At 38.5% G+C, this 144,179-nt stretch overlaps 1 protein-coding gene across 1 annotated transcript; it reads left to right on the top strand.

Moving 5' to 3' along the window:
* The first annotated feature begins 44,055 nt into the window (after nt 1–44,055).
* On the top strand, nt 44,056–124,788 carry LOC107190035. The gene is made up of 4 exons (XM_015578751.1): nt 44,056–44,757; nt 123,802–123,966; nt 124,087–124,185; nt 124,712–124,788. Exons 1-4 carry the CDS (start codon nt 44,448–44,450, stop codon nt 124,786–124,788), a joined length of 651 nt encoding a protein of 216 aa, XP_015434237.1. The 5' UTR covers nt 44,056–44,447.
* Nucleotides 124,789–144,179: the final 19,391 nt, after the last annotated feature.

The following is a 144,179-nucleotide window of genomic DNA, read 5'->3' as shown; positions in this document are numbered from 1 at the left end:
ACTGCGACAAACTTGGATCCGCTTTGAAGCATTCACGGAAAGGATTTCAGCCCCTCATAAATTTGTTTTTTTGATTGGTACTCCGTTTTAATTGGTTCCAGAGGGGGACACCCCAGTGGTGGGAATAACGCCGTTGTTTGTGTCGCTTTCATCGAGGTGTGACTATAACGCGTTACTATTCTCGTGACACGATTAACACTACGACGACCGGCTAATTTCGCGAGTAACTTTCACCAGTGTCCAGGAGTATTTATCATGAATTAACGAAATATGGTTTTTGCTAAGCATGTACAAAAATTCAATAATCTTGAATATTTGGAATGTAACAATTGACACTTACACGACACCAGTGTTAGTTATACCAGTAAGTAATCCACTATGTTCTTTCAATTATGTGGCGATATAGATATTTTAAATTAAAAGTATTATCTTCTCCATCTTTTATTGACGAACAAAGGAAAATCAGTATGCATATAAATTAACCCCCGGTTGTCACACATATTTTTTCAAACGTAGTTGTCGCACTGAGTCGATTCGCCTTAAGTCAATTTTCAATCAGCTGCTGTTTAAAAACTATCTGTTAAATTAAGTCGCAACAATTTTTAGAGAAACTTTGAACCCTGTAGAATATATTTTCATTGTAAACAATTAACATTGAAAGCATTTTCATGTTTACAAGAATTCTTGAGAAAAAGTTCTGAAAAAGTTTCTTTAGGATACTTTAATTACAACATGGCCAGTAGTAACATTTTCAATGATGCCTCAAAGATATTTATCGTTCAAGTCATATTTTATCTCATTTCGAGTGTAACAAACGAGGCTTAAACAGTACACGTAGATCCTTAAATTCTATGAAAACGAATACGAATTTGGTCAAGAAACAATGACACATTACGTATTGGTACATCTAATAATAAAATCGGTCGGTCTATTTGCCATGCATTATCCGTTACGCAAACCGGCTCGGTCGAAACTCCGTATAAAAATTGATTACGCAGTCACATCCTCTGCTCGTCCCCCAATGGGTCGCTTGGAAAGGCGGCGGAGGATGCAGGAAACGGTTGCGGCAACCGCATCGTTGCATACGTTTCGCGATGACGTAAATATTCGCCTGCCTGTGGAGCCCCGGATTTTTATCTCCGCGCGTTAGACTGCGCACGCATTTGGAGCGGAGCGAATTTGGCAGTGTCTCTCGACTAAAGTCAGGAGAAACAGAGTTGATACGCGATTGGTGTGGGGGCTCACGTGAACCCGGTTCGCCTTGGATCGCCATCATTAGCGGTGTCGGGTGACCTAGTCATACCGCTCATAATGAGTTTATCTGTATCAATCCCGTGGATGTTTGTGGGTCATCGACTGGTTTAATTTCGATTCGATCGACGCGCGTCCCAGATCCCGGAATAATTGAACCGAAATGATGGAAAAGACGTGAATCACAGCTGGAGGTGCTTGTTGGTTAAACAATCTGTACGGTAATTGGATTTAATGGCGATCGAGCTTTAGTTTGTATAGGGTGTACCGTAATAAATGGCACGACCGAGGTGAGATTATACATAAAACTTTTCAAATTCTATCTTACCGAAAATACGGCTCCACGAGGACATATTTTTTTCTTTATTTTTGATATGTAGAACCCCTTTTTCGAAGTTGTATTACTTATTTCCAGAAACCGCGTATTAAATGTTTTCTAACGATATATTCGATATTTTTCCGGCTTTTCTTAGATGCTTGAATTAATCCTACTTTCTAGTTTTTAATTGGATGTGAAGATAAGGTTTTATTCATGCCAAGAAAGTGTCTTCACCAGGCCTATTTGTGAAGCGTAAGGATGAGGTGTTAAATATACAGGGTGTAACAAAAATGTTGGAGGATCCGGAAATGGGAGACTCGCCAGGTGATTTGAAACAAGTTTTTCCTTAGCAAAAATGTTGTCCGATGCTTTGTTAACGAGATATTAAGGAAAAAAACCCGACCAACCAGAGCGCGAGTCTGCCGGCCGAGTTCCCATGGTAACGTTGGCTACCAATCGCAGCGCGTAGCTAACGTTATACAGTCGCGACGTGGACAGACTTGCGCTGTAATTGGTCGGTGTTTTTCGTTAATATCTCGTTAACAAAGCCTTGGTTAAAATTTGGGTCCTCGAATATTTTTATTACACCCTGTATAGTGTACTGATAAATACAACACCTTTCATAAAATGGACCTTTTTTGTATTTTTACCAAAGATCGCAATAGTTGCAAGAGATTTAATAGTACTCGCTGTGTTGAATGTAAATATGCTGAACCAAATGTACTTGTATGGAATTTGTAGCAACGTCAACATAATAGAAGGTTCCGTTGCGCGTGAATAAAAGAAAGAAAGTTTCTTGGAAACGTTCGACGCTTTTGCTATTGCTTCCTGTCACCGTGTAAGAGAAATCCCCGCAGAGGTTGATTTATCGAAGAGAATATAAGAAAAGTTGCAAATACAAAGGTTACGCTCGAGTAGCTTATAAATATCGCGTCGGGACCGATCACACGGAAAAGAAATGCAATTTCCATATTCTTAGATAATTTTAGTATTTTTAAACTGAAGTTTTCTTGCTTTGACTCACCCGGTTAACATCACACAAACACACACTATTGTAAATACAGTTAAGAAACAATCCAAGTGTGCTTTATTTTGGTTTTATTTCTATTGCGTGACCTAATACTTTCAGACGATTTCGTGATTTTAGTGCAGCCTTTAAATTTCATGAAATTCGTGCATAAAATCGGGGATAAACTAATTACTAGCGTAAAACCAGTATGCAACTTTGATTTCCCATGTGGCCGAGTGAAGAAGAACGAGGGAAGAGATCCGTGATGAACAAAAGATATACGCGAGGTGTTCGTGGAATACAAACGAGTCTACTTTTCTCGCGTATCTTCTTTCTCACTCTTCTGACAATTTTCAACAAAATTCTGATTCCTAAGAGATCGGTAGTACCATCATGTCGTAACATATGAAATGTCCGTCTGAACACTTTCGATTATTCACGTAGATTTTATTCAGAAGTATATTCTGTACTCGCAGTATGGTTTACATAAAATGTAACGTCGATCTATGCTCTTTTGTTTCGTGTATCCTATTGTTTGAAACACTGTTGGAAGTCCTCCAGTATTCTCTTTGCAACGGTACAATGAATGCGCGCGAATTTCGAGTAATTTTCCTTTGTGAGTTTAAACTTGGTTATTCTGCGGCAGAAGCTGCACGAAATGTTAATACAGCTTTTGGGGAGGGTAGCGCTAATAAACGTACTGTTCGTCGTTGGTTTTCGAAATTTTCTTCTGGCGATATCAATCTTGAAAATGAAGAGCGAGGCACTGTGTGCGGGGGTTTGTGAAGATGATGAGAAGTGAATATTTTAAGGTCCATGCAATTTTGCAGAAATTACTGGGCAACTTGGTATACAGGGTAGACTACGAAACGTGATCAGTTCAGATTTTTCTACTACTAGTTTGTCGATCGAAAACTTTTTTGGCTTATATAACATGATTCAAGATTGCTTTAAAATTGCCACATTTTTTCAACCCTTTTTTCCAGAGTTTTCAAATAATTTTTTACACCCATCTTTTATCGGATTTGAGATGAATTCAGCAAGCATCACAACAAATAATTTGTTTTCTTCTTATGCACTTATAGCGAATATGATTGTTTAAATTTTACGATACACAAAAATATTTAATGAATTTTGATGATGTATTTGTTTTATTTGGAACCTAATAGTCTCCTTAATAAAGTAAAGGAATTTCTGTTTGATGCCAATTTTTGTAAAATAGATAATAAAAATCCGCAGTCTACTGATCACGTTTCGTGGCCCACCCTGTATATTACAACTGCAGTGACAAGTATCACGTTATTTGATTTAAATCTGCAAAATTGGATTCCTCGTGATCTGAAGGGACCGAAAATTTCGTACGTAATAACGTAATAGATTATATCTATCTACAATAGATTGAATAGAATGGTAATGCACTTTTGATAATTGTCCACAAATCTACAGATCTCGTACGACTGCAAAAATTACTGTGATTACAAGTGAAGATAACAAGTGTTACCGTTCAAAATAGTATTAAAAATTTAATCTTACTTTTACAAACTTTGCAAGACGATGTTTCATTTTCCTTTTTTCATTCACCAACGAAGAACCCCCCAGAATTTGTTAATATTTCAAAGTTTCTGCTGCCAGCGCCGCAGACAGTCTTGTGTAATTAGATAATTAAACGGTGCGCATATCCGTCACGGGGTTGATGAAAAATTCAGTTAATTGGTCATCCAGCTGCGAACGTTCCCCGCGGGGTACGTACCCGCGGAATTTTCGCGAGGCGTCGTCGAGGAAGCAACAGCCCAGCTTAATTAAAATCTGCTTGTTCACGTAGGAGGAGAGAAATAAACGCATCAGCCGTCATTGCGAGCTTGCCATAGTTCGTGGACAACTTAATTTCCACGCGGGGATTCGCTTTATTCCGCGAGTCGAGGTTCGTCTTCGTCGCTTAAACGCGCGAATCTGGAAAATTTCGACCGGAATATAACACGCAACGAGCACTACTAGTCAAATACAAAGCGTATTATGCGATAAAAAATTCATCTTAACACATTTGTAACCGGCCACGTACTCCCACGTCATTTAAAAGTCTTTAGCTCAGTGCCGATAACGTAGTTCTACGTGATGTCAAAATAGGTAGATTTAAAATTTTTTGTTTAAAATTTCTGTTAGGTTATTTATCGATTAAAAATTTTTTTAGGTTAGATATTGTCTTTAAATGTATAATAATTAGCTAGAGCTGCTGGATGTTCTGAAAATGTGAATTTTAACTCGTTATACATTTACATAGCAGAACCCCTGCGATACTCAGCTCAGGGTCTCGCCTAAAAACTGTCAGCTGCGAATGTGTTATACAAATTTGAAGAATTAATTACAAACAAAGCTGTAATTTTTCGTCTTTATAGTACTGACTGCTTCAAATTCTATTAAAGTTTGTATTTTATTTTATTTCGAGGATATTTGTGAACTATATGTGCATAAAAAACCACCGTCTGCTTGTACAAGGTGTCTCATAATATACGGAACTCACTTTATTGATTCACTTGGAAACAACGAAGAAAGTTCATACAAACGTATATATTGTCTTATTTGACCTTATTTATGAGTTATGGCGAGTTTTGTGCTGTAATCATTCTTCCGATGCGAATTGGACGTAACGGTTCCATTGTATAGTTTGCTCGTTTCATGGATTTAAATCCATTGGACTGTTATTTGTGGAGATACTTGAAATCTATTGTACAATATAAAGAAGGCCTGTTGAAAATGTTGAAATACTGTATTACAGAATTGAACAGGGTCCAGCCAATTCGAGTCATACTAGGAAGTATTGAAAGAGTAACCAGATCAATGACAAGAGGTCCCCAGGTATGCGTTGAAATGCAAGGTAGTTATTTTGATCATCTCCTGTGAAGGTAATCGGATACCAATTGACGGAACGTTAAATTCGCTATATTTCGTTGCCAAGGTAAAATAGTATATACGTTTATATGAATTTTATTCATTGTTTTCAAGTGCTGAATCAGTTCTTCAAGTAGGTCCCACATATGTATTATGGAACACCCTGTATAAAAAATGCATTCATTCATCCCTTTATCAACTTGTTCATGCCTGTTCTGTATAATTATTGTAATATCTTTGTATAACTTTTACAGTTTACGTCGTTAAAATATTCTTGCGTACCGTTTCTTATAACATCCACATATCCAGATCATATCCACAACAAAGTATGGTGGCACACAAAATGTGGTGACTCCCAGATTTATTCGCACTCTTTCGAAATAACAAACGTATAAATGTTTCTGCAATTTCTATTTATATATCATTATTATCCTTATTATCCTTCTGCGACAAATTTTTCTTCATTCTGATATCAAATTCGCAGTTTGATGGGTAATTTTGTAATTTACTCAAATACATGCAACAACCTTTCGTGAACCTTTGTGAGCCTCTGTATCGGATAATCGGAAACGGCGATATGTACCTGTTTATAGAACACTTTGTGCTAAATATAGTCCAGCATAACATGATCCCTTGTAAACATGAATTGCTTAAGTAAGTCAGTTTTTAAGAAATTTTAATTAACATCATAAGCAAATAACCCTAAACTCATTCTATCCTGTGCATAAATCTAGCTTCACTAATAACTCCACAGAGGGTGTTGAGTGTATCATCACAATATGAATTGATATTGATCTATGTTAATAAAATTTTGCTGATATACTCGATATAATCATCATACTCAATTATAGTATCATCATACATATAATAACCATGAGTATGGTATAATCAGTATATCTAGATATACGAGTATATCATTTCAGAGGGAGGAAGAATATATAAACTTTTCTAAATGTTTGAATACATCACATGCATGTTTATTGCCTCACACTAATAATACTTTCAAGGGCCTAAATGTCAGAGATACTTATTTTATGGTTCCGCCAGGGCAATATCCTTTACAAAACCAGAGCACAATATACAGATACGTGAAAAAATTACAGACTCATGGGACAGTTAACATATTCACCTTAGCCACCCAGTATACATCTGATCCACATACCCGTTATTTCCTTCGAAACGAGAACGAGAGTGCGGAACAGCGTAAAAGTGTGACGACGCTCCGTAGAAAAACTGGTCGGCTCGTCGCCGAGGCTGTAGCAGTTACAATTTCGCTGGCGGGGTTTTTAAAAGGGAAAACCGGGGGCCCGACCGTTCGTTTCCGCGGCGATGTCCCGTTTCGACGTTCACGAGAAGGAGGAGGTAGTGGAGGTGGAGGCAATGCCGCTTGAAGGAAGCTCATCCTCTTAGTTGTCTGTTAAATATTCACGAGAAACCCCGTTTCAGCGCCCGTTACCGACTACGACGAGTTTCCGGGACCTCCGAAGACCCCGGGTTCGCCCGGCGGCGCCACGTTTCGAGCCCCTTGAGAACCAACCCGGGCTCTTCTCTTTTCCAACCACCACAGCGAGATACAAAAGACTCGTTAAGATTTCCCTAGTCGGGAATTACTACGCGCCCGATTAAACTGGCTGCTCGGTTTCATTAAACGTCCAGCCTCTGTCGCCTGTTTATACGTCCCTGGATTCTAGTTCGACGCTGCAGAGAAGAGTCACTTTCCCTCGCGATAACGCCTGGTGTTTTTTGTCTGAGCGTCGTACGCTTAGTGATGGGTCCGTGGACAAATAGACCGAATTGGTTTGCACGTTTTCGAACGCAATGTGTTTAAATAGTTCGAACGGTGTTCCGCCGTTTCAAACAGTTCGAACGTTTCAAATAATTCAGATGTGTCAAACATTTCAGACAATTTAGATGTGTCAAACGTTTCAAACATTTCAAATAGTTCGATTGATTCAAACATGTCAAACACAGTTTTAACATTCTAAACAGTTTGAACGTTTCACACGTTTCAAATAGTTCGGACGTTTCAAACAGTTCGAATGTTTCAAACGTTTCAAACAATGTAGATGTGTCAAACGTATCAAACATTTCAAATAGTTCGATTGATTCAAACATGTCAAACACAGTTTTAACATTCTAAACAGTTTGAACGTTTCACACGTTTCAAATAGTTCGGACGTTTCAAACAGTTCCAATGTTTCAAACGTGTCAAACAGTTTTGACGATTCAAACAGTTCGAACATTTTAAACAGTTAGGACGTGTCAAAAGTTTCAAACAGTTCGTACATCCGCACGATATGTTCGAGATGATCGGTAAAGTTCAGACTCTTCACACTAACTCTTGGAGCAGTTCTTAGGGAATCTAATGTTTTTTTTATTGTGCATCATATGAAGTCTACAGGGAAAAAGCATGACTAGTCATATTTTCCGTCTTTTATAAGGGAGTAATTTTGGAGTTCAAAACGCTTTCAACCAATCTCATGTTACCAAGACTGTATTTTTATTTGGTTGATTAAATAAGTTATTATCATCCTCTTGAACATTTCGAAAATATTGACTGTCATAATATTATGTCTGTCCTTGCCTTTTTTTTTAAAAAAAACTTCGTCGACTTATCAGCTTTTTCCTTTGTTAATAATTACGTTTTCCAACAATTACTTCTTAGGTTACCCTTAAAATGTCATTTACCTTCTTATATTTACTTCTCAATATTGAGCTTCTCGCGAACTTATTGAATTATTTCCTTGTTTCTCGTCGACTTATCAAATTATTCCCTCGCTTCACTCGGACTTGTGTTATTTCTCTATACACCTATTTTTAAACTTTATTGGATCTGACAGGTTGTTTCCCCTTTCAGCTATGTCATATTGATCTATGTCCTTTTAGCCATAGGAAGGCAACGAAATAAAGAAAACCAACAAAAATGGACTCATCATTTTTCCCCTCGTGTTAGTGTTAACGACTGGTCTGATTTCGAAGAAAAGTTTGAACTATATTTATCTGAACCCGACGGGGGACAAAATAGTTCATATAACGGGACCGTTGCTATCATAGGGTGATATGTAATAAATGATTTTTCATTCAAATAAACGGAGTTCACGTCCAGGTATTCGGACTAACGCTCGATAGTAGTTCAGATAATAGATCAGCAGGAGTTCGATAAATTGGGCACCAACTAAAATTTCGTTCCAATAAATGGAGAACAGAAAACTCCGTAAATGGAGTTCTACTGTATTTTCAATAATATTGACTTGCCTGATACGAGGTCTTTGTACAGGTAAAAATAAGAATGACAAGATTGGGATGGAATTTGACATTTCTCATTGGATCGTTTTAAATCGACCGAGTGCACTGCTGTTTAGAGAATCGCACGATACAATACGTAGTACTGTTAGCGACTAAGCATTCGTAAATATTTAGCAACTCTTTTGCTGATCAACAATCCTTGTCTCAGTTAGCGGGGGTCGTGTGTGATCAACTTTTTAACGCTTCTTACAGCGTCAATTTCTCAGAATCCTCGTTCTAGGGACCTTGGTACGCTGGTGTTTAAAAAACATTTGGTAACTGTATATGTGGTGTTTTATATAAGATGGAATGTGATATCAATTAAGCAATTAAGTATGGATTCGAGCAATTTATTAAGGTTACATACGAAAGTACAAAAATAGTATAATCTAACAATAATAAATTATTGATGTATGTTATAGTAGCATTTTCTAACAATAAATAGTATAAATTAGTAATATTAAGTGTGTAGGATTTAAAATATACAGAATTTGTACATTGAGGAGGAATTTAATCGATGAACTCTGTTTAGCGACCCCATCCGCCTCTGCAATTAGAAAGTCTTAGATTAATATAATACGTCATATGATTCGTATTGAATTATTACAATCTGTTATTTCCTTAATATTCTTGATTCTTCATAATAAACATACCATATGATATCATAATTACTAATGAATTTATTAATGGAGTAGATCTTCGTAATGAATGCCTAAATTCACACATTTAAGGGTGAATGCACAGAATTCTAACAAAAATTCTAAACAAGATCGCGAGTTCTGATAGGATAGAGCCATGGCAAATATTCAACTATTCTAAACACAAACATTTTTCTTAATAAAACCAAATTCCTATCTAATGTATTTTTATCTAGTCTGATAATTCGTCATCAGCAATGAATAAATTAAGATTAAATATTACTATTTTTATATTTACCCAACTTGTGCGTAGGACATAGTAGAAGTCCGTCGATTCGCTAGTAAATTTGAGTAGACGTTACCGCCACTATCGTCGTCTGATTCGTAAAAAGGTCTGCCCAGCCAAAACGCGTAAACATAATGAAGGTTATCCCTGGGTTTCAGCGGTTCTGAATCATCTGTACACCAAAATTCAATGTATAAAAACTTCAGATGTCAATCAGGATGAAAAAGTTCCGCAATTATAGTCTGAAACTATGTGCTACTCACTGTTTTCGAGCTGCGGAGCCGGCTTGGCATTGACGAGAACAAACGTCAAGAATACTGTCGCAACGACAACGACACCTTTGCACATGTTTCCAATTTCTAGAGTAACGTCAGAGATCCAATTTTCGTCTGGATCGTCGCAATCAGAATCACTCTTATATATCCTGAAGAGTGTTGTCCATTATGACGCATCTGTTACCTTAACAAAGCATCTGTCGCCTCGCGTTGAAAAATGCGGGGATGATGAGTACCGCTAATGAATAGGGCAACCTCTGGGAATCTGTTACCTTGTCTTGCTTCTTTTGCGTTCAAACAGACAAGCCTTAATTTCGATAGTCATCTATGCTAAATACTAGAAACATGTTTATGCTTTAAACTGTTCTTGTCTTAAGCTGTATTTTCTTTTCTTGAACATTATTGTTCAGTCCTATTATTCATTTAGTTTTTGCTAATATTTTTTTCTGAATTAAACCAATTTATATACTTATAATTTATACACTTGACCCTTTGTAGGCAATCCTATATATTTTTTCACGCCCCGTATGCAAACTGGGTCATTTGTGTCCAAGCGAAATTTTTTTACCGTTTCAAGCTTTCAAAAAATCTGAAAAAATTCTGGGATCCATATCAAACTCTCAACTAGATTGTACAATTGTTCGTTAAATGAAATGTTTAAAACTTTTTTCAATTAAAATAAAAATTTGGAAGAAAGGCCAGGAAAAGAGAATTTTGCTTGGGTTTTCAATGACCCACAATGTTTACGTGGAACTGATTATCTAAGGATTTTAAGGAAAGAATTGCAGGGCATTACTTTTTCGTCGAAGAATTATAAAAATTGTAACTTCTTGAGGTATACTGGCGCATATGTGTACATTTACTTTTTCTTTTATTCAAACATGATTCCAAAAGATACAGTGAACATTATTCCGAATAAATATTCACAAGGAAATTCCCCAACAAAGACAAAGATATCCTACCAATTGATTGTAATTAATATTTATAAGTATACTTAATATTTATAAGTATATTTATAAGTCCCTACATTTAGAAATGGTGAACTTTGCATTATTCCTCAATATAATGGACTTTACACTGTTTTAAAAATATGATCTTAATATCATTGTTAGACTATTATGTACTTATATTAAAAATTAGTGTACTTAATACACTCTGGCTCTATTTCCAGATATTCAAACAGTTATTTCGCAGATTTAATTACTTAAATGTAAAATCAGTTTCAGCCTACATATATTGTATATATATCCAAATGTATGTAAACTTTGAATTATTTATATCATGTATATTATACTCACACGGTGTACATTTATTTTATTATGCATGAGTCATCGGTCAGCTCGATGTGTTCGAGAAATTAACACGTTAGATACGTAGACGTTCGTTCCTGAAACGCGTCGACTTCCAACGGGGGGAAAACCTGACGAAACAACAAAGCCTGCACAAAACACGCCTCGCTCTTTCCAGCGGAAGCGCGCCGAACAGATCTTAACTATTCAATGAACGTTTGTCCATTCACGACTCCGACGCGTGACGTCGCGTTTTCCGTTCGGGCCGGGACACGGTCGGACAATCGCTGCGCCGCGAAATGCAATTCATCGATTTCATAAAAAAAAATGAGTCTTTCATCCACGGGTAACTTAATAACGATGATCGATTAATGAACCGACGATACTCACTAGGAAACTTTGGTAACCCGAAAAATCCAATTTCCTCGAAACTTTGCAGGTCTTAGGAGACCTCAGGAAAAGTATCGACCAATTTTTTTGCTACTTTTTGATTCTTCTGGGTGAAAAAATATCCCTTAAAGGGTAATGTGAACTTCCCCAGTTTCCTTGGTATCTTGAAAACTATAAATAGATATAAAGAAATTGTTAATATGAACAGAATTGTTTTTTAAGTTTTATGAAGCTGTAGAGTGTAAAAATTGTTAAATCTTGGGTCATTCACTTATTTAGTCGTTTAAACAAACAATTTTTTTTAATTGCATTGCACAGGTTCATAGAGCATAAAAAACTATTAAATTTTCATTCGAACAATTTCTTTATATCTACGCCATTTTTCAATATATACAGGAGTGTACGAAAACCGTCAACCTTTAAAGGGTGTTTTAGAAGAAATCGGAATATTCAAGTTATCAAAGTTCCTTGTCAGCCACCCTGAGAACCGATCCGTGCTTGCTTGTTTTTCAAGAAAATGCCACTTTATGAGACTGTCAGACCACTTGATTGATAGCGTTATCGAATCAATAGCAATTTTATCTCACATATGTAATCTGGCTGGGGGTGGTACGTGTTTTGTAAAAAACTGTAAAATGCAATTTGGGTATAAATCTTTGTTTCTTGCAATATTGTAAAAATTCTATCATCTAGTGGAAGGTATAAAAAAATTTATCTATTAGAATACCTAAATTGCTATTTCCATTTGTTAAAGTCTGTAGTTAGTTACAGTGATGAACAAAACTATTGGTGTTATATATGCAAATTGTCGTGAACTATCAGTGTGACAGAAACACTAATTTCAACAATAAGAGGATTAAGTGTTTCATTTCATGGAAATTTATATGCTTGTTTGTGCCATAAATGCATAAAACTCACATTTGAGTGACTAATGTCTATTGAAATGTATAAAAACAAATACATAGTAACAGTCACAAATCGAAATTACTCTACAAATTATTCAACAAACAAATATAAAATATTTAACATAATTACATTCTTCTACAAAAATGAAATTTTGAAAGTTTCATTAACTAATTTCGAATTATGAGAAAATTTTGTCACAGACATAATTTCATTGAAAATCAAGAAACGATACTAAACTATCGGCTTGCTGTGTATATATTTGACAATTGTTAATACAATTCGAATACTTTTGTCCGTGACTGTACATTACTGATCGTTTCATTTGTCAATCAGTAATTCCAGCCAGGTTTGATCATTTGTTCAAATTGAACGTTTCCCATTGAAATCTGATTCCAAGTGACTTCCGAGGTATTGATTCAGGATTCGACGCTATAGCTATTGTTTGGGGTAACTACCGCATCTCTCCAATCGGATATGGAAGTTCCAACTGATTCTCCTGTTCTTCCTGGGAAACTGCGTTGATAGTTCAAAGTACAACGACAGCGAAGCCCTAAGAGCCCTGCTGCAATTGTAATCGGATGTACGACTTAACAACAACAACAACCATGGCGGTCCACACGGAACGAGATCGTTTCGCAAGTTTCCATGGGTGTTATTAGGATGAGGCATCGTTGAACGTTCAGCTAACGACAAAGTTCACTTCTCCGTGGATTTACTTGCTATTTGATGGAGGAAGATAAGTCGACTAAATCTCCAGCGGCTTAACCCTTTCCTTCCCACTGTAGCCTATATGGTTACGTATCTCAAATTACGAAATAAAATATTAAATATAATAATACAGTTTCTTCTGGTCTTCTAATTTTGTATGGATGGCAAGACACAAGTTTTAATATGCATTTAAACACTTCTTGCGAAAATAAAACATTGACCGTTGTTTATTTCATTATCTGGAATTCAAACATTGAGCATTGTTAGTAATACAGTGATTCCTCGATGAATGCGACATGAGCAACGGCGTTGTTTCCACCACTGGGGGAGACCCCTGTGGAACCAATCAAAACAGAGTAAACAGAAGCTAAGTAGAGGCTAGGCTTCGGGTAAAAAAACAAACTTATGAAGGGTTGAAAACCTTTCCGCCTTGTCACGAATGCTCCGAAGTGGACCCGAGTATGTCGCACTTATCGAGACATTACTGTACAAAGAAAACTTATAAAACCTTGATTACATTGAAATATTTTAAGAGAATTTAAAGATTAGAGGTGAGAAACATTGGTTTCATTATTTGTAATAAATTTATTACATAACTGTGATAAAACACCTGCCAAATGGCAACGAATAAAATATGGCATTAAATGCTTGCGTGCTGTAAATGACAAAATAAAAACAACCATTTTTCTGTAGTTAAATATTTTAGGAATGAAAGAATGAAAGTATCGTTCCCTGACGATGAGTACGACAATACGGACACAATTTAATTCTTTCGGAAATTCAATTGTGGATAAGGTAATTTGTCAACTAGATAAAGCGTCATTGTTACTGATAAGGACGTGTTTCCAAAGGTTCATACTTCTTTTATCGTTGTAATTAGAAATTCCGTGTCAACAACATTGTTAACCACGTCGACACCATGATTTGTACGCTCGAGGAGCGAGCTCGCGCAAACGCGCGGGTAATTTGCAAAACTAATTGTCAGCTCTAGTTATCGGGGAGACACGCCAAGTATCGGGCTTAGTTATCGGTTGGACGAGCACAGACGATAATGGTGTGCGTACACCTAAGGATAAACGACACTAATTCGAAACCGGTAATGATATTGAAAACGGCACTAATTTCAGACTGATAACGACCAGCAGTAAGTGGATTAAGATAACCATTGAATTAGGAACTAATTTTGCGGTAAATATTTCTATGGCAAGGTTAGTTAGTCACTATTGTACGTTCAATGAGACGAGTCAGTACAAATAACCGGAAGGTGCGGGTGCTAAGCCCAACTATTGGCAAGCAACTATCCCTGTCATGCCTAAATAGTTATCAGTTACCTTTATCTATGGTTAATGACTCAATTCGTTGAGGCATATAAGAATTAACACACACGAATATATTGTCTGGTCTTTCACCAAAGGACATTTAGAGAAATTGCGAGGTGTTCCAAGGACTTTTTAGGACCTCAAAGGTCCTTAAAGGGTCTTAAATAAACCCTGAGGACCTCGAAGGTCCTCAAAGGGTTTTAGATGAACCCTAAGGATCTCAGACCTCTTCAAAGGTCCCCAGACAAATCCTGAGGACTTAAGAAGTACCTATAGGTCCTCAGACAAACTCTGAGGATTTCTAAATACCTCAAGGGTTTCCAGAGTAACGTACAAGTACCTCAAGGACCTCCACGATATCCTGAATGTCTTCAAGGATCTAAGAGTCCCCCGAGGCATCTCGAAGATCTTAATGGGCTCTAAGGGATCCTCAAAGTTTCTTTGAGGATCCCATACGGGCTTCCAGAGGAATCTCGAGAGTTTCCTGGACGGTCAAGGACTTCCAAAGGATCCCAAAGGCTCCACGAAGAATCTTAGGGGTCCAAAGGAAATGAGCGTTACACTTTCAGACTTGGTGAATCGGACGTAGGAACTTGTTAAAGACTGAGACTTTTCTGCTCCTCTAGCTCTATATCAATGCTTTGACCTCTGCCGATGATTTAGTTTTCATACCAGCATCAATTATAATCTACCGAGCCAATATTTGTGTAAACATGATTGATTGAAACGGTGGAAATAATTGCAACTAATTGGTGAATATTAGATTACTCGCATCATACCAACAATTAAAAAATCCAGGGGAAAAACGGTCATAGTCAAGAGAAGGTAAAATTTATCAGTATTTGAAAAACAAAGTTTTTGAACACCCCACTACACACAATCCAAAACTTTAATATTCTTCTTTTTATAACGGGTTTTCATGTTTTTAGGCACATCAAATATCCTTGAAAAGTCCAGTCATAGGAAAGTGAAACTTGTTTTTATAGACAATCTTCACCTATCTTCCAACACCAGGATTTTTTGGCCCTTAATTTTTCTGGATTGTGCCCGTCTTTTCCTTTCATTATACTACAGCTTGATAGCTTTCCCAAGCTCTTACACATTATACTAAAATCTAAATTTCGATTTCGAATAAACTATGATCATTTTTCCTTTGGACTCTTCAATTCTGTCAAGAATCGTTTACATGAAATTTCTTATGGTACAACAAACCACCCATTTAAAATAAACTATCCAATCGTTTTCTAGTAACAAGCCCCACTTACGCAACGCAATTTCCACTGATCCATTTCTTCCAGTCCTCGTATGGTTATCAATCGTGACATTTACCAGCACATCCGATCGCATAACAAATCCTGTATTTCACCTGCAGTATCCATTCCACACAAAGTGGAACACAGTCCTCTGTATCGGGAAACTGTATGCAGGCCCAGGTATCCCTAATGTCAACAGTGAACCGTGGATCGATACACTGGAACCGTTCTCCTGGAAGGTCTTCGTGTATGCAGTTTCCATTTTACAATTAGCTACTCAGTTAGGCGAATCGAGCGCTAGAAATTCCATTGGTCGATTAATCTTCGAGCTAGTTATCAAAGAACACCATCGGCGTGAGGTATTGCTCTGTGATGAAAGAATGGAAAAATGGGACGAAGGGGTTGCATCGCACAATAAATCTCCCCATCTCCGTTCGCGTGTCCCCGAGCCATTGAATTCTCGCCGAATATCCGGCCATTGTCGGGGGTCGCTGGTAATTCCTCGTGCCGTCTCTGTCTTTTCAGTCGGATCCTCTGGCAGCACAATCTTTTTTCGCCTATTCGGACGTCTTCGACCGAGTCCTATCACGTCCCGTGGCCCTTTCGACTTCGACGAGCACTTTGGGGGATCCGAGAAAGTCTCCGAGTGGTTCAGCACAGGAGATAATACTCTTCTACCCCTTCGCGATTCTTACATCGACGAAGTAGATTTCTTTGGCGGTGAAATCGGCCCGAGTCGAATCCTACCGCACGCCAGGCGGCTGGGATGTAATGAGGAAGCACGGGATCACTGGAAATAGGAGTCTGAAATCCTCTAAGGATCTTTTGATCGGCTGATCGACGTCCGCGGGACGTTACCGTCGACAAACATCGATTCTCTGGTATGATTGCTCCCGGAATAGCTTCCGAATCCTAGTGTCGGTCATAACTAGACTGCGGATTTTATGCATTTATACGCGGTAGGGCTCTGTGAAATGGAACAGAAGACAAACTTTCCGTAGGTGCAACGAGTTTTCTGCTTTATTCTGAACCTAATAAGACACTTGAGAGACGAAGGAAATGTGTACCTTCGCTATTGTCTTCGCAGATTATTTTAGAGAATTTTATTTTGCATAAAAATCCGCAGTCTAGTCATAACAAATCATAATCGGTGCTATGTAATTATTCGTTCGAATTGCGCGGACTAGGGTGTCCCTGGTTACGTTTGATCGCGACAATTGTACTGGGACGTTGGTTTGTGTCGAAGGATGGATACATGCCTTGTTGACAATGCAGGAAGTGAATGAATTGTGTTTGAACGAAAACTAGAATAATTTAATACCAATACTTGTAGTGTTACAGTTGTCCGAGTCGTGTTTTTTCCTTTCATCAATTTTTTTTAATCTATATATATATGTATAAGACAAACTCCTGACTGACTGAGTGTCTCATCAACGCCCAGCTCTTACCGTTTAACGTAAGAACATGAAGTTTTAGGCATAGCTTCCCCTTTGTACGTAGGCATCTATTTCCAGAAAGGATTCTTCGAAATTCAACCCATGAAACGCTGAAAAGGTGTAAAATGCATTTTCTGGGAATCTTACTACAAAATATTTTTACATTAAAATGCTACTTATTCACATGCCTGGAAAGTAATTTCAGGATTTTTGAAATTCCATCTCCAGGAGGTGAAAAGCTGTCTGAATAAACGGGGATAAATTTAATAATGCAATATATATATCTGTTATTCTTTACTTTCTTTTTTGCAATTCAGTTGAAAAATTTTATTTAAAAAATAATTCTGTCAAGTCCCGAAATGAACTTCGCAGTTTGGTACATGATTTGGTCAAATAAATATAACAGCTGTTTGTGAACAGATTTGCGAGTCATTGTGTGTTTTGTCACAAAGTAAGTCCCTCATTTCCCCATTATTCAACTGTTTTCCCGCTTCAAAGGAGCATTTATTTATCGTACCTCTTGCGGTAATTGCACCGAAGGACGGATCTTCGGATTCTGCGCGTTTCAAGTATCATCTACTGAAACGCTCCGAGCGTGGACACGGTGTAGTTTATACGCTTTGCCAGAAGGTAATGCACCTTCATTAACGCCGCACGTGTTTGCTTAGTCGGACCAGTGTACATAAACAGAACGCAATGTTCTAACTGAAATGTCATATTTATCCGTAACTGTGAAGGTTTCCGGCTATTCATAGCTACAAGTCAAATTAGTATCTATTTCTGTCAGTTGTTCAAGTCCCATGGTACATATGCCTAAATATACACAAAATTCGTGTTTAGGCTGCGACGAAACGCACAGCATCGCTATAGATCTAAAAGCTGACTGTCCAGTTCGCGGACAATACGTATACCAAGGAGCTGCATCACGCTCGAGTCTAAGAACGCCAGGTGAAACCGGTTTCCTGTCACGGGAAATAATTCATCCTGGAATCGGACACGGGTTTTTTTGTCATACCTCGGTGAAATCTACCGTCACGGGGAACAATTTGCCACCGGGAAGACAATCATTCTTTTCCGTTTGATCGTTCCCTCGTCGATCCTCATCAACGCTATAAATAATTCCGGGAGAGGGAGAGAGAGAAAGAGATCCTCTAGTCGATTCGCCCCGTTGTAATTCACTTTTCCACACGGTTGGCCCGCGATTCGATTTTAAAACCGTCTCTCGTCCTTAACTTCCTTTTATACACCGACATAACTGGAATTATTAATAGCCCGATCGATCACACCATGAGCATGAAACCCCACGTGCCGTTCGGCGCGGTGTTGCGTCCCGTCATCGTCGAGACTCGAACCCGATTATCGACGGTATATGGGGCTAAAAAGCACACAGACCTCGAAACTGGCACATTCAGGGGAGGGGAAGAGAAAAAAAAACTTGCAGCAATTTCAGGCCAGCAAAACGAGGCGACGTGCACTCGATGTCTGCAATCCTAGACCGCTTGAGTTGTTCAGATAAGAAACCAGGATGTGGACTAACAGACCAGGCGAACTTTCTTCCTTAATTGCTGCCCGTTGCTGCTCGTGAGGACCGCGGTGAACAAGAAGGATCTGGTTAGCTTCAAAATTTACCTCTAGGAATGGAGTCTTGATTTTAAGAGTCCACAAGGTCGTGTAGTCGCGTTTTAGGCTTTGATCGATGAATAACCATCTTCATCAGTGGTCGATCTTTAATTGGTACCGCTGTAAAATTTGGAGGAAATATAGACTTATCAAGATTCAGCGATTAACACGTTCCGTGCCACAGTGAAAAAGGCCGTACGTAGCCAGACAATCTTTATGTCGTTCTTCAAGTCATAAATTACCGAAAATGTGTGTCTTTTGTTAATAGAGGCTGTTGGTTTTGTTTTAAACTACAGTTCAACATTAAGACTTTCAGTGCCATATGTACCACCGATGGTACACGTTAAATTTCCCATTCAGGCTGCGTGTACCACCGGTGGTACATGTGGCACGGAACGTGTTAAAAGAATGATATTTATTAAACACTGGACTACGTTACGGTACATTATATGGACCGAAATATGGAAGTACGATCGCGAAAGAAAATTTTATTCGGTTGTGTTTGAAGATGCATAATTCAATTGTAACGCTAGAAGACACATGACAGGTAGATTTCTGCCTGATAAGTTCAACTAGTCAAACCAGACTCGTATTGGTAAAAAGAAATGGATAATGAGTCATTCTAATTAGACATAGCAGTCAAAAACAATTTATAAGAATTAATTCTTCGTGTTTGATATACTGAACAATAGTCTGGTGAAGATTCTACGCATTCCATTGAAACATCGTCTGAATTGGTATACAGGGTGAACCACGAATCATGATCAGTAGATATCATTAGATGTGTTCCAATGTACAGAACGAAATGTTTACATACAGTAGGCAAGAGGTCAACATCGGAACGCGTACAATGGCATAGCATACGATACTCTTTGTAATATTATAGTTCGAATATTTCTTTAATCTTTTTTCGACCCAGATGAAAAAAAAAGTAACACATGTTATGTTATGATACTTACCAAATTCGTCTTGAAATCCTCTAACAGATAGGCGTAAAAAAATTATAAGTGTATTTGCAAGAAATTGAAATTGACCTTGAAAAATTATGAAAAAAAGAGTTGACAAAAAAATTTGCTATAATCACGTTAAAGGTTTCTTGAAACCATGCTATACCCGATAAAAACATTTTCGATCGGACTGCCAATAACAGAGTAATCTCTACTGATCATAATTCATGGTTCACCCTGTATACCTACCTAAAGTTTTAAAACCACCACATGTAACAAAGTATATAAAGTTCTCAGAATCCAGCGAACAAATATTATCTCTTAACTGTTAAGGTGGAAATCTTATTACTTATTACCCAATTAGCCGTTCTCAATTCTCATCTAACAAAAAACATTGAAATAAACAAGCATCTCTACAAGCAAACGTCGAATAAAAAAAAACATTCTAAAATTATTCAATTCTGATCCCACCTCACCAGTTAAGGGTTATAACCAGAAACTTTCAGCACGCGTCTTTCGGAATCTGCTATCGAGATAGAAACATCATCCTCAAGGATAACGTATACCCTAGATGCCTCGCTACCCCAAGCCCAGCCTTGAGATCCTAACGAGCCCAGGCGTTCCTCGCAAGGCGATTTACGCGGAAGAATGCATAAAACTTATCCGGATCGATCGGTGCACAGAGATCCCATGACCTTCCTGCATGGGCTAAAAATCTCACAGCCTATTTGCGTCAGTCCTTACAGGCTGTGTGCATCGATCCTATTCTTAGAGGTTCGACGGGCGGCAATGCGAAGAGTGACGAGGAGAGGCGACGGGGGACAGGCCACCGTCGCGAGAGCACACAGTCCAATCAACCGCCGGTCGGATGGTCACAAAGCTTGCTCTCTTTCCGTTGTGAAGGGGGATAGTTCACCGGTGCGCCTCGGTGTTGGTGCCGAGGCGACGGAAGCCTAGCAAAGGTGTGGTGGCCGCGGCGCGTTCCTGCACGATGTAAACAGGCCAGACCAGGTCGAGCTCCAGTGCACCCGATACCGTTGACGAAGACGGCCGTGCGGTTTCCACGACTCGCCAGGCCGAGTTTTTCCACCCGTGACGCGAAACTTTCCTGCCGCGATCATTTATCGAACGTCATAGATCCTCTCTGGATTCCGTGGCTGCTAACAAGACTAGTGGAATTGAAGTTCTGAACATCGAAAGATTACCACTGTATTCCGTTGGTACATGACATCTATATGGGACTATTGAGGAATGTGTAACTAGGACGGATCCTGTTTTTCAATCCTCGAATATTTGGTCGTTGTTGGATTTTGTCTTTGAACGTGCCTGGAGTATTAAGTCTGGTCTCAGTTCTGGGGCAGTGTGAATGACAGAATGGAATTCAATGGCGGTTATCTGATTCTGTTTGGACACTAGAAGAGGAATTTGATTTCGTCAGAATATGGCGCGAAATCGTTAGAGAAAGTGATGTGGCGGAACGGTTCCCTAATATAGCTGCGTATCGTATTAAGCATTCAGATATTGTAATAGTACCATCGGAAGCTAGCTATCAGAATATGAATTCTTATCGAATGCTTAAGATGTTAATCCTCTGTGAATTTAGAGGATCTTCCACTTTCTAAAATACTTCGTTCCTGAAAACTATTTATGTTCACTGAAATAAGCTCGTCGAATAGTGTCATGTAAGTTTTATACATCTGTAATGAATCGTCAGCAACGAATTCGCACTGCACGAAACTAACAGTTCCCCGAAATGGAGGGTATAAACGTCGACGGTGCATCGAGGCGGCACGTCAACGTGGGACGCTGTGCGACGAGGGTGGTAGCAACGACAACCAGTGGTTTACTGTCGTTCCGCCGGCTCTAATCGGCCGAGAGGCGTGGCGCCGCTCTGTCCACGGTGTTTTAAATAATCGTCGTCGCCCGCTGCGAGCTGGAAAATCAATTAAACAGACCGTAATAACGGGGAGTTCCTCGGGAGTAACGACGATCACGGTTTCTAACCAGTCTCTGGTATCGGTTGCGTTACCGGAACCCATCGGATTAGCCGGTATACACGTCGTAGATCGATGGAAGCCTAGCAGCTGACTGTCCGTGTGCACCGTCACGCGATACGGTTCAAGTGCATTCGCGGGTAAAAACAAACAAACAATGTTCCCTTTTCCTGCTGTTTCTGTTATTCCACTCGTACGATCCAGCTGGCAGTTTAAAGCATCCACGCTAAATGCCCCGAAGAAAATGAAACGTGCAGCCCGTAATATCACGGTGGGTTAATTAATAATTGATCATCCTCGAAGACGGACACCTGTGGCCATGCTGTAATTAGAGAAACATCAGGACGGTTGCATGAATACACCCAGTGGTCGCACCCACCGACCAGGGTGTGTCTTTCACGTGCCGGCCACTCATTAACCATCGGTCGAGCGTAGTCGTGGTTCGGGGCGAGACATCGATTGACCCTGCGGAACAAGGAGATTGATTACATGCTGTCGTGTGTCCTCTCGAGGAACCATCCGTTCTGTCCCATTTCAAGTTCCCGCGACCTACCTGATCGGGACACCTCGAGACAGTATCCACCTTCGATTTCGTTCGTGAAACCACAGTAAATCAGCGAATGGTCCCAGAAAGACATGAATCGCGACGATTTCGTGTTTGTTATTCGATCCGATCGCGGATCTCTCGCAAGCCCTCGAGGGTACTCGGACCGCTCGAGTTAAGGGCGCGAGGGTTCAAACGATAAAAGAGACTCTATCGATCGGACGCGAGACCTTCGATTAAATCTTCTTTCACGGCATCCTTGCCCACTGCTATTCGAGCCTCAGGCTTGAAATACGACCACGAAAATAGTCCGGAGAGGTCGGGTTCGCGGGACACGTCTGGACGCGTAATAAAATCGTTCGATGCAAATCCACCGGACCGGGCTGACCTTTGTACGAACGTTTCCGTGAATATTCAACGGGGAATCCGTGGAACGACCGTTGATTGGACAAAGAGCGACTTCCGTTTCGAGAGGTGTGTCCGGGTGGGCCGATCAGCGAAACGATGAGGAACGACTTAACGCGGAACGGTTCGCCGGGGATTTAATATTCCGCGTGATATCGCATGGAATTCGATCACACGCGAATCCTCGCCGCTCCATATTTCACCGAGGACGGCCGGAACGCGCGCCAAGGACAGTGGATTTACTTGGGAATCCTTCAGAAGCGACTTGCAGTTCGATGCAGATTTAACTTCGTTCGTTTTACCGTTGCTTCGTCAAGACGGCATTCCATCCGGAAATGCTGCGATTCGGCCCCTTTAAAGATGGTACGTTGTTCTTTAAACCATGCAATGTTTTTCCTATTGATATAGTTGAATCGTGGTGTTTTTCTATACGGGAACATTACGTCGACACCCAAATGAATTTTGCTATTAGGTGATATTGATGTTTGAGGATATTTAATAATTTCTGCCTTTGTAACTTGAAAGAGTTTGTTTGAATGAATGTGTATGTTATTAAAATTATTTATCTCTACACTGTTTTGTCATCGTAGATTTAATCAAGGTGTGGACACAATTATTTCATCTATGGAACTTAGGGGAATGTTGCCGAATTTGGACTATAGATACGACCACTACTGTAACTTGTCATATGTAAGCAATTTGTGTCGTATGATAGGAACTATGTGTTGCTTATATGCTAAGTTAATTAATACAATCACTATTATCATACGGCACAAATTGCTTACACGTGAGCAAGTTACAGTAGTGGTCCAAATTCGGCATCCCTCTCCTACAATACACAATGAGGATAATATAGATAGAGGTGTAAAAGATAAAATAAGATACTGTGTGACCTAAAAAAAATTTAAAGGGACGCACAGTGTTATAATTTCTAGATTATGAAGAATATACACTGTTCAAGACACTTAGGGGATCGTCTTAGTGGCCTACCCCATTGCGTTACCCAGGCGAATGGAAGGAAAAAAAGCTATAGGTTTGATAAATTAACATTATTTTCGTGCGATACTAACATCTAGTTTTGTTTCTTATAAAAGATTATCCAGGAATTCTACGCCGTATTGAAGGTTACAGCATCTGCAATATATAATCCCCTAATTGCTTCGAACAGTCTGGGGGATGTTGAATGAAGGGTCTGTGGCAGCAAAAAGTATGTTTGTTCTCCCTCGTTTATCATTCGATAACAGTTTTTTTCTATGAAAATACTGTAGTCTCGAGTTAAATTTGGGAAAGTGGCATACTCGAACGAATCGGTTTTTCGTGTCAGACAATATTCTACGTTTGCCCAGGCATTCGACGGATAAGTGGCTAGAGGAGACACTTTATTTGAGAGAGGAACGTTTCCCTCCCACCCGGTATCGATTTGGCAGCGACCTACGTCAAACATGTGGGTCATCGTTTGGATCGAAGGGAAGCAATAATACTTTCTGTAACCTTCGAAACCCATGGAGGCGTCTTACGAAACTTTTCTTACGAATATCCTGCAATCACTATTCGCGGGACAACCATTTCGGCGAGTTCGCGATTCGAAAAAAAGAGGCAACAAAATCGCGAGCCAGTTTTAATAGACCATAAAACTTTTCAATGGAACTTCTTCGAAAGTTGCCGAAACTTTTTCATTTTTACGTCCTACCTGGTTGTTTCCCGTCCTCTTCCTCTTCCGGGACTGTCAAACTTTTCGTTTCTATTGATATTACTGGTTGTGGGAAGACGACCTAATATTAGGTGTATCAATAAATAATCCCCTATTTTTTAATATATTTCATATTTGTTTGTGACAAAATAATAGATATCCAACCTTATTTTTATCAAGCAAGGGGACGGGAATGAAACTTCTATTGCAATTTTATTAAGAAAATAATGTATTACTTATTGGTGCACCTGACATAGAATGTATTAGTCTATTTAGATGTAGTTCCTGTAATCAATTCTGTAGATAATTCTTACGTTAGATGTATCAATGAATAATCCACTATTATGGCTGCTTCTATGGAAATCGAGGGTCTGTACTGTTTTATTAATAATTATAATGATTTTCCAATATCCAGTACCAGTTTTACCCAGAGAAAGGTCGGGAAGATATTTTTAGTTGTAATATAATTAAAAAATAGTGGAATATTTATTGATCGAATGAACTAACTAAAATATGCTTCGTCAACGCGAATCTGGAAATTAATATTGTCACAATACACCGTAATTTTCTATTTTAGTGTACTAAGTACAAAAAGTATAATTATATTTAAGTGTACATAACTTTTGTACATCAAAGAGCCTTTATTTGCATTTTTTCGAATATATGGATGTTACCTTTTGCTGTTCGAATGAAACTATAATGTTTTAAAAATATTTTCTATTAAAACAAATCACGATAAATCCAACGACTATAAATATGTTATAAAAAAAAGACAAATAGCCTACAAAAAGTCAATTAAAATTGTGCAACTTCGCGGCACCTTTTGTACCTTTGAGCGTTTAATTGTCTATAAGTACACCTTGACTTATACGACATGGCATAAGTCCTATTAATCTTGTTTACATTATTTGACGTTATTTTGCAACATATTTATAGTCGTTGGATTTGTCCTGATTCGTTCTAATATAAAGTACTTACCCCATCGATGTACGAGTGAAGAGTACTTAAACGGAAAAACAATATTCTCACGGGTCCCTCGGATACAACACGTGCACTGGAGGATTACCAAATACTATAATTTCATTTAAAAAAACAAAAGGTAACATTCATATCTTGGAAGAAAATGCAAATAAACAAACTCTGATTTAGGAAAATTATGCACCCTCAATTATAATTAAACTATCGTCTAATGCGATTCTCTGTACAGTTAAATGAAAGCAAAGATGGACAAATTCGTTATCTAAATAAAGAGTTTCGAATAACGAATAGAAGGTAAAAAAAAGTTCTTCGTCAATTCTAATTGATTAACCATGGAAATTCCAATTTATACAATAAAATAATATTTCTTCTTTGTATGAATAGACACTTGGCAAGCAATTATTTATCTCAGTTACTATTTAAAGTACTAAAAACCATCAGTTTTACTATGTACTGTTCTAATAAAATTGTGCCCAACTCAAAATGAAAATCTTCAAATTTCATGGCGACACTTACATGGACCACCTTCGTGTACTATAATTTTCGGAAGTACGAGTCCAGTATTTCAATAAACCACCAGCGTCCGTTTATTTCCCTGCATAATTCCCAGAACAATATATATTCGTGATAAACGAACGCGGTCACGCAGCCCCAGAAAATCCTCGGGAGTGACGAGTCGGGTGTGTCCCAAACATTTTAAAGGATTACAGCGAATCCCTATTATGGCGGCGAGAACGTCGCCGGGGTTGGGCCGCGATTTTCCAGGGAGGAGGGAGGGGAAACTGGGCTGAAAGTTCGTGTACAAAAGCAAACTTCCGGGGCGAATACGAACGGTTAACTCGGCTGGGTGCGACGCTCCGTGAAGTATACGTCCGTCGCATTCACCGCGTTTTTCCTTTATTCACCGGCGTGCTCATCGGGACCGCAATACCGGGAGGTGAGAAGCACTTGCGCCGTGAATGCGCCACCCCAACACAACCGCTCCGAGGTCCCAGATGAAAAGGAAAACGAGAGTGACTGTGGATGAGAACGATTTTCCATGGAGCACCGCGACGGTTACGTAACAATGAAGCGTCGCGGCGTTGCACAATCGGAGACTGCCCACATAACGATCTAACTCTGTTTTCGTGAACGGATTTCGAGTGGACTTCCGTGGTGGTATCGCCGGCGGGCATATTTCAAAGGGTTTCAGCTGAGGATTAGGTGTGCTATCGATGGATATGTTAGTGGGTTTGACACAGTGTTCGGCAGAATTTTATTGGAATAATACACACTGAAAAGCAGCAGTATCTAAGGGTGTTGTTCCGTGCTTTAAACAGTTAATGAGATTAAATAGTTGTTCGACAAATGTTCATTCATTCTTAAAGAAGTATTATGTTTTTATAAAAATTGGAATTTCCACGTTTAAGGAATTAAAAATGGCGAAATACTTTTTTTTATCTTTTATTCGTTATTCGAAACATTTTATCTGGATAATGAGTTTGCCCAGCTCTGGTTTGACACTATTGGTTTTGTACTGGGAATTGCAATTTTAACGAAATTTAGTAATAGATGAAACATTTATTCGGAAGACGAAATATGAACATTTTTCCTGGCAAATAGATGGCACGTCGCTGGCGGGCACATTTCAGTTACGCTTAAAACAATGGTGAAGGGTATTTACCAGATTAACTTTAATTATAAGATGTTTCAAACCGAAGTAATTGTAAAGCATGAAAACGACGGTTATTCACGATTCAACCCTCTATGATTAACGTAATTACTCGAATAAATTATGAGTACTCCGATTCCACAATTATCAAACTGCCATTACCTCGATTGGAAAGTGAATATCGGTCTCCAAAGAAAATTAGTGTCCGCGATGCAATCTTGAACTCCGCCTCCCGTTTCCGTAGAACATAGTCTCGAAGAAGTTCCGCTCTTTCATTTATGTTCTATCAGCAAATTGAAGCAGACGCCAAGAAGCAAAAGGATTCGCCACGTTCGCTTTTCAGCTTCCTTCGCCATTCTTCCGCTATCGCGAAAGTTTCGTCGCACTGCCACCTGCCCTCAGTGTACCGCATGTCGTTCATATCGAACGACGAACCTGGGTATCGGGGGTAGAAGTTGTGAAAAAAATGCTAAGGTGGCAGCGCGGCCAGGATGAGAACGGTCGTATTAGATTCTAATGGAAAAGTTGGAGGATTTTACAGGACGCAAGTGGTCGATGGCGTTCGACTTTTTCGTGGCGATTTCGTTATTGAATTTCTCTTTTATCCTGAACGATAGCGACTAAAGTTTATGCTGTTAGGGCTACTTCAAAATACCTGTAGAAGTCACTTGAAGTAACGTCGTATTCGACTAAACTCTATTTTTTACGTAGAAATCATTATAAAAATAAAATTAAATCTGTTCCGAACTCGGAAAGGGAGCATCTGCTTCCCATCACTCGACACTTTCTTAACAATTAATGAATTGCATATCTTGTACAAGATTGTTAATTCCGTGTTGGAGGTGTGAATTGGCACGTGGTAATGTCATTCGCACATGCTACATTCTTTAAGTCGATAACAATCGAGTGTGACTTCTCGAATAATTTTCTACCTTTCTAAAACCAGCGATTTACACGGAGCAGTTGCTAGAAAAATTGAGGATTTTTATAACACAAACATAGAAATCTTTAAAATTCCGTAAAAAATTTGATTATTTATTACTTATTCAATTACAATTTGGCGACCGTTGGCAATGCAGGGTGATAAGGATAAATCGTAAAATAACAGAGGTAACGATACATAAGCCTTGAGCTTAAACCGGTTAGAATGCATATTTACTGAACCTAAGTGTACACAAAAATAAGGGTAAATCTAGTGTAAATAAATATAAGTAGAGACTTTCTTTGCCTCGCAAGCCAAAAGTGAATTAATTTTGTTAAGCTGACAATTTTTGCGTCCAGAGTAGGTACTCAAAACATATGGTCCCTTGACCAGTCTATTAATTTTTATCTTCTGATATCAGTTAAAAGTATTATCATAATGCTATAGCTTTCCTCGTTTGCAACCCCGGTAGATCAGTCCTCCTGAAAATGTATTTTTAACGACACCAATCAGGTTGACCAAGGGCAGGCTTGTCTGTCAATGACACTGACCCCATAGTTGCACACTCAAAAGACCTCTATCACGGCCAAGCAATCACGATATTACGTCCGCCCTATTTATAAGCAAACCATCAGTTCCACAAAGGAGTTCATTGAATAGTTTTGTTTTTCTTATTCGAGGTATCAATCATCTTTCCTCGTATCAACGTTCTTTTAAGTGAACGTTATTGTGCTTACAACATTTTGTAATATTTTTGTAATATATTTAAAATCGTGTTAGACAGTACTTTTATGGAACAACGAGAAAAAGTTGGCTGCGCGATTTTACGTTCAATTAACATCGAAGATTAGCCAAATTTAATTTCCGTCGGACGAGAATTTTATTCAATAACTAACCGTAGAATTCAGTTCGCAAATGAAGTTTTCCGGCCGACCATTATGAGCTCAAGGTCCACGGGATGGTTGTTCCTTGGGCTTGACAGTAGTATTTACCTCTGGTGAGAACGAAACTAGTTTGGTCCACGTTATAACATCGTCGAGGAAACTATTTCAATAACGAGGAGGTTTTCCTGCGTCGAAAATGGCGATGTCGCTTCTGTTCCTCTTCTCCTAGTTCTCTGCTTCTAATATAAAAATTTAGATTATTTTCCAGACGCTTCTTTTGTTTTCTTCGAAACTGTAAAATTCAGAAGTTCAATGATGGATACAAAACGAGATATACAATGCTTCAAGTATACGACTGTCGTAAGCAATAAGATAGGGAACTACAATTCCGTTGTTCCATTCAGGTTTATTTTATTACCTATACATACAAGTAGATTCCCTATGCTGACTTTTTACGACTTCGATCCTACTATAGGACCTCTACCTTTTGGTCGTAAATCTTTCAACGTGCTGTATAATCATAAAGACTAAGTAGACTGGAAGGGACTAGTCATTATATAAAAATATACCTGTTTAGTTCTATCTAACATAGCAATAAAAACAATTATGTTAAGTTCTAAAATTAATTAAAATAGAAAATTGATCTGAGTTAAATTCAGTCATTTCCCTTACATGCATTGCAAGGTGGACAGTTAAGCCAAATTTATAAATAATCTTCATAAAGATGCATCTAAGTTTCTACTAAAAAATATTATTTAGTAAATAGTATTTAACGATGGCAGTTTAAATTATTTTCAAAGAGTCATCTACAAATTCATAATTCAATTATAATTGTATATTGAATATAGCAAGAATGTAATATTTCTATTTCAACGAAAAACATATACGGGGTCTTTTTAATCTTATTTCATCCAATAAAATTCGTATAATGTTCAATATAATCCGAAGTGCCGGTGATAAAATGGCCATTTCATACGCAACAACCTAATATCAGGATCGTGCAAAAGTTTTAATGGGTTTTGCTCTAAAAAAGTAGACCTATAATACCTACTTTCAATTATAATTTAATAATAATTTAATGACATGCGTAATAATTCTTTCATAACATAATGCATTTTCAATAGACATCTTTATTTTGAAGAACAAATTGTTGTACTATCTACTATTATTCAGTGAATTTATATTATTGGATTATATTAATAAATCGACAATTTACCACAAAGTGGGATTAACGTAACAGCTTCTTCAAACAGATCACAAATGCTTTTTACGATGCCTTCAACGTTTATTTCTGTCATTTTTTAATTTCTTATCAAACGCTCAATTTTTTTTAAACAATAAAGTACACTCAATCCTATCAATTTTTGTTCTGATCAACAATTCATTGTCTTACAGATACTAACACAATCGTTTATTGCTTTCAAAATAACCGTGGTGGTCACATCGTCTGCAGAATATCCATCAAAATTTTTTCATCGATCTAATAATACTTGCTTCGGTTTAGCATTCCCAAACAGGTTTTTCTTTTATTACGTTAACAAATCTTTTTTTTTTGTAACTTCTTGGTTATTAACGATCACAATCTAGTTGTGTCCATACTTCACAATAGAGGTTTATTCCACAAATAAGTTCAATTGCTTTTTTGAGGTTTCCTTTCGCTTTAAAAATAGCTTTAATACTATTGTCGATTTATTCGTTTCGTAAATCTTCTTGTATCAGTTTACGAAACGAATGAAACCACTGTTTTCCTCCGCGGCAGAGAAAGATGTCAAAGAGAAACCAGTGAAATGCCGTTGCCCATAATTATCCGTTAGAAAGCGACGACTCTTTACGCGCCATTTGACGTCGCCACTTTGTTCGATAAGCAGCTTCGTAAACGGGGAACTATTTCAAGCAGGGATCGAATGAAACTGTTAAAATTTCTAATTAGTTATGAAATAACAACACTTTTATTACTATTATCTTTTCTGTTCCAAAAAAAAACAGTTATAAAATGAAATGTATCTACCGAAACTGTTATTTTCTTAAAAGTAAGAAACAGTTTCAGTTGAACAGAAACATTTATTCTGCTTTGAAAACGTTAAAGTTATGGCAAGAAAGATTTCTCGTTGAGTAAACAAATGAACAAAGAACGTGTAATGTTAGTGTTTACACTAGGACACGCGACTGCAGTCATCGGTCGCTTTTGCTTAATTACTTACCCTTTTATTGTTAATAAAATAAAACAATTATATACAAATCACAACTTGCTTTCTTTTCTATATTTATCCTACTTTCACATGCTTAAATAATGTTAATTAAAACAATAATTCTAACTTTTATATTTTTACTTAACCCTCCACGATCCCGGGATATTTGCACGAGGAAAATTACGTGCTTACATATGTCCAAAACGAAGAGATTATTATTAAAAAAACCTTTCAACAATCAACTTCAAAAACGGGGGTGAAGGAAGCAGTAAAAATAACGGAAATCACGGAGGGTTAAAATATCTGTTAAAAAGTATATGATCCTTCAGAACTTTTATTAGTGGAATACAAAACAACTATTATAACTGTATTTTTATACGAGAGTTGACGTGTTAAAGTACAAAGTTAACATAAAAGGAAAAAGAAACGATTGAAAAGTTAAAAGTTCAATAAATAACTTTTATTTATGAAAGTTAACAGTTTCATTCGATTCCTGGTTCCAAGTCAGCAACCAGCATCAATAACGATCGACGAACCTCCCGATGATAAATCGCGCTACGGTTTCCCGGCGATACGCAACGCGCCGTCGTGATTACACGCTCTGTTTTCCATCGCGGCAAGGCCGGCTGAAATTTCGCGAGCCGAGGAAAATCTCGTGCTACGTGGGAAACTGTTTAGCCCCGGGGTAGGGAAGAATCGTTGCGCGCCGGTGCGACGTTAGACAGGCGTTATTAACATCAAAGTTTCGTACCCTGTAAACCGTTAATTATGCCTCTAAAAGGATATGAATATCGATCCCATCGCCGTTCCTTGTGTACTCGCTGCCCGTCACCCGTGAAACCGTGTTTTAGTTTCTTCCTCCTCGTCGCTTCGGAAAATTGTTAATTATAGAACATTCATTCCGGTGATCCTGATTGTTCTTTATTTAACACTTCGCAATTTGTATCGAGCCGAAGCGCCGCCTGATTCAAAGAAATTGTGGCTGTAACGAATGCTACTGTAACAACACCTTCCGTTTCTTTTTTAAATTATAAATTTTACACTTTCCTGTTATTGACAGACAGGAGGAGTTTCAACGTTTGCATTCAGTGTTACTTTCCCAGGCAATTCAAGGTAACGGCTTTTTCTGACAAAAAAAAATCTTAAATATGGGTGTATTGAATATGTATCACTTTTCAAGATTTTTATACTGTATTTTTTTTTTATTACACTATTATTTGTTTCAAACACCAAATCATATTTTATTTAACAAACCTTCTGCCGATCCCAAATTCAGCATTACAGCAATAGTTTGTTAAAGCTCTTCTTAGTGTGTACACAATTACTTAAATGTTATTACGTAATTTATATTCAACGTAGAATGTAATAAACAGTGAAAGCTACTTGTTTTGTTCATCCGTTCCAAGTGAAGTAATATTCATGTATTAAAACGAAGAATTTCTTTCCTGATACCTAGTAAATTACAAACTTCGATATCAGTCCGTTACGAATAGTAGTTCCCGACGAAGGTTCTGTCATTGAACATACTCCCAATGATTTGCAATATCTCTAGGACATGGTCTTGGAATGTTTTTACGAGGCGTCAGTGGAGGGAAGGAGCAACGATCGGTGAGCAGGTTTTACTAGAACATGTTATCCGATCATGAGATAACCATTTCACGAGATCGTTGAATAATTAGGGAGCGAATGCAGAGCTGCTCTTGGGTCTCTCAATGACGTTCCTTGGACTGTGTGTTAGTTACCGACTTTGCTCGGGGATACAAAAACAAGAGGTTAAAGTAATGAAATATTTATCGATCCTTTCTTAGAATGTCTAATTTATTTCGCAAACAGAAAAAAAAATTAACGCTTAAAACGAAGCGAGAAATTCAAATTTCTTATTATTCATTTCTCATCGTGTTTTGTTGATGATTCGAAGTTGATATAACCAGAAATCTTTTAACCTTTTTGTGGTCGATAGAATTCTTAGCCCTCAATTGTGACACTTGTATAAATATTATTTAAATATAGTTTAATACTTTAATTGAACAATATATTGATAAGCTTTAAGATGTAGTAAAATAGTATTTATTATACATATCGAGTACACCATAGATTACCAAAATACGCAGCGATTGCTATGAAGTTAAATGTCAAGTCCATCTCGACATGAGACTGCAAAAGGTGAACGCACAATGTATATTCTGCGCCAGTGTAAATAATTTAAGAGTTAAATCAATGTGCACAAAGTCGCATCAATATTAGAAACAGTAACCTGCGTACATTTAATAGATTCGAATAATTAAAAATACACGATGGATTATTTAACTAAAAGTGGCTGCATGTAAAAGAAAAGTGCTTTCATGATTCACGTTCGATAAAAATTTCTATTGAGCTTAAAATTTGTGATTTAAGATATACCTGCGAATTTTTGACACTAGTGAAAAATTATCTAAAGTAATGAATAGACTGTAGATGTTTATGAATATAAATGAATATTAAATTTCTTCACTCTATCAGGGATTCCATCCCAAGTAAAACGAAGACACTAGAACTACCAAAGCAGTCAAAATAATTGATTCATAAACTCTTATAAAAATTATTAAAATATCATAACAGTGCATTTTTTAAAATTCCTCACAGCTCATTACAATATACAAACGAAGAAGTTCGTTAATTTATTTATTAGTTCTAGTGTTATATATTTTCGTACACTAAGTTTTAAACAAACCTACACGCTATAAATCCGTAATATCCGCATTCTAGTAATGAGAATTCGGGAATTTCGGTTCGCAAGGTATTCCATCCACGGGTGCAACGGAGTCTGACCATGCAGAAGGTTACGAGTGCATAACGATCGAAGAATGCGGTACAAGAAGCGCGACAGCGTGTTATGTGGTAACCGGTTTGAAATAACTCTCGCAACTCTAGGCCGAGCTGAAATAAAGAAACAACGAATTCCCTTTGCATGTCAATGAAACACCGGTTCACGTGGACGAACGACAAGACAGATCGGGTCGTTACAAGAAAATATCTGAGGCGATGCTGGCCAAGCGAACCGGGAGTTAATAAAAGGAAACGAGAGGGTAACGAGTTCCGCCGGAGTGTATAGCGTCCACGATCGCCGTTTTGTGTAATAGTTGTTCGTGTCGAACTTTCGAATCATATTTCCCTAACTTACGCTTATCTTACGGTTCTATATCAATCGATAGGCCGCGGTCGTTTACAAAAATATAGACATTTATGAGTTAAATCGTAAAAACTCAAATCAAGGGGTTAGTTTGTTAACTTTATTAGCATTTGCAAAAGTGTTTCTATTTTTACTGATATATTTTGAGTGTTTATTCTTAAATATGCTGGTCTTCCTCCAAAATGCTAATATAAACAACTGTACACTTTACTCAGTTTCTATAAGCTGGAATGGTGCCAGAAGTTTCTGAGATCATGGGTCAAAATTGACCCAGATACTACCATTCGAAGGTTAAAAAGCTCTGGAAACGCATTATCTTCAAGGACCTTTCTCCACGAAAGTCTTCAAAACCAGGAGTGATGAAACTTTAATTCGCCTTTTGGATATTCGATCACTGCACGCTGGGGAATCTAGCGAAGTGTTGCGTTCCCCTCGTCAATTCGCTGGAAACTTGAATGGATCCAGGGGACGTTCGTTAGCCAACAGACAGTCGTGAAAAAGCAGAAGATAATGAGATTCAAGCACGCCTCGCGATGTCATCGCACCGGTAAAAGTCCTGGAGTCGGTGGTGCTCGAAGTAATTTATTCCATTACGTTAATCCGGGGAGACTGCCACTTACATTTATGAAATCGTTGAACGAACGACGATATTGTGCAGCGGATGTTAGAATACCCCTTTATCCGTTACTAATGTTCCAGCGAGCTTTTCTTTTTCTTGTGCCTCGTGATTATATTGCGCCCGCTTTGTATCGGGGATTACGAGACCGCTTGTAATATCGCGACAATAAAGGGATTAAACTTTCTCCGCTCTTTGATCGTCGGGGAGACCGTAACGAGTAAAAGAAATTTAATTTTCCAGCAACGAGTTTATTAAATATGCGGGGAACGCGTGAGCTTGAAAATTATTTTCTCGATGTAATTAAAAAATAAGGTTGACCAGTATTCTCGAGCTAATATTTCCCCTGCGGCTAGGTCACCTTTTGTCCATGCTATTTTCTGTAGTTGCTTCAACATAATACATATTGTTAACACGTTGACTGTCAGAAGTATGTACTATTAGGTCAACTCATGAGAAAATGTGTCTGTTTTAAGGTTTTTCTGTTGTGAATATAAATGTTTGCATGTTCACTTCTATATTCCTTGTTTGGGCAATTGTTCTACTTGTTCTACTATTAATTATACTCGCAAGATTGTAAATGTCTTCGTTTAAAAGCGAAGGGCTTTTTCATATAATATGTGAAGAATTCCTATCATCTTTTTAAATTCAATTATTCTTTTCGGTATGAGATCGATGATTTTGTTTTGTGTGAGTTTACTATTCATTCAAATTTTCTTTGGCTTCATTGAATTCCGAATATTCTTCCATTATGTAATTTACAGTTAAATTTTAAATTGCAAACACCGTTTAGTTAATGTTATTTGGTACTTCCAACTAAGAAGTGAGTCTTTTTTCAATCATAAAATTTGACCTTTGGTGTTTATCGAACTTCTTTTTATCATCGTATACTCGTAATTCGTAACCTGGTGTTTACATATTCGGAAATTCGTTAAGGCGCCGCGAAACATCTTCAAGGCGATGTTACTTTTACTTTCACCGGCGACTGTTAATGTGGCAAAGTAGGATGAGTTTGCACGGTAATAAGGAACGCAATCTCTTCGTTACGTCGTCCGCCATTCCCATCTTCCTTAGCTGCCACTAATTTCCTGTCATTATCGCGTCGAACAACGTCTTATCCACTCGGCTGGCTAACGATTCGACAGACATAGCGCGGGCCTCGCTATCGCGTGATATCGCGATAACCGCCTTTAGCTTGCCTTAAAGTTAATCGCAGATTCTTCCGTCGATACACGATATGCATACTGCAACTCTGCAAGGTTAATTATGGGTCCGTTACACGCTTTTGCGTCTGCGCCGTAAACAGTTACGTTTTACAGCGTCGACGAGAGTTCTAAACGCATTTTAAACATAGTTTAACTAATACTTAATGGTGCTGAAATTAACGGTTTAATTTCATTTTAGTTTCATTATCAGTTAAATTTTGTTTTAACCAGCATGTTTAACGTTATACCATCATTAACGCCAGTTACATGTGTTTATCAGTTTACTAAATGAGTTTTAATGTCTGAAAATTACTTAACATTGATTTCACTGCCAGTATTATTTTTTGTAATTTACTTGAAAACCACAACCACCTAATGGTAATAGGCTAAAAGCCTGAAATATATTAAAATTAATAATAATAATATACTTGATTTAGGTCGGTAAACTATTAAGTGATTTTCAGACGTTGAAAATCATGTAGTGTATTAGTAAACGCATGAAATTGTATTTTCTTTAGTACTTCATTAACTAATTATTACTGTAACAGTATCAATGAAAAAAGATAAGAAATTGAAAAAAGTATTGCAGCAGCCAAAAAACATTATATAATTCCCTATAAAACTTTTTAATTATTTATCAAGTACTCGCATATAATATATACGTAGTATACAAATATTATTGTATAAATGAATATTTAGTATAGTCGAATATATAAAACGAAAAAATAGGTTTCTTATAATGTAGTTAGTCGCGTGAGCTGGTGTCAAGCACCACTGCTCTCCACGTAAAGTGATCTTTGCCACGTGCGCCCAGAAGATGGGTGACCGTCTGTGGCGCCGCTCGTGCCGTGTTTTTCCTATTCTCTTCCCTCTTTCCACACCACCACTTCTTCCCCATTCTCTCTCGGAAACGTTCTTCCGTGGTTTTTTCACGTTCTCTATATCATATCCATCCTTCTACCTTCACACACACGGCGAAGCAATAAATAAATACCTTCTTTCTTTATCCTTTGTATTGACACGCACCACTTTTCTGTCTTACAAAGAATTAGTGGTTCGATGCAAAGGTAGAATAAATAATCTGACATCTCCACCTGGAGTTTTCGAACAGGTCAAACTGCCAGACTAATCAATGTCAGACAATTTTTGGACATTTTATACGCATATCTTCTAACCTATTCTATTCGATGGATGGCAATCGCAATTCTCCTGGAAAATGTTTTTCCAGCGGACGAGACATTTTCATTCGGCCGTCCGCGATTGTCTGCCACGGCTAGATCACATTCGCGAATCCGTGAGTGCACGACGCAGCGTAAAGTGCAATACCACCCGCTCAGGACACTTGCGGTTCTTGTCGCTGATGCACCGTCACTTCACTTTAATTATACGTCTTCGCCACTTAATTGGAAATTGTCCCGTAATTCGGGTCAGCGACGAAACTCATTCCTTATTGCAATTAATAATACGGTTAAGTGGGCGGCGTTTGCATGGGCCGAGTGGTTCCTGGAATTGCTCACAACATACCGGATAATTATAGACCATCTACGCAAACCGAGTTGTTCGGACACATTCAGATATTTCTATTAAAATAAATCGCCGTGATTTGTCTTTGAACTAGCTTATACACGCTGTGACAAACGGGGAAATTAGAAATACAATGTTCATTCTACGTCATAGCTGCAGGCATTTTAAATCACTGTTCCCAGTTATCAGAATATATTCTATCTTATAAAGTGACACAAAAGCTGGAAGGCAAGGTCTTTCCACACTAATGTCACGAAATAAAAGGAGTATTCCACACTTTAAAACTAACAATAGTAATGAATGAATCTTGATCCTGAAATGCTTGATAACCTCTGCATCATAGTCATTATACTTTCTAAATCAACTGCAATTTAGAGCCGACGCAAACATCAACCAGTAATTTTGGAGCCACAGTTTACTCTATTATGAAACATGTTTCTTATTTTTAAAATATACATATAATACATGAGCAAATTTTATGACGTCAGTTTAAAATCACCTTATATGGCCACGTACCATAAAGTACATGTTATGGCACACTTGATTCTTCATCTAAACGGTACATTCATCAGGCTTCCAACAGGCACTTATACCTACAATACATACGTACCGTTAGTCTATCAAATCACTGGATATACGGAACCCAACATTTCAGAGTCTCATGCTGGATCGTCATGGTTGAACAGTGAACTTTACGCATTTATACAAAATATAATGTTAAAATTAACTCGAATAAAATTCATCGCAGACATCATGTTCATCTTCGTCCAGCGAAATCATTGATTGCGATAACATGTCTCCTATTTAACTTCAGTCCTTATAAATCAATCGACAAACGCATAAACGTTTGCAGCCTGTTTATCAAGTCCAACTGTAAGCTTTACTCCAGCGGATTGACCTTAATTCGCCGTGATCGATAGATCGGTCAGAGGACAGTTTATACTTGACATAATACTAGGGGCGAACCTTTGCGTCCCACCAATAGACGGAAGTACTTTGACCATTGAACTGGAGCGTAACGCAGCCTTCCCCGTGTTTGTATACATATACGGCCGCCAGGATCGCTGGAACGCATCGACGGATCTGCAACATTTAAAATCGTGTGTTCTTCCCCGTTCATGCGAACACGAATTACGCTGTGCGTCGTCGCGACAGGCCGCGAACGTCGCTACATTTGGCGTGGTTGCACGCTGGAGAAGAGACTCTATTGGGCCGGTGCCAATAAATGCAACTCTTGGCTGTAGTTTCCGCTACTTTTCGACGCAGACGCACGTTGGTTAAGCCGCAATCGAGCGTAAAGGATGGGAGGCCCCGGTTAGCAAACCGTACAACATAATGCCGTTTCCGTTCTATTTTCGACGGACTATGCAGTTCGAATGTCCATCGGTTACACGGTGACGCGGCTCGTAAAAAGATCCAGTTTGTTAACCCACGGGTAGATGGTACTTTGTTCCCTGATCCGAGAAACGATCACCGCGAGAAAAAATTCCACTTCCACCTTACCGGAGACGGACGAAGTGTTTCTCATATTTCAGTCGTTCGTTGTGACAGCGACTAGACAGGGCTCGAAAACCCCCGGTAGATCCGCGAGTCAGTTTAAATTAGGGTGTCTAGATGCCACGGAAATACCACGTGGTCCCCGCCGCGCGTGTCACACTCCATCCTGCGGCCTCCAGTTCGAGCGTTCGCGCCTCGCTGCGCCCCCTAGGCGGTTGATCGCGTCCATTGACGGGGCGAGGTTCGAGCGGACAGTTCGTGTGCCCTTTGTAACAACGTTTGATACCCATTAGAGCGGACAGTTTAGCGGAATTCTTCCGAAACTCAATTTCGAAACCCTTCGACCCGTCCAAAATAGAAGTCACGTCGAATTTCGAAACTCAATTTTGGGTTATATCCGCCTGAAACAGAAGTCATATCGATTATTAGATCTGGTATTTAAATTCGAAGCATCTATTTGAAAAAAAAAATGGCGGACGTTGCAAACGATCGTTTTATCCTGAGTGGAATTGCGGTTCGGTAATCGTTGTTTCTCTAATTGTTTGCCTGAACTTTTAATTAACCTTCCGCATCGGAATTTCATTAGCGTCTGCGCCGACTGAATTGCGTGTAATTAAAGTTGCGGTCCGTTAGGATGCAGGAAACTCTTGAATTCGGTTTCTTCCGAAGTTCTTTTATCTTCGTGGATGAATTAAAGTATGTAATTAAATTAAACGCGGATTTCAATGTAACACCAACGGAAAACCGACAAAGCTAATGATGAGGTGTCATTTACGAAAATTTGTGGTATTTGTATGATTGATATTCATAATCACCGTCGCACGCGTTTAAAGATCACGAATATGAGTCACGGTTGACATTTTGGAGTGGAATTTAAATGTGTATTCGAATGAAGTCCATAATTTTCCTCAATTAGAGGGACAAAAGAACATATACGGATGTGCGTACATACATAGCCCGACAGCGATAAGATTCAAGAATGTAACCACGTATTGTGTTCGATGGAGACCACGTGTCTGATGCGTGATCGACATCTCTGCAGTATTATTAGCTCTCTGACAATAGAATGTTTAACGACTTTATCAATTTTTGATCGATTAATCGATTGATCAATTATTACTGTCGTATTTTATAAAAAGAGTGTCTTTTGTAATCTACATTTAATAAGTTCATAATTTTATCATGTAATGTTTGAATTCTACATTAATACACACTTAGTCCTGTAATTGGTCTCTTTAATGCTAAAATAGAATATATAATTTTATATTTTACTTTCATCTGCAAAGTTGTCGATCTTATTTAATTTCATTTCGAATAAACTAGATGAATGTTACTCACAAATGTCTTAAAAATAATTCAAATACTGAAGCAGAAATTCAAATTTGTCGCGTATTTGCAAAGGAAATTATAATCGGTCAAATGACTACGCCAATACGATAATCAAGAAGACAATGTACGTTCAAGTAGATGAACAAATTTAATGTATCTCGTAGCTCAAGAAATGAAATTAATTTAAAATGATGCTACGATTTTCTGTTATCAAAACGCTAATTTTCTTTAATCATAATAGGAACTAAAAGAAATATAAAATATCCTTATGATGAGACCAACTCTTATCATTTACATTAAATATTTAACTACTAATATTTCTTTTCTAAAGTAACTTTGTTATGCTTAAAATGAATACAAACTGTATTTGCATATATCCACATATTTCGAATAACTTTACAAATCGCTAGATTATATTATAAAAATTCCTATGACGTCACATCGCTTTCAATCTAGTAATTTTGCAAACAATGTACTTTTTCGTAATCGAATGTTCCTGATCCTCCTAATAGAATTGATAAAAAACACTCAATGTACAAATACTTTTTCTTTTAAGTGTGCGTTCGAATGCGTAAAGTTTACGTTCCAATAAGACTTTACTTTCACTGAGAAAAAAAAAAAAGTCGCGAGTTTAGGTGTATATATTTTTCGTCCGTGGTCCTGAATGGGAAAAATTACGACGAACGTAGTATAGGAGGTTCACTTTCCCCCATTCGGTCGGGGCAGCCGTTGTCTCGTGGTCGGCTGGTGTGGTCTGGCAGCGCGTGGCGGCGCGTCGATCGCATGGCCGCCCTCAGTGTTCGCGAGCCTCGCTCGGTGTGTGTTTCGTGGCGCGGTCGTCGTTGTCATAGTCGTCCGTTAAGCTCGGCGCTGTTTGCTTTTTACATGTTGCATCGAGCGCAGCCGTAATTAATTCCGTCGCGAATCCGTCCCCGGTCGAAACGACCGCGGCCCGGCGTGTGTGCGTCGTGTCCACGCGGAGTCGTTTCGTTTGTTCCTCTTCGGTGCGAGTGGAACGAGGCGGCTGAGACGTCGTCTTTCGCGTTCAGTGTCTCTCGCGGAGAGTCGAGAGAGCGTGTGGTGTCAACATTCGGTGCGTGGTTCCGCCGTCGACGTCGGCGTCGCGGTGCCGTGTCGTATTCAATGTCGACGACGTCGTCGTGTTAAGTTCGGTGTGTCGTGGCACCGTGCCTTTTTCACAGTTGTGCCTGCTGAAAGAAAGCCTGTCCGTCTCTTTCTCGCGCGCTTGTGTGTCCTCTCTGTGCGTACGAGCGTAGTATGTGCTTCTGTGTTTATAATCGTTGCGTCCTTTCTCTCCGTCTCGCTCTCCTCTCACCTGCAGCTACGAGGCACACAGGTGTCCCGTGAAGGAGTGGCGACGCCTGGTCGTGTATCGTCACTCACACCGGTGTGATACAACCGTCGAGGAGACATTAAGAGATCTACTCGGCTTTTTACCGAGTCCTGCCAAAAAGAAAAACAAAAAACGAGCCATCCACTGCCCACCCTTGAGGAATTGTCAAGTACGTCGCATGATATACTCCTTCTGTGTACATATGCACCCACGAAATGCGTCTCCTACCGGCCAGTGGCTACCATGCTTGCGCCGATACGTTACCCTGTTTCGCGATAAAATCGAATGCCTTCTGCGTGCGCTGTGACTCTTGTCTCCGTAGGTACACGCAACCGAGGAACGAAAGCGTTTGAACGACAGGTTTTTATATCTACACTGTGACATCTGAATATTGTGATGTTTTCATTTTCAGTCAAATTTATATGTTTGATCGATCTTTGCCAGTACATGTTGGGTTCTTTACAGACTAACGTAATATTTGTAGAGTCTCTATAATGTGTTGTGAATCTTTAAATATCCCAGCGTTCGAATACTTTCGTTGCGCACCGTACTCGTCCGAATGTTTGAGGTTACGAGCACACCAACCGGCTTCACGTTTAACGTCTCTACTATCCGCATATCAGACGATTTTCATTATAGTTTACGTAATCGAGAGACTTTTATTTGCACCGACGAGAGGAACGCGGTATTTGTTTCCTTTTATCTACCAATGGGAATGGGAACGCTCGAGTCACGACCTTCGGCGTCTCGGCGAGTTTTCAAACGGGATACAGGTTAGGTTATGAACGTTCGGAGAAATATAGTTATTATTGCACGCCCTACAACTTCGCTTCCGGTTCGGTACGCGTACGATATTTCATTCAACAGTGTTTACTTGTTAATTTTGCAAGTGTCGAGAAAAATCAAATTAAAAATATCAATAACGTCGCGTTGTTATTAGGTCGGAGCACCGGACGTGTCAATCTTCCGTCTCGATTAAACGTCAGAATAATAGTGCTTTGTGTTTACATTTCTTTGGGAAGCAGGAAATTCTTTAATTGCACTGTTTCTATCCGACTGCTTCTGTATTTGCGGATTTTTGCGCGAATTTAACATTTTGATAGTTATTTTCCAAGTATCACAATCAACGCAAAAATTCACTCCAATTTAAAAATTTGATAAATAAAAACGAAACAGAAATTTATGAAATCCGTAATCCATTTATAAGTTCTTTTCTACATTAATTATTTTTCAAGTGTTTTTATCTTTGAATAAAGCCTATGATTTTCAATGCTGATTTGTGACAGGAAATACGGACTATTAGATAAATGTTTACCATTGAATCAGCGTATCTTTTATCGTTTTGTGTTTAAAGAACCACGAGATTAAAATCAAAGAAGATAATTCAATCTCTAAGTGGTCAAATTAATCAACTTTGCTGGCTGTTAAATTTGTATTTTTTGTTTTCGACACACATACTTATTATCTCTATTTTATTTCCTGCATCTTAAATGATTTACTACGTGAGGTCTGCTAATGGTATAATCCATTTCGTTTCTTAATGAGGTAATGGGCTTTGGTTCTAAGAAGCCTCTACAATAGAGAAAGGATAAACATCTAAAACTCGCTACTGTTCGAAATTTGTTAAATATCAATGTTTAAGCTACGAATATTTCCTGAAATTCTTCCACCAGTCATATTAGCATATAGCTGACTAAATCGAACGCGAATTAAAATTTCGACAAATAGAGTTCAGTGACTGGCACACTCAATTTTACGGGGATTTCTCTGTGTGGTTGGAGTTTCGCGTATCAGGGTGGCGTAGCTGCAATTAAGCAGTTCGTAATTAAAAGATCGGTGGACCGTGACGCTGGAAGAGACATTTCGTGGGACGGGGGTTATAATCGTTCCGCGGCTTCTCTCGAACGTCGTCAGAATTCATGGCATTCGCGAGAGAGCCCGGCCATTGCCAGTTAACTTCACCAGGTTCCTATTGCGCAGGACGATCCATCGAACCTGAACCTTACCGTGACCCCTTGGTGGCTTGACAAAAAAAAAAAAAGTCACGTGCAAGAAGTCACGGTCATCCGCAGCTGTAAATACGAGCCATTGGATCCCCCGATCTTTCGCATATATACGCAGTGCCATAAGAGAAGCATGAAAATCGGCGATCGCCGGAACGTGCCAAAGTAACGGCGAGTCCAAAGGTCTTCTCTACGTTGATGTCTGCAAATAATCCGTCGAAGTGATAACGAGAATCCGCTCCATGCAATATCCTGCCATCTTACACTTGAACCTATCTACGTTTTACACGCGGGGAAATCGAATACCCGCTGGAAGACAATAACTTTTGAGAGGGCGCGGTCGATGCCCACGTTTTTCGGTCCACGGAGGTATTCCTCGGTACCATTGAAATCCGAAAGTTGGAGAACCAACTGAACGGTCACGTATGCGATAGCCAAGTTCCCTGGTAGCCTTCAGGGGAACCCTATAAATTTCCTCGGCGAGCCGGATAGTAGCAAGCCCTGAGCCGTGGAGCTGCCGGGAAGTAACAAGCGACGCGAGCCGACCTTTCGACCGGGCAGTCGTCAGGATGTTCCATCCGACCAGCACCCGGTAGCTTCCTTGCCGGGTCTAGTCGCGATCCTCAGCCCCTGGAGGAGGAAGAAGCGTGGCCGTTTCAAGGATCGCACCTCGACGATGTCCATTCGGGTCAGCGGCGTCTATCTGGTGCCCAGCACCGGCGCCAACGAGGGCAACAACGAAAAAAGCAATAATCTCTCGACGGAGAACAATCTGCAGCAACAGCACCATCATCATCATCATCATCACACGACCAAGACCGTGACCATCGTCGCGGGGCCGCAGAGAAGCAACAGCTTGGATTACTTGAATTTCGAGGAGAAGCGACAGATCATCGCGTCGTCGTTGTCCCTCAGTGACTTTTTGGCCCACGGACCCGCCGCTGCTGCAGCTGCTGCTAAAGAAGTCGCAGCTAACACCGTCATCGGTAAGTTCAAGGAATTTTGTTTTTACGGAATCGTTTACTACGAACGATTGGGCGATCAAGGGTGTAATACACCTGACCCTGAATGGGATTAATGGAATCGTTTGTAGGATGATTTAGGTTGTAGAGATCTTTCTTGAATTTTAGTGTTACCGAAAGGGTATGGGAGTGATTTTGGCAGGTGTTATCTACATATTTATTTATATGTAGGACGAACTCTTTCATCCAGTAAAACTGACATTAGAAGTAGGTCGATATAACGTGTACCATAAACTACGTAAAGTTTAAAGGAGAAAGAGAGAAGAGGATGTTACTATACCAGAAATATGCGTTCTATTTTTACCATTAATTTCTTTTATGAGTACAGGAAACCGTGGAAAAGTTCAACTCAATACTCGTAACTGAAATAATCGTAATTGTTTAGAATAGTATAAAATTTATTTAAAGTAATATTAAACTTCTCGAGTGTATTTGACATTTAATCCTGATCGAAATGAATCGTATACACTACACGTCTACCTCGGTTGATTAAAAAGTTAGGAAAGCGTTATTAAGCTACCAGAATCGTCAACCCTCGTTATAAATCATTCGACAGACCCTATTCTCCACCACCGAATAGCACGACTCGTACGTTCTATCTTTATTATGCAAATCGAGCAATTCCGGTGACTCCCGTCGCCAGAGTTTCGACAGCCATGACCATAATCGATACCAATTGTCGTCCATTATCAGCGTATCGTAGCCAAGCGTTCTTCCGAGTCGGAGCAGCTGCGCGCGATTACAGTCCGCTTGGCTGCGTGAATCGCGAGGCTCGATGCGTAGTATGTACTACGGCCCGTACCCGTGGTCCACGGGTGAAGAGGAGGGCTGTTTAGCCGGTAAAAAGGGGACAGAAACAGGATGAGAATGATAGAGTAAAAGAGGCAGGGGTGAGAAGACTCCGGTAGTACTGGAGGGAGGCGAAAACGTAGGAGGGAAAATGGAATCGAGTTGGTTCGATTGCGAGTCAAGGAACTCGAAGACGGAGAGAGAGTTCTTCCAAACAGCTTGTAAACAATCCCCCGAGTGCAGTGCACCGACTACCTACACGTGGTTCTGCAAGCTGCAATTTATTAAAGAATGTATTGCTTCGTATTGATGTGATTTCATGGAAAATTGAAGATATTTGTATTTTTATTCGAGAATTTACATCTTCGTCTTGAAGACTTTCTGAATTTTTAGTTAGAGAAATACTTTTATGTGAAATATTCCAGTCGAACATGTGTACAGTTTCTTAACTTAACCCGTATAGGATTTGTGTAGTTTCTTGTAGAAAACGTAGGAAGGAAAATGGAATCGAGTTGGTTCGATTGCGAGTCAAGGAACTGGAAGACGGAGAGAGAGTTCTTCCAAACAGCTTGTAAACAATCCCCCGAGTACAGTGCACCGACTACCTACACGTGGTTTTTCTCCCTATATTTTTTTTTTCTTGTCCTCTTCCGTTTACTTCCTCCGGTGCTGCCGCTATCTTGGGAGGTCGTCGGTCCGTGTGCGAAGAAGGGACAAAGGGAGGCGTGACAGAGAAAGGCGAAGGGGGAACGGAAGGGAACAGAGAGGTGGTAGGGACCAGGGGTTTTCTTCCTTTCTGTTCCCTTTTAACGGGATGGTTCGTGTGATGGGAGCTTTGTTATCGCGCTCCCACGAAAAGTCTGTGCCATTGTCGTGGCCGGCTTTTTGTTTCCGTGAAACGCCCTGAGCCTCTGATAGATCGTTAGGCCTCGTTGCCTTTGATCGCTCGCTCGTGGCTTACTTTTCGTCGGTGAATCAGTTCGTGGCTTCCCAACAGCCTTAGGAGACAGTTTCCTCCTTCGTTAACGCGTTCACCAGCAGGCTAATATCCAGAAAGAATCATCGTAGGAGGGACATGTTCTTTCATGTACTCGTTTTAACGCTTCATTTGTACGTTTTCCAGCTTTAGCACATCAAAGGGGCCTTTTCCTAGTAGGAAATCTATAAATTTTAAGTGGCACTCGCAATAGTAGAGTTTCTTTCTGCATTTAAATAGCCAGGTTAATTTAACCCTGCTGTCCTCCTGTCTATATCACCCAAAATGAAGATTATATTTCGATAGATGTTATATTTTTAAATAATTGTTTTTGGTATCGTACGTATTCAAATTTCATGTCTACTTTTGGTGTATTTTCCATTTCTTAGGAACAAATCGTTTGAAAATTTCAAATAATTCTATTCAAACGGATACAAATGTGACGAATAAACGAGGAGAATGGTAGTTTTAAAATAGACAAACCATCGAATTCTGAAACGAAGTCGGACACTTTCTATACTCTCGAGTATGGCCCAAAATTGTTCATCGTTTTATCGTTGTAAGTGAAAGAAACGAGTGCGCTCAAGTACCAATAGATTGAAACAACCAGGATACACCATTATATCAAATCGAGTAAATACCCTGATCCGATGAAATTTCTTCTTCCGCCTACCCCCAGAGAACCATAACACAATGTTTACTTCAAGTATCATACTTGAACTATTCCAGAATACTCCAGACTACGGAGATTTAGCTCGAGGCTGAGTTATTACGTACAGCTAAACGTAGCTGCGAGGAACGGTCTTCTCGGAAGTGGTTTCTGGGTATAATCCGTCCTTGTTCCAGAAAACCCTCGAGGAAAAGGGTCCAGGCCGAACAAATGGCTCACTGTTCGCGCTCTCAAACTTCCGTGTTTAAAGAATCCCCCCTCCCCGTTAGAGAGTGTCTCGTTTGTATGTATCCGAAATACCCGGGTAAACGAAAATTACCCGGATACCCGGGTATACATGAGATATCCGAATTTAATGAGACAATCGAGAATTTCAATTTGGATATTTGGGTATATTTTTATATCGATTGTATTTCGACCATTTTTTATCGATATCGGTTATGAGTGGAATGAACTGAGATAAACTGAAAATGGTATTACAATAATAAAGATAATAATTATAAAAAAATATATAAACATATACGTGGTATTAGACTAGCCGGTACGGCTCGGCCGGTCGAGTCAATGGGCTTCGACGCAGCGTTCATTTCAATTAATTTTCATACGGTCAATTTTAAAGTATCCATATTTTTGTAGATGTATCCATAAAGAGAACAAATGGAGCTATATCCTCATTTTTTTTAAATATTTAAATAATTTCCCGGTATGAAAACAGGGCATTTGTTTAAAACAACTGCAAAATAAATGGTTAAAAAATATTTTTTTTAAGTTAAATCATTTTTATTACTCTTATGTCTTCACTGTAAGTACCCACAAAGCTCAGTTTGATCAGTGTATTAGTTCAATAGTTATAATTTATCGAAAAAAGGTTGACCCTAAAAGTCAAACAGCTGTAAAATCAATAATTTTCCAAATTTTCAAAAATCCTTCGAGATAAGTTTATACATCGTTAAAGACTACAACATATCCAAATTTGAGCACAATCCCAAATGGTGCTCCAAAAAGTGTTTGATTTCGCGTGGAATGACTCTATTATAAGAACGAGTAACTCATGTTTTTGCACTGTAACGCGAGTGCTAAGTAGTGCAATATGCCTACGCGGCTGCGATCGACTTTCAAATCAAAATTCTCGACTGTCTCATATATTCAAATATCTCATGGATACCCGGGTAACCTGGTAATTTTAGTTTACCCGGGTATCTCACAGGTACCTGGGTACTCGGGTACATGGACGTAGCCAGGTTATCAGCCAGGGGGGTGGGGGCAAAAATATTAACACATCGATTGCCACAGTGATAAAGGCTGTACGTAGCCGGACACACTTTATTTTCTTTTTAAGGTCATAAATTATTGAAAATGTATGCATTTTGTTAATAGAGGCTTTGGTGGTATTTCAAATTATACTGCAATATTAAATATTATGCAAAAATTTTATAACTCTGGGAAAGGCGGGGGAGGGGATGGCGAAATTCAATTTTTTTTCTCGTAGGGCAGGGCAAAAGCCACTCTTTTCCTTCCGTGCTTAGCTCCATGCTTGGATATCTTATAAACTCAGAGTTCTAGTATGTAGGGACGTCTTCCTTGTCTCCGTAGCGCGCGGATACTTTCCATGGACTGTTTGGCCATGCAACACGTGTTACTTCGAAAGTAACCAACAGGCTGGGCGATGAATCGTGCTCGAGGCACGTATGTCCTACGTGTGTTCCGCGGGTGCGTAGTCGCGGGAACGTGTAAATCTAGGCGGTTTTGCTGCACGTGCATTCGCGGACGAGAACGCAACGGAGCGGTACGTCGCGGGACAAATTTACATGCGGAACGGTCTCGGGACTTTAATAGTACGCCGCGACACGAAAATTTTGTTCGGACACACACTGTCTTCCAGCGCGGTTTGCGTAACCGACCCCCTTATCCTTGTTCGCGATTCGCGTCGCGTTTAACTTTTATTGCGTCGTCGATCTGCAGTTGAGCGAAATTTTTCTTGAAACAGTCGGATATATAGATTTTTTGATGAATGATTCAGGGTTTTCTACGTAAGTCACTTTATCATATAAAAATGTAATACATTTTTTTTGTTAATTATTATAGTTACTAGATTTTTAATTGATAAAGTGACTTGGAGGGCACCCTATATAAAGTTCACGGTGTTATTTTGGTGTTGGAGTAAATAGAATGGAATTGGATGAAAAGGATAAGATTAATCAATATTGTATTTATAGATATTGTATTGTACGTCCATCTGCAGAGTTTTAGCTTCTGAAGCCACCTTTTCTGTGAGTTAATGTACCTTTTGAGTGAGAGTATGCTGTTGTTGAATTGAATATTTATTCGACATATGATTAATGTATATGCGTATGCATACTCGTTAAATCTACTACGTTAATTATTCAGATCGCGCTGTAAGGGTCTACTTCAGTTAGAATCAGAATTGTATTCGACTTCAGATAAATTCTAGTTCTTCATGAATAATGATGTCTCCTTTAAGTAGATATGTTCCATGTCACCCTGATGGAAGTTAATTGATGCTAAACACTTCGAATTCAATATTTATGTTTCTTGCAATATTTACTATGACAATAACACGAAGACTAGATTTATGGAAGATTTATGGAACAATTCCTCTCCCATATTATTAGCTACCGAAATGTTTATTCATCTTCGTAGATGATCGTGACCACTATATTCTACATTTTCCCCTATTTATACCCAAATTATACAGTAAAAATACAGGATCCTCGAAGCTCTATTTTGAATGTCCAATCTCTATATCCTCCCCACAATATTCTTTCACAAAACATGACGAGTTATCGTATTCCTATTCTTCATCTCTAGTATCAGTTAAAAGCATTGCTCACAAAATCGTCCAAAGATCAATCAATCCAATCGACAAGCAAATATCGTGTCGATAATGGCTGCGCCAGATGGTATCAAAACCAGATAGTCCCAATAAAAGTTCCTCGATTCTCACCGTCGGACAGGAAATAATAGCCATTCGAATATCCGTGTTCGCGCATTCATTAAGCTCGGTAGTCAATTGCTCGCAATCTCGTAGATCACCGAGCTCTTGGAATATTTCGGTCATCGTGCCGAACGAGGGTATTTCGTGGAAGAATTCTGTTTCGTTCGTGGCGCTTCTATTTATCCACGTGGCCAGTGCCTTTCTGGAACGCGATTTTCCTTTTTTTCTTCTGCAGGATCGCAAATTCCCGCGAGGAAAGATCTCCCGGAGCCTCGTTCGTCCCATTCTTGAGAACGTCGTGGCTGCCGCGCCTTAGCGGCGTTGCCGTCCAATCATTCGACGCTGTCCGACGATCAATCATCTCGAACACGCGATTCGTCATTAGCACTTGGTGGTCGAATTGTGCAACAGATGTACGCGGAAACGGAGCCGTGTGTATTGGGTCGTTCTACAAGCTAATACGATTGGTTCACCGTGAACACCATGTAGGTGTGAATGGACCAGGTCATCGGTGAATTAAGCATGGAAACAAAATATGCATTTAAAATTTGAATCATTATTTCTGAGTTTCGGGGTTATTTTCGACGCAAGGTCCCTGTTCATGAGGCTTGCTTGAAATAGACTAATGGTTACATTTTGTGTGCCGTTCATTTGCCAGAGTGATTAACTTCACAAAAATTGTCAAGGAGTTTATTTTACAGGCAGACTCGTGATGACGATATGGAAATGAATTCAACAAACAAATATTATTCGTTTTCTTTGAATCAAAGTGAAAATCTATATAGTTGATATTAATATTTAACTTATAGATAGACTGCGGATTTTATGCATTTATAGCCTATAGGGGCCTATAAAATACAGTAAAAGACAGAAATTTGATCAGATTATTCTGGGTCCAATATGATACTTAAGAAGAGAATGTAATTCCTAGATTTGCTCTCCTCTGTATGAATTGCTGTAGAAAATATCATTTTGCATAAAAATCTGCAGTCTATTTATAGAGTAAATGTACAATTGCGATAAGTACAAGAATTCTTTATGTTTCTGGGAAACTATTGACGATAAAGTAGTTCTGGAAACTGCAGACATCAAGAAAATCATTGGGCAAGGGGTTAAGCACCGATCGAGTGTTTTGGCAGGGAATTTGATAGAATTCAAAAACTGCAGTTAGTTACTTTGGCTTATATGTAGTCAGTATATAATTATAGAAAGCAATGTTTGATTACATGAAGATTTATAAGTAGACTGTAAATTCTATGCTTTCACAGTACACAGCATGTAACGATATTAATGGAAACAGGAAATTAATATTCAATTTTCGTTTTTGAAATTCAATTATCGAATTTGCATAAACGTCAGCTGATGAATCATAATGTACTATTTGTAGCGTATTGGAAACATACGATGGAACTTAACGGAATGAATGTGTAAATAATGAAATACGTTGCACCGGTTTCTAGATGACCGTAATGAAGTGTTAATTGCTATAGGCAGCACATACGGTATGATAAATGTGTTATCTCGTTAACCAGGTAAAAAGAGTCAATTCGTTGTTTGTACTCCATTATATCATCCATCGGTTATTGTTAATTTATTGAAATGTAGATTATTTCGTCTACTTCCATTCTAATATATACATCACTATAAACTACACAAGACTCATGTTCACTGAGGACCAAGACCATTCAGATCCTTCTTGTACACCTGTAATTGGACTTCGTGAGCCACTCAATAAAAACAGATTCCAGTAAACAACTTGATAACACACACCAAAATTTGTTAGTAAATTCACAACTGGGCGTTAAGCTCTAGCAACGGACAAACTGGATCCCACATCTGATCCCACACACTCGAAGAAGCTTCTAACATTACACGAAATGAAAGAATCTGTTTAGTCAACGCGGCTTCGTCAGATAAGGTCCAGTCTCTTGATATGTCTTTCTGACTGGGCATGTCGACTTGATAGGGTATATCTACCAATTACGGAGGCTTTAAGCCCGTTTACGTAATCAAGTATTTATTAAACAATACTGCTATATAAATTTCATATTGTGAAAATGAATATTAGCTGCTAAACAATTCCTTTTTATAAAGGAATTATTTTTAAATAGTAAAAATTAAATCTTTCTAATGTATTTCATTAAACATAAACAGATTTTTTTGTCTGTATTACGGAGCCCTTTAGCTGCAGATGTATTTCGGTGCCCCTAGTTTCGGAGTCTGTCCCTGTTTCGGTGCCCCGTATTACTGTGTCTTGAATGTCGCTTGTAACCTAGCTTTCGTGAAGTAGGGAAATTTTTTTTCCTTTTTATTATGGAGGAAACGTTTTTTACTTGGAGCATGACTCATGTTGTTACAGATTAGGTCCTACTTACTTATATACAACGACCTACACGCGCTTCACTTTCGGTTTAACGAAAGTGAGGTTATGGGGAAGACTTGAGGGCTTCGTATTACGGACAAGACTGAAAATCACGGCGGTGTTACGGAATTTACTTAAAAATAAAAATTTAACAGTTTGTAGGTGCTGAATTGATTTCTTTTAAATACATTAAACCTTTTTAGGACATAATATGCATTTTATACGGTTAAGATGCTGTTTATAATTAATTTATATGAAATAGTTCAGTATGCATTTCTTAAGATTAAGAACATCTATGAAATCACCAAAAGCGTAATACACATATTTTAATAAATACTTAAACCATTATGACATGTTAAAATTGTTGTTTTTTACGTTGAATCTTATTTGTTAATAACTTAATTTAATTACAAAAATGTTGTTTATGATTATTCATAAATGTATTTCTTTCAAATGATGATTTTAATGCAGAGCCTCCGTAATTGGTACACACACCCTATGTCTACTCTCTATTTTCCATTATCTTCAATTCTGCTCAAACTAGCGCGTACAACCCAGCCGAACGAACACGAGACGACGTTCACCAGAGTCGTCGTCGGGAACAAACGATGACGTAGGTCTGTCGCGGCGACATGGCCCGGCTGTTAGGTCAGCGGTAAAGGCATAATTGCGCAATGTTTAATAATGTGCCGGAGGAAACGATAAAACACGACGGGCCAGTAGAACGCGGCGTATGTAATGGGTGCAGAATGCAGATGTAATGTGGCAACAGCGCGCGGAAATCATTCATTGAGTAGAGAGCCGGCCAGCTTGTCGGTTACCGGCCTAACGCTGTTGCTCCCAGCTTGGATATAGCGCCGTAGCAACTTGCGAGTCGAGGGTCGCCAATGGCCAGGGAGGGGCCCGGGTGTAATTCGACGTCTGCGATGCTTCTTAGGGTCCTCGAGACCAAACGCCCGAGTCGTTAATACGATCAGCCGTCGTTTGTTGGATACGTATCATTGCTCACCGACCGATCGAGTTAAACGAGGTTTATATCAAAGCTTGATGGACCTCCTATTTGTCGCCTCGATGTATGGTTTTCTTGGTGCATAGACATCGGGATCTTGGATGCTGGAAATTCAGGAAGTTGTTAGTGTGGGCTGGCACTAAATGTTTTGGTAGATGATTGATCTACGTTTTGATGAACTTTATGATAAGTAAAGTTTCTTGGGTATGCTAGATACGTAGACGTTGTCGTAGGTTATAGGAATGGTAGAATAAATGTGAAAGAGATTCTTAGGTGCTTTTGAAGTGTCTTTGAATTGATAGACGTGCTGTTGTATAAGAGTGTCTCTTGTTACGGATTTAAGAGGATTTTCTTGGTTGAGGATGTTAGCTGCTACAGATTTTGGATTTTCATCAGTTTTCATCGTGATTTTTCGATTTATGATTGTCATTGTGCACAGCTTCTTGCCGAGTTATATCAATGTAGGTTTATGTTACGGTACTAATACTGCAAAACATTCAAAGCAGAAGAAACTTTGAAGAAAACCGTCTTGCATAATTCAGGAGAAAATTGCATGCTATTTCCATAAGATGAATTTATGTGAAAGATTTTATAGGCTTCTAAGACTGCGCGCACTTTTTTTCAGACCCCTTATGTAGAAACTAGGTTATCGAAATTATAGCATAAAGGCTGCGTGCAGAGAATATGGGTGATCCCTTGCAAGGGTACCGTAAAGGGACTAATATTTCGGGCGGGCTATTTAGTGGCTGCAACCGACGTCGTAAATCTACCGAATTGATCCTAAAACCTCCCTCTATCTTCCATCGTGCGGCTTTGAACTTGATACCTATACCTACCGGGATTTTATTGTCGCTGCTCGTAGCGGTGCAAGAAGCGCCACCGTTCTGTAATCGCCTCTGACGTCAGGCACTCGCGAGGACACATGGGAAAATATTTTAATAGGCCTATCGGAGGTCGGTGTTGTTTGAAATGAGAGATTTTTAATATCATACAGCCTGGTGTAATTGGAGGATGGTTTAATCGAAAAGGGGGAGCAGGGTGTCACTTCCTTTCGCTTCTGCTGATTAAGTTGTTTGTGAAGAAATTAGGCGATTAACTGGGCCAATTTAGTTGAAATTCTACTGTCATGTGTGTTCATAATGATTCTTAAATGCAGTTCATTAGCTAATTAATGTTGGAAAGTATTTCAGTCACGTATTTTATTTCAATTTAAGGATTTTGCTACCAGACCAACTGCAGGATTTTAATAATTGTTTTATTAGAAAAGTATTAACAGGAACACAATAATTTGTTTCTTGGTGCAATGAAAGGGCCCAGAATCCAACGTACTGTAAATAAAAGTTTTCGGTTTTATAAGTTCTTCTGTCAAACCACAAAATATTCCAGTACTATTTCTTTACTTTTCCAACGTGCACGCTGCGTGTACTGTAGCATAGAAACGATGAAATCTAATAAACAAGGTGTCCATTGTGTAACGCAGTTGCATTCAAAGATCCGGAGGAGCAGTGCTCTGCACCGGGCAGAAGCACTAAACGGAGCATCAAGAGGCACTTGTCCCGAAATGAAAGAGCCTAAAACTTTCTTTACTCGAACCAAGCATAATTTCCCTGGAGAAAAGATAAGGCAAATGGGACGGGAGAAACTTGATTCGCCCCTGCCGGCATATGAATCCGTGAACGCGTAATTACTTTGCCTCGTCAGCAAGGTAATTAACGAATCTCGGCACTGGCAAAAATTCCCGGAATTACTTACGAAAATGTGACTTTCCGTGGAGCGAAACTAGTGAACCAGCCTCACGAATAGCCAATTTAGTTCAGAGGAAGAGTTAGTCAAAGCCAGGCGTAACCTCCGAACAATGAACAGGAGAAATTCCATGGAAACCGTATGCATACTCTAATTTCGTTGTTCTTCTCGATATATCGTAATACCTGACGGGTTGCATTGTTTCGCGGTTTTGTAACACATTCGTCCGGTGGATCGCCTCTCGTGACTCGTGCCTCGCGATTGGAGACTAATTAAAACGCTCGCGCAATCGTTCATTGTTAGGTAACGCGTTAATCGGCCGTGATGATTCAACTAGCGACGATGAAGCATCTTTACTGAAACCATATTTCTTGCTGCGTTTGAAGAGTCTCTTGATGTGACTGTTTATAGATCATGAATACGAAGACCCTGTGAAGTCAATTTGCGAGCGGTGGTTTTTGGAATAGAATAGCATTTTACACCTTCGGTTTCTAGTTCATCGTTTCTACATTATGGATTCGTGCATTGGATGAGAAAATGTTATACCAAAATATCTTCTTTTTTAACGTAGAATCACCCCCTGCCCGGTTGTACTACGATTTCCGGCCCACCCTGTATATGAAAGAAGAAATGCATTTTACATTTTAACGTTTCCTCGATCTTCCTTCTTTCTCTATACAGAAATATCTGCCTGTCGCGATCTCCGTGTGTTGTGTATCCGTAATGGAGGACGGTCCTCCGTCTTCCTCACTTCCGGTTCTCCGTGAATGATGGCTTCACGAGTAGCTACGAAAACCCGAGGCGAAGAAACCCGGCTCATAGAAGATTCATCGGTTAATTTCGCGGGCTTGTATGCCCGGAAAAGGCGGCCATTCCTCCGGCACATAGAGGAAAAACGTCTCCCCCGTTTCGTGGATCCCGCGGGGTCGTGGCTTTTTTACTCCGCCCCGGGCTTTGTTTAGTCTGGTAGAGCTGCTGTGGCCGATCGAAAAAAAAAAACGAGCTAGATCGCGAAACTCTCTGCAACCCCGGGGCGGGAATTCCTCGTGAAAAGAATCCTAGGTAGCGGTTGACTGATCGGAAGCGCGATGGTTTATGATTTCGTTAAATCAACTCGAAGCACCGATAGCTTCTTCTTTTAAACTTCGGAGAAAAAAGTTACGGGTGACAGTAGTGTCGACTCTTCTTTGTATTATATAGTTCTGCAAGCTGCAATTTATTAAAGAATGTATTACTTCGTGTTGATGTTATTTCATGGAAAATTGAAGATATTTGTATTTTTATTCGAGAATTTACATCTTCGTCTTGAAGACTTTCTGAATTTTTAGTTAGAGAAATACTTTTATGTGAAATATTCCAGTCGAACATTCTTACAGTTTCTTAACTTAACCCCTTTGAAATCTTATGAATTAAGATTTCAGTATAGGATTTGTGTAGTTTCTTGTAGATTCAAGTAATACCGGTTGAATATTTCACGTTTTGTTGGATTGTGCTAGAATCCGCGTCAACTTGGGGAATGGCTGACTCATAGAAGGTTAACTTCGTGTTCCAAGACGCTGAAGACCGTTCCCAGGGGTTAATGGTTTCATTCATGCAATTCGGAAGGGTGGCTAGACGCGGGAGGGCCTCAATTCTGATGAAAAATGCGTCTTGAAGCGACTCGAAAGTTTGTTCAGTCTTGCATGGAACCGATTAATCTTCGTGGTTCTGCTACACCGTGTGGCCACGTCTTTACTGTGGAATGTCAAGGCTGGTTCTCGAGGCGAGCATAAATTCGTACGCGGAACAATAAACATATACAGCTTCTATTGTGGCATCAATAGAAGAGACACGTTTATAGACGGGTGAGATCATCAATCTTGCGATCATATTCGATGCGTTGATCTCTGGTCGTCAGTTGCGGTTTGTTCTGTTTGTTTTTTAATCTATTATAGTGTACCATTACTTTCTGCAGCACATAGATAATATGTACTTTCTCGCGTATTGTAAGAATGGAGATACAATTTTAGTTTAATTTCGCTAGCGAAATAGTTACCATACTTTACGAATTAGTGGATGTTCTTTTTTCCAGTTCGAATTAACTTTACGCTGATGTTATTAATTCGGGGGAAAATGCATTGAAATAACATTTACTGAAATACTCAATAGAGTGGTGAAGAATTTTCAATTTCGATTATCACAAGTAGCTACCTAAATTACAAACATCAAAGGGAGAACGTTATTTTAACAGAACGATTATCTACTTTTATAAACAGCTCTAATTACTATGCTATCATTTCATGTAGCTATGTCAGACACAACTGACTAAAACACAATAAATACAGAAGCATTAACAACATTTACAGACTGTAATTTCTTCATTATCATGGAAATCCATTTACTAATCTAATAACTTTCTATTCAACTTCGATCTTCCAAAATCACTTACTACTTATAATGGATCCTTCAAGAATAATTAAAGGTATTATCTCGGTTCACTGCTTCCCACTCACAGCTCAATAATGTTTGTACAGAAGCTCGGGAGAAGATTTTATAATTCGTGGAATTCTCTCTGTAGAGGCTTAGTATACGTATGTACCTACGATTTTCATTCGATCTTGATTCACCATTGTTATCGAAGCCCCAAGATCACAAATCAAACGACTCGGCCGAAGTTAATATTTCAAACGGATTCCAAGAGTTAGGCGCGCACGCCGTGAAATTCATGAGCCAGGGAATTTATTTAGGACTGGTTTTCGGGTGACTCTAGCTCCGAGATATTTGCGGGGGCGTCGAACGATCCGCAGGGTGAATATCTTCGCCGGTTGCTATTTTCATCGGTGGTCGATATCGATCACCGGCCTCTCGTACCCGAAACAACTCGTCTCGTACTTATTTACCTTCAGGCGCGACCCTCGCTGCATCCGCGTGGTGGCAAGCTGTTTCGGACAGGTGTCACAAAGTCGCTGTCTTCCGTCCCGAAGTCTCGATCTCGAACAAAGGAACCTTTGCATAAAATACACGAGAAAGTCTCGTGTATAAAGTAATAGGGTCATTCCACGCGAAGTCAGACATTTTTTGGAATAACATTTCGGATTTTATTGAAAATTGGATATATTGTAGTTTTTAGTGATATGTGAACGTAAAATTTAACGACTACTTTTATTCAATAATTATAACTGCTGAACTAACAAATTGATCGAAACGAGCTTTGTGGGTGCTTACAGTGGAGACATAAGGGTACCTAATAAACATTATTTCAGTCAAAATCCTATGAAGATTACGGTGCAGTCGCGATTAATTTTATATGCCCAATGTGTGAAAAAAAGACAGAATGCATAAGTTTTGACAAGATGAAACCTGGGTCTCATATTGGGTGACCAGTTTTTGCATACTTTTCATTTTTATTCTGTCATGATAGAACTCTATCTGTTTTGTTATAATTTGTAATATGTAAAGTGTGCACATCTTACATTTAAAACGTGTATCGTATTTCAGTAAAAGTATTTTTAATCGAATATTATGCGTGCTTAAAAAAAATGGGTCTCATATTCGGCTACTTTACTCTAGGTGTTCTGTTACGAAATGTTTGAAATTTTATTTTCCACGTGTTTCCATTTCATTTATTCACTCGATAGAAGAGAAGACGCTTCTCCGAGAGCCTATTGTCGCGCACGCGCTAGTGCACAATAGTCGCTTGTTGAATGCCTGTCACGGCTGATTCTGTCTATTAATGCTCGGTTGATGATGTTAGTCATCCTCCGACGACACACTGTCGGCTTTTCACACGCGGAGGAGTCATCGTTTACGTCATGCCTCGTGAAAATCGACACAATCGACGGACGGAGCGTGTTGCAATTACTAGGAAGGCGTATTCGAATGTCGCGCGAACGAGGGAAAATAAATCCCCCCCCGTTGGAAACAGGTTTCAGAAACAGCCAACTTACTACTCGTATCGTTGGCGCGCGCGTACGAAGAATCCATAAATTTCTGGCGATTATTCACTTGCGGACCGTTTGTCAGTCGTATACGTCAACGGGGATTTATTTCGCCCCGTGTTTACGGTGTCGATGGTGTTTCGTTAAAATGTTTCGATTGCCTCGGTCTTTATGGACTTCGATGAAAGTGCGAACACGAGGATGGATCGTTCGAGTCACCGGGAATCGTAACTTAATGTTTACACGAATCGTTTATTCTACAGGCGAAGTGTCACATAATTCCTATTCGAATCGTATTGTTTGTGAAATTGAAAGGGTATGAAATAAAACTTCGAAGAATCATTATTCTTTTGTAAAATACTCCGATTCCAGTTCATGGGAACGCATAATAGTCTGATAGAAAGTCAAATTGAATAGAATGAAGTAAATCTTTGAAGAATAGTTATGCTTTTGTATAAACATACTTGGGTTATTCTGTCTGATAGAAAGTCAAATTGAATAGAATGAAGTAAATCTTTGAAGAATAGTTATGCTTTTGTAGAAAATACACTTTGATTCGTGCTCACAGGAGCGTATAACATCCTGAAAGAGAGTAAAACACAAAGATGGAATTTTAAAATGTTGTAATTACCTTTGTCAGTTCAATTTACAATGGGTTATTACAATTTAACAAAAACAAAGCCTTTTGTTTTTCTGGTTTTATTCTTCCAATTTAACGACATCAAAGGCTGTTTTGAAGCATCTGACTGTGTTTCATATTTGAGCCCTTGTCCAACCTCTGGTCAAAAGCGGGGCTAGTATCAGAACTAAAATTAACTGTCTTCGGTAACGACAACCACCTGGGACGACGTGGCGCTCACCTGGTCGCTCGACATCCCGGAAACTCACTGACCGAATCTCAGTACGGTGCACAAAGAGAGGTGGGAAGAATTGGGCTTTCTTCTCTCTGGAATCGTATTAACAAATGTCGCTGGAACAGCGCGTTTCGTACGATTATGATTTCGGTTTAATTACTCGCTCGTCTCTACGCCATTAAATTTTCCTCGATAACGCATTGAATCGGAAATAATGTTATTAGCAATAATTTCTGTATGAGGAGTTAAAGTTTTATTTGAATTTCTGGGCAATTGAGATTCTATGCGAAGTTCATATATTTTACGTTATTGCACTTGGCCATTCGAAAAATATGATTTTATCGAGCATCTGTGTGCATCTGTCGGAGGTTTATTGTCACAATTATCGAGAAAAATTAATGTTTCTGGGATTAAACACTGTCTGACGTCAGCGAGAATCATTGAGGTATAGTTTGTCAGGAAAATATAGTTGTCGTTAATTATTGGTTCTAGGTAGACTGCAGATTTTTATGCGAATGCAGATTTTTGTAGATTAATTAACTGAACTGAAATTATGTATGTCAAAGATTTGTGTCTTTTATCAAAGGTTTTGTCAGGTCTAAAGTAAAGTAAAATTTATACCAATCATTACGAACATTTTGACTGTATCGTGTTTCACACATTCAGATTTGTGATAAATGCATAAAATTCGCAGTCTAGTTATAGGTTATAAATAGTTTATCAGTTTATAGACACTTAAAGAGGCATTAACTCTTATCAGGATCACTCTATCTCTGCAAATCATTTTCCTTTTGTCGTTTTTTTTCATAAACTTGAGAACACTTCAGATTAGTAATTCCGGATTTATGAATAACGAGTATACTATCTGAATCAAAACAGTTAAAATTCTTCTGTTCCTCTTACTAAAAACATTAGGAACGAAAGAAAAAATCGGAAAGATAGTAAACGCTTTTAACAAATTACAAATCACACTGGACTGATCGAAATTTACCAGCCACATGAATCATTCGTACTTAGATGCGCAAACAATTAAGCGAATTGAATTATATCGGGCTTGGAAACAGCGAAGTAAGACGTTCCACGGTCCTCTCTTGGTTTATCTCCCCTGTTCCAACCTATCCACCGTAATTACACGCATTAAAGTGTGCATTGGTAGGTTCCATTTGTTCGAGGTCGAGCCCTCTCGAGTTGCATTTTCTCGAGATAAGGAGAAACCGCATTTTTTTGTTCTCATTGAAATACCCCAGCACAATACTTTGGGATAAAAACGTTCCCGAGTGCTCATTGAACAGAGAAATCGTTAACTCACACCAAAACGGCGCTCATAATTTTTCATAAATTTAACATGTTCGTTGGGATCGTTAATTTAGTTTTCAGGGCGATTGTCGATTCTTTATAACATATTAATTCATAGACTCTGAGGTTTCCATTTAAACGAAACCGAACTTTCTTCGATTCTTGTTCACTGCCTGCTTTCGGTTCTTTCGTAGTTGGCTGCTGAAAGTGTAAAAGAAAACCAAAGGGTATTACTTGACAATTTCTGAGAATGAAACGATTTCGCAAATCCTTCGTCTCGGGTGCACTGACACTTGAATGGTCGATGACGCCACCTTGGTGTCATTTGTGTCGACTGTTCAACGGCTGATGATGCCACATTGGCGTCATTCTAACCGTACAGGTAGCAACAGACGTTTATTATTTTTGCATCAGAGATACTCAAACGAGGGAAGGCTCGTTATATCTTTTTAATTTCACAAATCTGAAAGAAAAAATAATTGATCCTGAAAGCAGTACAATTTTCCGCATCTCTTCTTCAGTTTCAAGTGTTAATAGGTACATTATTATTAAGTATTGTAAAGTGCTGTGAATGTTTCTTTCCTTATTTTTGCTCTCTCAGGTGTCATGCGATATTTGAGTCCTAATATATACATGTGTGTACATTTAATATCTACAATACTATGGGACATATAAACATACTTTTTAAACAAACTATCATCTAAATAGTCTACTGAGTTAAAATGTGCAATCAAATATTTTTTTTTTACTCTTAAAAGAAAATTCAGGTCTGAAAGGGTTAAATTATCTTGAAAAATAATTATATCTAGCGTCTTTAATTACCCCAGGTAAGAATTACTTGAACATATTAGTATTAAAAATATCTATCACGAGAATACAAGATCCAGAAAAGAGGAGCCAAATGAAATGAGATTCAGAGCAGATTGGAAAGAGAAAATCCGCCAGGCTCTCTCTTCTCCGTTGTTTTTCCTTGGTTCGCTGGATTTTCATATCCCGACGAAGAAATTAACCGGGACCTAGAGGCTGGCCGCTTCTTTTTCTCGTGGTGCAATTTCGAAGGAACCGATGTGGTTATCGGCGTGAATTCTTCCATACGATCGTCCACGACGAAGATTTGCTTCCTCCCCTCGAAGAGATATTCGAATAGGAGCGTCCTAATTGCGCCAGGTTTCGTTTCCACCATGTTGGACACCTTTTCTCCTGGATTTTCCGTGGTTTCTATCTTCGATGAATAAAAGCTGGTCAATACCGGTCTATTTATCGTCTTTGTTCGTCGAGGTCGTTCCTAATTCTCGGATAACGGAACTAATAAAATATGGATCTCATGGAATTTTTCTTCTTGTATTTAAATGTATAAATATGCATTTGTTATTTTGTATCCCTATGGGTCATTAACTGAAGACGTTGCTTTCGATCGTTGATTCTGTGAAATCTTCACTCGATGCTCGACTTTCGCTCGTTCTACATACTTTGCACAGCTAGACGACAATTATGTGATTATGCTACTCGACCACGTAATGCGTGCTGAGAAAGTCGAGTCATGACCCCAGTTAATTAACATACTGGTACCTCGACGAAACGCCTATTTTGCTCTTGAAGTCGTCGTTTCGGTTGCTTTTGAAAAGGTTTCTGTCCATTTCCGTGTACACTGCAACGTGTCGTGTTTGTTGCTCTGACAAAACTATAGATTCAGTTGACGGTAACACAAGTACATTCACGTTGACAGTAACATAAATTGATTAAAATCTCAAATTAATTGTACTTGACTTTTTAAATGTTTCTACGTACGACATTGAAAACAGAAGGCAATTCATTGAACATTTGCTGATGTGTTTCATTGCTCGTTTATGTTATATATTTATCACCAGGCGTCTTTTGCACAATACTTTACCAACTACCTTATAATTTGTAATTTTGTATAACGTGGCTTATAACTTATAAGTCCACTAATATTATTAGTATACTTTACAAGTGTTCAGTGCACAATGAACATGGTTTATAGAGTTATACTTGTTACTATTGACAAAATAATTTATAAATATTTATAGGTCACTTGCAACTTCCAACTAGTAAAATGTCGCTACTATTATTAGTTAAATTGTGTAAGAGGGCTCAGTAATTATCTTTTCATTTAATAATTATTGAATTGGGCGACTCTCCCCTGCACAAGTATCGCGGCTAACTGATTAAGGTCTCTTCAGCAGTTCGTAGTTACGGTCTTAATGAAACACTTATCTTCCACGTGTTCAGTTCCAATTCGAGATCAATATGATACTCCGTACCTTAGTAATTATCTTACGAGATGATCCAACGGTTTCTAACGCAACAAGGAAAGGCAATTTATCGAGAAAGGTGTTTTGTTTGATAGAAATGAATGAGATAAATTCTCGTGTTGCCCGCACGTGAGAGACGTTCCGCTGCAGAGGCTGCAAAAGAAAAAAATGGGAGCGAAGCCGGGCAAATCGAGGCGGTCGTCTTGGATTGTCTCTGGCTTCCTTCGGGAAATTCAATATTCCGTCCCTCGCCATTTGATATCTTTCGATCTGTTCGAGCGGCACGATTCACAGGATTCCTATCGTACTTGCGAAATGAAGTTTAGAATTCCCCCGATATCGTAAATAGGATACGCCTCGCCAGGAAACGTATTTAAGGCGTTTCAGATGGATTCTGAAGGGACAGAAGGAATTCGCATGATAAATGGCAGACCGTCGTAATGTTTAAAACTTAACATACAGTTCATTCCACGCCAAGTGGACGATTTTTGTAGACGATGTCTGGGATTTTGGTCAAATGGAAATATGTTATATTTCATTTGAAAATAGGAGGGGGTTAAGTCATCATTTTGCTGGTTTCGAAATTGTTTAAAAAATACAGACCCTCAAAGTTGGTAATTTTCACCAAGTTTTACGAAAATTACCATCACAAAAGAATTTTTATCTACGTGATTATTAAAGATACGAACAAGATTCTTTTTTCATTTTGATCGTAGAGGATCGTTCTTTGGAATGCATTCTTTTTTTATGCAAAGTTATTTTTGTAATGCAAAAATATTAAAAACATGTTTGTTTTGGAAATTTTACCCTCGAAGTCACGAATGTAAGAAATTGAAAATAATATACGCGTGTTCTCTGATCTTTTTCGTAATAGTTACGGAGAAAAAAAATTCTTTTGTGGTGGTAATTTTCGTAAAAATCGGTGAACATTACCAACTTGGAAGGTCTGTCTTCATTTAAACAATTTTGGAACCAGCAAAATGATGACTTACCACTCCCTGTTTTCATATGAAGTATAACATATTTCAATTTGACCTAAATCCCAGAAATAAATGACAGAATGACCCATGCGTGAAATGTACAATGCCTACCTACCAGACAAATTAATTCAGACGCAGACGGTTTTCTTTCAGTTTGTTCTGATGTTACAACAGTTCTGCCCTGCGGAGTGTTTACTGTTACATGGTCCGACGTTCGCTTTCACAAGTGTTACACGGACATATCTACAGATTGCCAAATGTAAAATAAGTTTTGTTTGTATTTAGCTGGACAAACGTATTCGGACGTTTTATTTATAGGTGTAATCTGCAACGTGAGTTTCACGTGAACATACATTATAATATAATGGTACTAGAGAAAGATTGCTAGAAATTTTGAAACAAAGAATCATAAACGACTTAAATTGAGTGTCAATATCCATAGTTTTTCGATGTGTTAAAATCACGAAATAGACCGTATATTTAATAAAGAAAAACAATCTGTTTACCGAAGTCACTTCGAATATGTATCCAAGTGTGGTCGACCTAAGAAAATAACAATTAGGCAAGACAGACGTAGTTTACTTACTGTAACATCAATGGTACCTCTAATTCAAATACTCCAGTAGAAGGTGTTTGTCCAAAAACAACTTTTCCAGTACTGTGTGCATTAGATTGGACCTTTTGTAAACTGTATAATAGGAACACCAAACGTGATCAGAAGATTTTAAATCTTTCGAGGCAAAATGAGCACGTGTGTACTTAAGCAGATAAGGGAAAAGTTCCTCTACCATGAATAGGTAGATTAGATAATCTTCACGTTGAATTGGTCAATAGTTTTATCGGTTTTACAAGCAGTATCGATATGATTGAAATATTTTGTGTGTTTACATAAATGAAGTAACCGCGAATATCCGAATGTTGATTCCAGTCGTCTAAGATTAATTTCTATTATTCGTGTCAGGTTTCAGAGATTACAAGACGAACCTACTCGATTGCTTTCCCAAGGGGAGAAATACGTAATACGTAAAATCGTAATACGTAAACCGATCGTGGACGGAGGAGGCACTGGTTGAAGGGAGTTACGCCATCGCGATGAACGTAGTATAACCCGCCCACGCTTCTATTACGCTAATAAAGCTCCTGTAATTACGAGTTAACGTATTTCGAGAGTTCAACGCGCCTCAAACTGGCTTCGTAATCAACGCTCACAGAGAAGTTTCTCTAGCGTGTGACTTTTACGCCACTCGTGGACTCATTATTTACCTAATTTTTGGCGCGTCTGAATGCTTAACGAATTCATGGGTGATCTCACGTTCTCTGCTTAATATCGAAAAATGTGTGGTAGAATTCTGCAACACCAAGATTGTATAAAATAATTGTGATCGTTCATTGAATCGGATTTTTAAATATCATCCTGGATATCCAACATGAAATATATAAGTACAATGTAAACAATGACCAATCGTTTTATCTCGATTCACCTCTTCTTGTTCGGAATTCCGAATTGATTCGTGAATGTACAGTCTGTTTCGAATTGTGATTAATTTAAGCGGCCGGATGAAAATTCGAGCAGACGAGTCAATAATTTCAGTGGATGAGTCAGTAGAGTTTGAGCGGAAGAGTGAATAGTTTGAGCAGACGAGTGAATAATTTAAGCGGGCTAGTGAATATTTTGAGCGGGCAAGTGAATAATATGGGCGGAATAATGAATAATTTGAGCAGGTTAGTGAATAATTTGAGCGCACAAGTAAATAATTTGTCTGGACGAATGAATAATTTAAGTGGATAAGTGAATAATTTGAGCGGACGAGTGAATAATTTGGGCATTTTGGGCGGGCTAATGAATAATTTGAGCGGGCAAGTGAATAATATGGGCGGACGAATGAATAATTTGAGCGCACAAGTGAATAATTTGTCTGGGCGAATGAATAATTTAAGTGGATAAGTGAATAATTTGAGTGGACGAGTGAATACTTTGGGCATTTGGGCGGGCTAATGAATAATTTGAGCGGTCTAGTGAATAATTCGAGCGAGCTAGTGAATAATTTGAGCGGTTTAGTGAATAATTTGGGTGGACGAATGAATAATTTGAGCGAATGAGACGAAATTCTACGAGCTGAAATATTTTACGCAGTCTATCAATGGCGGAGCGTCCCGAAGCGCCGTTACCGCGTCCCGTTCATGATCATCGCGTGACGCGCAGCATTCGCGTTCACGGTAGAAAATCGCAATGGACGCGTTCCACGTGTCACGGGAAAGGAAGAACGGAGCATCGGTGTATCGACAAAATCCCCCACAGAAACGCGGGAACACAGGGGTAACGTAGCTCCCGGCTGCAGCTCCTGGGAGATTTCGCTATGGCGGTGATCGATCCGTTCTCCTCGCGAAGGGGAGTCACCTTTTCCCGAATCTTGCTCGAATAGCGTGTTTCGAAGTGACGTTCCCAGTTTCCAGAAGCTGCACGATATTTCATACTGTTGGTATTTATTAGGTTGTTTCGTGAACGCGCGTTCTACTTTATCTTTTCTATTTTGTTTGAATGTAGTCCGATGAAGCTCTTATATTCTGATCCCTCAAACCGGTAGTTGTGCACTGACATTCGTAGTGATTTAGTAAGTTACACTATTTAGTATATTAATATATTTCAGTATATATGTATGTATATAATATTCCTGTAACTACTCAAGCTGGGATTTAAATCCCCGCCTCGATCGATTAGACATTTTCTCACGCGAGTATGGTCTTATGGTCTCGTATAAACTGCCTTATATTATAATTCAGATATAGTACCTACGATTGGTTTACGTTAATTGCGCTTTGTTTCATAAAATTCGAGATTTGCTCCTGGAGTTATTAAATATCGTTTTTATTTTGATGTTTAATTGGATCTTAAACCATTAAAAACCAGCCCCATCATTCAACAAAATACCTATGAAGAAAATAGAGCATATGTGTATTTCAGTAACTCTTCTTGTCCATGGTCCTACAAAGAATTCGCTGCCGCGCTCCAAAATATGATCATTGCTGTCCGAAAGTGGTAACCAGTTCTGTAGGTATAACCATAATTCGTTGCATATTTCCCTATTACATCTCCCTATATTTATACACTGCTGATTTCTAAGCAAATTAACATTTTTTTAAGTAATTTAGAAGATCGTGACTTTTTCTTCAGTACTTTATAAGAGCAATGTACGAATTTCATTGTTCCCTTAAGTGGGGCCTTGTGGGATTCAGAACAAAATAGAAACCTCGTTGCAATCCGATGAGATTATTTCTTTTATTGTATTTCACAGTGCCCTCTAAGCTAGAAATGCATAAAATCCGCAAATTATGTATAACTTTCAGTGAACAATATTCCACCCTCTACTGATCAGTACGTTAATATCAGAATCACCTCACGAATAAATCGATTCCAAACCATTCTAACAAATCCAGGCCCAAGACCAACGGATTCAACTCCGAACGCCTAATAGCGGGGATCAATAGTAAGCGTGGCACGCTTCGAAAAGCGACGTGAGAACACGCGACACGAGAGAAATTCCGTGAGTTTCCACTTAATAACACCCCGATAGCGCGTCTCCGTTTAAGCTGGAATTTTCTGTCTGGCACGAACCCGTCGAGCGACAGATAGCCGGTACGCGACCGAGCCGCGCGTGTCTTAATGACTAATTAGCCGGGTCCGTCTCGCGAATGCCGTATTCCCTGCCCGTATATACAAGGTGTTCGATTATTAACAAAACATGCAAGCTACTGGAAAACTGTCTACTGCATGAACAAATGGTTCAGACAAGAAGTGAATGGTTTCAAGGGGGACATAATTTAGTGTAATTAATTTTTTTGTAGGATGGCCAGATAGAGGTCATATGAAGGTGACATACGTTATTTTCAACGTAGTTATATAGTTTTAAATACAGCAATCGATCTGTCTCGGCATTTACTGCAAAAAACTGTTAACCAGTTTATGTCGAAAAATCATTAATTTAGAAGATATTTTAATTTGAATATTGCAAAGTGATACTGTGTAGTAAGTACACATGTTTTGCATTTTTCCTGAAATGAGTCACTTTGCCGTATATATTGAGATTAAAATGTCTCCTAAACTAATGATTTTTCGATATAAATATGTTAATACTTTTTTGTAGAAAATTCCGAGACTATTTAAAACTATGTTTCAACTTAAAAAAAGGTATGTCACCTCTATGTGACCTCTACCTGGTCATCTACAAAAAAAACTAATTACACCAGTTTATGTTGCCCTTGAAACCATTCACTTCTTGTCTGGGCCATTTTTTCGTACACTGGATAGTTTTCCAGCAATTTGTATGTCTTGTTCACACATGGACACCTTGTATACGTGTACTGGCAAGTTCAAGCGGACCGGGGCAAATATTTATGCGAACCGTTTTCTTGCACTTTCTCGCTCTTTCGACGCGTCCCCCGTGATTCTTGCGCCCGGCTGGATTATTTATGACCGGCTTGAAATTCCGGAAGAGGAAACGACCGGAGCCGGAATTCCCTGCCGGGGCAACTAATCTTCGGGACCGAGGATTCCCGAGCTGTGGCTCGCGGATCGCATACGAAACTATTCGCGATATTGACCTTCTAATTTCGTGACTAACGTCGAGAAACCGTTGTCGTGAAAATTGTGCAGGGTGTGCAGTCCAGATTTATCAGCCGAAACACTTCTTTTATATTAAAAATTCCATAAAAAGGGTTCCTGCAAAAGAAGCATAGTTTGTTGGGGGTCAGAATATGGTAACAGTAGGTTTATGTATTCCGGTGGGAAGGGTTAGTGAGATACAAAGGTCAAGATTTTTTTTTTAATGGAATGCTATATTTTTTTTATAAGTACCCAATAGCCACTTTAAGGATGATTTCAACGATCTACACAATGAGCCTTTCAAAGTCACTAAAGATGGTTCAGGCAATGTTGATGAACAAGTGAAGTGTTCTGAAAGATCGAAAATTGAACAGATTGTTATAGTTGCTTCAAAGATATAGCGTTAGCCATAAACGTGGCCGATCCTTAAACCATTAGTACTGGATCATCGGGGGCCCACTGAGTCCCACTGCACTCTGAGTCGCATGCAACTTTCAGGTATGGGGTTCCAAGGAATAAAACGAAAAAGACTGGAATATTTGAAAGAAATGCGCGTTTTCGTAAGCTTACATCAAGAATAAAAGGGTCACAAGTGTTTTAAATCTGAAATTAGTACGCTATAAGAATTTGTTTAATTACATTAAAACGAAAAAACCGATCCCAAATTGACGTCGTACGCCCCTGAACGATGGTCGAGCACAGTTTTTACAACTCAAGGGTATCAAGTGACGGGATTAGGCTACCGGAACACATAAACTTTAGGGTCGGTCAGATTTATGGCTAACCCTATATCTTTGAAGCAGTTACATTTCGCAGTGCCACCGAAATTAGACGGAGAATTTTTTTTCTACGACCTTTAGTGACCTTGAAGAAATTAGACTGAGAATTTTGTTTCTACGACCTCTAGTGACCTTGAAGCAGTTATTGTTGTGGGTCATTGAAGCCGCCTTTACAGTGGTTATAGGGTACTGATAAGGAGAAATATAAGGTTCCATTTAAAAAAAATAGAAGGGTGACCTTCCTATCTAATTAATCCCTTCCGATAGAATAAAACTATTGTTACTATACGTTGGCTCTCAAAACACTATGCAACTTTCATGGAAGACATTTTTATGAAATTTGTACAACAGTAGAAATATTTCAGATGATAAAGTCAAGCGACACACCCTATATATGGATTGCAGAAAAATATTTACAGTAGAAGTAAGATGATAAGATCATCTGCATGTAAGCAATGTTTTAATATAATAAGAAATATTTTGATTTGTTTACAAAATACGAGACAGGAGGAAGTGTTAAACAATTTCTAAGCACTAAAGAAGGTTTCTAGTTAATTTTAATCTTTTTCTTTTTTAAAGAATTAGTAATTTTCTGTTTATTTCCTGTTTTGTGTAAAAATAAAATTTCTCCTAACTGAAATCACTGTCATGCATTCTGAACGAGTTCGTACAGTATCCTTCGTTCTTTTTCACACGGCGATATCTCGTCCTCCGTCTTTCTCAGGTTCCAGTAGCTACTAAGTCGATTCTTTCCAGTTGTAAAAATCTGATCCCGGCCGATTACCCTGGAAATACGGGTTCCTTGCTCGATGTTGCGGCAAGAGCAACGCGGAAGGTCAGAAAAATCGCGTTTCTAGGCTGCGAATGTTCGACGCGTCCCCCACCCCGTCGTCGTCGCTTTTTCTCTGCGCGGGAACAGTTATGAGCTGCGATCTTATACGAATGGTTGATCTGAGACATTGAATATATAAGAACCGGGGGGATGGTAAAGAACGTTCTCTCCGCCAATGCACAATTACATGTAGCTTTTCTTTGTCGAACCATGGTATTGTTTAATTTCTCGAAAACCATTCACGTCACGGGGAATATTAAAAATTATAGATTCCTGTTTAACCCTTTGAGTCCTGAATTATGATATCGTTACTTTTTTACTGCAATTTTTATTCTAGACGCTTGGAAACTATGGCGTTTTAATTTCTTTTTTACACAGATAACTAAATACGGTATCTTTGGGTGTTGTCACCGTTTCATAACATCTCAGAGATCTTAAAAAAAATAAAACTTACAAGTCCTAGCCTGGTTCTAAGCATATTGTCTTACTGGCAGCCTTTTAATATAAGTGATAACACAAAGTACCGTCAGGACATAAAGGATTAAGCTTTTCATCTTCAATACAATAATACTTTAGATAAGGTAGCTTAGAAAGTACAATCTTGAGACAAAAAAGAAACTCGATTCGTCTTTCTAAATCGACGTCTAACCGTCGATATCGCGTTCCGTTTACCGAAGTAAATTCCGAGACGAAAAAGGCGAATGTTCACGTAGTCTGACACGTTTTACGAACAGTGTGACACGTGAATACAAATCGATTCGGTGTCGTCGGGACATTCGTGACCAGCTTGTCATCAGTGTCATCCCTAGACATGATCGTTCCATCACGCTCGGCCCGACATCGTTTCCACGAACTTTCGAAAATCGGTCGCTGCTGTCGAACAGTGATTTTATGGTTGTTGCTCCCGCTCGTTGCAAAACGTAACGGATCCACGCGTTATTCGGTCGGCCGTGGCGCCGTTATTTCACATCGCGTAACTGTCTGCGCTTTTCAAATCCCGCGCCGGATCGCTCGTGGGGGGGGGGAGGGGGGGAAATCGCGGTAAGAGGATTAACCGGAACAATGCTGATCGCGTCTCTGCACACCGTCCCACCTTCGTGTAGCTTCGAGACACTAGATCGATTCGCAACACTCTGGCGGCTCTGCGAAATTGGACACGTCTAAAAAGTGTATAAATTTATAATCGCCAGACCGCGAAAGTTTCTGCACACTTAGGATTTTTTATTCTGATTATTAATGGGGGATCAAGTTGTTAGAGCCACCGGCATGAATTGACGATTTTAACTGTATTTTTTAATAATTACATAAAGCTACGTTTAATTTTTTTGTGCATTTTTAATGGACAATTGTTAATTAATAATTATCCAGGAAACCTTGATATTGTGATTTTATGTATACACGAACACAAAATACGTTTTTCGTACTGTGGCACTAATAATTCGATCACCCGCTGTATAAGAATTGAAATTGGACGAAATATTGTTTCGAGTATGTACTAAGAGCTATGGTATGTTAATAACAATATATAAGTGGTATTCAACTTCATTAAAATTTTACATTTTGGTGTATTTTGCAATTTATGGGACGCTATAAATAATTGGAGTCCAATTTCGGAAATAGAACTTTTGCGGATATTCAAATGATTTTGGAATACTGAAAATCAATTCCCTGACAACTTGAAGTAATTGAATAAGGAGGATCTATTATTCTTAATGGTCGTCGATTTGAAAATTTTAGACAAAGTGGAATTAAAAATTCATTTTGAAGTTGATTACGTGTTCGGTGTCACAGAAATGCTTAATCAATCCTATCGTTTTTTAGTTGTCTGAGAGCTAAACACGTGTAACACGTGAAGTGCCGAGTTGATTTTTATGACCTTTCCTTTTACTACGTGATGCGATAGTTCTTTACAAATGTTTGAAGATTTTGTAAGAAATTTTACGAAGAAAATGCAAAACGTTCTTAGAGTGGCAGTACTATGTTGGTCATTGATGACCGGTATGGCACTTAACGTATTCAAATATAAAAATATCTAAAAGATATAGCATTGAAACGTGTATTGGGAACTCAGTATCATATAATTCAATTTAAGGTAAAAATTGACGTTTCTGTATAGATGCCCATCGATTATCGTTCGCAGCAAATTTATCGGCAATTCGAAACGTGAAGTACCGATTCCAGTCCACCTTTCCACGCCGTTCAGACGGTTTCACTCGATTCCCAGCAATAACGCATTTATTCCAATAATTTCGAAACTGCCACGATGCATGGGCGAAGTGGAGACTTAAACAACCCAGACTGCGAGATCGAGGCTATAAAATGTTTTATACCATCGCAGATATGTATTACCTATTCTCCCTGCAGAAGAGGCGTGTAAAGATCTCATAATGGGGATTCGTGAGTCAGACGCCCGGGGGAACGCATTAAACCAGAAAGTTGACACAAGGTGATATCGAAATTTCCTCGATCCCTGGCAATTTCGAAATTTTAGGCATGTTGGAATTCAAAGATCCTTGGATTGAGACTCCTTCGATGGTGGCTGAAAATGAGGATCGGTTGAATTGAAATGTGTGTTAGTATTACGGTAATGTTTCCGTTCCAATTTCAGTGTCTGCATTAGCGCTCAGAAGTGGGAAATTATCTATTGGGGTAAAGCAGACCATTCAACCAGCTTCTATATATCTTTATCTATCTGAAGTTAGTAGATAGTAGTCTCTAAATTCTTCGATTTTTATTTCGAAATCACAGTATAAGTGGTAAATTGAATCCTTTGTTTTACGTCCAGGGACATACTAGAGCTGATACTCACATGTAGATTCGATTAATCCACTGAAATGGTACATTTCATGCATACATGTATCGTTTTCATACATCACAGATATTAGTCTCTACAATATGATCATTAGTACCAACAGGTTTAATGCAAGTCTAGTCACTTTTTACCCGAGGATAGTCTTCATATATGGTTTAAACATTCAGCGAATGTTATCTACTAACTTGAAACAGTAAAATGTAGTAGGTGGAGACTTGTAAGCAACTTTAATAGCCAGACACTGTTGGTGACTACGGTGTCTCAAAATGGCAAAAGTAAAAGCTACATCTGCTGATGACTAAGATGTGCGAATAAATTGCATAGTAGTTTACTCCCAAGTGGATACAACCCAGGGACCTATTCCTAATAGTTACCCACGAAAGTTACTATCCAGTGGTCTCAAGCATTTCATGTTTCTTGTAAGTCATGAAATCATTTCCACGGCGTAATTCATAAATATTTGAACTTTATGCCGATAAAGGTCATATATCGTGATGGATCGGGGAATGCTTCTGTTGATCAGCACAAGTCCAAACTATCCCCTCTATCGTTAACCACGGTCAGTATCTGTACAGAAACGGTGCAGGGCATTTTCTCATACGTAAAAGCTCGCACACAGTTGGACGGCTATCGTTTCCTTCGTAGCCGGAAGACCGTTCGTGGCGCATTCCAGCGCATTGTTCCTGGACAGTAGGAGGGTAATTTAAAGCAGTCGTTGCTGTTGCCGTTCCTGGTCCTCTTAGCCGTTGCATGTCTTTCTCTGTAGGTAATTGGTGTTCTTCCCTTTTCTCGCATATTGTCGGTCGCTTAATAGTGGCGCGGTCAGTTCCACCGTTAGCTTCTTCTGCTAAGTTTCGAACAACTCTAGTCGCCTTCGTATTGTAAAACACTCTGGGTTCATGAAGATTTTGGGATTTGAAAAAAAAAGAGGAATTGATGAAACTTGAAGCTTATCGCGGGTATTAGGTCCAATCGATATGTGGAGTTAGTTTCTAAATAATCAAATTTAATTTTATTCGAATACAATTTTAAATATTCTTTAATTTACCGCTCTTTCTTCAAGCTGACCAAGTTTCGCCAATTTAAACTTCACGGAAACGACTTCATAAGTTCGTAAAACCTGCTGGACAAAGGCGTTTTGTTCCGAGTAGGTTTATAAGACTTCTAAACTTGCTAATTACAGTGCAAACAAAATCCTCTGTATAGACTCTGTTCACGGTGACGTGCACGTGAAAAGAGCACCCGAGAAAGATCGATGCGTCTCCGCGAGGTATTGTACTTGTCCCCTTCGCTTATGTAACCGAATCTGAAATGTGTATTCCGCATTCCATTAGCGAGCCGCACGCCTTCGACAAGTTTCCTTGGAAGTCCGATCGAATTACCAATGTTCTTCGTGGAATATTACTTGGATTCTGATATTTCCTGTCATCGTTGAAGATAGATAAATTGCCCAGTACACGGTAACGAGGTAAATTCGAACGGTTCATCAGTTCGTAACTTTAATTGTGGAGCAGAGATTTGGAGGCATTCGAGGAATCCGCTCGCAGCTGGATCGCGCTCGCTCGGCTCGAAACAGACGAAAGAGCCTTGGAAAGGTCTGGGCAAACCTTGACCGCGCCATGTTGCGACAGGGTCGTTGGTACCGCGAGTGTTTACCCTGTCAGCCAGCACCAGAATAGAACCAGGCCAGTCTCGATTACTCGGAGAGATCTTGTTGCCGAGGAGCCAGCAACAATGCGTAAGCATACACGCGTCTCACGGGTACGCGTGTACTCTCGTTAGACACGCATGTTCGACAAAAAATTCCAACAATTTGTCTTCATTATAATTTGTATAGAATAACCATACCAGTAGTCATTCAGTTCCCCTAGCACTGATCTATGAGATATCAGAAGCGACTCGACATCTTGAATACAGATATTTAAGTACGGTAAATGTTCGATGAGTGTTCTTCTAGGCACTGACAAGGACAGGTTACCAGGTGTAACGCTGACTTTTCAATGAGTGTTAGCATAGAATGCTAAAGCCAGTGATATTTGTTTCAGTCGCATATGGCCATTAGTTTATGAATATATGTTCAGTGCCGAGAAGCCTTCGAACACTCATCGAGATTTCACTGTATGTAATTGAAGTATGAAGTTAAATCAACGATTTAGAAATGAAAAAATATGGAGAAAATAATATCTAAAGACTTAGACTCTTCAAGAATTTAAACCCATCGACACGATCACTTCATACTGATTACATTTGGTCCACAGTCACCGAACGATTCTTCTGAATCATCAGCTGAACTTCTGTCCCCAAAGCTTAATACAGAAGGTAATCAGGACCCAAAGATCGATCAAGACGTCGAGGATAAAAAGGACCACGTTATGCCTACGATGCATTTTATGCTTCTTGTAAGTCATGAAATCATTTCCACGGCGTAATTCATAAATATTTGAGCTTCCGCGAGATCAAGCCCGCTGATACCACACGAGTGGTAGAAGCAGAAGTCTAACGACCGAACGGTTAAGCCTCATCGAAGGACCGTTTTATACGTAGATCGATGTTACGGCGTTGTCAGGGTCATCGATGCACTAACACGGAGCGAAAGATCGCTCCTCCACTAGCTACTCCGGTGGGCGTACCACAAAAGGCCGGGCTGCGCGAATTCCAGCGTTTCGTGACTCGGATGTTCCCCGGGATTAACCGACGAGTGTCATTGGATCGAGTATCAGCGATCGTACCGGCGACCGAACGATAAACCACGCGTGGGCGCAACCGACTTCGACGGAACTTCCTGTGTCGATGACGCTGCTCTTATTCATCCCCGCGGGAGCCAAGTGGGGGCCGCCTGTATTCAGGTGTCGAGGAGGATCAGACTATTCCAAGGTTCCCCTGAAACTACGCCTTCCTAATTCTTTGTTCTTAACTGTTCCAACTTCATTGTTTCAACAAATTTACGTAATACACGTGCGTTCCATTGGTGCAAAAATATAACTTCACCTTAATATAAAGAAAATTTAATCTAGGAAACAGGTATTCTTTTCAGTCTTAACTCCGGAACTTTCAAAGGTATTTGTTTCTTAATGATCGTATCTGTAAATACTAACAACAATTAAAAATGTATTTTGGTAATGAGATAAAGTTTTCTTAAATTATAATAGCTATTCAGTAGGTGACATTATGGAGTGTTTAATTATTTCACTACTTTCCTGCTTCTGCAATATTAAACTTCGTAAATTTTAAACTCAGTTTTCTCAGTTTAGAAACTAGTGGAGATAGAACAATTAACAACTAGAACGGTGATACAGATGAAATTAAAATTTCATAACACTGTTTCCTGCAAACCTGTCAAATTTAAAATATAGCAGAAATATTTCAAATGATATTGATAGGTGAAATACCCTGTTTATGGGTCGCTTATGATGTTTGTATTATACAGAAATACCTAACAGTTTTAGATGTCGTAGATTACATTTTTCTCCTATTGTCGCTGTCAGTTTAGATACGTGACAAAAAATATTGCATATGATAGAATCTATCAATCTACAATAAATTTTGTTATACGAATCTCAATTCTATTATATTTCTTATAAATGTGTAAATAATATCCTTGGATAAGATGTCCGAAGCGTTTCTAATAATTTCTAAGTATTGTTAACAGATTTACAGTGGATAAACAAATACTAGCACACTCGTGTGTCTTATAGTAACTATAAGACCATAAATCTGTAATGAAAATTACATATTGTTTGAAATAGTAGAATTTAACAAAAGTAATAGAATTTTTGAAGAATTGAATTGAGAAATTGAATTTGAAAAAAAAGAAATTGAATTTTACTTTTTTTACAAAAGTAATAGAAATTGTTATGCTGCATTCAAAGAATCTATAAAATTACGTCCAAAAAGTGGGTATTTGATAGTATTATTTTATTTAAAGAATTTGTTTTTACAGCGTTTATTATAGATCTATTTTGGAGAAAATAATTTAAGTGATTTAAAGTGATTTTCTGAACGTCCAATTTTACTTATCCTGAAACATCCGTTATAAAAGATTTTGTGTTCAGATTTGCAAATGACGGAACACCAGCTGAATGCAAACATTAATCCGTCGCAATCGCAGTCAGCATTCTTCAAACGAGAGAATAGTAGTCCTCCCAGCCGTTTGATAGAATATCGCGCCGAACAGAGATATCAGAGTGTTTAGCATATCGTTTATTTTTCACGCCAGAAAATAGCTCTATTTGCCGTGACGCCGCCCAAAAATATTGCTCGAACGTTAACGAAGAGTAATGAACTACGACGGTCGTTCATTAATTGCCCTTATATTCAGCAAATAGCCGCATCAGTCCGCGTTCCCATACTCGATTGCCTGCTTGATCGCTTTAGATGGAGCAGCTATTGATTTCGTGGACCTCGTCACTATGTATTAACTTTCTATCAGCGTCCCCTCGATATCAGTGATTGGAACCATCGGGCCAGCGTATCGTTAGCTGTGAGTAATTTTTTGATATCGTTCTTGGAACTGCGTTGTATTCATTCCTTACTTTTTATCTATTGTTTATGTACTGGTAGTACATTTGAGCGTTCCGATAGTGTTTTATATCTTTTTATCCGTCATACACCAGATAATATTTTTGTATTTGTTGATTCATAGTATTTGAGCTTATAATTTTCGAGTTAAACAATTCTGCAGAAATATTTCAGCAATCTCTAGCCAAATACAATCGCACGAAAATTCAGTCATCTGAAGTGAGTTTCAGTCAGGAATGTGTTAAATTCTATCTAAACAGTGGATGACGAATCAGAACACTAGATAAGGATATCATTAGAGAATTTAACCTATTGAAACATTTTTAGACCATTTTCTGTACCTTCAAAGTGTCGTCAAGGTTGTCAACCCTTTTTGCCTCCAATTACAATTCTCCTCTTCATTCCCAAAGTATGGTAACAAGCTTTCCACCTTCTGCCTGTTACTCCAAACATTTATATCTATGAAACATGTCTTGCTTATCACTGGTTCAACGAACAATAAGTGTGATCCAGTTTGTTTCCTTCACCGTGAGTCAGCTGTTGGATACAGTTTCGATCGCTTTCGTCACGACGATGTCGATCATTTCGAAGGTCGTTCAACGTTCTCGTCCAACTGATTCCGCGTTCTATTTCGCAATCGGCATTTTTAACAACACTCCGCTATTGAATCTGAGCCGAGGATATAATTGAAGTGTCGATGCCGCTGGTAACGGTCCCGCAGCCAGAGATAAACATGTTTTAGAACGCGCTAGGAGTGGCCTGTCCGTGATCGATACTCTCGTTGTGAAGGGTCAGCGAACTGTATGTAATCTTGCGTCGTGGAACCTTTCGGTTCCGGTGTTTAACACCTTTTTATTTTGCGTGTGTTCGATACTCGAAGTACATATGTACTCCAAAACCTGAACACTTCTAAGAGTTATCTTCACTGGTCGAGATGAATCCAACCCTTTTAATCTGCAGTTTATCGTGACTTCATTGGAATGTATTCCGTCTGACATGTATCAGTTGTTGATTTTTTTTAAACTTCGTAATGCGATTTCGTTACATTGTAATATTAAATCCAGTCAACTAAAGGTGGAACCTCTCGGTTTCGGTGTTTCACACTTTCCATTTTGTGTGTGTTGAGTCAACTGAAGGTAGAACCTTTCCATTTCAGCGTTTAACACCTATTTTGCGTGTATTGAGCTAACTAAAGGCGGAACCTTTCCATTTCAGTGTTTAACACCTTCCATTTTGCGTAAATTGATTCTTCGAGTATACTCCAAAACTTGGAAACTTCTAAGGAGAGGTATACATATAGTATACCTTTACTCGTCGAGATTATGTCAGCCCTTTAAAATTTTTATCTGCAGTTTATCGTGACCTAATTCGATTTTATTTCGTCTGACATGTATTGATTCTTAATTTTATTTTCATTCCTATTAAATTTCCGTTTTAAATCTAATCAACTTAAGACCTATTTTATTCCATGTAGAGTAAATATTATGTAGTTATGTTGACTTACTTGAAGATGAAGAACATTTAAGACTCGAATGTTTTTGTTGCCATATTAGTCGAAAGATTTATACACAAAATTCGATTTTACTATGTCATTACATCCTCCTCTAAGTACATAACTATAACAATAACAACAGAAAAATAAAATCATTGTGGTACCTTTCATCTGTGATTTAAATTACACTTTGTCAAAAATGAGCAAATATCCGGTTACTTTTGAGTGGTAGTTGTAGTGTGTCACGCCTGTGTCTCTGTGCTCAATATTTGTGTTATCTTCAAGCCAAACAGAATGAAAAGTTCACAAAACGGACAAATTTGCAAACCGCCACTGATGTCAGAATATGTCATAAAATTATGATCTACAGAATAAAATTTCAATTTTCCTCGTGGAACAGAATATCCACTGTTCGTGTTTAATTGCAGACCACACGTGACAAGTTTCGCGGAATTCTACAGTGTTCTCGGTTGGAACTGTCTAACTGCCAGACTTAGTTAAGTGAAAGTACCTACACGCTACCCGGCAAAAAGTATCGAAAGCCAGGAATGTAATCGCGTCCGCGTGAGAATAATGAGAATGCATTCGAACACACGAGGAGTCGATGTCGTGAGTTTCCATTTCGCGTAGAATTCGCTTAATGGAGAATTATTTTCAACTTTTATCGGAAACTGTAGACCAAGGGATTTAATTGGTATTAATGTTTCCGATTTTGTCGACATTTTAAAACTATTACAGTGGACTCTAACTATATTGCCATGCTCGGGGCTGCAGGAGAATGAAATGGCAGTGAGTTCAGAGTCCTCTTCATGCTAAGTTCTATCGTCATAGCCTCGGCTTCAGCGCCTGCGCAAAAGCTGGACTGTGCTACTGCGCCGACGTACGCAATGTGGTGGGAGACTGAATTCGTGTGCTCGAAAGTACGTGTGAAGGGAAAGTGCCGCGCGTGGCAATATGTTAAGTGGCAATGTAGTGAGAGTCCATTGTATATATACATTATATAGATAGTCGCGATTAAAACATTTTCCCTTTCCTTCAGTCGGGTTAAATATCGTTGATCATAAATCCCCACGATTTTTGGTGAACGATTTTTCCAAATTTTTCCTAAGTAGCCGGCTCCGTTTTACGATTCACGACTCGCGAAACAAACTCGCTGATTGCGAGCAATTCTAGAAATGCGATTTCTACGGCCGATACGATGATAAAACGCCGGTGAAAACGCAATCGCTGCAAATAGATCGCCTCTCGTGTCCCGAGAGCGCGTACCCGAGTCGCCCGTGAATTTTTGGCAGTGGTCCTTTCAATGGAACCGAATCGCGACGCGTGCACGATTCCGCGTATGCAAATCAGCGCGGGGAAAAACTGTTTGACAGCGCTGCTGGCCCAACAGTAAGTTCTCGGAACTTAGAACGGAATTATGCACGTTGTGTCGTCCAAGCTGACTGTAAAAAGAAAATCGTACTTACGAAACGAGGATTTTGTCGGTGACGAAGAAGCTTGGAATTTCGACGCTGGAAATGTATTCGACGATTTTCTCAATGAAATCTTGCTACGAACGAAATAGAAGAATTTTTATAATTGGGTATTTTCAATTTTATCGATTCCTAGGAGATGAGAATGTGTAAAATATAGTCACATTGAATAGTGCATTTAGTTTATTATTCATTCGTTAAAATTCTTAGAAGAAGATATATGAATTTCTGACTCATGTATCTCCGTATTATTGCAAAAAAATGTGATCTCGCGAAAATATCTAGAGGTGAGTCATAATAATGCGCAATCCAATTAGACTCATAATTTATCACCATAAATTAACACTTCTTAGCATTTTTCATGTTAAATCCAATTTAATGCACTTCGTATTATGCATTCTTTTAATTTTATTGTGGACGGCATATCGTAAATATGTAGGAATAAAGGGAAATAATTTCCAGAATGTAAAGTGATACTTTTAATTTGTATGTAAAAATTGTAGCATAAAATTCAGCAAAAGACTGGTTGATTCAATGAGATCAGCAGTCAGTGAAGTCTTGGTTATTCAGTGTTAGATATCTTTTCCAATATCTTATCTATTTATGGAAGGTAAAACCCTAATTAAAGTTTCATAGTTCTTTAATAAACGTCTGAGGCACATGATTAATTTACAGTGTTAGAACGAAGTCTGTGATGCATTTGTTTCGAAGAATCATTTGTAATCTACAGGGTCGAACGGAAAATTTGTGTGTTTTCTACGAGATGTCACTCTAATAACCTATTACATAATTAATTAGTAGTTATTCTTTTGTTTTCACAATCTCATCTAGTATTTTATTACGTACTTTCTCTGTGTTCATATTTTGAGTTCTTGGTCCTATTTTTCTTGTAAAAATTGTCCAATAAACATCTGGTAATAGTATGCATATACGTCATGCATGACGTTATAAGTCTCGGAAATTACTACTAATCAACGCTGATATCACAGAAACAGTAGGAAACATTCACGAAATTTATTCGAGGAAGTGTCAGTAAGGTGTGGATGTGTTTAATGTGTGTTTGGAGATTTTGGTACGGATGTTGCAACAGTACATTTTGGACGGCCAAATGAAATTGATGCAGATGATGTAAGGCAATAATTGCCATAACTCATCGCCTTATTACTAGAATACTCACCACGGTTTAATGTACCTATTCTAATCGTGTATAGTTCAAACACTCCATCGTATCTAACAACAAAGAAAAATGATGCTGTTCAACCGAATACAGCAGTTCTTCTTCACAGAAAAATATTTCTCAGGAAGACATGTTAAGAAAATTATGTACGATCAAAAACAAATGTGTAGATTTATGTTGCAGAAGGCAGGCAGAATTTTGTTTTCGAATCTCGTGTCCGCTTCGATGAGCGTGTCCGGTGATGTCACCTCGATCGTCTTCTCCTACGCCCTCTCCGTCTACCGTCACGTCGAATTCCTACGCGCAAATACGGCCCGACGAAGTGTGTCGAGTCGGTTTTGGCGTTCTTCCATCAGGAAAATAGGCACGGGGCGCCTCGGTACCCCGAATCACTGCCAGGAACTACTCGTTCCGTGGTAGTTGAATCGCAATTTGGGGAAGGGGTTGCTTCGGGTCAGCGGGAATTCGGTTTTCTTTTTTGCAGTAGGTGGACGACGTTATCGTCTCTGAATTAGGGGGGAAAAACTTTGGCCCGGTCTTGGGAACAGCCGTTACGATGTAATGTTCCTGGACCATATTCTCGGGATTATGACTCCATTTGGAAGGGAACGTTGAAGTTCCAGCCGCAACGACGGATTTAGTTATTTAGTTAATTTAGGAATTCAGATGGTAGATCACTGTGTCCAACTGACAATGATCTTGGGGGAGAGACTAGCCACTTAAAACATTAAAGTACCAGCAACAGTAAAAGATTTAGTTATTTTCAGAACAAGGTACAGTAATACCTCGGTAGGAGATCACTGTGTGGGATTATGGATTGTCTTTGAAGGAAAGTTTGGCATTTAAAACATTGAAGTTTCAGCAAGATATTTACTTGCTGTAGCGCAGAGTACAGTAGTGCCTCGATAGTAGATCAGTGTGTGGGACTATTGATGGTCTTTGAAGGAGATCAGGTATTTAAAACATTGAAGTTTTAGCAAAAGATTTACTTATCGTAGATCAAAATGCAGTAGTACCTCGATAGTAGATCACTGTGTCGGACTATGAATGGTACTTGAAGAAGATTAAGCATTTAGGATATTGAAGCTTTAGCAAGAGATTTATTTATTTTGGGAGAAAATACTGCAATACCCTGATAAGAGGTCATTACTCAGGACTAAAGATTGTTTTTGACAAAGATTCAGTACTTCAGACATTGGAATTTCGGATCGAGTCAAATATTGGCAGTTACCTTATTCCGAAATGTCATATGTATTATCTCGTTAGTAGATCGTAATATTGGACTTGGATTGATCTTCAAATAAGGTTGAATACTTGGCACATAGATACACTTTTAATAAAGTATTTAGCTATTTTAGGACGTACTACATACATACATTCATGCTTAATGAAGCAGTAAAAAAGTTGTATAATGATGCATCATATTAATAATCGACAATGATATTTCAGTGAAGCTAAAGCGAATGAGTGTTACCACGATTGAAACTATTAATTACATTGGAGAAGGAGTAGGTTGCTTTATGCAGTTGCCAACAAATTAATTATACAGAAATACAAATAATGTACAGGGTGTTCCGCTTAAAACAGACCACCTAAATATCTTCTCTATCTGTGATCACACGTGAATTATTTTGTATGTAATTTAAATGGTTTCAAGAGAGGAATCAGAAGGTGGACAAAATTATATAAGTGAATGTAAAATTTTCCTAGTAAACTTTTTATAAGTAAACTTACAATTTGTAGAGTTCAAGGTCATTTCAAGGTCATATTATTATACATAGATAAATGCATAATAATGTTGGCTATAACATACAGCAGGAAAAATTGTGTGCATATACGTAAAAAAACATGGGTATCATTGAAAAAACCATTCAAAACTGACACATAAAAAAATGTTTGAACCATTTAAATTACGTAAAAAATATTTCTCGTATGATCACAGATAGAGAAGATATTAAAGTGCCTATTTTAAGCGAAACACCCTGTATATAATGACATCTACCACTACTATTTCCCACTTTCTGCACTTTCAATTCATCATTACGACGAACAGTGCAGATTCATGAAGTAAAATTTTCACAAAACATATGCCTGTTCGGTAAACCACGGCATCCAACTTATTTCGCTTGTCAGTATTCCATAATGGACGCTACCGTTTCGCGGCCGCGCGTGCATTCGCCGCCTCAGCAAAATTAGCTGGATAATTCTTTCCTCAATCTTCCCGCCGGGGTAGACGGAACGCCGTGCGTCTATTTCTTAGCGCGGTAGCCACGTTTTCTTCCGCGGCGCGCAATCAGCTGGACGTCTGGTGATAAGTTGATAACTTGATAGATCGTTCCGCTGCCTTCCGCTTTTAGTATCTTTCCGCCTCGAATGAAAGCTATTTGATGATGGATGGTCTGCTGTACGGCTGCGAAGACGAGCTTCGTTCACGCCGTACGAGCGTCATACGCAGCCATCAGCCGCGGTTGCATCGGGCTTTGGGAACGAACGCGTTGAAAGAGAGAAAGCCCGGGATGGTTGCGGTTCGTTCGTTCGTTCATTTGTCTGACGTGTTGTCCTGTGCCATGTTGCAGCTGATGGTTGAGCAAAAGGACCGGAAATAAAACCGGAAAATTGGAAAATACGACACTCTGACGGTGCTCCCGACAGCTTTTATATTAGAATTTACAGGGTTGCTGCGAGTACTATTTTGTTTTACAGGTTCGCAGTACCTACCTTCTTTTGTAGAAGTAATTCTGTATTTCTTATTGGAAAAATTTTTGAAATTCTATAAGCTGAGGCGAGTTGTTAAAGGGCTTGGTAATTGGGACTTTCTGTGAGCTTTCAAAGAATATTTTATAAAATTTTCGATAACTTTGTGTTCACTTTTATACGGTTTTATTGCACGTATTGATCCCTTGCCTTATAACATCGAGTCAGACTCGTGGTGACGATATCAAAATGGATTCAATAAACAGAAATATTATTCGTTTTCTTGGAGTCAAAGTGAAGTACTAGTTTGCTGATATTAATATTTCACTTGTAGAGTAATTCTACAATTGCGATAAGTACACGAATTCCTTTTGTTTCTGGGAAATTATTGATCGTGAAGTAATTCTGGAGACTGGAGACATCACGAAAATCATAGGGCATCATAGGGTTAATAATTACTGTATACAATACTAAAATAATATTTTGTTCGTATACTGTTCACAATATTTTGTACCGTAAAAGAAAGTACAAAAATCGAGGTTCAGTAAGTTTGCAAGTATTATAATTTCAGTTGTTATTTTCCATTAATTAACTAACAATGTAATTATGTACTTCCTCCTCTTTGAAAACGATTATTATTATAGTAAATCGAACCAAATGTGTAATGCTAATATTTCCTATACAGGGTGAATCAATAACTTTGATCATCTTTAGAGCTTTGCATCATTTTTAAAGATATGAAGAAACTGTGCAAACGTTGCACGGTATTGAGGGGGTCATAACATGCAAGCGATCATTTTTTTTAGCTGGAGGGTTATTGGAGATTTCAAAATCACCTCTGTTTTTGTAAATGGTACTTCACATTTTGTTCATCCCTAGTGGAACAGCGAATGCTTAGACTTGAGACAATTTCAATGGCCAATAGCACAAGGTCATTTGACGTTAAACAGATGAGTAAAACAAGGATTCTTACGTCATAAGAGGCTTTAGCAATTAGATAATTGCAATGTTTAGTCGATAGAAACGGATACCACTCAGAGAACCCCGTATGACACAAAAGTCGTTCCTTTACTCAATTACTTTATATCTAATGACCTTAGACCATAGGTCATTGAAATCGTCTAAACATCCACTATTCTACTAGGGACGAAAAAGTATAGGTACGCCACAAGAATCGTCCTTTTACTCCTTACTTTATATCCAACTACCCTGTACTGTAAATCGTTGAAATCGTTCTTAGTCGAAAGCTCGGTCTTAGTTAAACCATTTGAAAGAAATCGGCAACGTGAAGAAACTTCACAAATGGGCTCCTTAAGCACTTACAAAAATGGATATTTCATGTTACCCACCTAATAGAATAGAATCCAAAAATTTTCGAGCAGAAACACACACGCACAGATTCATATATAATTATCAAAACCATGTTACAGCAATCGTATCGCAATTGTCGATTCGAGTAATTAAATTAATCCGGTTGTTGATCATCCCGACGAACGTATCGAAAAGGTTAATGTGTCATCTGTTTACTCGGTTGGTAGTCCTTGTAGGATGTAACGTGGGTTTTTCTTGAATCTTGTGGAATTCTGATATGGCAAGCGCTACACATGGTCTCTCGGAACGCGCGCCACAATGTCAACATGATTCCTGCCCACTGGTGTCCAGGGGGGAATCCGATGCACGTGTTATCGGAAGGTTACCCGTATGTATCTTGTCAGTCTACCCACTCACCTGCTGTCTACGAGGCGGGCACCTGCCCTTCTCCTGTCCGGTTTGAGTAAGGTAACGGTTCCTCCCGGTAAAAGGGGAATCAACGTGCAGAAAGAAGATAAGACAGACGCCGCCTGGTGAGAGTGAAATGATCAACAGAGGATATTCTTGTACGGAGCTACAAAAAAGAAACACTTGTTCCGTTTAGTCGCATTCATTCACTGCGACATCGTATATGTATACACTTGCTTGAATATACATATTTGTGACTTGTAATACTTTCAATCAGATTATTGTATTAGATTGTTGCATGTGAAATGAACGATTTCATTAGTATGTATCTTTGACGTTAGTTTTATGAATGAAAATTATTAATATAGCTCCTTTATTTATTGCAAAATTACACAGTCTACGTTACTGGTTTCAAGGTACTGTTTAGTATAACGACAAAATAAATTATGTTAAACAGTAAAGTTAATTAAGGTAGAGGAGCAACTTCAGTTAAATTCGACCATTCTCCCCACGTGCTTTCAAAAACGGACATTTAAGACAAATTCAGAAATAAATTTTATAAAGATGCACGTAAGTTCTGCTGAATGTAACACTTATATTTCAATGAAACACGTGTACAGGGTCTATTTAATTTTATATTGTCCAATAAAATTCGTGTAATAATTAAAGGTGCTGGTAATGAAACAATTATTTCATGTGCAACAACTTAATGATATTTAATTCCGTATAACTATAGTTTTCAAGTTATGAACGTTTTGTTATTAAAAAGAGTTGTTTTACTTACAACAATATAGATAAATATATATGTGGCTTGAAAGTCACATGGTGTCAGAGGGTTAACTTGTTGCATAAATATGTATCATTCAACTGCAGCCATAATTTCTGTATTTTGAGTTTAACTATTATATTAAATGACAGTATAATTATTAATTGAACGTACGGAACATATATAACGGATAGCGCATAATACAATTTATAACGCCAAATGGCGTAATCTGCAGCGGACGTGTCGATTTATAATTTTCCATTAAACGTTGATATTCGACGAAGTCTTGATTGAAATGATTTTGAGATTATGGAGATTATTATTTATTGCGTCTATTCTATTCCAATTTCGGTTCAGTTTAATCCATACTGTTTCTGTATATCTAACAGTGACCAGTTGTTTATCCACATTTCGACAAATTGATTCTAGATTTCCATGAGGAAATGACAGATTACACAGTGATTTCGCGTTCCGTTTGACGCTTTCATTAGCTTAACGCAATAGCAACCGCGAAAATTGGGCCAGCGCATTTCCGTCAGCCACTGTCAGTGCTTTAGTTCCCAGCGTGAACTTTCTTCGACTGTAATTGGCGGAAAATCGACGGGAAAGCAGGAAAGCCGTGTTCGCGCCTCAATAACTTTTCGATTGCAGAAACGTGATATTTCAAAATTGATTCAAGCGAGAAGGCTCTATCAAACGATCATCGAAAAATTAAAGATACTACAAAATTAAAATAAAATATTACCTCCATAATTATTATTATAACTCCAGGTGCTGATATTGAAAGGATACTATTTTAACTACTCTACATTGATGTAGTTTCTTTTACGCAAAATACGAACTTGTTGCAACCTAACGCAGGTAGACAACGGTCGAAGCGATCGTCTTGGGCTGTCCATATGGTCGGTTAACCGCCATAAACGGGGATTACCTGGACAGCTGCACATCATGTGCAAAATATTTACTGTACCTAAACCAGGTATTTATTACCATCCAGGGCTGATTTTCAGGAATTCTAGAAAACAATACATACAGCAAAGCCCACTTCTTCTAGGGGAAAGGTGTCTAAAACAATCCCTCGGGGTAAATTGATTCCTGGCTACCCTGTGGTTATTAGTAGTGCTATATCGTAAAGTCGTTCTACAATAGTTCTCCCCGCACGTCACTAGTCGTTGCTCGAAGTGCCATGTGAATATCAGTGCTCTGTGTGTTGTCCGCAAGAAAAATTGAAAATAACTGCAATTTATCTAAGATAAAGTCTTTTTCAATGTTGTGTAACTTTTGTCATAAACGGTTTAATGTGACAGCTGCTTCTTGCGCGGATTTAACCACGATTCAATGATAAATTAATTAATGTTTCGTTACCGCATCTAATAAGTTGATGTTCTATTCAACCACTGAATGTGAGTTGCGTGTTTGGGGTCGTATGATCCCTCTCTAGTAGGATAAAATGATCCCAGGAATCATTTTACCCATATGCTATATTATTGTTTTTTTTTTACAACAATGCCCCGTCAGTATGAAAGCAAAACAACGCGTCAAAGCTGTTTTTATTTAAATAAAATGTAATAACTGAAATGCTTTTTAATGTTCGTCGTATTTACTATCAGCAGGTATAAAATGATCCTTAAGTATGCCTTCAAAGAAATGCGAATAAAAAATATAATTGATCACGTAGCTAAATTTTATTTAAACCAGTAATAAGATAGATAGACTAACTTACAAAAACTATTTTCACTATCACCCACATGATACACCAATACAAAATTTTTCGTGGATCCGTTAAATGCACTGCTGGACTAGAAAAACATCTTCGATGAACAGTCACGTCGTGGAGAGACTTTCGTTCAGACATCAGTGAGCCAATAATAACATCCTGATTTACAGCGGGACGACCACGATCGAGAAGCTCTAGAAGAGAGTGTGGAATATCGTAACGCGGAGGCCATGAACCGACAGGATCTGTGTTATCAAAAATTTATACAAAAGATCTCTCAACTCTGGTGCAGCCTCGTTGACCTTCTTCCGCTCCTCTCCCGAGGCTGTTTCGGCTTGGCTCGTTTCGGCGGAGCGTGCTACACGTGGCTCCTGAAGCTGTCACGTGATTCTTTTATGACAACTCATCCCCCTACTTTCTTCGGGAACTAACTTCACGGGCGAGAATCCTGATTAATCTTTCAGACACTGTGACGATCTCAGCTGAAGCGATGGCGCTAATCAAGTTTAACTTTATCGCCTGAAATATTTCTGCTATATTGAAAATTTCATAAAAGTGTTTGTTACTGAAGTTGCGGAGTTTTATGGACCGGTGTATAGTAACAGTATTTTGTTATAAGGGGTTCATGTGATAAGATGGTCAACTGTGTGTTCTTTTTTTGTGGTGGAATGCTGTGTCTTCTTTGTCGGTAACCAATAGTCACTTTAAAGACAGAATTCAGTGAATTACTATAATATGTAAGTCGTTCGGAGCCACTGAAGATTGTAGGAAGAAAATTTGGTGTCTAATTTTCGAACTGGCAAGTATCGTTTCGTTTAATATTTGATGTCTTAGGACGCTTTAAATGTTTATCAACATTGTTTGTAGAACCTTGAGTAGCCTTGAAGAACTTGTGGTTGATTTTTGTGATATTCTGTCAGTAATAAACTTGGTCGAATATCGAATTCTCAATTTATTAAAATTTCGTTGACGTTTATAATTCAATGCTAGTTTCCTGCTTGTATCTATATAATAACGAATAACGAGGCGTATGTTTCAGTAACTATGTACAGTTTTTTTATAAGATTGTTTTTCCAAAATTTTCATTTCATTATGAGACTCGACTCATCTTTTTCGTGTTTCGAATAAGAAAATTCAACCATCGGGGAAGATTCCTCTCTCATAACATAAATGATAATAATAGTAATTCGAGTTTATTACACAAAGTATGTAGTACGAAACAGAAGAGAAAAAGCACACGATAAAACGTAAGAAGCATGTACATAAAAATGTACAATGGTGGAAATACAGCAAAATATAATAGGCTGCTATTTAGTCTAACTGAAATGATTAAATTCGAACCAAAAGTAAGTATCATAAGATTATACCGTAGTTAAAATTATTCGGTAGCGTTTTAATCCCGCAATTCCCAGAGGCACCTACAGATGCTGCCTTTTATTTGGCCTCTGACGTAAAGAGATTGAAAGCCTGCGGGATCTATTGCACCCTAGTGAGCAATTTAGAACCTATTTGAAAATTGTAGTTCATGAACACAGCCTGTGGGAGCTCTGGTTTGACCTATATCTGAAACTAATGATTTATTTGTGTCAATAGACGTAGAAATTAACATAACTATCCATACTGGGTCCACAGTTTCGGTAATGGGAATTGGAGGGTCAATCCAATGCTCCAAGTATCGATATCTCGAAGAGAATTAAGAGCTAAGAACGTGATTGTATTGAAGTATCTGAGAATGAAATAATTTCTTCGATAGACTGTCCCTTGCGACAGGTTCTTCGTCGAAGTTCTGCGCCCTTTCTACCATTGTTTCCCGATTTATCGACCTTTTTTCGGGATTCGTTCCAACGAACAGTGTCTCGTGGGAAGTTCTACTTTCGAGACACGTAGCCATGCGTGTCGTAACAACTTGAGAGATAGTACAACGACGGGGGTAACGAAGGGGAAATGAAGAAGAGCAGGAACAATATCTTCTCTTGATCGAGGAAGAGCATCGACTACCGGATAAGTTCTGTCTTCTTTCCATTTATCGCAGTAATTGTTTCATTACTCATTTGTCCATGGATTTCGAAATTTATTTATCTGTGGTCTTCGTACTTCGGCACTGATTTAAAGCTATATAAATTGGAAATATTAGCCGACCTAGTTTGAAAGTCGTTATTGACCCTAACCGTGACTGACTTTCGAGGCAATTCCTTTATTTATTAATTTATTTGTAGCTGTTTTTGTCCTAAGAAATGATATTATCCTGTCACGTGTAGGTAAATATAGCTGAGGTTCCATGATTATTATTTAAAAGAACTTCCAACTTTAGGCAACTATTTATTTCTTCATTATATTAATTTTTTACTACTGGGGACAAATTACATTGGGAAAGTAAGGGATGTACGAGACTTAACTATCATCACCACGATCACTTCATCGTGAGATACAGACTCCTTTCGATTATCGTCTTTCTTGTTCTACACGACTTCCCCCCCCGGGGGGGGGGGGGGGTGTGGAACCTGTCAAGCGCATACTTTGTTGCCCCTCCGAATTTACGAAGATCTGTAGCACTTCTCCCTATAAGATTATTGTCCTGGCGTGGACCCGAGTTCGGGACAATAATCGAGAGGAGTCTGTAGTGGCATTTGTAGTGCATCACCAAGGCATATAATTTTATTCATTTACATTTTTAAAATCATTCAGTGTGTACTGAAACGCGTGTACTGTGAAAAGGTTGGGTAATTTTCTTCTAGAGGATACACCACTGCCTTAAAGGACTCTACTTTTCTTCATTTTTTACACTAAAGCGCCCGAGTGTTTTACGAGAATCCAAGGAAATGGAACGCGCTGTAGAAATTCGCAGTAATTGCTTCCCTTAAATCGTTCGACGAGGAAAGAATCGAGGCGAGCCCGCGGATATTGCAATCCACTCGGCCGCCGCAGCCTCCTTTTCGCACCTACTTTCGCGCAAAATACTATCGAGGGCGTCGTTGAACGTGCAAGCCCGAGAACCTGAAAACGCGCCCCGCCTCGTTCTTCTCCTCCGCGTGCAACAGACCCTTTGTGTTTGCATTTGCATCGCCTCGAAATGCAGCCGCGCACTCGAAACGAACCGTTTCTGCCTCACGAGAGGAGGCCCGCTCGACGTGACTTTTTCTCGATTACTCCGATCCCATTCTCGACACACGACACACTGTTGTCCTGTGTTGTTTCTCCTTTTTTTCCACCTCCACTCCATCCCCGTTCACCGTTTTCATTTTGGGCGAGCATCGATTAAAGGAGCGTGTTCGAAATATCGAAGGAATGAGAGTCGCGAGAGTCTTTGTTTTGTTACGCGACCTTATTTTGACGATTCCTCTGGTGACCTGTTTCAGCATTTCGAAAGTTTCGTAGTCTTTTGCCACCGACGCTTTTACGCTAGCCCGCTCCACAAAGCTCTTCGTATCGATCTCCTCTGGACACTGTGTTGTTCCGTTACGCTCGTTCTGTTTTGCTGGTCCTTCTTTTTAGCATTGCTTTGTTCCAGCTGAATTATGCGACGCGTTGTATTCCTTTTTGGATTTTGTTTTTTAGTAGAATTTGGAACATCTTTCAGCCGTCTTGCCTTATGCTGGCCCGAAATTTTACTTTGTATTACGGTGCAAAGCATACGGTCTGTTTCGTGAGAATCGACGTTTCTTAATTTTACTGAAATATTTGTCTTTTATTGTGACCTTAGAAAATTAATAAAATGGAAGACTGTGGTTAGACGTCTGATCGGTATTAAACCTAATTAGTACTCTTCAGTGTACACTCAGAGGAGTATTCCTAACTTTCTTTCAGGTGAAACAAAATATGTTTGCTTTGTAAAATCCTGAGGTTTCATAAATTTAATTTTATTTAGGCGAATAAAGGCAAGTTCTTATTTCGTATTCACGAGAATCATAACTCGTAATAATTCTCAAATGATAAATTATTTCCCCCGTTATCTCATCATCAACGATACGGTTACCCGGCCCTTGGACGCGTCCCGAATCGGACTCCCGATGCATCGACCTCGATAAGAAGATTTCGTTCCCACTTGTAGTTCCCGCCGTCGAGTCGAAACGGAAAGGCAGAATCGAGAACTTCGCTTCCCTCCACGCCGATGGGAAACGTTCTGTGTATTGCGTCGTTCCATTTAGACAATGAAGCATTTACAAGCGAGAACTGCCGCAGACCTCGTTATTCAACGCGACCGTGTCAGTTGTGCATTGTTACTTCCGCGAAATTCCCTGCTCACCGACTCGACGCAACTCCGATGCATTGTCCCCTGACGTGTTACGTAAGATCGATGCTCGTCGTCGATTCGAAACTGGTCGTCTTCTATGATAATTGATATTTTTCACGGTATGCATTCGTGTGCATCGAACCGCAGGAATTCTGACGAACCTGGAATGGTCGTGACTATGAAGTTTCTTATTAATCCCCATTGGAATGTTACGCAACTTCGCGAACGATGTCTCCGAAATGCAATTTAATTTGAGAGACCCTTCGATAGTTTGACAATCACGAGGACAGGCTGAGGGATGATATTAAAATATAATTCCCCTGTAATTATTTTCTCACGTTAATCTTCTTTACTTTTAATACCCTTTTGCTGATGCTTTAATAGGTTTTCTTGATACCACCCTGAAGATCTCCCTTTAGATTTGGTCGGAGATTATGGATTTAAAATGAAGTGTTATTTTAATTCATTCCGGAACAATGAAGATTTTAGATATTTAGTGACGTTTTGAAAATCGATTCAAAAGTTGCTTTTAAAACAAGAAACAATGTTATTTCAATAGATTCTCGGCCGTTGAAGGTTTTAAGCTCTCAGTAGTACTTTGAAAAGCGTTTAAACAATTATGTAGCAGTAATAGTACATTCGAGGCTGGTAATTCTAAAAAGCAAGTGAAACGTTTATTTCAGGAAGCTAGCGATTCTGGAATCACTGCAATTACGAAAATGTAATATTAATTCATTGGCTTCTATTGTTGGATTTTAAAAGAAGTATGTACGAACTTTTTCTAGTCAGTAGACTGCAGATATTTGTTCAAATATATTAGGTGTACCAATAAATAATTCCCATATCTTTTTAAAGAAATGTGGACATACTTTAAATTTAGAACATCTTGATATCCTATTCATAAACATAGATAATTTTCTGAAACTCTTAGTTTTCCTTTCCTATAATATACCAAGCGCTGTTTTAGACAAGAACATAAACTGTGAAAGGAAAATTTAGAAAAGGTTACCCGGTTGCCCACACAAGGGTTAAAAAGTAGGAACTATTGGGGTTCCAAACGGACCCAAGCACCGTTGTTGTATGAAGATAAAAACGTTCCGAGGGTTAATACAATAAATTTTCACTTTTGTTCGACGAATACTAAACAAACAATTCATCTAATTGTAACTTTCGTCAAGGTTCAGCCACAATAATCTCGATTCTCAATCATCATCCTTCGTGATCCTCTCCAAGGATCTTGTTAATCACGATGGCTGGCCGTCCGCCAGGCTGATGTTCGATCGGGAAAAAAGCCGCGGGCTGACTTTCGACTTCCGGTGGAAATCGAGGCCTCCTTTCTCCGTTCCCGGGTCGTGTCACCACAAACTCGACCGCGAACGGCGAGGACGCGGAATTCCCTCTCGCTCTCTCTGACTGTCACTCTCCAGCCTCCCTCAGAGCTCCTTTTTTAACCCTGAAAACGTGCCAAGACGAAGAGCGACTCGAGCCGGCTGAGTAGCGTAAGAAAAAGAGGGTGAAGGGCGGGGAGGGAGGTAAGAAGTTGCCACGGGGAAAGAGAAAAAGATGAGGAACGAGCGGAAAGACCTTGACACTACCGGGGACAACGATGAATGGCAAACAGAGAAGTGGGGTCGTTAGGTGGAATTTTTGGGGCAGGGCTTTCTTCCCTCGAGAACGTAACGAACGGAGAAATACTCAGCGAGACACGAGGACTGAAATTTCAGGCGGATATCTGATGGGAGGACAGAATCTTCGCAATGTATCTGGTACGAGGACGAGACTTTGTCTTTCTTGACTTTGTCTTTCTTTCAACGTTTTTAATACAAACGTTTCTGACGTGTATCATGAAAACACATATCTGTTTTTTGAAAAACATAGGTACTAACAAGATTGCTTTTTGCACTGTCAACCTTTTCATTAACCCCTTAACGTACCAATTGAAAATTCAAAAGCGGTCGTTTTTCCAGCAATTTTTTTATTTTACTTTCATGGTGCGTTATTGTTTATACGACTTTTGTAAATTTGTTAATATTCATCCCTTTATGAAATTCAATTTAACGTTTTGTACATGTAACATAATATAATACAAACGCCCAATTCAGTTTTTTCAGATACAATTTTTGAAACGTCGACAGTCGATTGTTAAATCATGAAATTTTTGTATTTTCTCGTGACGCGTTGCCTACAACGCGCCTCGTTTTGTATTATTCGATTAAATTCATTCGCAGTAATTTTCCGACAGCGTTCATTGGTAAATATGGTGACAGGAGGGTGGGCAGAAACGTCGATGGCGTGGCAGATCGCCAAATCAGAACGGACCGTTACGTTTATCGTCGGTTTTATGTAACTATTGTTCGGTGTAACTGGGACAACTTCAATGGGAATCTGTCAATGGGATTTCTCATTCCGTAAACGACGCCTGTTAATGGGACGGTACTTTGAACTTCGTTTCGCAAATCTGTCACGATTGAATAATTTAAAATAAAAAATCTGCCGTTTGCACGAAAAAAATTGCGTTTTGAAACCTAAGTTTACTACTAATACTTTGTTATCCTAATAACTAGTCAGTTTAAACTTTCTCGATTAATCTGTTAGAAAAATGAACTTTTATTTAGTAGAAAAATTATATCTTTCCTTATAGACATTTATACATCAACAAGTTGTATATCTTCTTTACATACAAACTTCTTTTAATTTGACGTCAACTGCAATTTAATAGTTCCCAGAAAATTATCAGGAGATATTTTTAATACGCATTTAAAGTTTTTTTGTAAATATTGTTTTTCAGTCTTCTTCAACACCCAGTAATACACATAATGCCTTCTTATAAGGTGCATAAGATGCAAAAGAATTGAAGGTTCATACAGGAAATAGTGACTAGTAGTAGCATCGTGAGTCACGTTCATTTTCTTCGAGTCATTCGTGACAAACATTCTGATTTACGTAATCGAAGAATACACATTATGTAGTTACTGCATAGCCAGTTAGCGAAACAACCGCGTATACGATACCTGTTTCCACAGAATTTTTCTGCGGTTAAAAAAGGGATCGTTTGACGAGTATCGCTGGCTTAAAGCTCACTGTGACCACTAACCACTGGTATTTCGTTCAAGGAACGTGGATCTCTGTCGAGTACCGCCGTATTTATGCGCAACGCTCGTTGACTGAAGGAAGTCACGTGCTTGAAAATAGACAGATTCCTTCGACTAAACGATTCTGCGGATTTTGCACTTGTAGCCGTACTTCTTCATACTACAAAGAAATTAATTTTCATTGTGAAAAGTGGTTGTGAAAAATTCATATCTTGACTTTGCTTTTTAACACTTTGACTGCCACGTCAGGTGAAACGTTTGAATGCATGTTTTTTTGCATTTCATTTAGATAATTACGTACACAAGAGACAAAAGAAAATATATTAGCACTTTGGCCGCCACGTCACCTACATATAGATGACATAATTTTTAATAAATAATTAATTAGGTTTCATATAATACGACACTAGTATAGTGGAACTTCACAATATGTTTATGTCTCACTAAAAACAACGTAAATTCGCGAAGAACATTGGTAAATAATTATTTGATCTGACATAAATTTTTGACGGTCTCCAAAATAAATTCAAATCTAATAAAAACTGTTGTATTACACAGTGGTACACCCACCAATATATTTTTTAGCTAAACCGTTTCCGTTAACTTATCGACTTCGATCATCAATCTTCAAAAGAGTTTTCTCACCCTTCTATCAGACTCTGAGTAAGTCTCTTTTTTACGTCCAGTCTACCCCATTCGATCATTTCTTCGTCTGAACTATTAGATTGACAGTCATGTTTTTCCTCGAGGTCCGAAAGAAATCAGAGAGAACGTCTCCACCCAACGCAATGATCCGCAAAAATACTCGTCTTCGACTCCTCGCCCCCGCGCTTTCTCCCCCGAGTCTATTTCCGTGGGCCGGACATACTTTATCTTGTTCCGTGCATTCTTCGGTATTTTCGTTTCGTCACGCATTCCCGTTTGTCCGAAGGAATCCCCCTGTCCTGCCCGCGACGAAATAATAACACGTCGTTGCATTCCTGTATTTAAAGACCGACCGATAAAAACCGAACGACGTATGTACAGTTGCGTGGGAAAGTTTCTGGCCAGATAGATTTTCCATTTTATTCTCTAAAAGCGATATGGGAAAGAAGTTTAAGTAATACAGTAAAGTCGCTTTAACTGCGTGGAAGGCCTTGCAGGCTTTACTCGCGCAGCCCGTCTTAACTGCGCGTACGTAACCTGTTGCAGCCACGCAGAAAACGGCAGCGAATGAGAAAGAAAGAGAAGTTAAGAGTCGAGGCAGCCGATAGTTGCATTAGTGTTGTCTCACCGACACATTTAATTTGTGTGGGCTCCCTTGGTTCAACCGTCGACTCGTGAAGGGGAAGCCGCAATAAATTGTACGCTTGACTGATTTTAGGGAGATTCCCCAGTGGTGGGGACGGCGCGTGGTTAACGTAGAAGCCTGTCCGCGCAGTTAAAGCGACTTTACTGTAAATAGGTCATCCAACAGTGTATATGTATTTATTTGTGGTATTGTTTTCTTTTACTTGCCACGCCCATATATCCAATATTAATGAATATTGTTTTAGATATTGCTTTCGAATAATAATGTGAAAAATCTATCCATTCGAAAACTTTTGCACACCACTGTATATCGAGATCGTTCTCATTTAACCGTTCCTTTGTCCAACACTGACAAACGACGCGAAGACGGGGCTGGATTACCGAAAGTATGTCGGCAAGATAAATTTTCGAGCATGCGATACGACGAAAGAAAAAAATTGGATTTCCGCGACGGGAATTCGTTGTACCAGAGGCGAATCGATTTTTTTTTGTCTCACGATCAACGAAGTTCTGGCTCGCCGTCATACGAGATCGCGATTTTCATCTGAACACAATTTTCCGGTTGATCACCGCTCTATTTAGCGGATTTCTCGTTGATTTATGCGGCCGTCCAGCGAGACAACCTGTCGCCAATTAATCTCTTTAGATAGCAAGACGAATTATCCCGGCCTTTGTGGGGAATATTCGCGTGGCGTGACGTTTTGACCGTTTATCGAAATCATATATCCCGACCGCGGCATGCTCGATGAATCTATCTCGTTAATGGTTCTATAATTAAAGCTTTTATTTAGAGGCGGCTGGGATTTTTCAAACGAATAAATAATCTCTTCTTGAATGATTTACAAAGCAAATCAGGGAATTCCATATTACTTCCAGGGGAATATTCAATACAGTAATGTCTCGATGAGTGCGACGTACTCGGTTCGCTTCGGAGCATTCGAGGCAAGGCGGAATGGTTTTCAGCCCCTCATAAACTTGTTTTTTGATGAAAACTGTTTTGATTGATTCCAGAGGGGGATCCCCCCAGTGTTGGGGGAATAACAATTATTTAATTTGTATGTTTTTTTACTATTAATAATTGGTTTATTTATTATTTATTTAAATAGCTTAATTTTTGCTCGTGTCGCATTCATCGAGGAGTCACTGTATAAATTTTTAATAGATTTTGTGATTTTAATGTATAGACATTTGAAACGTGATGCTGTGTTAGTCTCTTCATTACCGTGAGACCACATAAGTTCTTCATTGTTACAATAAAAATAAGAAATACGTACTTTATATTTCATAATTGTAATGGATACATTAACATCCATTTAAGAAATTAGCTCTATTGGTCCAGTTTATTTAACAGTTTCTGAGGAATTAATTTCTATTTCCGAACGGTGTAAATTAATCTACATATTTCAATTGGGGTCAGCTTGAACCGAAATGTATATTTAATATTTAGTAACTCCTTCTGTTATATACCCTTTTGAATGAATTTTGTATAAGTGCTTTTCACATACTGCAATGCAGTGATGTACACGTTGAGATTTCTTTCTGATCTGTTTTATTCTGGCATGGATACTGTAACAGGAAAAATATAAATTTAATTGCTACATGAAGACTGTATGAGAGTAACACATCATATCTTCATCAAAGTAAACATGCAGAAAATTTCGTTTATGTGTGCGTGCAATTCATGCAGGAAGTTCTAACAAAACATTAGGTGTTTTTTCTTTTCCAGTTATGTTATTTACTTGTATTTAAAGAAACCTAGAAAGTCAGTAAATTTATAGGAAGAAATTTATATATATATGAATTTTCAGAACTGCTTATGACGGATCGTGACACCATTTTCCTGTCCGACATTGAATTATCCGAGCAAGTGACTTTTATTTCAGTTCTTAGGAGGTCAAGTCCAACAACTTCCAACCATTATTTTTCCAAACCTAACTTAACATCCGGATAACTTCCCTTACCAGAGATGTATCTAAAAATGATTCCAGGATTTGCAAAAAGACGAGAATCCATTGGAACAAAATAGATATTCCAAGTTTCTATTGAAATTTCCTCCGACTTTCATAATGGTTTGCAATTTTTTATTCGTTTTTCAAGCTATGAACATAAAGTTTTTCCCCTCCCCTGGAGGCATTTGTGTGTTCCACGAAGAACCAGCAAGTTTGCCCGAAAGAAAATTTCGCCCTCATTCCCTTCTGTGAATTATTAATTTATCCAAAAGCGAGAAGCAGTTTACGTGTAAGCTGATGGCGACTTTAAGTCCGAGGTTAGAGTCCCTGCACTCGGATAATTCATTCCTCGTGTTCCGTGACTACGTTCGCCTTGGTTCGTCCTGTTTGCGTCATATCCTGTTACTACAACGACAAACTTTACTTCTCCACGCAGTAGGGAATCCTCTATCGCAACAATTCACTGCTCCCTGCTGAGTTTTGCTGAAACATTATTTAACCCCTTAACTCTGTAGACGTTGGACGAAATTTATTCGTTTTGGCTTTCTGTGAAGATAACATAATATGTAATACAATTTCATATATTCTTAAGATAATGTTATTAATAGGTTTGTGGTATAATAACGAATAAAAGATAAAAATCACCTTAGCCGTTTCTAATCGATTAAGCGTGGAAATTCCAATTTTCATAACGAAATAATATTCTTCATGAATAAGTTGACACTTGGCAAACAATTTTTTAATCTCATTACCCGTTTAAAGGTTAGTATGACGATTTTAGATACTGCTGTTTCGCTATGGATTATTCGAATAAAAATATGTCCAACTCTGATTTGTAGCATACACGATTATCTGAAACTGAGTATTGTAAGATGTATTACTTTATTCGGAACTTTATAGAATTCTTAATGATAATGTTGCGACCCAACGCAGGTAGGCGATCGTCGCGTTTTGGGCTGTTGCTACGGTCACCAAACCGTCATAAACAGGGATTCCTGGACAGCTGTACATCACGTGCAAAACACTCGTGGTCCTCAAGACCGTTCCTTAATTTATTTCGGCGCTGACTTCCAGGAATCCAAGAAACAATACATACACCGAACCCCATTTCTTCCAAGTTATACTACCAACTCTAGAACCACATACACCGACCAAATTTCTGTATTTTCCACCAATCACGAGTCGATCCGTTCCAGCAAACATCTATACATTCACTCATTCACCAGAACACATTCAACCGTCAACAAGAACACATCGATCAGTCAGAACACAACCAGTACACAGCTACACGTACATCACATTGTAAGTTTACATTAAAGTCTAAGTGTGTTACTACGTTGTGTCAAATAATTTAAATCACATATTACCGCATACCATCACACCATCTTTCCAACGAGCTCCGCGGTATTAATTTACACGGTATTATTAATAAGAACAAATTGTAATTATATTCCAATTTCAGTAAACTATAGTCAGCGAGAATCTATATTTGCATAAAGAACCGCAGTGTAGCGATTATCTTGACTTCTATTCCCTATGTGAATTAAATAATTAATTGTTAATCTCTTAGCTACGGGGCTTCAGAACAGATATTAATATTCCTATGCGAGGTATAAGTAGTTAGAACTTATCTCTCTATTTCACTTACAGCTAGTGTCCTCTCACTATCTTCTTAAACTCCCTCAGAAAGTGATAACAGTCGACAATTCCGAAAACACCAAATTCCCTCGATAACTGTCCCAACGTGGACCTGAGCCTGCATCAATTAAGCTGGCACACTACTGTACCGTGCCTTCATCGCGGATAGGTGTTACTTGGCCACGTTTCGTTTCAGGGAGCGGGTGGGACGCGGTTTCCGTCAACATTGGGAATTAATCGTACTTTGTACGTACGTTCGACGGCCGTCGAGCGAGCAAACAACGCGTACGTGAGCTTCTACTCTAAGAGCGGATTTCCTTTCGAGATTAGTCGATTCACGGCGTTGGCGGACGCTTCGAACGTTTGCGGTACGGCGTGATCTTGAGTGTACAGGGTGGTTCGTTCATCTCTTGCAGCTAAAATATCTCCGCCGTTTATAGGACTACGGTGAATTCTCTTTGGTGGAATTATTCATTCGAAAGAGTTGATAAATATTGTGAACGATAGAACACCTCTTCTGAGATCACTTTTTCTCTCGAGATTTCAAGAACATGTGCAGTTTCTTTGTCACATAGGACCTAATTTCTTTTACACAGTATTGTAGAGTATTCTAGGGAAAATTTAAGTTATGTTTACGATCTTGAACGTGAAGAATTACACGTTTCGTGAATGTGAAAGTTACTGTTTTTAAAAATGTGTTCAATTCCAGGACAAGAACTTTAACTTGAGAGTCTGGATGACATGATTCTTGTTTCAGATAGTTTAAATTCTATTTGAAGCAGTCTCTTTTAGGAACCTTTTTTTACTAGTCTTTGTCATAATGGGAATTCAAGAAAGTCATGCCTCGAGCATGTAGTCTTAAATATACAGGGTGTCCCAATAGTTTTTGTGTGCTTTTTTATCGCTATCTTAATTCGTTTATGCGCCAGGTTTTAAGACTGAAGCATCTCTAGTCATATGGCTTTAGACTTCCTTTTCTATCAGTCAGATAATCTGCTCATCAGGTGCATAAAGTCTGCGAACTGCGAAGACTCGCCGTAATACCGGTCACGAATCTACCGTGGGAGAGTAGAAAGTGTTCCATTGAAAACTTTTCCGCGTTATTAACGGAGACGCGCATAGAAATCAAATCTGATCTTCCTCTGTGTTGCCATCTTACGTGGTTCCTGACTGGCCAATTTTAAAGTGTCCATGTTTCTTAAAATTTGTCCATGAAGAGGACAAATAGGATTATATCCTCATTTTTTTGTCACGTTTTTCAATCGTGCTCCACAATTTGGAAAATAGTAGTCAGTTGGCTAACATTTTTCAATAGTGGGACTCCACTATTATAAAATTCCCATTTCATTCGAACAATTACAATGACTTTAAATTATATATACTGTAATTCTATATTATTCTTTTTTTTGCGGTAATTAGTTTTTTTGTGTTTTTTAGATACATGTTGTTTTGAGGTCTGGCGTGTTATACACAGATCTGTACAAATTAATGTAATTATGTATAGCAAAAAAAGTAATTATGTATTCGAATACTTAATTACCGATGAATCAGATACACGACGAGAGAAAATCAAATCAAATATCTCTTACTTTAAATCGTTTCGATTCTTCTCGCATTTCCGATAAACTGATAAAAAGGATTTTCAAATAAAAATCAGTGAGTAATCATCTAACAACAAATTGCGATCGAAAAAATGAACAAAAAACTCCTTTATTTAACCAAAAATTACAGTCACCTTAAATTTTTTAATCGAAATTACTTTTTTTTTTTATCATTTATCGATGCATCTTTGTATCTGTGTATCTTTACAAAAATATTAGGGGTGTTAGGTCGAAAATGGATTAGTGTAGAAGCTATGAATTTTGCTTTCCGACGCCCATATACTCGTCGCACTGTGCCTCGGTACCGTCGACATAGCGGACCTCGATTAGAAACGCTCGAGGAAGAAACGCTCACCTGAGGTACGCCTCTGTGTAAAAATAATGCCCGCCCGTGCGACTGTCATGAATAAGAGAAAAGGTCGAGTAGCCGGTTGTAATAATAGCAGATATAACTGGCTTTGTAATAACTCCGTGCCCGCTTTGACGATCGTCTCGATCCACCAGGAGGGTGAAAAAAGTCTCCCCAGACGAATCACGTCCGCGAACAAACTTCTTCGTTCCCCTAAAACTCGAGCATTTGAGAGGATCTAATTTCCGAATGGCCCTCGTGTTCTCGTCGACGATTGAAATTCTCGAAGCCCACAATGAAAAATGCGCATATCGATGCGTCGAACGGGGGAGCGGACCGGGGAATATTTTTATTTGGAAGGAAAACTGAGGTAATATTCCGGATCCTTATTTTAAATAATGTCAGTTGAAAATTTGGAAAATGTTGGGTTTTTCGTGATAAGTGAACTGCGGATTGTATACATTTTCAATTTATGGGATTACACGGTATAGAATGAAAGATAAAACTTTTATCAGATTTAATAAATTTATTGTATTTCGAACCCAACAAAATTCTAACTAGAATATAATAGAGTTTCTGTTTTTACTCCTGTTTTTATAAATTACGTTTATGAAATGCCATTCTGTAGAAAGATCCAATGACTTGTAAGTATTTCAAGTAATTAGTTCCTCTGTGACTTTATCTATTAAATAGTAATACATACAGTAGAACTTCGCTTATCAGGGCACCATTTTTTCAAACTTCCATGTGTACGCCAGAAACACTTTTCAAATGGATATGGTAGAGTAAATATTGTAATAAGTAGTGAGTATACTAAATAGGAAGTTTTTATTTTTACCAGTTTTTATAATCGAGATTTCACTGTTGCCAAAACAGTGTTATTATACGATTATGATTATTTTATAAGTAGAGCAGGAAAGTGTGAATATAAATTGTCTAAGTATTTCAGTATAATGTCACTGCATCACAAGTATATTATATCATACTTGGTGTCATGATTCGTAAAATTATTCTATAATTAAGTGGTAGTTAAGCTAAGATGTTTACAAATGTAAATAGTCATTGAAAGACAAACATTTCCGGTCGACTCAGCTTTTTATTATAGGAATACATTAACCGCGACTAAAAAAGCTTGGTCTGCGTGTGTTCCCTTATTGCGTGGCACGAACCGGAAATCCTCGCTCATTTATGTCTTACACGAACCTTTTAATGCGCCAAGTAGCGAACTAAACGTTGCAAAATCTTCCTACGTCAATGTTTTCAGTGGAGCTTGTTAATTTTATCCTGTTTCCATTCCGAATTCCGAAACTCCGATTCGGAATTTCGAAAACTCTATCAATTTTTTCATCACGAAATAACTGAACGCAATAAAAGTACTATATTTGGTACGATATAGTCGTGTTCATACTGAAACATTGTACAATTACTGTAGCATTTAGTTAATTAGGTTATCAGATAATAATAGAATTTTCGAATGAAATGTGGACCACTTGGAATAATTTAAATTGGACCTGAACTACAATAGTGAATAAAATAGTGAACTAAACCCTGAATTAACAAAGAAATAATTCCGGTATTATTAAAAGGAATTAAGCAGTATTGATTAATTATACAAGAAAAATATTTACTTCAAATACCAATCAGCACAACTATAGTAATTACAAGTAATTTGAAATGTTTAGATTAATTACATTTTTTACGAAGTCTATTCTGAATACTCATTCAATGGTATGAATTTCAAAATTTATTATACACAAGTGACCAATGAATGAAGAATTAAAATTCTGAATTAACCATTCAATGACTACAATTCCACGGAAATTTATATAGCTTCTAGACTTTTCAGAGCATCAGTGTGATAACCAGAGCGGCACACGAGAGGTCGGTCCTTTTATTCCCTTTATATTTCTTCGAGTACAATATTTTCAGCCCTTTCATAAGATAGTACGTTTCGCGTAGCAAGCTTTAATCCAAGTCACGTTTTCATCCTTCCCCCGGTACGTACCGAGCTATATAAAAATTTAATCTTTACATGCGCGCATAACCATGTAACCATGTTATCCGACGGTAAGAGCTGGAACGTAGGTATACATATACTCGCAAACCTGCCGCATAAAACACCGCAAGCTGTTGGTCACTCCTCTATTTACTCTCCACGATCGTCTAGTAAAATAATGATGATACCGTCTATACGTTCCATTTTGTGGAATCTATTAAATAATTCATTTCAAAGTGGTGCCTGTACCCAATTTCTCATGTTTACAAAATCACAGAGATGTTCAAAATATACATATTAAATCCTAGGAGTATCGATCAGTGGTGTAGAACGCTCTGAACGAAAATTCTGAGTAGAAATTAAGAACGTGCAAAATTTTGCAACGTCGGTTTTTAACTTCTTAAGACTCGTAATGGATGAAATGAATTTCATCTTAATTGCTACATTTTAAAGTAGTCACGGTTAGTTAAAATTGTGTTAACGCAGACGTGTAAAGAGCGTAAGTTAATATGAAAATATATTTTACTGCATTAAATGTATTTACCAAATCAGTGATGATTTCACTTTGTTAACCCAATGTAAGGAATATTTGTATAAATTATGAATATCTGTATTCAGATAAATCATACACAGTAGTAATACACGGTCGAATAATAGTATAGAATAAAATTTTGTCTTTCTGGACATTAATTTTCGAGAAAATCGATTTTCAATCTGTTGGAGAGAGGCGTGCAGTTGAATAGGACTTCGCTAGCGCGTCTGGTCATTGCATACTCTTTCTACTTACTATCATGACGAATACCCGCGTTTCAGATTAATTTTCAAAATCGATTTTTTTGAAAACTAAGCCGAGAATGAGAAAATTGTATTCTATATTTTTTTGTTATTTTTTCATAACGAATCACGTGGTGTTGGCTGATACATATTATTCGGTTCGACTCATGTACAGTCAATATTATTTTGATTTCATTATTATCTATCGTATTATTGAATTTCCTTCTAATTTCTAAACGTTTTATTGTATTCGCTAATACAAATGTGTTGTCTATATATTATTATATTAAATTTTTTTTTCTCTGTCATCCATGCTTACATTAACCAATAGATTGGGTTATTAGGGACATCATTGATAATATGTATGATGATGTGTATTCGTAGATGATTATTAGACTGGATGTTTTGCATTTATGCCATCGTTTAACTTGGAAAATGCAATAAAATGGAGATATTAATGAAGTTTAATACTATTTATATGTTTTTATGAACGTAGTAAAGCCTCTAGTGTAAAATCCAAAATTCTGTCCCGTTTTAGTTTTTAGATATTAGCACTTGAAAATGTGAATTTCCATAAACCTCGGCAGTCTAATGATTACATATGTTGATATGTTTCAAATAATTGATTAGTACTTGCTTTTTTTTTATATCTTTTACATTGTCTTTAACTCTGGGCTTAATGTATGTACACCCACGAGCAAACTCGGCTTCCGCTAGGGGGAAAAAGTGGCGTAAGGAAAGGGCCTCTTACCACTTTGTCTCAGAAATTACTGAAATTTATGGCAAACTACATATTTGTATACTTATAACAAATTTACCAAGTGACAGGAAGCTCATTTTCTGCGCCACATTTTCCCCTAGCGGAAGCCGAGTTTGCACCTGAGAGTAATACAATCGTTGCCTACATTATATCATCTGATACACAAACAATATTTTAAATAATACCATGAAAGACATTTAAAATAATATAATCGACTGGGAGCACGCGTACCATCGGCTCAGGTACGTACTCCATGTTTAATTCGGAACATTGTGGCCCAGAATGTCGGCCGAATCCGAGGAACTCGTCTATCAAATATTCCAGTACTCGAATTTCATTCGCGACGCCAAAGATACCCGTCCCATGGCTCCGATATTAAATTCTTCAACTAATTCTGTCTCGAGCGATTCGTCGCGAATTCGCGAGATTCTAGGGGCGCGATTTCCGCGATCGGAGTCGGTGGCCGCGATTCCGTCGAAAGGGAACGTCGAGAGAGCCGCGTTGCGTACCGATTCGGTCACGCGTTTCCCCGTCGAGGCGAGGCGGTTGCGTGACTGGCCGGGGGCACGCAGGTAACACCGCCCGCGTGCAGTCTGTGTACGCCAAGGTAAACGTATTACTCGCCCCGCTCGCGCGCGTAATATACAACGCGTAGTACGAGCCCGTTCGAGTACGTTTACACCGTGCTGGGGCCGCTGGAGGTGGGGAATAACGGTGCTCGTTGTACGGCTGCGTTCACAACGCGCGCAGCAACGCCGTTCCCCGTGCTACTTATCCGAGCAACACGGGGGTATCGAGAAGTAGAGATGGGATAAAGTATATTACAAGTAGGTTCGAATGTAACTGGATAGTTTCAAACGTTTCATAAATAGGGGAAAGGAATCTAAAACGATCCCTTTAAGGCGTAATTTATAAAAAAAAAAATTCAAATTCTTATTATTTCAATAAAAGTAAAGTAGCTTTTGTAAGTTAGTCTGTCTATCTGATGGCTTAACTCTTTAGGGTTACGTGGGTTAAAAACTGTCCCACCTTTTGCTTAGCTTTTAATATTAAAATTACACGAACGGAAACAAATGCGGGAAGTTGCTATTGGAAATGGGTTGTTAAATAAAAAGTTTTATTCGCTATAATACTTTAGTTTACTTCATTCGGCTCAGAAGGAACGTCTGTTCAGTGTGCAAAACCTTAAGAACTAACCTGCGCACCGGAAAGAATATTGGTGTCGGGCCACACCCATAAACGATGACCGTATCGGTCCATCCACTATCTATGTTTAATATAAATGTTTCTTAATACATATACTTAATGTATATATACATTATTCTTCGAAATAATTCAACGGTTGCACTGTAATGCCTCATACCGACAAGTTTACCGTACTAACATGTGCAAATTCGAGGTTGTTCGAACACCTCGACAGTCGCCTGTGCAAACATCCCACGAAGACAAGTAGCGTTTACACCTGTAAGAAAGCGGACTGGCCGAGTGGTCTGAAAGCAAAAAGTGGCGGAACAGGATCGAACCACGACGAATAAAGAACCGGGACCACCGTTCGTTCCAATCCTCAGACTCCATTGTGGACCGGGTCAACGAGTATGCTTAATGATGGTAGCTGACTCATGGCTCTCTGGATTCATAAATGCGGGGGCTTGTTCGTTGCGGCTGGTTCGAAAATAACGCATGACTATGTGTGAGAGCCACTGGAATCGATGACTGCCCGGAGTATCCGGAGTTCAGTCAGACGCAATTATTTGCATATTTATCGTGGCCAAACACACACGCGACCGATAAAACTGGCGATATTGAAGTGTGTCTATCCAGCACTCCGGAGGCGGAAAAGACGAGGCAATATCAATTTCCTGTTGGTCAGTTCGGAAGTATCCGCGATATTTCGCCCGTGTCCGATATGGGTTTCGATTGATTGTTCGGTTTAGGACGTTTAAAAATACTTCTTTTGCTCTCGGTCTTCAGGTTTAATTAATTTTACGGTTTCGTGTTCTAATTCTTGTATTGCGAAGGAAATATACTTACTGTATATTATGACTTCAAAACATCGTTCGATTTTTGACAGAGGATAGACAAAACAGAAGTGGAGCTTGTGTTTTTATATAGAATAATTACGATGCGGTGCAGTTTTTAAAATGGGTTCTCAACACGTTCGCTATCGTCATATGGCTTCGAAAACGTTCGTCACACACCACTCTATAGGTCTTCATCGTTCTATTTAATGGAATATTCTTACTTTCTTGATTAGATATTAAAAATATGTAGCACAGCAGTAATGAATAACATAAAATATAGGTGAATGTTGCAATACTCGTTCTGATTTTATTAAATAAAGTATGCTGACTTGGAAATTGGAGTGACACACATATGCAAACCTGTTAATGTATATCACTTTCTATAAACACGTACAGTGCATAATGTTTATAGAACAGCTTTAATTGTTTAACAACTAAAAAGAGTAAAAAATACATTGAAAGTACATTATACTTCTTTTTCAGTCAAAAGATCCGTTTGTTTTGAAAATAGTGTAAGTCGACTTTCGGGAGAATATATAATATGATTGCTGTGGTTACAAATAAATTATAAATAATCGGTAAAGAAACCTGAATTTACTCCATTTTCGAAGTAAACAGCTCAAATGTTTGTCAGTATTTTGACCTATAAATAGGTTTTCGAAAGTCTATCTGGAATATGTAATACGTAAGTTGAAAAAGATCTTGGGGACTCAATAAGTTTGTTTCTTAATACTAAAACGAATTTTTTTACTACACTAGAATTTGAAAGACCTACTTAACAATTTATTTCCATTTTCAAAGAAAAGAATAATGATGGTTATCTTGTGATTATCTATAGTGATCCTTTAGATGAAACATTCGTTCAGAGACGGTTGCAATTTGGAAAGCATCGTCAGAGCATTTTTATCCTCCCCAACTCCATCGTCACGTACAGAAGACACTTCTCTCCGAATTCTTCCGAATATTTCCACCAAACTACATTCCTCACACTCGCGCCAGATGAATCTAGTTCACGGTTTCCTTCGACTCTAGCCGGTTGAGCATCACTGACTCATTCTCTTATTGCCTCCGTCGCCGCCAACGACAACGTCGTCGTCGTCGTCGTCCGCGAATGAAACGTGTTTAAGCTTCGAGACTGTTTCGCTGGCTCTTTGAGACTCGTTCGAGCGTGGCGTTTCATTAGGTTTCGCGGGTGTCGTCTCTCGCGTATCGTCGAGACGGTATCGCGAAGAAGGCGATCATGCTTGAAACTCTTTACGGGAGGATCCTCTTGAAGCAACTTGATCGACCATTGTTAGCACAGAATTCTTTCTTTTATGTTTTGCCGCGGTATGAATTGGATGTTCTCCCTTTTTCGGCAGCAGGGTGTCGATAAATGAGAATTTTTGAAATAGTAGCGCGGATCTCATTTCTATGAAAGAGAGTTCTGAAGTACTTTTCTATAGACTCTATAATGGAACTTGTAGCGAGGTAATTTGGAGGAAGCTCGAAAAGCATCGTGGTATTTGAAAATATAATTATTTAAGCTAGCTCTACTAGTGACTATCAATAAATTAATTAATTTTTCACCTGTAATGGGAAGTCACAATAACTGAAACACAATTATAGTTACAGTTATTTATGAAAATACAAACCAAACTGTGCTAGAAGTTCTTGGATTTTTTTTTTAATTTTCATTAACGATTTTACAAGACTCAGGTTCAATTTAATGTTTATGTTACAATTAGTTAACAATTAAGAAATACATGAAATCGTAAATAATGAGAAGATTTCATACATTCATGTTACGTTTTTTCATGTTCCATGCTTGCATACTCTATACATAAATGCATTTAGTGATAGGAAGCAGTGTGCGAGGGTTTCTTTATTACGAGTCAATATCGATTGTATTTTTATTTCTTTCTGTATCTTTCACTTGTTATTCGCAATTTCATGTATAAAACACAGTTTGTTGTCTACATTACAGACTTTTCCCATCGTGAGAAAGTGTGTCTTACAAGGACAGTGTGCCCAGGCTCCCAGCCTCGAATCAATTTCAAATCCGATCACTGCGAAACTAGATTCCTGTAATTACCGGAAATCTGATTCACTTCGACGGCGTTCCGGTCGAGAATTGCTACATCCATATCTTTCTATTCCATTTTCCCATAATGTTTACACAGTTTCTGCTTCCAGTAACGTACATAAAGTTCACCAGTTCCTTTCTCGATCCGGAAACGTAATCACCGGAAATAAACTGGTTACTATTGGAATTCTAATTTATAGAAATGGTCAAAATTATTGAACAATGCTACGAATAAATAATTCACCCCTTCTTTTGCAATAACGAGTCAAAGTCGCGTTTATATTAACCCTCGGAAGACGAAGCTGTCTCATTTCTGACCCATATCGAAATTTCGTGAAAATATTAGGTGCACCAATAAGCAATCCATCACTGTCCTGAATTAGCTGACAACATATTTCATAGGTATTGAGAATATTTTCCAAATCTTTCGCTGTATGAAACTGGCGAAAAACATTGAAGTAGCAATGTGAATACTGGCACAAATTATGCTTTTATTTTTAAGAAAGTGCATTATTTACTGGTACACCTAATGTTTCATAAAATTTTTATCCTAAGTTTCAGCGTAAGCTGAACCCTTACCTACAGGACGATTTGTCTTAGAGATGAATATTCAGATAGCGACTATTTTGTAACACTATTAATAGCCAACTGAATATTATTTTCCCAATAGTGGGGCACGATTGAAAAATGCGAGAAAAAACTAGGGACACAGTTCTTTTGTCCTCTTTATGGATAAATTAAAAAAAATATGGACACTTTAAAATTGGTCAAAAAATATTGGTTTCTAACTGAAATAATTTGTATTGGGTGTGTCACGATTGTAAGCCCCTCCAAAGCTTAGTTTCATCAGTTTGGTAGTTCAACAGTTATGATTTACTGAAAAAAGATTGACACTAATTAAACCGTTGTAAGATCAATAATTTAAAAAAATTTCAAAAATCCTTTGAGATACGTATTATATATCACTAAATACTAGAACATATCCAACTTTCAACAAAGCGCAAAATATTACTCCAAAAACCGCCTAGACTCCAGGGCCTAGAGCTTCGAGAATTCTCCACTAGATCGTGATGATGAAACAAAAAAAAATCGAAATGAAGTGGTCTGTAATTAAGGATTAAAGTCTAGGTCTCGAATAACCTACAGTCGTCATCCGAGGATTACTCAACGTACCCATTAACTCCATGGATTACCATGTCTTATCTCGATTATTCACACACGCGTGAGTAATCTACGCCCGTGAAAATATCACAGGAATAAAACATCCAAGCGTTTTCATAAATCCCCCGTACGCACGACCGCGTTCTAAGGCCGACCATATTTTTCCCCGGTAACGTTTACACGGCGAGCCATAAAGAACCCCCCTCCCTGTCCGACGCCTCTGAAGAATAAAAGAAAAAAGGAGTTGCCTCTGTGAAGGACATCCGCGTACATACAGGGGGGATGCAATTAGGGATTAACGAGCATTTAGCCCCGACGGAAAGGCGAATAATGGAGATTCGATCCGCTGCAAAACGGAGGGGGTGAAAGGAGCACGGGCGAACCAAAGGGTGGCTTTATGGTTTCGCGTGCTTTGTGCCCCGCGAAATGCTGTCTCCTTCCGGGGGCGCATTCCAGTTGCCAGGCATTGCCCCCCCCCGTCCGTGTCTGTCAGTTCTGTTTACCGTCCGCGTGTTTGTTTCCAGCCGTCAGAGGAGATTATATGAGATCCGTCTATCCCTGGCCTAGAACGTCGACGATGCGAACCCTCGCGATACGATTGATCAAAAATTGAACTGGTGCATTCTGATCTGTCGGCTTGATCAGTTCATCCGGACAGGTACGGTGAATGGGAAGGTAAACCTTGTAAGAATAGAAGAAGGTGCTTTGAAGAGTGGTTGCAACAAGGTATCAAATCTTGAAGGAATATAAAACGGTTCATTTAGAGAAGGTGCCTTGGACTAGGAAACAAGAAATTAAATCTTGAAGGAATAGAAAAAGGTTCCTTTAGAGAAGGTGCCTTGGACTAGGAAACAAGGTATCAAATATTGAAGGAATAGGAAAAGGTTTCCTTAGAGAAGGTGCTTTGGACTAGGAAACAAGGAATCAAATCTTGAAGGAATATAAAAAGGTTTTCTTAGAGAAGGTGCCTTGGACTAGGAAACAAGGAATCAAATCTTGAAGGAATATAAAAAGGTTCCTTTAGAGAAGGTGCCTTGGACTAGGAAACAAGGTATCAAATGTTGAAGGAATAGAAAAAGTGTTACACCTTAGAAAATGTGAAGTAGATCTCCACGTTCAGGTCAGAAATTTAAGTATTCCCTCCAAACATAAATAAAAGAACAAAATTTTTTTAAAATAGGTCTGTTTAGTATCGATATTTTCGACTTCAAACTAACGAGATACAACATACTTATATAGTAGTCCCATAATGTTGAAATAATGATTTAAGTGTCTGGACGATAAAGGGTTAACAGCTGCATCAGTAAGTAATTCACCATGGTTCTAAGATGGTGGCAATGCGTTTTAGATACGGAATATCCTTCCAATCTTCTGTTCACTAAAAATGTCAGAGGGTGTCGGGAACAAATAACGAATATTCTTAAACTAAAATAGATATTTGAATGATTTCGAAACAAATACAGAGCTCCACAGAAAATAATAACCTATTTATTGGTACACCTGTTGGCTGACGGAACGGACCCAGGATCTTCATAAATTGAACCATTAATAAAAACAAGTTTCCATTTAACATAAAAATGTCCGTTGATAAAAATATCAGTCTGCGAAAAGCGCCCATAGTCCGCAGGCAAAATCCTTCAGTATTTGCGAACGTTGCACGATAAACGCAGCTAAAACTCCCGAAGTACGTAATATAGGCATCCTTCGTCTCATCCTTGATTCGTTTCAAGCCCGTCTGCGCTCGATTTCACCTGAAAACGGCGGTGCTTCATCGAGACCGCGGCTCGGAGACGGGGGTACAGAACCGTCACGGTCGGAGTAAACGATTACTCGGGGAGATGCTTTTGTCTCGAAGAAGCCCCAGTGCTGTACTCCAGACTGCGAGTGTGTCTCGAGGCACGTCGGAAGCGTGTGTGTACACCTGTGTGTCATCTCGCTTCGGTCGCCGCTGGAATGTGTTTAGAGGGGGGTTCAAGTTGACAACCAGCGGCCAGGTAATTGGGGAACGGAAAACACTATGTGTGCGTTTGTGGCGTCGTCATAGCAACACCCCAGCATCCCTTGCCGCGGCCTAGCCTTTCGCCAGGGCCGCGAAGCCATGTCCTGGGCAACGTTGCCCTAACCGGGTTGCAACCCTTGCTTTATCTCTGCACTTTTTCGCTCGTTCCCGAAGCCCGAAAACTTCTGGATGTCGTTATTCCATTAGATGTCCTTTGGCGAACCGAGGGTCGCTCCTCGGAACGCCGAGATTATCTCTGGGGCTACGATGTCTGGTCTAGATAGAGGTGGATTCGCGCGTTTCCAATCTTATCTCGCTCATTTACGATTGTTTAAGAGAAATGTGCGATAAATGAGTTGAATGAGAAGAGAATTTTGATATTTCGATGTTTAATACCTTGTCTTGTGATATCCAGTTAGCCTCCTGTTGACGATTATAAAATCGATTCAGTAAACACGAATATTATTCGTTTTCTTCGAGGCGAAGTGAAATATTACGTTGGTGGTATTAATAGTTAACTTTTAGGGTAAATATGCAGTTGGGATGGGTACAGAGTTCCTTCTGTTTTTGGGTAACTATCGACAGGAAAGTAATTCTGGAGATTATAGACGTTAGGAGAATCGTAAGGCAAGGGGTTAAATGATCTCGGTCAGAGTGTGGTGTACAGGGTGTGGCCCGTCGAGCTGCAGAATTCTGCATACGAAAACATTTCGAGAACGTGGAATATCTTTTGACGTGGATACTCATTTCTGAGAATATTATATTTAAATATGTTTCAAGTTCGGTGCTTTAGAATATTGTTGACTAATCCGTCTGACTAGTAGTCCCAATTCTACTTGTAATAAGTATAGTAAATCCTTGATGAGCGTTTGGAGGCTCTTCGGCACTCAACATTAAATATTTCATAAACTAATGGTTATATGCGGCTGAAATAAATATCATTCGCTTCAAAATTCCAAGCTCTATCACTATGCTAAATGTTATTAAAAAGTCAACATTACAACTGGGGATTTCTCCTTGCCAATGCCGGGGAGCCTTCGAGCACTCATCGAGGATTTACTGTATAGATCTTCTGATCGTTTTACTCAGATCGCCTTCAGAGTAAGACGAATAATACCTCAATGTTGCTGATGTCTACAAACATTACCATAAATAAAATTAATCCGTAATAAAAGAAGAATCCAGAATTCGAAATACTTAATCCAAGTTTCTCGAAAACGATACACCACACCTCATACTATCATATGACGTAAAAAGGCTTATATTTTTTACTTAGATCTTCTTCTTGACAAGATACATAAAAACAGATGTTTACATTATTAAACCAAGTATAAAAAGCTCTGGTGGACAACTTAGGAAAACTATTCTCTCATTTGTCCTAAATACGTTTGTATCTCTTAGACATTTCTAACTCTGTTTCGCTATTAGTGCCATTGTTCCAAGTTTGAGAATACTATAAAATGCTAGACAGAGGAAGGAACATTAAAAAAAAGAAAATGTTTCGATGTTCAGTCCAGTGAACCGAATCGCCATTTATCTCAAGATACCAATCGATGGAAGCCCTCGGCGCGGTTCAAGATCCCTGGAACAATAACGTTTGTCCATTGTTGCAACGGTGATATGCTTGTTGCATCAAAGCATTGCTAATGGTCGAACGGCTCTTATGCCTCGTCGGCCGGCGACATATTGCCGTGGTTCGAGTGACATTCGAGTCCATATACCCGGTCTGGTTACATCGAAGCCGCAGTCTGGTTAAATGTCGCGTCACCACCGTTCCCGTCCCTGTCGTTCTAACAACGATAATTAATCCCCCACCATACGTGGACCAACGACGAAGCGTCGAGAGCCAGAGGTTTCCGCTTCGAATTGTCCCTCCGCGGTCTCGTTACTGGGAACCACGAAAATTTGAAGTCGCAACCACGTCCGGCTCGAGCGCTATCCGATCGAGTTCTTGGTTGATTGCATTGAGTTCAGATTGGAGCGACCGTTGTTAATTCGAATAACGAATTTCGTTAAATGTTTGTTTCATCGTAGATCGAGTGGTTTCCGTTTTATCACAATTTGGGATTTAATTGTCTACAATTTCGTTTAACACGTTCACTGTGTCGACTGTTTGGACTAACTTTCCGTTCACATCGATTGTGTTATTTGGCATTCTAATTATTATTATATGACAGTGATCGGTGATCGATGCGGTGGTGAATGTTTTAAGTCAGCAGTTATATGAACTGCTTTTTTTTTAAAGTGGTATAAGTCCACTTCTCTTTATCTCGAGATATTTAACGGTTTGAGTAAAAACTCTGTTTAGGAATATTGTTTAACGCTAATAAGCTTGTTTTATACCTTTAGGGGGCTAGACATGCTTAATTTTATTATGTGATCATTTTGGTAAATAATCTCTGATTGAGTAAAACGGTGTTTCTGTTAACTGCAAATGAACTTGAAAAAAAGAAATCACAATCACAAATTTTCAGAACTATCTGTATGGGGCTAGGAAAAATTATTTTATACTTTTTAGTCCGTCTTAAAAACGTGGTATATTAAACATTTTTTTTTATTTCAATACTTATTTTCTGCCTTTTAGTCTCGTGTGTGTGAAATTTTTCATTCGATTTTAAATATTTTTATGAGATTATAACAGAGACATGTTTCATGGTTTATTTCAGTTTCTCTTCACGAAATTCCCAGTTTAAAGGTAGGACAGACAGACGGACGGACAGATACCGTGAGCTTAGTAATAGGGTTCCGTAACGAACAGACAGACAAGAAATCGAGTTAATATTGCATTGTCATCCAGTTCTGAGCTATGTTTCAAGTTTCAAGTCTCTAGCTCATCGGAACGTTAGTTTAAAATCATTTGCAAAATTTGTGCCCAACAGACAAACAGACAGACAGACAAGAAAGGTCGTTAATAAAATCGTGGTAAAAAGGTGTCGATCTCTGTTAGCTCCCCCAGATCCAGGCTCCACCCCCTAACAAGGATCATCCCCGTTCACCTCGGAAGCTACCCCAAAATTTGTCCGCAGGATCACGTCCTAATGCGGATTCGGTTTGTTGACACGTCGAACGGAATCCTTGCGGACGCGTTCATGAAGGTGGATTTCAGTGGATCCGTTGAACGCCGCAGAACCCTGGCGTCGGGCCTGGATTAAACGACCGCAAGTATACATACGTCGGCGGTGGCCGCGCGTGGCCCACCATTTCCATATTAACCACTCCAACCAGGTATCGCTAAGTGGTCGTGTTGCGATGCGGTTGTACCCACCTTGCTGCGTAACAAGTACTGGTGAGTTCGTTATCGATCGATCGACTCCGCTGCTATGTGACACGCGTACGTATCGTGGATTAAATTGCCGCGTGATTCGATCACGCGTTCAAGAACTCTCGAACCGGTAATCGATAACGGTGGCCGAGTTAATACACGGGGCTCCTTTGTTTCGTCTTTGGCTCGGACAACTTAGGCAGACGCTTAGAAAAAAAGTTTGGACCTCCTTTGGCGAGCTACTCGAATGTGTGGGCTTGACTAGAGGGTGTTTTTTTATGTATTCGATGGTCGATGAAGATGGTATTCTAGAGCTGGTATTGGTATCCTTGGTCGCAACTCTGATGATGATTAGAGCGAAGGTTTAAAGGAATGGAATGTACTATAAGATGGCTCGGATCAGTGGTACATAAACAGCTTTTTTGTGCAGCGGACCAAAATTTAAAACACAATAATCCGTATGGGTTAGGTGTAAACACGACCTTGAAGAATTTATTTTATTCATTGTTTAATAGATTCAGATATCGTGCTAAACGCAGAAATTTTCACTTTACCTGATTGATGGTGATTCCATAAAGAATTACACCGGGCTGTAGGTTGCTTATCGCTTGGTTAGATTATTTGTAGTGGAACCTTGTTTGGGTCCGTGAAGATTCAAACAGTCCAGATAGCTGGGACATTTGTATAGCAGCCCACATGTGTCCAGAGATTTTAGGTGATCATAGCTATACGGTATTCCACCTGAATAATAAGAATCATCATGTTAGCAGATTTTGTGTTTGGTAATGATTTCAGTAATAAATACTTCGCTATAACTAGAGGTCTAGGTGTTATTTCGAAAGACATTTGATTGAAATTTCATCCAACTACAATTTTAACATCATTTGAAAGAAACACTCATTGTTTTGCATCGTATTCAATGCAACTCTTCTTTGCAGCATTCATGCTTTTATCGTAATCATACTAGAATCTAATAATTCAGGTACATGCTTTCCAAACTTATCAGCTATTTAAAGGAAGACGTGTGTCAGGAAGGCACGTTTAAATGGAAGGGAGGATGAGCCAATATTTTGACATATAAAATTCAGTTCAAAGTCAATTCAGCCAGAGTTCAGAGTCAGTCACAGAGAACAGAGTTCGTATGAAAGAGTTACACTTTAGGGACGTCAATCAGGACACTGATAGTAAGAGTGGAAGAGTTCCAACAATCAGGTTGGAGTTCTAGACATGTACATCCACCACAAGTGTATATTTTAGAGCAATCAGGCTCTCAACATAGACAACAAGCAATTAGCCTTAAGTAAATAATGAATAAATATAGTCGAGTTTATTAGTCCCAAAAGGATGGTCCTTCAAGTTGTATACGGCACTTCGTGGTGCAATATTTTATGGCATCGACGAAGAATTTATAAAACAGTTATTTTCATTGCTCCATCATCGTAACAATCTGATAATCGCACCCCATTGATAGGCGGCCATTGAATTCGCCACATGGGAGGAAAGTGAAATTCTCGATTGAATACGTTTCGTGATCCCGCCAGCGCCGATTTGTCTTCCGCTTTTTCAGCATCTTGACGTGATAATGGGCGGGTTCACGTTAAGATGCATCGCCCTCTAGAACAATGGTGGAACTGCACTCCATCGTCGCGTTAATATTGCCATTGTCCGCGGACTGGTAGACGATGCACATCGGTGCAACGGCTCTCGACGGGCTTTGACGCGCGTGAATAGGCCTCCCAGCCACCGGAAGCTCTTTGTCGCGTCAATTATTCCGCTTCGGCATCGAGCCACCGATATATCGCTTTCCTTCCATTTTCTCGGCGAATCTTGACAGCGATACCGTACATGTAAATCGCCGATGATCGACGGTCAGCCTAGCCAATGAGAGTTGATTCGAAGCTCGTAATCGTAGCTGCCTAAAAGGGATTCTGTAGAACGTGAGATTGTTTGCTTCACTTGTTACATAATCTTTATGAACTGTTCCCTCAGTGGGTTATCCTAATTCTGTCGTAAATTAAACGAAAATTGATTTTTATTTTAATCATTAACTGGTGAGATGGAGATATTATTGTACAACTAATTGTTTTGCATTCTTATGTAACGAAACTTTCAAATAAACAAGTATCTCTTTAAAAAACAAAACATTAAACTTTAAAAATAGAATATTTTAAAAACGTGCATGACGTTCTTCTTAATCCACCTCACCAGTTAAGGTGGCTTCCGCGTTAAGTATCATATCTAGCTGGAGCCCCGTATGGCTCTTTATACTTTTTATCAATTTTACCAATTTAATTTGAATGGCTAATATTTTAAACTATTTCACAATCCTGAAATGGAAAAATGTTTACAAATATAGAAAGAACGAACATTTTTTTCTTATGGTCTCCCGGAAGATACCACCAAACGCATTGAAACTTAAGTTTAGATAATTTGATTCTAATTTTTAGTTTTATTTGATCGTGAACATATCTTTTTTTCATGCCATTATAATCACCGCAAAAAAATCTATAACCACCTAATTTTCAATAAAAATATCATTTTTAGTGGTTAAATAAGAAATGATTAATCTTTCATTATTAACTACAGCTCCATAAGGCTCGTGTTAAAAAGAAATTTTTGTAACGTTTCTTTTTCAATGATTTTATCATTGACCTTGTGATTTTTTGGTAGCAATCGAAAGTGAAGCTTTTAAGAATGTTCTGTTAAATTTCCAACTAAATATACGATTATTAAAAATTTGCGGAAACCACCTTAAGGGTTAAGGAACGTTGATGTAAAAAGAGTATTCGGCATTCTTGTAGATTAGAAGCTTGTTCGATACACTGTAGGTCAAAGGTAAGAGACCATAATTAAGATCTTGCATGAAGTCGAAACTGAACGGAAATAGTTCCTGTACTTAGGTATTGATTTCACAAACTTTGTTAAATCGTTACAGAGTTATGTGTGACTCTTCTATTAATTAGGAATCTTGATCTCGTACTTCTGACCAGTACATAGTGTATTCATACATAAAGATGAATCTATACTTTTGAATCATTTAAAATGGCATCACACTGAAGGTATTGGCCATTAAACTGTTACAGGGTACTTTTCAGATATTCTGTATAATTGAATATTATATTTTGACTTTATAATCAGTCGTTTAATTACTACCTAAAACCTAAACTTTTAGCCTCTCATAAAAAATCGGATTGTTTGGGAAGTATTGCAAAACTTTTGGAACAAGTGTCTCTAGTTTTCATTCAATATATTAGTTCAATGTATACTTTGTCGAGTACACTTGAACACAAGTATTGGTTTACAATGTTAGCAGTAGTATCGCCGGAATCAAGGACCAACGATGCAGTTGTTTCAAACTTCAGATATCCGTGCAGTTCGATTAATGTCGGTTGGAAATGGATATCGCATAGTCGATCGATCGAGCGTTGTTCGAGTAATTTTGACCCACAATCGTCGATGATACATGCCAAGCACTGCCTTCCCCTTGAATTCCGTGCCAAGAGTCCGCCCGCTCAGCCATCTTCGATGGCATTGAGTCTCGAGAAAAGTCTCGACGGTCGAATATCGAACTAGAATTGTTTCGAACCGTTGCGTGAAACATTACACTACTATTCCTTGGTCTTACTTTTAGAACTGTTCATTAATGACTGTGAATGGTGCCTTTCTTTACTGGATGTAGCACGTGGGTGTCGATGCAATGATCGACAGATATCCTCTATTTGGGTAACGTTACTTCATACCTGAGCTGTGCCTTTCTTCGTCGACGATTCTGTGCCACATACATCGTTACTTTATTTACTTAGCAAAATTTATTGCAACAATTAAAATTTGCTAGCTGACAAACTACTGCAAACTCTATGTATAAGAACAATATACATACTTGATTGTTCAGGAAAAAATCCTTTGCAACGTTTGGATGTTAGGTATAAAAAGTGGTTTTATTTAACCTATAGACATGCATACCTGACCTGTTCTCTATTCGTCGACGATTCACCTATATCATTAGGTTATTTACTTGACAAAATTTATTGAAAGAACCAACATTTCCTGACTGAAAAATTACTGGAAACTATGTACAGAAAGATTATACTTGATTAAGAAATCCTCTACACGATTTCGATCTTAGGTATAAGAAACTGACTTTGGCCTATAGAGTTTTTCGTTCCATTTTATTCTAATTTCTCGAATGTATCTCAAGTTATTAGTTCTTCCATTTATCTATTTAACCGAACTAATTTACATTTCTCAAGAAACGCCACCATCCCCAATTGCATTCTAATTGAAACACAATTGGCTTAGGAGCTATTCACCCTAACGACTGTCATAAAATTCGTTACCAGTTAATACTAAAGACAAGCATCTTTCTTCCCCCAAATTAGCAACCGCAAATTATATCTTTAAGGGTCCATCGCAACGAGGAACTGCAGTAGTCAAGCTAAATCCACCCCAGTGCGCATCGTGCCAAGAATTCCGCCTGGAAGATCCTCGAAAAGTGTCCCCGAGGGATGCTTAAGGCCGATAATCGTCGTTCCCGACGAAACTGCCCTACCTCACGTTATCATCCGTTATTCCCCACTAGGGGGTTCCCCAAAATTGCCGTTTGACAACGCCCCACTGCGTGGCCCTTTCTTCCCTTCGAGCCACCATCCTTCACTCGAAAGATACGCGGGCTACAATGGCGGATGTCGATCTGTTTCTCGCCCTGGGGGTGCATTCGGTGTTTATCCAAATTCATCTGCAGGCGACAGGGTGTCAGGAGAGGCTTCTTTCATCGGGCAGAAGGTGGGGGGTTCATTGAATCGTGGCCTGGAATCGTTTCTTGAGGGGTGTTCACGTAGTTCGTTTATCTGGTCGACGGTAAACGATTTTTTAAATGGAATGCCTTGTTTTTTTATCGCGATGTCATAGCCGGTGTTGATACGACTTCAGCGAGCTATCATTGAAGGCCATACAAGGTCAAATGTGGTAGTAGAATAAACTTTCTTACATTACCAGAGATGCTCGAAGTGGTGACCGTTCGCGTCAATGCAAAGTTGCGATCTTCGTATCGCTGAATTAAAATCGTTAAATATTCTGAACAAGTTCAGAAACGATAAGACATGCACGAAGATTGCAACTTTGCATTGACGCAAACGGTCACCATTACGAGCATCTCCTGGAATGTAAGAAAGTTTATTTTGCTACAACATTTGACCTTGCATGACCTTAAATGATAGCTCGCTGAAGTCGTCTCAACACCGGCTATGACATCGTAATAAAAAAAACAGCATTCCGTTAAAAAAATAGAGATGACCTTGAAATCTCTTCTATGCCTTCACTCACGCAGAAAATGTTTGTGTGACAATATGCCCCCCTCTGTACCGTGTAAGTTTTGTATATATCATTTCTTCATATTATTACAAATAACGGCAATATTCAAAGTGGACATAGTTATTGGCTCACCCTGTATAGTTAGCGAGACGAAACGGTCTTTTCGCGAAAGATGAGAGCCATTAAATACCTGTGGGGCCACGATGTCAGGTATTGATTTTATGGTGTCATCAACGTGGCCGTCCGACAATGAGTTAAGAAGAATGGAGCCATGGAGAGCTCGGCATCCGCGCTCGATACGGTTTTCAGCAAATATTCACTCGACATCACCGCGCGAATATTTCTCCGCGAAGTATACAATAACCTCGGAGAATAAGGTCTAGTTCCAGGAAAATGGAAGTCATCCTTCATAGCGTTACCATCGTATTTTATGCACTCCTCTTTCCCCGTTGCGTATTCCCGCGGGATTTAACCCCGGCAATGGCGGAGAAATTCAATAAAGCGTTGTAACAAAAATATCGTTTAGTATGTCGAATGATTTTTCTCCACCGAGGTAATTATTTTGAGGTATGTCGTCGATATACGGCAACACTATCCAAACGAACAAAATATTTAGCCCAATTTCTATTAAAAATTGTACTCGAAACAATTATTTTAACAATATTTCATTTCAAATCTAGATTCTTGTGTTTATCTACGTTTATAAATGTTTAAATATTGTTTCAATATTTATTTGTGAAATTGATTTCTAGACGCTGCCTCGCATGAAACTATAACGATTTTGTTCCCGCTACGATTAGCATCCCCCTGTGGTAATCGATCCGCAGCGAGGGTGGTAAATGCGGCTTCACGGGGGTGGTTTCACCCCTCGTCGGTAACGTAGGAAGCTGATTTTCCTGGAAAACCAGGGAAACGCGAGAATCGTATCTCACGTCGATAACTCGCCTGCAATTAATTCCAGCTTATTTCGTTTTACCAACGATCGTTCACCAACAAACTGGTCATATATTAATTTTGTCAGCTAGTGAAACCGTTCGCTGATAATCTTTTTCATGAAACGTTCTCCATGATAATGTTATTCATGATTCTGTGATTTTTCTGTTACAGCAAAGAAACAAAATGGGGCGGCCCTGCGAACGAACAGTTTGGGCTCGGGGGCGAGGACACCACCCCTCGAAAGGAAAAGCAAGTTCTCGGCCCTCGGTAGACTCTTCAAACCTTGGAAGTGGAAACGGAAAAAGAAATCGGACAAGTTCGAGGCCGCCTCCTTGTGTGAGTATATTTCAGATAAATTGAATGTGTGCAGTGAACGGAAATTAAAAAAATAAATAAATTGAAGTTGGTGGAAGTTTTTTTTAAAAGGGATGTTGTGTTTTTTTATCGTGACTGCAGCGCTCGAGAGGAAAATCTCGGTACGAGCTAGCAGGGACGAGCTGGTACAGAAAGGAATCCTGCTGCCAGTGATAAGGTCCACGTCGTTTCCGGAGAACGGTGAGTTTCATTTCGTTTAAACAGATGGTACCACCCGTTGTGATCCCTGGGCAATAAAAATCTGTAAAGTTGAATCATAGGTATACTTCGAGTTTCATGGGTTTAGCGAAGTACTGTAAAACAATAAAGTCCATAAAATACTAAACGAGTGTTGAATGTAATTTCAACACAGTGAAAGCTTTAGTGGACTAGCGATAGAGTAACGACACCGAATATGAGACCCCATTTATGTTTGATTAAATATCGGGCAATAGAAATGGAAAAAATTAAAAATGTTTGTGGTATTATATTCGTTATCCATTTCTACATCCTCAGGAACAATATTGTTATCTATCTATGGTTTCATGACCTACTATTATTTAGTATGAAAACAGTGAAAATATTAAGGAGTGTACAAAATTAGTGCTTTTAAGAGACTGCTCCTAATATTAGACCCTGTGTAAAATTAAAATTAAAAATCAAAATTATCATTTCAAATTAAAATCCTTTATTTGTATGCATTTTAAGACAATTTGGACATATAAAGGGAGCATCAGTAGCCCCGCAATATTCATGGACCCATCTGTAGCACTTGGTGCATTGAATCAACTGTTTGCTATTTAGTATGGTCCTTAGAATACAGGCACGAATAAAATAAACATTCTGTCATCCAATTCTGATTCACAACTATCTTACCAGTTTCGTCCTTTTCTGAATCTTCATATGGACATAAAAAGTATCTCAGGAACGGCATAGGGTCCCATATTAGGAACATCGTAGTTTCGAAAAAAAAAAAAAAAAAGGTAAATTAATTTGAGAACAGTTTACTTTTTTTTTTAGGATCAGTTGACCATACTAAGACTTGAAGTTAACAAGAAAACTGATGAAGTAACTTATCCTTAATGTTATACAAAGCTATTTTGCAAATTATTATGGAAACTCGCGACGAGAAGAAACAAACTTATTGAATCAAACTTATCGTCTTACTGAAACAATTGTTTTCGCGTGAATGGCAATCTCATGCCGACGACGTTGTCATTTGTTTTAATACTTCCAAACATTGCTGCAGTATTGCAGCATTGCCTTATGGAAATCCTGTGGTGTTTTGTATTAGGTATATGTCTCAAAATCGGTGCCGTTACTCTGTTTTTTAATAATTAATTATGGTGATTCTTATTTAATTTTCTGAATAATTCTGATTCTAGTTAATTACCTGTGACTTGACTTCATAGACCGATATTAGCGTAGTTTAATTGTTTGTTGTAACAGCTTTTCGTTTAACTTTTATTGCATCTTCAATCTGCATCCGTCATTATACTTTGGTAACAGTGAGATTAACAGTCTGGTGTTAATTTACAAAGGTAAAACGCATTCGCTAAGGTAAAGCTTTTCCAGCTTCTTTTATTTATAACTTAACATACTGCAGTAGGATTCTGAAACAGTTCTATTTATGGACACAGTCGTGTTGGTTCAATTTGAAAAGATTATTCATATGTATTGTGTTAGCGATTTAGATGGTGTCGTTTAAAAATTTGGGATCATTTACTCAAAAAGCATTGAATTTTTTATTGTTTTGTAAAACAATTGCTAATGGATAATTTGAGAGTACGATATGTAATTTGGCAATACGATTGTATAATATCAAAGGCACAAAATGTTAGACCTCATTACTTGTCATTTTGGTTTTTTATATAAACCATGAATAATAAAAATGATCCCAAAGCTGTTAATGGTGATGTGTACTTCTAAATGTTTATCTATTACATGCACTCATACAAAATCTTCCACTCTGAATGTAATCCTCACAAATGCTCATAATTAATAGACTGCGGATTTTCTGTACACCTAAGTTAAAAATGGTTGAGCTAAAAATGGTCGACATTAACCTATTCGCTTACTAACACGTGTTTTCTTAATAGAAATTCTTTTATGTGCAACTATCCCCCATAAATTCTAACACTGTCATTAGAACATTTGGTTTTTCAAATTTTGTCCAGTGATTGCCGTACTGTGCGTCAGTGGAAAATGAAAATCATAAGAAAGATTGCTGAATTCTCTATTTTGTACTGCATTTACTAAGACACAAAACAGAAGAAACCAATTTCTGTGTAATCTTTGTTTTTCTAATTTATGTAAATTGTAGTATACCAACTATCCACCGTCTGCTAATTAATATTCTTTTAATCAAGTATAATGAACGCTTAACTCGTACACAATTATTTTCCAAACTAAAATTACAAGACCCTTTTCAATATATTTAACAGTTACACCGAGAATGTTCATGCAAATTCAAATTACTATACATGAATTTTTGAAAATGAGAAATAAACTGAAATAGGCTTTCTTTGTCAGCAGTGCCATTCGCTTAAAAATAGATAAGTAATTTTGTTAAATATTTATAGCCTGTATTTTATCACGTTTCGTAGACGTGAGTACGCTATAAACGCATGAATATCCACAGTCTACTAATACTAATCGTCAACTTATTACTAACGCTGTTTAAATTAACCTTTTGCACTTCACTGGCGCCGTTACGACGACATCGTAGATCGCATTACAACCCAACATGCGCAACATAATCTAACATAAAATGTAAAACATAAAATTCTCTAATACTAATAATAATAATACTGTCTTTATTCAAAATTCATAGGCAAAAACAAATGATATGTTCATGAATGAGGTAAACAGAAAAACACAAAATAATGGAAAAATATGTAGGAACATATGAATGTATAAAAGATAATGGACAGCTGTGTAGACTTCAAATTTAAACTTAACAATAACAATAATAGTAAAGGTACTCAGGTAGCAGTGAAAAGCAGAAAATAAAGGTAACATAATACTAATAAATATAAACAAAAAAGTAAAATGCACGAAGTACAATAATAACACGATATAGAAGAGGTTAATACATAACATACATAAAAGTTTATATTTTTTATTTTCGAAATAAAATTTTGGTTTTCAAATATTTCACTGCGGAAGTGTTCTGCTAGTCGATTGTATAAAAAAATGCTCGGAGTGCAAAGGGTTAATTCACCTTTATTTTCGACAGACGCAATATCCGTCAGGGTTCTTTTTTTTTATTCGTTTTCGGGGATTTAGTACAGACTGTTTCTCCACTCTGTGTATTTCCGTATCGGGGGGTGAGTTTCGCACGCGTGGAAATTGTCCATCCACCTGGCTGATCAGGAAATAGGAGACCACGGTCTCCTGGATTGAAACGAGGCGCGAAGGGTAAGGGCCAAGCGACGCCGAAGAATGTAATTAGATTTCGTAGTTGTTAGCTTCCAGACACGAGCTCAATTTCCGGAATCGCGGAACAGTGGGAATTGCGATCCGTCTCAATGCACTTATAATCGGAAGGTATAAACAGAAAAGCGTCGAAGGTTTCATTGTTTTCCTTTCTCGCCAAAAATGTATCGCGATAAACAGTGCAACCATAATTATATTTCGAAGTGGGATTAACATTTTCTGTGAACAATTATTTTATCATGGAACGATAACGCTATGGTCGATCTTACTGACGAAAGTGACAAGGAAAAGGAGCTTAAGTTCTGCATGGAGAGGATGAAATGTTCGTTTCAAATTGGTGAAACTGTCTACCTTCTTTAGAAACTACCTTTGGTGAAGCTTTCTACCTTCTTTTTCAAATCTAGATAATTTTAGACTTATCTTAGATTTGCATAATTTCTATTAAACGTTTGATTTTACTTGCTGATGTACCGTTCAATATGAAAAATATTGAAAATTTTCCTCTTAAAATGTAATCTTAGAATCTTCCACCTAAAATTACTTTCGTCTTTTGAATAAATATAAATGTTACAAGAAAAAATTAGAAAATTGTAGTCCATAGTTCACTTGCATCAGAGTAATGGTCTGTTCCTCAAATTTTACAAATTAGAAATTACTTATAAGGTGTGCAAAAATTATTCGTGGCCTCCACAATTAGTTATTGACTCAAAACCGCCGTTATTTTTCGGCAAAGAATTCACCACCTGCTCGACAAATGGCGTAAATGTGCAGAAAGTGATGGGGAATATTTCCAAGACTAGACTGTATTTTGTTTTTTTATAAATATACAACAAATCTATGGAAAGAAGGCCACGAATTAATTTGTACACTTAATAATCATTTTTCAAATGCTCTTGTATTTATTTAATTATTCTGATTGGTGTATTCATTAACGTCTTTCCTGTATAAAAACTCCGCCCAAAGCTCACAGATTAACACTAATGGTGACGGTAAAACACTAACTCCTATTTCGAGGTTCTTTCTCGTCCGCGCCAGGACATTCCTGCCTGAAACGTAATTACGGAAGTGGGTCCAAAATATTCTACTCTCGTGCAACTCTGCTTGGTTTTGTTGATTAATAGATTACCGCCACTTCGCGTGACAATGCTCGTTGAATGGATCTTTTGTCAACGAACTTCAGAGTATCGAGTTTCGAAACTCTTCAGCAACTACTACCATTATTCATACTTCCGTTTTTGGGCGGGACCGAACGCTTAACTTCGAAACGTACCGCTTACCAAGCTGAAAAGCTCTACTTCCCTGATTAATTATCGCTTATAAATACATAGAGTTGCACTTTGGGAGGGGCGAGGCGATGTCGAAACGACGAGACACTCTGTAGATAATTATACACTGTTACATATTTTGAATTAAACAGATACTAATTTAATCTTAGCAAATTTTTATCGCTTTATCCACGGGTAACGTACGGTCCCTTATTTGTATTCTTGATGGTCAAGTTGTGCAAATATATTTTTAGTAATGAAAGTTACATTAATATCATCAAATCCATTGTTATAGTTTAGAATCGAACAAACTATGAGTAAAGTTCCCCCGGATAAAGCGTTAAAGCATCTTGAAAGGTATGAATTTTCAGGCTGCATGGAACGCATTTACACTTGAGCAGTTGATAAGATTCTACTCGATAACATTCTTTCTGCAATGGTATTGTCTTCCTGTAGTCACCTTACTCCAGAGTTGGGCACAATTTTATTCGAACAGTACATAGTGCAGAGCAACACTATTTAAGATCGTCATGAACAAATTGTAAATTATCTCGAGGAAAATAAAAAAAAAACTGCTCTTCATTATGTGTTTACTCATTCAAGAAGTAATATTATTTTATTATAAAAATTGCAATTTCCACGTTTAATCGATTAAAAAAGGCGAAATATTTTTCGTTATCTTTTATTCGTTATTCGAAATATTTGCCCATCTCTGCTTTACTCAGGGCTAGCGCTTATACAGAACGGTGCTTACGATACTGCGATCGTATTATTGGTTCGCTTCTGTCTTCTTCTTTCTGACTGGTTCATTATTACGTAGAGTGCAGAATGTATGTATTTAAAGTAGATACAGTTGAGTAAAATATAATACAATATTAACACATTCTTGATGGGAGATAACAATTCACGTCCTCTACACTTCGTGCGTTATCGTATTATTTATTTAGTAAGGGATAGTTGGGGGATAGTGAAGGGATAGTTAAACATGGAGCATTAGTCTGTTGTGTGTGAATGTGTGTGTGTGGGGGATTGAGGCTATATGTACATATACATTTAACAGCGTATCGTCAACAATGTGTTAATATAACATGTTTTTAACTAATTCTATTTTTCTTATTACCTAGTAAATTCATTAATTGAAGTAGTACATTTTTTCTAACTACCAAATTCATAAATTGGTCCAGAAAAATAGGAATTTACATAAACATCCGCAGTCTAATCATTAATATTCCTGCGATTATAATAATATAATACAATAAGTGCATAGAAATCATAATAAATTATTTATTACGTTTTTATTGGGAACTATAATAAATCTTACAAGATTTTAATTAATGCAGTACGATTTAAGAAGGAAATATTGCAATAATTTTTGTTTACAATCCTTCAGTGGTAGATCTTTTTTTCTTCTCATTTCTTAATTATGCTTTCGTATGTTTACAAGTTACTGTAATCACGAAACAAATGTTATGAAATTATTTCGAGTAGTAATTCAATGCAGAATTTTCTATGAAAACTCGAGGATCTAACAGTTGTATTACACGAATATGCAGTAACACTAATATTTAGACTCTGGACTATACGAGGTGTGACAGTAAAGTTTCGAGAACAATTTTGTCTCCGTCAGAGTGGTAGTAGTTTAAACAGTTACGTCCTCCACGGTGTAGCCTAATTGCCCCTCTACCTGCATGTGAAAGGTAAACATTGTCAATCCCTTTAGTCACTGTGCCAAGTTGGTCGCGTAAAGACGTTTTTGAGTTCCGTATTACCTGAAAAATGGAACGCAATTTGCAATAAAGAATGTCCTCCTATACATTCAGACATTCTGCGACGAAATCAAAGTTTTTAAATTGAAAATTCATCACAGCGTTGGAGCATGCTCAGTTCAGTCAGATTCTGAAATTCAGTGTAATGTGACGGGAGTTTTAAAACAGATACCATAAAGTGAGTACCAGAAATGTTACGATCCGTGGATCCAACGCTGGAATGCGTGTGTAAAGTTTCAGTGAACCTTTTTAACCCTTCAACTCCCAGTTTTGCTCTGGTGCGACACTCATTTTAAAAGTGCATCAAATTCTGTCGCTCAAAAAAATATCTCACTTTTATCAGTGAGGATTCGTAGTTTCCCTGATATTAAACTAGATCTTCACGTTTTCGTTTCGATAAATTCAAGTATTCTCTCCAAAAATAAGTAAAAGAGAAATAAAAACTAGGTCGGTTTAATATTCATATTTTCAACATAAAAATAACATGGTGCCACATGTCCATATATTAGTCTGACAATTTTAAAACACCTATCAATAAAGGATTCACACGGGGACTAATTTTCAAACTACAATTTGTCCTATCAATTGTTTTCGTAATATAGAAATTAGAAACTTTGTATAGAATAGAACGATTACACAGATACTTTACTGTCACGCCTCGTCCGCACAAAAAATCAGTTGTCCAAAGAGCAATATCCCAAAAACTTCAGCCTAACAAAACACCCAAACGTGATTCGCTTATTCTCCACAACAACGGTCAGCCTTTCTCAAGCACATAGTCTGTAATCATCCCCAAGAAAGGACGCAGCAACCCTTCGTAATATAATCTTCGTTAATTAACGTACGTTTCCCGTTTTTTCACGTCGCATTAAACAAAACGCCCGATCGGACCGAGTCACCCGTACCAGGGTTCCAACGAACTAAATCCGTCCACGAAACGTGTCCACACACACTGTACGAAAGATCCGCGAAACAATGGGATTAGCGATCCTCCCGGCGAGAGCGGACCATCACCAGGCGATTTTACCCTGGGCGCGAGCCGGCTCTCGAATATTCTCTGTAGACACTCCGCCGACAGTAGAACACAGTCCCGGACATCTGTCTGCTCTGCGCGGATTAATACCCCGAGCTGACTCGCGTTGGCCGGTTTCAGAGACTCCCAGTGACTCGACGGACGGCCAAAAACCGCCAACACCGCAACAGACGCCTCAGCAACAACACCAACACCACCACCAGCAGCAGCAACAGCAACAGCAACCGGCCGGCGGCGGGGTTGGCGGTGGCGGTGGCGGTGGTGGTGGTGGCACCCCCGCAGCAACACCCACGTCCGCCGGCACGGTCCAGCAATCCCAACAATCCCAGCAAGTACCTTCTTCGGCCACGCCGACCCCTACCGCCAGCAATCCGCATTCTACAGGACCGGCCAGCAATCAACCGTCGCCGCATCTATCGCCCCTTTATCCAGGGATCCCGCAACCCGGCCAAACCAACAGCAACACGCAAGGTAAGATGCAAAACATCGATACGCGTAGACCGTACACGATATTCCGTGCTGAGATAAGCTTCTCTCAGCCTCCCCTGGGTCGATTAACGGCGTGGATTGGGTCTAGAGGTCGACGTTTAGGAGCTATCGATACCCCTGACTGGGTGATATGGACATGGGAGGATGGCCAGTCTGATGGGGGAGAATTTGTGAAAGTGGATTAGAAGGTTTTGGGCTATGCTGTGGTTATGATCGATGGAGACGATATAGTGGTCTTGTAGGATTTTTTTCTGATCGTGGGGACTTTACTCTCCGTTTGGATGATACTTTTTGGAGAGATCGTGAAAAAGATAGGGCTTGAAGCTCGTTCGAGGTCGTAGGAGTTCTTTGTATCCTAATGCAATTGTTAGTTTCACTGGGGAATGTAGTTTTGTTTGTTTATTGCGTTGGACACTAAACTACACCTCATCTGACGAGTCGAGTTACTAAGTAGGAACAAAGGAAGGTGATGATCGTTTAGGTAGGACAGGGATAGGTAGTTACCAGCCGATAGATGGGCTTAGCAGGTGTATATTTTGATTATTTTGACTGATTCGTCTCGTTGAACGGACTACAGTATGCCATTTGTTGGCCTGTGTGGTCTGGTCAGATTTCGCCTCACGAATGGTGCAGTTTCTCAGGGGGCTAATTTTACGAGTTTGCTATGATTATCCAGTAACTATGACTGTGAAATCTGCTGGTTAATAATTCACTTGTTTTGTTAAGAGATTCAGTATTCTTTTGGAACAAAATTAACCTTCGGGCACTTTGCAATAAATTGTTGCCTTACTATTCCTTGAATTCTACATCGTCTAGACTAAAATCGAAATAAGGTAATACACTTACATGTTGCTTGATAGTTGTATACGTAAAGTACTAGGGTCAAATTAATTTACAAGTTTCACTGATGAATGATATAATTTAAAATTAAAGAACGAGGTTTGGGTTAAATTGACCCGAACAGTGAACCAGGGTTAAATCGTATTACATACTTTTATTTATTTCTACTGGACGAACATATTAGTATAATTACAGTAATAACAGTCCTTTGGGGATGATGTACGTACAATTAGAAATTTTCTTCAAATTATCGAACACCGAGCTAATAATATCGTTATTGTTGTTCAGTAATCCATTTTCAGGAAACAAAAAATATGAAAGATGTTTCAACTTTGTGTTATATTGCCAGTTCATTGGAAGAAACAGTGAATTACTTCCTGGTACACTTAACACATATATCTTATTCATCTGTGAATACATCAGTCGAAGCTTTCGGGCTTCAAACATCGAATGAAATTCTTAAAAAAAAAAGTACTGAAGAAATTCTATAAAAAGTCAGAAAGTGGGCTTGAGGTAGTTCGACGAAGTTTTTTAAGGTAACATTTATTTGTTCAATCCAATAGAATATTTATATAACAAAAGTATATATGTATATGTTATATAAACATATAAACAACCTTGTATCGTAAAATTTCACGATCCTACCACAAGGGACGATAAAGAGCGACTGTATTGCGAAACACTGGGGGGAAGACTTACGGGGAAATTATATATAGGTTCGTCGTTAGGCTATCTAATAGCGTGGCGCACAATGGCGCGAACGCAGGCGTTGACCTAATTACCGGAAATCACGTGTTAGAGACAGCAGTTAATGGGCTACCGAGCATGATCATGGTACGTCGTGATATGCGACGACCGTTTAAATATCTGATGGAATCCACGCCTCGATTATCCGAATCGCGTTGCAATTCCATCAGCGTTTAACCATTCCCGTTCAATTAATAACAAATTGCTTTTTGGGTATAACGCACCTAGAATACGCAGTTTAATTAAATTAGTGAAACATAGTGAACTTGGAAGAAGACAGAAGTATTCATTAGCTTTTTTTTTTATATGATCGTTTAAGGTCGCGTTAACTACTCAGTAGAGAATACCTACTATTGATAACACTGTTCAACACGTAAAAAATTTTTTAATGCTCAATAGGCATTTTCGATAGATCTTTATGTACTGGATACGAATCTGCAAACCGTTTCTTCTCAGCATGTCCAGTTTTTGAAAACATCAATTTTGAAGGAAATTGCATGTTTTCAATTTAGAAGATGTGTAGTGCGTTTACAGTAATAGTTATTGAGTTTCTTTTCACACGATATAATTCTCTGGACCCTTCCGAACAAAATTATTTGACTTATTTCTTTATTAAATATGTGATCAATATACCGAAAATATTGTTAAATAATTAAGTTAAATTTATTATTAAATTATGTTCCGCATATTCATGAGCGTTACGAATAGCATAAAATTTGCAGTCTAGCCATTAATATTTCTTCTTCCATGATGTGCACAATTGGTACGATCCATTGATACCATACGCCAGAAGTTAGTGTCAGTTTCCTCAATGGTACCCCCATCTTATAATTTAATCAATTTCAATTATCGGAGCTCCCAATTCTCTTCTACCCAGAGTTCTCTTTCGCCAAATCAATTTTTCAACCCCTACAGTCAACCCTCCCTTCTCGACAGAATTTCTCAGACATCTCCAGTTCTGCGACATGTATGTACTTCGAACTTCCGTATCCCCTATCTCACGAAGAAAGCTATTAGGTCTACAAATAAGTAATGTACTATATTTTGTCAAATTCAGTACTCATTTTCGAGAAAGCCTATGCTATTTCAGCGATATTTGATCTCGTTCTGCAATGGTCTCCGTCATTCTGAAACGAGGAAAGGGTAAAAAGATGTTTGAAATGTAAGCTGTGTTACCAGTCTATGAAAAAGAAATACAATTGGTTTACTTATTGGTGCACTAATACAATTAGTCACAAAAGTATTTGGCCTCCTTGGATATTAAGCGAATTTTTCGTGGAATTGTAAATAGGTTGGAAATAAAAAAACTATATATCAGAACCTATTTTTGACACATAAAATACAAAACCACTTACAATTGTGTAGAGTCCAATCTACGCAATTTCACTGAATAATTGAAAATATTTCATTGAACCTTACTTACAGGGAAGATTTTTAAAGCCAATACTGTAAATTGTAGCTTAATTCATGTACTGTCTATACATGTAGTTTAATGTGTTACTATTTACATACTTTAAGACTGGAGAACTATTGGTTTAATGTTGAAATATTTCATTCTTAGCTGTTACAGTTTACTGCCTTCGTTTACCTGAACATTAGTTGGCGCTGTATGATAGTGTTGATTGCATTAACTAAGTTAGTATATAACCAACACATATTGTCTATCATACGGCGCGAATTGCTTGCACGTATCAATTTACAGTAGTGGTCAAACCTAAGCGATGATCCAGATTCGGAAACCTTCCCCTATCCCCCAACCCTCCATCGGAATTTACCCTCCTGGAAGTCAAAATTCTTCGGCATCGTCACACGATATCCCGACTTGGTATCGAGTTCGCAAATCCCCCGGCTCGTGGCGCAACCTTCAACCTTCCACCCCTCCCACTTTTTCAACCCTTTCACGTGTCTCGTATCTCGACCATCGTCCAGACTACTGGGCTATCGGATTTCTTCCGTGGTTCAAAGGGAAGCCGTAAAACCACGTTTATCACACAGACACGTAACACAATATACATACTTATTACAAGATACATTCGACATGTAACAACCCCAATCTCGCGATTTTCAGTTAATTTTTCCGAATTTCCTGAAATTCCGTTCAGAATTCCGTCGGTTCGTCCCCGTGTCTCGATCAACCTGTTGCTCGCCGCGAATTCATTCAACGACGAATTACGTGAATCGGATCGACTCGTTGGGTGACCTCGCACGTTCCGATTATTGTCACGACGAAGACGGTTGGGATTTACATGTGAAAGCGGAGCCGACGTTAATGGCGCGATCTTCGTCCCGTTGTGGTTTATGTGACCTGCGTCTAACTCGCGAGCGTGTTACCGTCAAATAATACCGGCGAGGACCCGTCGACTCACCGTTGGATCGTTAATTTCGCGGGGAACTCGCCGAAACAGTCTGCTCACCGTGGAAATTTGCATGTCTATCCTTGGAACTTTACGATCACGTTTTATTTGTATTTTCGCGACAGAGGGTGGATGTTACAGTGGCCGTAGTAAGTGCATGCGTGTTAAATCCTTTTATCATTGAACGGCGAATATTTTATGCATTTGTACCGCATGCAATCGGAGCAATTAGATTAGATTGAAAGTTTTGATGCTGTTTAATGCAAGCTTCGTTCCTTGCTTTATTTGTTAGCATCGTCCGTTAGAGTAGCGTTCGTAGGGTAGTGTTATGTTTGTTAATTTAGTTACTTGTTTACTCTTATTTTCATATATTGATCCAGCATACAAATTTTGAATTTACGTAAGCAAGAGTCTACAGTCGGTGATCAAATTTTTAGAGCCACTTGCATAAAATTACGATTTTATGATTTTAACTGTATGTTTTGTAATTATGTAAGTTCTGTATTTTGTGTATTTTTAGTGGAGAATTGTTAATTACAAATTATCCGGTCTGAAAATTTTAATGTTGTGACTATTTCTACACAAGTACGAAGGAAACATTTTTTTCGTACTGTGGTTCTAATAATTTGATCAACAACCTGTAATTAAATAAATCTTCTGTCAACTCTAATCTGTTAATACACTCGCAAATTTTGTCACTCTGCTGCATTTTATGGTAAAACTTCTTTTTAATTGAATCTTTATTACTATAATAAAGTGGATGTTACTTTGTTGAAAAAATTTCCTGCAGGGGAAAGTAATATAATCTTGTACCAATCTTGATACTGATGTTTCACGAATTCATAATTCCTGAAAGAAATGTACAGAAATCGGTTAATAGATATCGGTTAAACGAATTGTTCCATTTAAATTCGACAGGAAGTTATATCGATCGAAACTGTGTTCCAAAATAAGTGCTTGTCAGTACGTATAATTAAATTATCCTCGGAAATTAAACACATCGTATATGCCCGCCGATTTCATTGCTTATATTTCCTAATTGAGCAGCCGAAATTAATTTCACGCCGTTCTTGATTATATCCCGGATCTTCGCCGAGCGTAAATTTCTCCACAGTATATTATGAACATGGTTTTTATTATTTCATCGTGTTGTCTCGCCCTCGTAAAATCAATCCGGGATAAAATACGGCTCGAACCGTCTGACGAGTAGGATTTATTTTTTCCAGCAAATATTGCGTTATCGATTCAGCTGGTGTACACACACTGTTTCCTATGTGTATCGATATCTAAAACAAAAAACATTTGCACAGTTTGTTGGAAAAGCTTTGGTATTCGTTGTGAAAAATTTATACGACTCTTCTTTATAAATTTTCAATCGAATCGAAAATACAACATCATTTTCAAATGACATATTTAGTGTTATTCAATTATAATTATAAGAGAATAGGTTTAAAATAAAATAAATAGGTACATTTATGTAAAATACAGAATTATTCTGTACTTTCATTCAAAATGGGGTTTAACGTCCTCCTCCACTAAACACGAATATTATTAGAATTAACGAGGGTTAATATACGAAATTAACGAGGGTTAAGACATTTTTCTTGGGTGTACAAATTAATTCGTAATGAATTAATTCTTGTCATACATTTAAAAAGAAAAACAAAATACAATATACTTCACGTCATTTCTCGGGCAGTTGGCGAATTCCCGCTTGAAAAAATGGTGCCGGTTTTGAGTCAATAATTAATTGTGGGGACCACGAATTAATTTGTCCACCCAAGAAAAATGTCTTAACCCTCGGAGTACGGACGTTTTTAACATCCGTAGAGACAGTGCTCTCTGGGTCTGTTTAAAACCCTATACTTCCTTTTTTCAAAACATACTTTCGAACGCGATCCTTAAAAAGCACCAGCATTGTTTGCATAATTAAATGTGAACAACTCCTGGTTTTAATTACATTTCCAAATCGATGAGTCAGCTACGATTTGTGCTTTGCCGAAGGATCATATCCTTCGAATACAACTAACCAGGTGAAAATGTATAGGTATTTCAAGCGTGCTACCGGTGACTAATTATTTAAATTATTCATACCGAACTATTAACGTTGAAGTGGTGGGGGGTTGTTCGCGCCAGCGATCAAACGAATTTCTGGATCGTCTCTGAATTTCGTCGTCGACGACTGCGTAAGGTTTCACGACGGGCACACGCGTCAATATCGACCCGGGTTCTCCGTCGCGCACCCTTTCGTCCTCGCCTACTCCCCTTCCCCTCCCGCTGCTGCTGCACCCTTGCAGCTCCGTGTACGCGGCGAGAGAAAACAGCGTGTGCCATTGCAGTGAAATATGCAACGGCGAAGGCGCCTCGCCGTGAGACCTGACCGGGGCTTCCTGATTCATTGAATTTCGACCGGTGCGCGCACCCTGCCCGGACGATGAAAAATGCATGAAAATTTCTTTCTCTTGAACGACTCGCGCGGCTGCAGCATGTCCGAACAGACAACGGACGTAAGCTGTTTTTGCTGTGGGAGGATGTTGTTCAATGGACGAACTGGGGCGGAACGATTAATCTTCGATGTACTGTAAAAGTTCGTATAAACATACACTGCGGAGCATAACTTTAGCCTTGATACCATTTTCAAGAGTTCCGGTGATTTAAGCAATGACCTGTAAGTAATAATAATAGTAGGTGCAAGAGTGTAATAAGTCGTTGTATTTAATGGAAAAAGTACGAAAATAATATTTATTTAAACACACGCTGCGGAGCATAACTTTAGCCTTGATACAATTTTCAAGAGTTCCGGTGATTTAAGCAATGACTTGTAAGTAATAATAATATAATAGTAGGTGCAAGAGTGTAATAAGTCGTTGTATTTAATGGAAAAAGTACGAAAATCATATTTATTTGAAAAGAACTATAAGAATGAACGGAATTTTTAACTGGTACACATCTATAGCGTTAGGGTAATACAGTGATGTCTCGATGACTGCGACGTACTCGGATCCGCTTTGGAGCTTTCATGGCAAGGCAGAAAGGCTTTCAGTCCCTCATAATTTTTTTTTTTTTACCCGAAGCCGAATCTCTGCTTAGCTTCTGTTTACTCTGTTTTAATTGATTTCTGACCCCCCCCCCCTAGTGATCGGAATAATACCGTTGCTCGTGTTGCATTCATCGAGGAGTCACTGTATAAATATTAAGGGTACATTCTGGTATAAACGCTTTAAAAAAACGGCTTTTTTAAAGGTCTTCGTAAAAGAAAACTGCAAGACAAATTTTATTATGTTATTTTGTTTAATATATACTGCAAAAATCGCTACAGACTATCACGTTAAAAAGGAACGGTTGTCTAAACGGTGTACTTAAAATCTCAAGATCCGTTCATCTAAAATCAAAGAATCGAAGTTTTTTTTAAAACGTATTACGATGGCTATCGTATCAAGCAGATTCAGAAGTTTTGTTTAACTAATACATTTTTTATTTAACATTTTTTAATGATAAGATCAGCTATTTTTGGAACATTTTCATATAAACCGTTACACACAGCGAATTTTTATTATTTTTTAATCCAAGTACTTCTCTGGTCTGTCTACTATTTTCACAAATACGAATAAAATATAAATATCATTGACAGTTGTTCAAGTGAAGATGGAAACAATGCAAATACTAATTGTCATAATTAGCTGTTTACTCCGCAGATTGCAGCACACACCCTATTTATCCAGTTTGTTCCTCTTGTTCCGGTTTTTCATGTTAATTACCGTCTCGAGATGAGAAACGGGTAATTGCATCCGCGAAATTGGAAAACAAGTAGGTATGGGCAGGTGTGTTTATTGACAGACTGATTATTGATACTGGTCGAAGTATTCTCAGACTATAATGTATAGGTTCAATAACTCGTGGCACTGAATTATCTCCGTCTCCTTGTACATAATTAAGTTATTAGCAAAAATAGGTAATATCTTTTAACAAATATGTTCAGATAAAACAATGTCAGATTGAAATATATCTTCGAAGTTGTTCTTCGAATAACAAACACTCGATTAGGCGGGGTGACAAAGAACGTCTTTGAATCCACGTAATAAACATCGCCTTGGGACATTCAGTGGTTAATCGAGTGTCTTCTCCCCCTCAGTCTCATCATCCCTCCGGCAGATTCGAACAATCTCCTTAACCCCGTGACTTTATCAGCCTACATCGTGTTGAATTAATGGTGATCCTGATACTCACCGACGCCGAAATTTCTGTCTCGCTTCAGCGTTTCCATTATCTGTTTGGGCGTAAAAATATTGTTTAAGCGCGACTACCTAACACCTTTTATAAAAACTCTGTACACGGAAAATACAACATTACATATTTTAACTGATAAATAAAGTATTCTTGGATTAATATTAATGAGTCGTGACACATATGCAAAAATTAGTCTTGATGTTCATTTATTAATACACTACAACCTTCGCGCATTTATGGCATACGTGAATGTGTATACCAAAATAAATGGAGAATCAAGATATCAATAAAATTTCGTAAAGCTGATAAGGTCTTAAGAGTTTATTAGAAGTTCTAGAGAGATGTAAGTACCTCTTCGTAAATATTCTGTTTATCTATTAAATGTAGACATGAACACTAAACTATGTATTAGTGTTTTTCTTATGTAGGATATTTTTGAAGTATACATGGACTTCGGATAGAAAATATCTTTCAGAAGAACAACTATCAGTATTGTTCAGATGAAATTACAGACTAAATATTCAATTACTCATTGGTATTCCTGGTAGATCCTGAATAAGACTTCAAATATCGACCATACTAAAACCATACGATATAATTATCGTAATTATATAATCGGTTTATAAAAAGAATCCTAAATTAATACGCGTATTGGTTTCCAAAAGACTTCGAAAAAGTTTATGCAAAATATAATAAATAGTTGTATCAGAAGTATATTGTAATAACAAACGAACAGAGATGAAATAAGTCTTCTTCCCTTAAACATCAACCAGGATCACCCCACCAACTAATCACCAAATAAAATAATCAAAGCAGATCACTTAAATTCTCCACGTTCTCAAGACCAATTTTCTAGCAACACCTAATCCAAAGGAATCGTGCGAGAGAAATAGCTGCCACTTCTATCATTGTCCAGGATTTTGTTTAAACGAGTTAGAAACGCATATGTCCAACAGTCTCCCGTCCCCGACCGGGTTTTTCGATCCTTCTGAATGCACGTTTCCCCTCTCCTGAACGCAGAAAGGAACATAGGGTGGAAAACTGAGAAAAAAAGAGGAAGGAAAAAGCTGGGAGGAGAAGGGAGCCGACTGGTAGGCTCTTCAGCTCCGTGATGTACGCAGAGGAGCGTATCGATCGTCGTTGGCTTCCATGGTTCTTGCCACGAGACAGACGAGGACCATACACGAACCCAGCCCCCCGGTCTGTACGACGTTTTATCCTCTGTTTGCACCCTTTCCATCCCGCAGCCTCCATCACGGTCGCTTAATTTACCCCCCCCTCCCACCTCAGTTCTTCGTCTTTTCCGTGTTTAGCCAGGAAACGGATCCGAAAAAGGGTCTGTGGCGTCGGATCGATGCCCAACCGAAGGAAATCCGATGCACCAGCGTTAACTTCGATGCACCTGGCACTAGCTTCCGGTCTGACAAGGTTGAAGATGGACTTGATGGAATTGTGTAGTAGCAGACTGAAAATCCAATGGATTCACAGAATGTTTCGTCGTGTTTTATGTTTGTGGGCAGAGCTGGAAGGAGGAATAAAAATTATTACTAACAGAGGTAGAAATTTTGATGTTTGTTTAGTGAAAATATTTGAGCTTCAGCGGTTACTATTCCCCAGAGTTTAGTTAGGTATATTGTTTTCTATGTTTTGCAGAATGTTTCGGACAAAAGATCTGTTCTTTGGCCCTGTTTTCCACTTGTCAGTAGAAGTCTACTAGATACGAGAATTTCTAGATATTAATACTACTTTTAGATGGGAAGAATTATAATTATTAGACAATGGATTTGGTGCCTTTAGGGTGTATGGAGTTAGGACGTAGAAGAATGCAAAAGCTTTGAAGGAGCATTCTCATTCAGTGCGTGGCATAACTATATAGAACCACCCTAAAAATTTACAATTTTTATGTATTGTGGTTAAAATGAGGACGTACTAAGTATGCCCTGTCTGAAATGGTATTGAGAAATAATATTTCTCCAGAAAACGGTAGATTATATTCCCTACAAAAAAAGTGGTTCGTTTTCATTTTAACTAGAGTACATAGGGATTGAAACTTTGAGGGTGATTTTATTGTTTTGCCACGTAGTGTGTGCTTGTCGTAATATTTTTAACTCGTTCAGTTTATTAATTCAGGAAATTCAGTCTTCAAAATTTCGATAAACATCTGCAAATTAATAAATGTCAATTAAAATATTTCGTTTTGAATAAATTGACATCGTTGAAATAACTGTTTATTAGATGCAGTAACGCGTATACTTCGTTATTTTTTACCAAAATTTACTGCTCTTTTCCCAGAAAAAAATGTTCTCCAAAATCCTTCGTCATTTTGATCAACAGTTTGATCAAATTTTTCATTTAGTGAAGAATTTGTAAATTTTAACCACTGAGTTTTTCTAAATGTGTTATTCAAAACTGATAAAAGTTTGCATTTAATGGAACACGGCAGTGAAAAGGTATACTGCATTCAAATAATATTTCTTATCATTTTATTAAGACAAAATAGTGGATTATTCATTGGGATATTCGAGAAAGCCAAAATGTTAGGATAAGAATATACAAACGAAGGTTATAATTTTGTCGATTAAAGGGGAGTACATGAAAGCAACAAAGACCAGGACAATATTCATGACGCTTGTGCTCGCCATTCTACTAATTGCTGAATTTCAGCGAACTTTCGGGCACCTTGGGGCACTTGGCGTTGCATAAACCGGCGAGTCACATAGGATTTTCCCGTTCGCTTTACTGGAGTAATTTCGTGGAACACGACGTAACACGGCCAGTCACCATGGAGAATTGTCATTTCGGGTAATACTCGGGCCATCATCCCCTAAACCGTCCGGCGCGACGCGTCTCCTCCGTGAACGTTTGAATACGTCGGACACAGGAAATGTTATTTATCGCGGTCACGTGGGAGATTACGTATAAATTCTCATCAAATCCCCTGCTGTATTTACGACCATCTGTAGCGCGACTGGCCTTGGTCTTCTGAAGAGAATATAGTGCCGTTATTCCTTATATTTAAAGGAATATTCACGACATACGAATTGCAAAATTATATTCTTGAACGATAGGCTCTCAGAAGCCAAACCGAGCATCAGAAGTAAAAACCTACTTATTATTTCCTACAAAATTCTAGCCGAATACTTTTATGACCAACTGTAAAAGGTATCCTATGACAGTTAATCCCAAAATTAGCTGCCAAATAATCAATTTTGCGAATTTTAGTATAAATTAAATGTCATATTATTCAGAAAGGTTAGTACTTTCGAAAAATACAATAAAAAAATTCAATTTCTTGACTGTCTAGTCCCCTTAAAGCAAATGAATAATATTCATATTCATTAATCCCAGTTTGTAATCTCCACGACGAGTCCAACTCGATATCACAAACCAAGGGTATAAATTTAACCGATCGTGCAATAGATTCCCCCCAAAAAAGTTCTAAATTAAAATATCTAATCGGGGGTCCTTCAAAACAGCCAACGTCCAATATCAGTTTCTCCAGGTATTCGGTTCAAAGATATTCAGAGAGCTTCCAAAGCTTGCAAATGAAATCGCGAACCACGAGCAACGAAACACGATCAACCAGTGGATTTTTGCTTCCCCCGTCCGATTCAACTCGCAAACCCCATCCAATGACCAGCGTCGATAAATCGAGCACAGTCGTTTCGCGATCTTTATCTCCGATCTGTGAATCAGGGGGGTGAATAAAAAGCACGGTTGTGGACTGCAGGGAAAAAATCCAGGCCATGGAATTCGATACCGTCGAAACTCTGTTACTTCGTTAAATCGACGCCCGTGTGTGCCACGTGTGTATGGATGGATGTACTAGTTGGTTCGGGGCGAGGTCCGATTGAAGCTTAAAGCCCCCACGGCTTCGGGATTCACGCTAGGCGAGTGTCTTTCAGCATCCATTAGCGGGCGTGTTTTTGAAAGGAAAAAGTTAAATCGCCGCGGTTACCGGCCTCGGATTCAGCGAACGACCGTTGCAATTTAATCCTTTCGGAAGAGATGCTTGAAAAAGATTGAAATCGTCCCC

The sequence above is a fragment of the Dufourea novaeangliae genome, unplaced genomic scaffold (assembly GCF_001272555.1).
Source record: "Dufourea novaeangliae isolate 0120121106 unplaced genomic scaffold, ASM127255v1 scaffold172, whole genome shotgun sequence".
In the NCBI taxonomy this organism is placed as follows: Eukaryota; Metazoa; Arthropoda; class Insecta; order Hymenoptera; family Halictidae; genus Dufourea; species Dufourea novaeangliae.
The sequence above is the reverse complement of the archived record's forward strand: the minus strand, read 5'-3'. Positions and strand labels throughout refer to the sequence as shown.

Excerpts from the sequence above, each read along its gene's own strand:
- LOC107190035 (XM_015578751.1), top strand. The coding sequence starts at position 44,448 with ATGTCCATTCGGGTCAGCGGCGTCTATCTGGTGCCCAGCACCGGCGCC. Across the intron at positions 123,967-124,086 it reads GTTCGAGGCCGCCTCCTTGT|CGCTCGAGAGGAAAATCTCG; the intron begins GTGAGTATATTT and ends TCGTGACTGCAG. Across the intron at positions 124,186-124,711 it reads CACGTCGTTTCCGGAGAACG|GGAGCATCAGTAGCCCCGCA; the intron begins GTGAGTTTCATT and ends GGACATATAAAG.